Source organism: Elephantulus edwardii, unplaced genomic scaffold (assembly GCF_000299155.1).
Source record: "Elephantulus edwardii isolate Elephantulus edwardi_28Jun2011 unplaced genomic scaffold, EleEdw1.0 scaffold00001, whole genome shotgun sequence".
Lineage (NCBI taxonomy): Eukaryota > Metazoa > Chordata > Mammalia > Macroscelidea > Macroscelididae > Elephantulus > Elephantulus edwardii.
Window position 1 is genome coordinate 8522497 of NW_006399751.1, and position 137860 is coordinate 8660356.

General features: G+C 43.6%; 1 protein-coding gene across 1 annotated transcript; it reads left to right on the forward strand.

The window, feature by feature from the left end:
• The first annotated feature begins 58270 nt into the window (after nt 1-58270).
• Nucleotides 58271-121395, forward strand: CDH11 (cadherin 11, type 2, OB-cadherin (osteoblast)). Its single transcript, XM_006878718.1, has 11 exons — nt 58271-58637; nt 63236-63530; nt 66472-66591; nt 69632-69799; nt 72810-72997; nt 79975-80228; nt 88764-88900; nt 92167-92300; nt 92527-92644; nt 117112-117363; nt 120802-121395. Exons 1-11 carry the CDS (start codon nt 58410-58412, stop codon nt 121296-121298), a joined length of 2391 nt encoding a protein of 796 aa, XP_006878780.1. The 5' UTR covers nt 58271-58409; the 3' UTR covers nt 121299-121395.
• Nucleotides 121396-137860: the final 16465 nt, after the last annotated feature.

The window sequence follows — 137860 nt, forward strand, 5'->3', positions numbered from 1 at the left end:
TTGGTCGGTTTCCTACCAGAATATCTGAGGTTGCCTGTTGGGTGACTGTACTGAGAGAAAGAACTGGTCGGTGGTCACATCCCAGAGGAATGGGCCTGACTTGCCTCTGGAAGTGGGTCAACTTGTGGTATCTTAAAGCTGGAGAGAAAAGAAGTATATACACTTGTTATCTGGCCTAGCTCTGCCACTCTCTTGCTAATGACCTTGAGGGTTTTCCACTTAGCCTCAATCTCTTCACCTGCAGAATGGGAGGGTTGCTTTGTGACTCTGTGGTAAATCATAGTGAGTTTGTGTACAAGAATCACCACTCGATCCTGTGTCCGACTTAGAATTCTTATTAAGCTTGAGTCCATTTTTGTAGCCCCTTTGTAAATCTGTCTCCAGGAGGAGCTTACTTTTGTTCACTGACTAGCCACCCTCTCCCAGGGTGATGTTAGTGTACTCAGGACACAAAAAAATACTTCTGTTTATGGCACTTCTTTCTCTTTCATCTCTGTCATCACTCTGGCATGGTTACACATGGATCCTGAAGAATTAACAAAGTATGGAGGAAATACAACTATTCTTATACACATATCTCCAAAAAGAAATAAATCATGACAACTAAACAAATAATTGAACTTGTCAACGACTTCATTTTACTTGCATTCAAACTTAACACCCGTGATAGTAACAGTCAAGAAATCAAAGGCATGTTGTATTGGAGCAATGTGGTGCCAGGGACCTCTCCAAAGTGCTAAAGGATTAGGATGTTAAGTTGAAAGGCTAAGATGCACCGATCCAAGTCATGGGATTTTTTGTTGCTCCCTGTGCATCTTAAAGTTGGACAGTGAGTAAACAAGCTTAAAGAAGAATGGATGTCTTTGAATTGTGGTGTTGACAAATAGGATTGCATTAATCTCAAAAGAACCGGCAATTCTGTCTCGGAAGAAATGCAATTAGGATGCCCCTGAGACGCAAAAGTGATGACACTTTATCTTACATACTTTGGGCATGTTTTCAGGTGGGACTGGTCCTTGGAAAAACACATCTCACTGGGAAAAGTGGAGGGTTAGCAAAGAAAAGGCAAGCCTTAATGAATTGGACTAGCGTAGTGAGTATGATAATGAACCTGACCATGGCCAAGACCAGAAGGAAGGCACAGGAGAGGGCAGAGTTCACATCTGTTATTCCCAGCGTCTCTGTGAGCCCTAGTTGACTTGATGGCTCCTAAGGACCACAACACTAACAGAGCACACAGAACAACAGTTCAGTCCCCTCCCACGCCCCCACCCCACCACTGTGTGTGGTTGTTTCTGTTGTCCTGCTGTTGACAGTAATCCTGACATAGCCCAGGGCTTGCCAAGCTCACAGTCTAGGAGACTAGCCAGGCATGGGGCTCTTTAAATCACTGCACTTGGAACAAAGGTCTTAGGAAAAGGAAGTAGTCTCATGCCTCCAAGGGAAGGACAGCGCCTCCTGCAGGTGCTCAGCCTTCCAACAATCAGAGCCCCGCTGTCAGGGTCACACCCACGCCCTCCCTGGCTTCACCCGCTGACCTTGCTGTGCCCAACAGGGAGTTCCTCCAGCCCACCTGATGCACTGGACCTGGTGGTCTCCTTTTCCTGAGTTTACCATCTGTGTTAAGTAATAATGTCAGTGGCCCTGGGAGTTTTGGTGCTGTGGGCTGTCAAGCTCAGCCATGAGTAAGGGCTGCTCCCAGATGGTGTCTTTACTGCAAGGGGGCTGCTGCGATGAGTTGCATGGCGGATGGGGCTGGGATTTCTCAGCAGAAGGGAGCAGTGGGTGCAGCAGGGCTGGTCGGAGTGTCCAGACTTAGCAGGGAGCACAGTTTCAGGCCAGCTGCATCTCATTTCTGGCTGCCCCATGTGGGCTGAGTAGAACTATGCTCTCCAAGGTTCCCAAAGCCAAGGCCTTTTGGAAGCAGGTCTCCAGGTCTACCTGCCCCCCCGGCCCCCGCCCCATGTCGCTCTGGTTGAGCTTGAACATCTAGCCATTTAGCTAGTAGTCAAACACTTAATCATTTGAACCACTCAGGGTAGAGGGTGGAAAACAGAGCATTGCAACCCTGAGTGCCAGCTCGGATACAGACACCTTTGACTTGTACCCGCATAGCCCTCTCAGACAGAAAAAAAACCCAACCCCAAACCCAACAAAAACACCACTTTGTCTTCTATCAACTGTGCAAAACAAGTTTAAAGACTTACTTAAACTTCCTGCATTCCATTTTCTTATTTTCTAAGAAACGTGGTGGAGTTTCAGACCAGCTTTCTCCCCAGACCTGCAGTTCCCCCCTTCCTAAGTCGGCACAGTGATCGGAATTCACGGACAATTCACCCATCTACTTTGGCTTCTCCTCCAGCGCTCTTAATTGATTGTGTAGGCTTTTGGTGGAAGGAGTTTTATAGGAAATATTTTGCAGGGGAGGTAAAGAGTGCAAGGCAAAGTAGGGGTTCAATTAGTTTTTATAGATCTGAGCAGTGACCTTTGAAGGGGTATAAGCCACAGATAACAGCAGCATGGTAACAAACAGGCTATGTAGACAGAGGGAGGGATGCCGGCTGGGGGTCTGGATGTGGGACTCTGACTCTTCCTTGGCCGTCATTGGCTGTGTATCTTGGGCGAGGATCTGGTCTCTTTGAATTGTGATGTCAGATGGGTTCCCTGATACCTACCCAGAAAGAATTATAAGTGTTTGAAGACAATACATCACCGAGTTCCCCTGCACTATATGCTTGTTCATTCCTTGTTTATATATTTCTGCTGCCGAGCAACTTAACACCTCAAGACTTAGAGGACTTATCATGGTCAGATGTAATCGGGTTGGTTTCAACTCATTGTGGCCTCATGTATGGCAGAGTGGAACCTTACCTGCTTCTCTGAATGTGTAGAAATGTTAGAATGTTTGAGACCATCATTGTACCCAAGAAGTCACCTTCCAGTACTGTATTAGACAGTGGTCTGTTGTGATCCATAGTGTTTTCACAGTCTTTTTTAATTTGATTGCCAGACCTTCCTTTCTAGTCTGTCTTAGTCAGGAAGCTCCACTTAAACATGGCTACCATTAATAAGTCTGCTGAATAAGTTTGAAATACTGTTGCCACAGCTTTCAGCATCACAGCAAAACAGAGAGGACAGTACAGCAAGCTGACAGCTGTGTCATGATTGTTAGTGTCTTATAGTAAATCCTTATTATTGATCTTGGTTCTGGAGGTTGTTTGTAAGGTTAATACTTGAGGTCTCTTATTCTATATAAGATCTTGAAATCTGATAGTTAGAGTCCCTAGAACATTTGTACTGAGTTGTGTACCATGAGGGTATCTACCCTGACATGTCTGACACCCCCGGTTGATGTCCAGAACAGCTGGAGAAGGTCACTTGTCTCTGTTTATCTGTGTGGCTGTTTCCCATGATTAGCTGGAGTGTTCTGATGACATGGTGGTCCATGACTATTCAGACATGGCTTCTGACTCCTCTGAGTAAGCCTTCTGGGAGCCCAGGCAGAGTGCACAAAGCTTGTAACTTGGGTTCTGGAAGTGTTCAGGGTCACGTTTGCTGTGTAATCCCTAGGATGTTGTGCTGCTGACCCAAAGGCCTTGATGCTGGTGATTCAAACACCAGCATCTCTACAGAAGAAAGATAAACAGTCTCCTTCCGTGTGATTTGTAGACTACAAATATGAGTCAAATATGAGTTGGTTGCAACTCATTAGCAATGAGTTGAGTTATTGGTTACCTAGCACTGCAGTCTGGAGGGCATGCAGTTCAAATCCACCAGCTGCTCCACAGGAGAAGGATGGGAAATCTCCTCCCGTCTGATTAGCTGCCTCTGAAAACCTGCTGGAGGGTCAGCCATGGGTTGGTTCCGAGTCAACACCAGCAGGGTCACCTTAGATTTCTATGAATGGAGACTGTAAAAGACCTTGAACCTTTGGAAGTGGAGTTCATTGTTGTTTGTCTTATGTCACCAAAGTGATTTCAACACAGGGAGATGTCAGGTGCTTATTTGGGAACCTCTTCTGGAATCAGCTATCATGGTTGCAAAGTGGAGTCTTCCCTCACTAATTGTACCTCTTGAAATCTACCCCACACCCCACTCCCCCGTGGCTGGTCCTCCGTGGCTCCCTGCCTGGCTGGATATAACTCCACTGGGCTGTGTCCTTGGCCTTCTGGGAACAGGGCACAGAGGACAGCTTCAGTTATTCTTGCTGCCATCGTCAAAATCAAGTACAATATGTTTAGCCATGAAGCTTCGCTTGATGCTGTTGTTATGTATTGTTAAGGTGGAACCAGCTCATAGGTGGTCATCAAGCAGGTTTTCAGAGCCAGTAAATCTCATGGGAGAAGACTGCCCATACTTCTCTCATGAAGCAGCTGGCGGATCTGAACTGTACGCCCTCAGGTTCACAGCACTATTCAGTACCACCAGGTCTGCAGAGCTTGGAATCTTTAGTAAGAAGGATATTTTCTCCCCCCTGGGAGGGAATATTCTGGAAGGGGAGCAGTTTGATGAAATAAGGAAAAGTGGGTCAGGGAAGAATCAAATCAGTAAACCAAGTCAAAGGCTCCTGCAGTCTCCAGCAGAGGCTGAGCGTGTCCTCGAAGGTAGGCGCTCTGGAGATGAAGGGTATTCGAGAACTCCTTCTGCTGGGTGTTCGGGGATCGATGCCAGCCGGCACCTTCCTTGGTTCAGTGCCTCAGTTTTTAGAGACGACAGCTGTTCAGACATGCCATATTCTCCTCTTCATTCATTCAGCAAATATACATTGAACAGCTGCTCAAGGCGCAGAAATGTGTTAGACACTGGGAGACGTGGGGATGAATCAGAGCGGGATCGGGCAGAATGCAGCCCCCACAGAACATCCAGGGGACGCTCTGCTGGGTGTGTGTGTGTGTGTGTAGCCTTCACCGAAGAGCTCCAGCTGTCACCGAGAGGCTCCGGCCCGCTGGGACGGAGGTGGCATCTCCCGTCCCCTCCACCACCACTGTCCTTGTTTGCCCTGAAGTGAGTTACTGCACCAGAGGCCTGGCAGCACCGGAACATTACTTCTCATCTTAGGAAGGAAAGCACGTGCTTTGTAATCAGATAGACAGTAGGTTCCATTAGAAACCAGACTTGCCGTTGGTGCAGCAGATGCGTGAAAAACACCAGCGAAGCTTGTGCTAAGGAGCTCAGTGCGTGCTCGCCTTCGTCTTCGTTATCCAAGTACCAGTGTGGATGTGAGTGATGATTCCACTCTGGGGGGCCTCTGAGGAGCCCTGGTGAGGTGGCATGTTACACGTTGGCCTGCCAACCTGAAGGTCAGCAGTTGGAATCCACCAGTTTCTCTGTGGGAGAAAGATGAGACAGGGACTTCTCATAGAGATTTAAGCCTCAGGAAATGCAGAAGAGGGTCTCAAGACCCTCAACAGCAGCAGACAGTAGGTTGCTTTTTGTTTGGTTACTTATTCTTTTATTTTGAATTTGTTGAGGTATTTTGTGGCTTTTTTAAATATTATACTGGTTTGATCACAAAATTTATATACACTGTGTTTCACACTATTCTTCATTCATACTGTATTTTATACAATCATTCCCATGCATTGTGTTTTAGGAAATCCATCACCATTGGACCTCGCCCATCATGACCCAATCTTTTCAGGTCCCTGCCAGATCACTCCCATTTCCTTTACCCACTATCTGTAAATCAGTGTGACACTTTCCCCAGTTTGCACATTGTAATGATTTGCTCGTATTGCTCTGTTTACCTGGGTTCTGTGATCTGGTAAAGAGAAGGTCTGTCTTACTCATGTATGTATTCCCAGTGCCTGAAGGGCCCATCACTGGCACATAGATAAACTGCGCATGCCTGATGAAAAGGCGAGTAGCAGGAAAGACCCAACTGTCATCTGTCATCTCTTGTGTAGATGGCTGCCTAGGAGACTCTCTGGGGCTGTTTTCCAGGGAACTGCAGCGTGTCTACGAGTCAGAACCCAGTTTGTAACACACAACAAAAACAGGGCAGTGATCGATGGGTGGTTGAAATAAGTGTCAGAAGTGAGTGTGGGCTCTGAAACAGGTAATGCAGAACGAGGGGAGGCCTCTGGCAAGTGACATCAACGAGGTTGACCTTGAAGAACCAGCAGAAAGAGGAGTGTGTCCCTTCAGCTCTCTCCGGGACCTGCAGTGCATGTCTATGTTAGAGAGGGCCGCCTGTGTTTCCTGTGGTGAGCACAGCCTCCTACACATATGAGGACGTTTTCACAGGAGCCACTCCACAGCATTGCATCACTTCATGGCTCATGTCATCATTACATTACTAATAATACTTTCTCTTTTTTTGTCTCTTGCAGAAATCCTTGTGTTCTTGGCTCAGTGACCCTGTGACTTTCCTTCCTGTTGCCATTCACTGAGGGACCAATCAGATGGGTGGAGTGTGTTATAGAAATTGGCAGCAAGTGTCCAATGGGTGAGGACGGTAAGATGGACCAGAGCTACTGCATTCTTCACATGGGGCTTTGTATGTGGAGATAGACTCTCCACAAAGTTGACCTGATTTGGGCTCTCACTGAAAAGCTAAGTAGAAATAGAATGGGAGGGAAGGGCCTGTCTTCTGAGGTTGTATGATTATTCAGTTTGCTTTCTTGAATTCCTACTATGTGCCCATAAAAGAAGGATAATCTCTTTGGTTACAGATTCCCAGGAGAGAAAGAGAAGGGGCTTAAGGAGAATTATATCATTAGCAAGAACTTAGAGTGCTGTTACGCTTCTCTGTGTTTGAACAAGGTGGCTAATAGCCCAAGGAGAAGCAGAGGAAGGTATTAGGAGGGTGAACTTTGTAGACCTTCACCTTGTCATGGTGAACCAGGGACACGGAACTAGTTCCTGCGTCAGGAGGTTTGATCCCAAGTCCCAGGCCCAGCTCTGCCATCTGGCTGGGTGGACTGAGACACATGAACTCTTTGCTAGCCTCCAACAGCAGTTAAACCTAGAATTGCTGATAGTGCCGAAGGTTCAGGCTTCTAAGAATCCATTTACCTTTTCCATCTATTTGATTGTGGCTGGAGCTGTGTTTTTTGTTTTGTTTTGTTTTTATAGAATGCCCAAACAACCAGAACAAAATTTAAGAATTCATTGCCCTGGCATTAGCTGCCTGCACTTAGGAGTTCTAGCACTTTCTACCCAAGTATCTGGGGATTTGTATCTCCATGCATATGCCTGGCAAGTACCTCAAAGTACCAGATCAGAATTATCATTTTAGCTTCTAACCCTTCTCTCCCACATGCCCTGCATTCAGTGATAGTATTTGAGCACCCCAAGCCAGAAACTTCTGGGAGGAATCCCTTAAGGGTTGCAATCTCTTCTCCAAAAGCAGCTGATTTTCTTTGATTCTTATTGACTCCCTTTTTGAGAACCTCTGAGGTCATTCCACCTTGCTTCAACACTACAGCTGTCACCCCAGTCCAAACCACATTATCTTGCTCCTAGAACATTGCGCTTGCAACTACGCGATCTGTTTTCTCACCGGTGCCACCCTCTTCCTGTAGCTCCTATGTGCTCTCTTTTCGATACACATCCCAAGAAATGTTCTGAAGTAGAAATAATTTTTTACTTCTTCGCTTGGCCCTTTTTTACTGATAACAGTTAGGGACCTCTCCAAAGTACTGAAGAGTGATGGTGTCACTCTGGAGATTAAGGTGCACTTGATACAGGCTATATCTGACCTCCTTCATGAAGGAGCTGCTGTTCCCCCAGTAACATTCGTCTCTTAGATACTTCCTTCTCCCACTGGTCCTCAGTCTCCATGTCAGATCTCGAATGTACGCACATGGCATAGCCATCAGTTCCCCATTCCCCATCATCTCTCGCGCCTCTCAACTTTCCACAAGTTTATTCTTACCCCATTTGGCTTTGTTAGCTTGGCTGTCATAATCTCTGCAGGGAATCCTTTCTGATCCCCTGAAATGAAGATACAGATATTTTCTAGATAATCCTTTCAGTCTGTCTTCGCTGTTGCTTTGGGTCTGACACATAGCTGACCCTCTAGTGGTTTCTCTGGGGGATGGAAGTTCCACAGGAGGAGATTGCCCCTCCCTCTCCCTTGGAGTAACATATGGTTTCAAACTGCCAGAGTGGTGTGACTTCTCAGATACCATAGAAGCTCTCTCCGAACCATGCCACCAGGACTCCCTGAGCACCAGGGATGATAACCATATACCACGATTCCCACATTTAGGTGTAGAATTGTTTAATTATTTTTTATATTCTCTCATATTTATTATCTTAAAACACTTTACTTTTTAGAGTAGTTTTACACTGAAAAGAAAAAAAATGGTGCAGAAAGTACGGAGCATTTTCTCTCCTCTCCCTCCTTCGTCTCCACAGTTTGTGCTGTTCCTTGCATCTTGCATTAGTGTGGGGAATGAGTTCAATTAATGAAACAAGACTGAGAGATGCTATTAACTAAAGTCTGTAGTTGACCTTCGAGTCCCCTCTTTGTGATGCACATTTCTATGACTTTTAATAACCACATTAGGTGTCTAACGTTGCCTTATCGTGTGGAAGAGTTTCATTGCCCTGAAAACCTCCTGCTTATTCATAATCGTGTCTTCAGCTGCCTTTTTTCCAAGCTAGACTTGCAGGCTCTAGATAGCAAAGCTAATTTGGAGACCACCATGCCTCTGATTACAAGCACCCTGTCTAGTCCACAGCAGGCTCTTGATATGCACTTTTTAACTATATAAATAGAGATTGCCTCCAGTCTATTTTGAGGAGAAGACATGGAATTTGGAAGGCAGGTCCTTACACTACCACAGGAAGTAAAGTCAGGGTAAAGTCAATAGTATTGAGGGCTTGCAATGTATGAGGCACCATGCCAACATCTTTAATTATATATGCTCTGTTAATTCTTGCCAGAGTCTTACATAGAGTGAGTACTAGTCATATGGAAGTGTTCTGGCAGCTCTGTCATCAATGCATTTGACTGCTTATCAGTAGGTTGGAGGTTCAAAACCACCAATCTCTCTGCAGGACAGAGATGAAGTAATCTGTTCCCCTGAAGACTTAGAGTTTTGGAAATCCTAAGACAGAAGTTCTACTGGGTCCTAAAGGATTTATGCATTAGAATAGGCTCACAGCTCTGAGTGGGTTAAATTGGGAGTCCGTGAGTCACATACATGGTTAAACTCAGCTACTAACTGAAAGGTTGATGGTTCATAGCCAACTAGAGGTGGCTCAGGGCAAAGGCCTGGCAACCTGCATCCAAAGGATCCTCCTTTAGGAGTGAAACACTTAGGAATGGATACATGGTTCTATACTGAAGCACGTGAGATTTCCATGGGATGGAGGGTTCTCCATTATAATATCCAACATGTGATAAATGAGGGAACCGAGCCCTAGAGGCGGTAAGTAGTTTGTTAATGGCTGTGCACCTCTCAAGTTGTGGGGCCAGAATTCTCAACCTTGGCAAGTGGAGCACGTATGAATCCCTGGCCAGACCTTTCTTCTGCTTTCCCTGTTACACTCTGGACAGCAGGCATTTCTTCTCCATGAGACTGGATGCTTTTCCTGAAGCCCAGTCAGGTGCATCACTGCTACTACCCAGGGAGGCGTCTGAGCACGAGGGCCCGTCAATCCTTGGCAATTGTGGATGTGTTTGGGGGCAACGTTCTGTCTAAAGGAGCCCTTTGTCCTTCCTCCCATGCTCTGGTCAATATCTGTTTCCCTACTTGGAAGAAGCCAAGTAGAGAAGAGCCCGTTTGTGGAAATGGAGCAGCCCTTTCCTCCAGCGCCCCAGTACCAGCAGAATCCCTGTCGACAACAAGGAGATTCCCAATCTCAGCAACCTCACAGCATCAAATGCCCCACCGCGTTCTCAAGAACGCAAAGCTTTACGGGAGCAGACTGCCCCTGCTGCTTTCTGCTGTGGAGCGACTGATGTTCTTCCCTCACTGACCTTTCAGTTAGCTGTTGAGTGGTTAACCACTGCACCACCAAGGCTCCCTGTGCGCTGACAGGATGTGGAAATTCCGCGATGGACCCCTCTCGTATTCACACATTCCGTTGCTGTCAAGCCTGGCTTCGCAGACGGAGTGAGAGAGCACATCCCTCCTGTGGAAATGCGTGTGAATGATGATCATCTCATTTCTGCCAGACCAAATGGGCCTCTTCATCTCCTCGGCCCTTTGACTGCTTCCAGGAGGATGTGCAGCTGACATTTCCTATTTTGCTTGATAATGGAGACAATTAGAAAGTGGTAGCAATGAAATAAGAGTCAAAAAGTTAAATAGAAAGTACTTGAATTTAATTTCTTTTCTAGGAAATCTTCTGGTTTTTTTCTTTTTCTTTTTCTTCTCACATAGACATTAGGAACAGCCTGTGCTGCAGGGTACTTACGGAGAAGCTTTCATTCAGAGAGAGGAAAGGGTAAAAATATTCTAAGGCACATCCTTGCCTTCTTAAAGAACCTCAGCATGGCACCAGAGCCCAGAGCTTTCATCTTTTAGCATAAGCTGCTTGTCTTACAGAAAGGACTGTCCGTGGCCAGAGGAGGCGGAGACAGGAGTGAAAGCCAGAGAGCTGGAGAGAAAGGGTAAGAGGCTTTAAAAAAAAAAAAGGAACCTGGTCGACTTGTTGTTGTTTAAATCAGCTAGGGTTTTGATTGAAATTGAATTGAATCTATAGATCAGTTTGGGGAAAATTGATAGTCTAATAACATTGTAGGGAGCTCTGGGCCTTTATTGGTAGACAGTTGTCCTACCAACCCAAAGACATGTGGTTCGAATCCAGCAGCTGCTCTGGGAGAGAAAAACAGACAGTCTTCCCCTGTATAATCTACTGTCTGTGAAAACCCACTGAAGGTTCAACTCTAGGTCGATTCCAGCTCAATGGTATGTAAAGACAATAACATGGTGTCTTAATGTCCATGAGTATGGGGTGACTCCATCCATCTCTATTCCTCACAGTGATGATTTGTAGCTTTTTGTGTAGAAGGTGCCCGGGTGGCACAATGCATATCAGCTTCTAACCTAAGTTGTTGTTGTTATGTGCTGTCAAGTCCTGTGACTCACAGCGACCCTATGTGCCACAGCTCTGAACCCTACTCTATCCTGAGCCAATCTTATTGTCTCTGACACACATACCCCAATTACCCCAATCACTGAGTCATTCCATCTCATCGAGGGTCTTCCTCTCTTACGCTGTTCCTCCACCCTCCCAAGTATGATGTCCCTCTCCAAGTTCTGGTCCCTCCTTACAGCATGTTCAGAGTATGTCAGATGGAGCTTCAGAATCCTTGCCTCCAAGGAGAACCCTGGTTTCACCTCTCTAAAATGAACCTGTTTGTTTTCTTAGCAGTCCCATGGTATGTTCAATATACTTCTCCAGCACCACAGCTCAAAGGTATCAATTCTCCTTCTATCATCCCTAGTCATTGTCCATCCAGCTTTCTGTGAAGACCATGGCCTGGATCAGGCGCACCTTAGTGTCCAGACTGACACTGTTGCTCTTCAGTACCCTGGAGATGTCCTTGACAGAAGACATTCCCAATGCAATTCGTCTTTTGATTCCCTGGCTGTTGGTACCAATAGTGTAGGGCTCATGAATATTTTATTACTGTTTATTATTTTTTCTATTCTCCTGTAAAGGGTATCTTTTATAATCTCATCATGTAATTGTCCATTTTTAGTTTGCAGAAATATAGTTGATTTTGGATTTTTATCCTGTGACTTCACAAAACTCAGTATAGTTGCAACAGTGTAGGTCAAGTTTGTCTAGAGGCAATGCCATGCCATTTGAAAAGAAAGAATTTTGTTTTGGTTTTTTTGCTTTAGTTTTTGGGTTTGTGTGTGTGGTTTGGTTTTTTGGTTTGTTTGTTTTTTTTCTTTTTCCTTTAAAAGGTGGTGGAGCTGTTTGGGTTTGCCAAATCTGTCCTTTTGTTATTTGGGAAATTTCCAGAGAAATCCTCTTGAAGTCCCTTCTGGCACCTGTCAGAGCAGGGGAGGACTTACCTGAGTATCTGTAGAATAAGGCTTCTTAGCCAAGCTACACACTGCGGTGCTTAGCAGGGGGCTTGGTTACAGAAAGGAATGTCTTGGAGAAGTGAAAGGGATTTGCCCCTTTGCTCATGAAAAGCTTACACTCAGGGACACCCTCCTGAGTGATAATCAGCAGGGCACTGGCCCCAGGTCATCCAGATACCTTTCATTTGCATAGAAGACAGGGCCAAGGTGCTACGGCAGCTCACCTGTGCCGTGAGTTCCTTACTGTCCCTGACAGTCTGAAATGCTGGCAGCCTGCTTCCTGCTCGGTGCCTGCTGAGTCTGTCGGAGGCTGCACATTTCCTATTTTGGGATCAGAGGCATTGAAGAGAAACAGGCCATGTATCCATCTGTGGCTGGTGTCACCGGAATTATAAACAGACACCAAGTTCACCTGTGATTTCTTTGCAGATTTTAGACAGCGCGGCTGCCACTGTTGCAGTTAACTTATGCTTTCACGAAGCATTTGCATGGCGGCCCTTGGTAGCGGCTGGCCTCTGCTCTAAATCAGTACTAGAAGAATTTTAGCCAACCTATGTTACAATTCTATACTGTTTTATTGAATTACTCATGGCCCAAAAGCCCAGAATAGAGTGCACAGAGTAGAACTGCTTCATAGACTTCCAGGACTATACTACTTATGGACTCGGAATGCCTCATCCTATGCTGTGCAGTGTCTGGGGTCAAATCACCAGCCTTTAGGTTATCAGGAAAACACTTAACCGTTGAGCCACCAGGATGCTTTGAAGCCATGTTAGGGGATATGTTTTTGAGAATGTGTGCTGAACACTGTGCTGTGTCACTGTTGACGTTCATGAATGGATTCGCTGTCATCACAGTGTTGAGTGGTACAAGCAGTTATTATGATTCGCTTGCAGAAGAGGACACTGAGGTTAGAGTGGTTCAGAGAACTTGCCAAGGGCTGCGTGATTATCCAGGGTAATAATGCCAGGGCTTGAGAAGGGCACAGCCTGTCATGCCTCCTAATTTGTCATGATGTCTCTTTCACTTCTTTTGTCTCCTGGTTCTCAGTCCTGATCAAGTTGGGGGTAGGAGGGAAGCAGAGGACAGTTATTACTGTGGTACTTTAGTACTGTATTGTGGTATGCCCACACCCCAAACTCTCCTCTTGAAATCAAACAAGATTATTCTTTGGAAAGAAAGACTATTCTTGGAAGGACAGAGGGGTCAGTGAAGGAGAGGAAGACCTCCAGCGAGATGGATTGACCTGGTGACCTCAGCAGTGGGCTCTGGTGTGTCAGAAGTGATGAGGATGGCACCGGATGGGGCTGGGTTCAAGTTGACTATATTTAAAGGCACTATGAGTTGTGCTCGATTCTGCGGCATCTAACAACAGATTCTAGGGTGGCATATTGTTGTTGGTTTTGTATGTGCCGTTGAGTTGTGGGCAACTCATAGAGACCCTATGCACAGTCGCTCTGAACTCTGCCCTAACCTCAGCCAATCTCACTCTCTCCGACACGCCTATCTCCATTAAACCAGCCACCATGTCAACCCAGCCCCTCCAGGGACTTCCTCTCTTGTGCTGTCTTTCTACTTTTCCAAGCATGATGACCTTCTCCAATGACTCGTCCCTCCTGGCCACATGCCCATAGTATGGGAGAACCAGCTTCAAAATCCATGTCTCCAAGAAGCAGCCTGATTTCAGTCTCTCCAAGGCAGACCTGTGCGTTCTCTTGGCAGTCCATGTTCCATGGTCTTCTCCGGCACCAGGACTCAAACTTCTTCGGTCATCCTTGTTCATAGAAAGTTGAGCTGCTAACTCGAGGCTCAGCTCATGCTTCCATGAAGTTTGAGTCCACCGGCATCTCCTTGGAAGAACGATGAGTAGACTCCTCCGGTGGTGACATACAGCTCTGGAAGCCCAGTGGAGGGTTACTGGGAATGAGTTCAGAATCAATAGCAGTGAATTAGCTCTAAGGAGCCCTAGTGGCACAAATAGTAAGGCACTTAGAAAGGTGAAAATTCAGATCTGTCCTGTGAGTTCAAACCCCAATCATCTCCACCTGTAAAGGCTACAACCTAGAGAAATTTATAGGCTGTTTCAGTCTGCAAGGTGGAATTGCTGGGAGTCAGGATTAACTTGACATCATCTAACAACAGCAACAAGCTGAGGCCAGCAGAGCAGTGGTATGCTGTCAATGTCTACCCTGGAAGAAGAACAAGAACCTTGGATATATCTGCTTAGCAACCTTCTCTCGAGAACGTCCTTTACTTTAGGCCCTAGACTAAGTGTTGGGGATACATATAGTGTGCTAAACGCACATATACAAATGCACCAGTGACCCAGATGCCTGTGGACTGGTGCCTGGGTGAAACCAGGGCCGTCTCATTATTCCTGTCTGGAGGCAGGCCTGCAGACAAATGATGACATGGAGAGGTTTACAGATAGCCCTGTGGGTCCCTTAAGATAATGAACTTGAAGGAGAAAGGACTGACATGGCAGAAAGAGGACCTGCCCCAGCCCTCAGCAGCAGGAGGGCCCGAATCCTGGAGGGAGTCATGGGAAAGCTTTAGTGACAAGGTCTTTGAGTTGAGATCAAAACTGTGAGTAGGAGTTTATCAGGAAAAGAAGCTCAAAAGAAACACGGCAGGGATTACCGACACGTTATAGAGCCAATGCCTGTGACTAGTTGAGGAGTCCCAGGAAATGCTTGTTTTTATCTATCATTAAGGAGATAAAGAAATAAAAAGTGTTTAAAATTTTAAAAGCCTTGAAAGGTCTGCTGTTCCTGGTCTCTTCTCCTTCAGTGTCCCTCTTTGGAGGTAACTACCATTTCCAGTTGGTTTGCCCCAGTTCACTTTTCTCTTTGGAAAAAATATTTCATTGTTGTACAATTCCCCCCACCCTAGTCCACTTTACTATGCAGCTCTTATTTTGGACCATTGCCATGCAAATAATTCCTAATTTGTGTGTGATTCCAGAGAGTTCTTCGGGCTGCGTAAACATAGATATCCACATAAGTACTTCTTCCACGTTCGTATCTGAATATAGAGGTGGATGCACACGTTGTTCTGTAGTTTGATTAATATTAAAAAGGTGATGAACTTTTACACGTCTTTCCTTGTTCTTGCTTTTCTTATGGTTGTTTGATATGGAAGCATTTTAAAGAAAATTTGCAAAAGTAGTACAATGAAGTCTTATGAATGTGCCATCCAGGGTCACTGATTTTATTAGGTTTTTGGTTTTTTGTTTGTTTTGTTTTTGATTTGCTGTGCTCTGTGCAGTGATTTTACTGGTTCAGGGCTAAGTTCCAAAAATCCGTGTTGGCTCTGAGTTCTGGGGAGACCTGAGTGAACCTCCTCTCCCAGCACTTACTTAGAAAGAGGAGGAGGAGGGAAGCCAGAAGCACCTTCCTCTTGGTGTCTGTTTCCCTGTGTTGCTGTCATGTGGAGTTCACAGCAGGATGGCGGGGGCAGGATGAGGGGGGCAGGAGTGACCCCACTTGGAGTCATTTGATCTCCACCTCCTGTTCCTCTTTGGGAAGGGGTCTTGCCCTGCCTCAGTAAGTGATCAGACAGGTAAGCACACCCCCCTGGAGCTTCCTCCTGGACCCCAGTGGGCCAGGTGGGAAAAGAGAGAGTTCGGGTGAAATCTAATCTTCAGCCGGCCATTGATCTCAGGCCTCTCCCATTCTGTCTAGCAGACCCTATGGGGCACCTCAAAGGCTGGTGTAGGATTCCCTCCTTTTAATGATCAAAGGCACCTGGCACTCTTCAAGTGGCCTTGCACTTCCTCTCTCTGGGGAGCCCTCCACGGATACTGTGCCCTCTGGGAAGGACTCTGAATGCTGACAGGCAGGAAGTAGCTGATAGTGTGATATGGTTTTACAGCCCAGGGGGTAGGGGCTGGGGCTGGACCCAGGGGGATTATTTTCAGGTATACATCCATCCCCTTGTTAAGTAATTCCTGAAAGCCCTCATGCCACTCTTCTGTGCTCTGTGCCAGGATGTGTCGTCCAGATGGGTAACAGGCTGGACTGCTAGCAGAAAGGCTGGAGGCTCTGATATACTCAGAGGTGCCTTGGAAGAAGGGGCTGGTGATCTCCTCAAAAGCTGCCAAAAGCCTTGAGGACCATAATTCTATCCTCGCACATGTGGCTTAGACGTGACTGTGAAGAGGCTTGAATGCAATTACGTGGTTGGGTGTATTTAATAAAGTGGCTGAAACCGAGCGTGATGGGTTGAAATCTTCAGGAAGGGATTTCCTGGCCGTCCAGTCAAGAATTCGTTCCTGCATTAGTGCAAGTGTGTTGACGGCCCTGTCCTGGGCTCACTTGTGCAGCTGTCCATAAGACACTGGAGGATCCTGTCTTCATACTCACGTGGCAGTGAGGTGACTCTCTGATGCTCGTCTAAGTCTTTGTCCTTAAATTGGCTCTGTCAGGAAGGCGTGACTGTCCGCAGAGCATTTCAGGAGCAAACCAGGCAGTTGGCCCATCAGCTCTTCTGGCTACATGTGCTTCTTAAAGCCAGGGAACCACCATTCTTTCTGAAGGCTCTCAACCTCTGCTAGCTCTTGCTCTGTGGGGATCTCAGAGCCCAAGGTGGTCCAAGAGAGCAGGACAGGGAAGGTTCCAAGCTACACTAAAATCTGCCATCAGGTACTCATGGATGCTGAGGTTGGAGGCAGCTGTAGCAAGAAACCTGGCAGATGCCTCCATTTAGAAGCTTTAGGGAAATTGCAGAGGGACAATAAGTTCATCCTTTCAAGAGACTTTGCAGTTTAGAGTCTCAGCACCCTTCCCAATTGCTGTTAGGTTGTCATAGCAACAGTACAGATACTATTTTCTGTATACGTCCTTAACAATTTTTATGAAACTTTTTTTTTTTATAACTCAGTCACTTGGAAGGGCCAGTGAGAAGCCAGCTCTTGAAATTGCTGATACTTCAGCAGGTTTCCGGAAGTCTCAGCTCTATCGCAGATTTCCGATCTCTCCATACTTCCAAACTCTCCTCAGAATTCCACTTGAAACGTAGGTTCAGGGAGATTGTTATTCCCTGTCTCTAATTCAAAGGCTTGGGCAAGGTATGAAGGCCCCTTTGTTGCTCATGGGGTTTCCCTCCTGTGAATGAACGGAGCTGCGCCCTTACCAGCTTCCACCTGATGGCAGCAAGGTGTCCTCCGCAATGGCCAGGCGGCTGGTACCCAGGGCCTAACTCATTGTCCCCGTCCCCCAGTCAATTCCTACTCAGTTGCCGCTTGATTCCTTCCCTTCCCCTATAAAAGGCAAACCCTTCAAGTCTAACATCCCCTAGAAACTTTACATGCATTGCAGGATGGAGTCCAAGGACCTATCATGGCCTGACTGCACCCCCGATGCCCTCTTTTCCTCACATTCCTCATTGCATTCTCTCACTTGTCCTCCGTCTGCACCATATTGGATGTGGGCCTGTTTCTAAGACCGGCCTGACTCAGCTCTGGTGCCCTCTCACGTCAAGGTATATAAGGGGAATGAACGGTGATGATGCAATGGGAAGTTTCTACAAGTGAGATGACAGGGCAATGGGGGCCTTGCACATGGGTAGGTGTTTTTTGGTTTGATTTTTTTAAAAAAATCATTTTAATGAAAGTTTACAAAGACTTAGCGCTTCCAGTCATTCATTGTTGCACTTTTCTCCCTGTCCACCCCCCCAAAATTAATTCTTCTTGAAAAGTAAAAGAAAAACTCTTTCATTGTTATGCAATCCCTCCCCCCAAGTCCACTCACTATGTAGCCTTCATTCTGAACTCCTGTAATGACAATAACTCCCAATCATATATCCCTTTTAAACAGTTCTCTCCCTCATCTGTTTCAATGCAGCATACATCATTCCTCCCCTCCTTCTCTGTCTGCCTTCAACCCTGATGTCAGTCTCGTTTTACGACAGTGGCCCTATGCAATATTTGTCCTTTTGTGACAGATATTTCACTCAGCATATCACATGGGTAGTTTTAAAGGCCTGTCCTAGCTCTTAAGAACTATGTGGGGTAAAGTGAAGCTGGTATTGAAGATATATATCAGTTCTTCTAATTCCATTCAATGCGTCCATGCATATTGTCTTCAAGGGTATACCGTCATGAACACCAGCCATATCAGACTCCATCTTGGAACCTGCTTCCCTGAGAACCCACTTTACCAAACTCTGTTGAATATTTTGCAACAGACCGCCTTGTGTATGTGTATGAATAGGACAAATGCATTGGCCCCACTTTGGTTTTTGTTGAATGCTCATTCCCCGGATGCTTGGCACCGTGCTGAGTACAGACATACTGTGGTCAACAAGACAGAGGAGGGCCTGTGCTCACGTGGAACTTCCACTGTTCTTGTTCTGATGACAGGCAAACCCTGCACTCAGATTGTAATGCAGCCTAGCTGCCCAGGACTTCTGTGGAGGGACGGGGAGCATTGTCTGCTTAACTAAGCCATGCCCCTGGCTTTTCAGAATAAGTGCTGCATCAGAAAGCGCAGTCCGGGTTGTCTGAACGTCCTCCATGTCACTCACCCTTGACCTCCATGGTTCTCTGTTGACACAGAGTCAGTCTGAGGTGCCCCGGAAGAAAGGTCCGCGCATCTAGTTCTGAAAAGTCATCTGTTAAAAACCTTGTAAAGTACATCCACTCTGACGTGCATACGGTCTTCATGTATTAGCGTCAACTCCAAAGTTTTTGATGTGTTTGGACTGGAGCAAGAAAAACAGTGGCCAGGATGGGTTTAGAGTAGGACAGAAGTGTAGACAACAGGAGGACAGAAGTGTAGACAATGGGAGGACAGAATCAGAATGCTTGGGAAATGGTCCTTGGAAGATAATGTGAGGGTCTGTGTTAAACAAAAGAGATACGGTGGAGCTTGGCAGGTCCAGATTCAGGTTGCAACCGAGTGTTAGTAAAAGGGGGGGCGGGGGATGAAGGGAGGTGTGCCTCATTTCTTGGTGTTGCTCATTGCAGGCGAATTGGCTCTCACTCCTGGTGACCCCATGGGCAACAGAATAAAATCTTGCCTGGTATCATCTTCAGTTATTGGTCAAAGTCTTTGTTGAGACAACTGTGAATTTAGAGTATCTTCCAACCCCATGGCTCCATCTTCCAGCTCTGTCTTTGATAAGTTCTCTTGTCACCCATTGGATTTCTGTGATGCAATCTCCAGAAGCCAATCTGTGGTCCTTCCTCCTAGTCTGTCTTCGTCTGGAATTGCCTCTCCGCCATGCAGGACCCTGCTGGGATCTGGAGCCTCACTGGCATAGCTTTCAGCCTCCTCAGAAACGTGTTGTTGTCCAGTCAGAAGAGTCTCTCAGCTGACGCTCCAGTGGCTTTCCAAAGCTGTAAATCAAACAGGAAAAGATTGCCCACCTATTTCTTACAGGACACACAAACCGATGTAGTCAGACAGACTGACAGATAGGTGTTAGACTTGCCTTTTCAGCCTCATCTATTAGCGGCGCCTCCTGTTAACACACGCTGACAAGGCTTGCTTGACCTGGTCACGCTCCTTCTGATACCCGTTAGCCACAGGGTCATGGGACTGCTGTCCAGCCTTTGCATCTTTTCGTTTCTTTCTCCTCATATGCCTGTTTCCTTCTCACCTTTTAAGTCTCAGCCTAAATGCCTCCACTGAAAAAGCCTTTTCTGCCCTCAAAACTCTTAAAGCCGTACCCCTCCCCACCCCACAGCTATCCAGTTCACGCCACAGCTACTCGTCTCTCCACATCATGATTTTGATTCTTCACAGTCAGCACTGTGGCCTGCGCAGGCCCACACCTGCTTCACCCTTTGGTCTATGTCTTTGTTTTGTTCCTCTGACAAGAATCAACACCCCTGCGGGTCAGAGACCTAGTCTGTGCTGACCCCCCCAGATCCTCAGTGTCTAGAACAATCATCAGACTGCCCTTGAATGAGTGATTAGACCAGTATCTCATTTCCAGAAGCTTCTCTGATAGGTTGGAAAGGAATGTAAGAGTCGGGGTGCTGACTTGGAAAACAGGCCTGAGCAGAGGGCTGGAGGTTGACTTTCTCACACCGCTGGGGTGAGCAGACTCCCACATCTGCCTCTCTCTTCCCCTCTCTCTTTCTGTCATCCTCTATCCCACTCTCACTTTCTCATACTCTGCCCCTTTCCCACGTCCTTTCTCCCCCCACTCACTTCCTTTTATCTCTCATTCTCTTCTTCTTTCTCTTCCTTTCTCTCTCTGTTTTACTCTTTACTCATCTCCTCTCTCTTTCTCTCTCTCTCTCTCTCTCTCTCTCTCTCTCTTCCCCCTTTATCTCTCTCTCTTTCCCTCTCCCCTTTTTCTCTCTTGCTGGTTCTCCATGCAGCTGTCTCTGTATCTCCCTCTCTCTCTTTCTCCTCATTGGGGCACCTCCTCCCTAGGGAAGCAGCGAGCCACGTGGTGACTGGTGTGTGCTCCTCTGTGTACTGACATGGCCTTCCAGGCCCGCCTCGGCGTGCTGGACGCATCGCCTGCCAGGCAAGACTGTGCATCTGCAATACTGTGGAAAATGAGGGCTCACATGCAGCTTGCTGCTCAAAGTGGTTTCACTCAAGCAAACAGAAAATAATAGCCACACACTTAAATGCTCGAACAGGTATCACTGGGAGGGACGTTCCAGTAATCCATGTTCATGAAGCCTGTTAGCATGAATTTCTGAAATAGCACTTACTCCACTGTATCCTTGACAAATGGTGTTTGCAGCTGTTGAGATATTTTATTTCAATTACGTGCCGGTGTTGTGGGGAGAAGGATTCTGACAATAGCCAGTGAAGGCCATTTGCATTGTGCGCCTGTCACTATTCCCGTTGCTAAACTCAGCCGGACAGTTCATTAAGATGAAAAATTAACAGCACGTGCTTGGGGAGGAGACTCAGGAAACAAGACAGCTTGTGGTGGACCCAGCGTTCAGGCCAGCAGGCAGGTGACAGACGGGCTAGTCTTGGGAAGGCACAATGCTTGGCCAGTTGGTCAGAAACCCCGCTTTCACAGAACACCTGCTTGTGTGTCGAGCCCCGAGCTAAGGGACTGGGGTGACAGAGGGGAGTGAAATGTTGGCAGCAGGGCCTTTGACCTCTGAGAACACCCCACCTGTTAGGGGAGGCCACAGAGGTCAGGCCAAGGTGTGCTCCTCACTGCCTGGAGTGTTGGTCTGTTGTCTCTTTCAAGAGTAATTCTGTGTAAGCAGATGGGGTGCGGGTGGAGGAATTAGGAAAGATACAATGGACACCGGAAAAGATGGGGTGATAGTAGACATAGATCAATGATGATTAATTTTATAAAACACAATGTACCTGAGTGAGTTTTCGAAACACAATGTGAATGTAGAAATGTGTAAAACACAATGCACACAAATGATACACAGTATAAATGCATTTTGTATGCAAACCAGTTGTTGTTGTTGTTAAGCATTGTTGAGTCGGAGACAACCCATAGCAACCCTATGAACGAAAGACCTGAACACTTGTATAACTTTCATAATTTCTCCAAGTTCATAGAGTTTCTGGAGGCAAGCTATTTCAGAAGTGGATGCCACTCCTGCTTCCACACTAAAGTTTTAATTGGGAAGCTCTATCAAACACTGTCCATTATCACATTTGACACATCAGTGTCACAGTGTTCAACATCACAGCAACCATGAGTTACCTCTGTACAGCAAATGGACAGACCAGTTCTATCTTAGAAGAATGTTTGACCAAAAACAATTAAAACAGGCCCAAGGAGTGGAGGCCTGAGGGCCCAAATGCCTTTTTAAATAGGAGGCCAAATCCATTTAGTTCACACCCAATGGTGAGTAAACATTCCACACTTAAACCTCACCAGAACCAGAAAACAAACCTCTGTAGAATCCAGCTGCTCCAGACAACTTCCCAAACTGGATTCCAGCCCCAAACTGATGCAAACTAGTATAAAATAAAAACAAGCGAGAAAATAAAAAGAATCGTTAACACTATACAAAAGAACATAAAAAAGAGAGTAATTCAGTGCGAACGTTCTAGAAGATTCCTTCAACCTTCGAGAGCAACAGGAATTTGATTAGTAAAATGTCTTAAAAAATAATAACTGCTAAGTGATGTAGAGGGAGCTCTGATGGCTTAGTGGTAAGGAGCCGTGCTGCCAAACCAAAGGCAAGTGGTTCAAATCCAACAGCGGTTCCACAAGAGAAAGATGGGCCGTCTCCTCCCATGCGATTTACTTTCTCTGAAAACTCAGTGGAGGGTCAGCTATGAGTGGGTTCGAACTCGACAGTACACAACAACAAGAAATGTGGGGTGTCTTGGTTGTGGTGATAATATTCAGGAAATAGACTGCAGGGAGGGCGTCACCCTTCGTTACCAAATTAGAGACCACTGATTGGCACAGGATAGGGCAAGGTTCAGGTCTGTTCATAGGGTCACTGTGAGTCCTTGACTGGACAATGCCTAACAACAACTGTGTTTTATATGCTAAGAGGGTGAATATTCTAAGATAGGAAGTCTGTCTCCATAAAGCTGTTACTGTGTTTTAAGAGCTCTATAAACTCTACAGAATGGAATTGCCAGATAATATAAGTGCTGATAGTTGATGTCGAATTGATCCCAGCTCATGGGGGACACTCTTTGTTCAGGATAGAATTCTTCTCTGGGACCTTTCAGAAGTGGATTGCCAGGCCTTTCTTCTGAACCACCTCTAGGTGGGTTTGAACTGCTAACTTTCTGATTAGTAAGAGAGAGGTTAAGTCATTGAAAGAATCAGACCTAACTGGAATAGAGAAGAGGGGTAAGGGGTAATTAACAGCGATTCAGGAATTGCTCGATGGGAGGACCTTACACAGAGGAGGAACCAAGATACAGGTCACTTTGCGCCTTGTCCAGGAAGCAAAGCCAGTGAAGAGGGAGGGCTTCAGATCCTAGCCTTTCTGTCCACGATGCCGAGATCCTTCTCTCAGCTCTCCTGCCACACAGAAGACCTAGCTTCTCAAAGGCACTGTCATGATCTCCTTTATTGGCCTCTGCAGAGCATTTTAAAATTCAGAAAACCGCCTGGCCTCATTTCTCTCCCCTGTGCTTACAGCGGGAGATCGTGGGTGGTGCATACCGTCATGAGCTGGGCTGCTGACCAAAAGCTGGCCAGTGGTTTGAACCGACCCAGAGACACCTTGGAAGAGAGGCCTGGCAAGGCACCCCATGAGCACAGCCCTGCTCTGGACACATGGGGGTGCAGCATGTTGGAAGTGATTCAATGGCCAAGGTGCCCCCAGACATGTGTCCCATGAGCCCAGTGCAAGTTGGTTCCCACATGAACCCAGGGCAATGTGAGATCCGCAGAGGCTTTGACAGGGTGGCTTGGGGTTCTCTGCCCCGCACGTGAGCCGTGAACATTGGTGCTGTTTCTTTTCCGCTCTGCTGGAGCAGCAGATGCCTGGTACTGTTGTTTTAAAGAGCCTGCTGACGATTAAAACCACTTAAATCATTATCTCCCCATCAGTTAATGAGAGAGCTTTTGATGTCATTCTCCAGTTGGGAGTGTAAATAGAGGGTCAGGTTCTCATCCCATGGACCGGATGGAAATCCTATCCTGGGTCTGTGAGGACTGCCGCATTTCATTTCTTTCACAGGGCCTGTCTCCCCCAGTGGACCAGCGCACTGCAGCAGCCAGGCGCCCAGCCCTGGTAGACCAGGATGCATTAACCTAAACAGCCAGATCAAAACAAAGCTCTGTTTGCAATCTCCTGCCAGAGCCCAGAGCCCGCCAGGCCCCACTGTGGGCTGCGATCAGGAAGCGTAAATAAAATTAGATCTTAGTGGAGTGAAAACGAGCAGGGACGGATGAAATGAAGTCTCTCTTAAGCAGCAGCTACCCACTCTCCCCACAGTCTTTCCAGTTGTGCCAGATTTAAAGGAGTTAAAGAAAAAGAAGAAGTTGACAAAAGGGAAAAGGATTAATGCCTCTTGAAAGAGATTCTTGAATTTCCTCCCTGAGTGCTTGTGTCTCTCTCCCTCCCGAGAGGCTGAGCTTGGAGCCTGGCTCAGAAAGGGGTCTTCAGGTCCCAGTTCTCCAGTTTTTGAAGAGACTGCCCTGTGCTTCTCTTTGCTCATTTGTAAGAGACATGTTTAGACCATGAGGTCTTTGTGATAACCTAAGGATATGGTCTCTCCATAGTCCTTGACAGGTGTCCGTGACCGTAATAGTAATAGGAATAAAAATAGTAATGACACATTTGCTGTGGAACTGCCCTCTTACGGTGCCCTCATGCATATCCAAGTAGAACTGCGACCCATGAAAGGTTTCCTGCAAGCACATTGTCGATCTGCAGGCCTTTCTTCCAGAGTACCTGCTGGTTTGACTCCAGCCATCACCTATTCCATTAGGTGCTGAATTTGTTAACTGTTGGCATGTCTGTGGTCTCTGGCAGAGAGAAAGGGACCCCTGAAGAAGAGTCAGAGGCAGTGAGATTGACTCTGGATAGAGCAGGGTTCAGAGCTGCTGTGCGCAGGGCCACTGTGAGTGATAGGTGACTTGATAGCACCTAACAACAACAACAATAATACCAGGAGAGTCAGGGTGCAGGCGATAACATGGTCAGAACACCAAGACATTTGCAGATGTGGGACTATGTAGATATCTAGTGCCTGGTGATATCACAGCCACACCTGGGCTGTGTGTGTGAGTGTGTGTGTGTGTGTGTGTGTACACATGTGTGCGTGTGCGCACGTGCACACCACTTTAAAGAGCCCCGTGGCTTGTTGGAAACACGTTCCTTGTTAGGTTACTATTTGTAAGGTCCGGAGTTTGCATTTCCCAGTCCCGCTTTAGGGGAAAGATTGGCTGTCTCTTCATGTGAAGATTTACAGCTTTGGAAGTGTGATGGATTCATCCACAGGAAGGCAGAAGGTTTGAGATTTTTGTCTGTCATTCCTTCTTTTGGTTACATGCTGCCTTGTGCAGGAGCCCACTGTCCTGCACACTGGGTATGAGTGTCAGGAGTTGACAACAGTCTCGGTCTCATCCCAGGGCCGCCGGGGCCCCTGCACTGGTTACCAGCGTGAGAGGCTGGGCATGGACACTGTGCATGGATGCTGTACCGGGACGTGAGCCTGTGGTAGCTCTGTGATTATGACCATTCTCTTCCTCAGTCCCTCATAGTTTGGATGATGAAGAGGAAAACATGGCTGTCATAACAATCTCCCAGGATTGAAGGAAAGACTTTTTTTTTTACTTTTTAAAATGTGGAATGCTAAAAAAAAGAAAAAGAAAAAAATGCGGAATGCTATTGGTCTCCTCCTCCTGTGACGCTTTGGGTTCGCTTTTGGGATACCTTTTCAGTTTGGGTGTGCTGACTCCCCTTGGGGAAGTGATTTCATCAGCTCCATAGAGCTTCCGTTTTCTTGTCTGTCAAATGGGTGTATTATTTTTTCTGTTGCTCATGTAACATATCACTACTACTAACATCTGCCATTTGGAAGGTCAGAGGTCTGATTGGACTCTTTGAGGTGTCAAGTGGGCTGAATTTCTAGTACAGAATCTAAAGACTAATCCATGCTCTTGCCTTTTTCAGATTCTGGAAGGCTTCTCATTCCTTAGCTTCTTCCCTGCGGCCCCAGGACACACCACGCTGGACCCACTTCTGTTGTCTCACCTCCTTTCTGCCTCTGACCCCCTACTTCCTTCTTATGGAGACTCTTGTGATTGCCAGCAGATTCTTTCATCACAGAAACCTTCCCTTAACCATATCTTCAAAGAACCCGGGGCCACCAAGATGACATAGTCATAAGTTCAAGCATTAGCACATGGACAGCTTTGCTGTTACTGGGGCCACCAAGTTGATTGCAATTCCTGTAAACCCCATCTAACAGCACAGAACTGCCTCACAGGCTGTAATCTTTACAGATGCCAATGGCCAAGTTGCTTCTCCATCAGAGGTGCTGGTGGATTTGAACCCGTGACCTTTTAGTTAGTGGGTGAGCACTTAACCACTGTGCCAGCAAGGCTTCCCTGAACATATTTAGGGGGCATCATTCTGCCTGCCACAGTGAGAATACTGCCTGCACCTTCTTTGGGCTGTGGTAAGGGTTGAGGGGGACACTGTGTGCAGATCACTAGCACAGATCCTAGTACTGTCTTACTCCTCAGAGTTCCTGGGAGTGACTACTCGCCCCCAGCCCCATCTCGTAATGCCCGCAGCTCTGAAGTCTGTCAGGGACAGAGGAGGGGGGCCTTCAAGTCTGAAAGGATGGTTTGCAGGGATGGTTTATCCCAATAGCACTCCTTCCCGTGCCACTAGCTAGTGGACATCACCTGCTGAGATCTCACCTGTAAACTGAGGAAAGACGAGGGGCTTGACTCTGACATTCTTCCCAGTACTGGAGAGAGGCCATCTATTAATAATTGATCAGATGTGAATCAAAACGTGTGCAAGTCGGTGTTACAGTGTCGTCTTTCTTGGTTTTTAAGCAAGTTTCTTAGTATCAGAAATAGAGCAAGCAGGTTGTTTTAAATGATAGAAATGCATTTACTCACAGTTGAGAAGTCTCACGTTCAGGGCACCAGCTCGGGGGAAGATGGGCTTCCTGAGCATCTCTCCATGTCTTGCTTCCCTCCTGGGTGGTCCCCACATGACGCACATCAGCCTTTCCATACGTGCTTGCTTCTTTGTGTTTAATCTGCTCTTTTTACATATCAAGTCTGTATACATGAGAGACATGCTCTCCGACGATATGGCTTTACCTGACAGAACAGCTTCAAACCCAAACCAATCCCGTTCTTCCCAAATCTGTCCCAGCACATAATGAAGAACAGAGCAGAAGCGCCTATTAGGGCTTTTAAGGCTGAATGGGAATTGTTCCAGAAACACTGCTTCGTCTTTGTCCCAGGAGGAAGCTGATAGGCTTGAACTCCGGACCTTTTGGTTCTCTCTCATTCATATCAAGTCATTTCCAACTCATAGCTGACCCTCTGCTGGCTGTTCAAGGCTGCAGATCATGCAGGAAGGAGACCTGCTATCTTTTTCCCACAGAGTGATTGGTGGATTCGAACTACTGCTTTTGGGTTACCGGTATAACTCCTTACCTTCTGTGCCACCAGAGCTCCTTGACCTTCTGATTAGCAATTAACTAATATAACAAAGACAAGGTGCGTCTGATACAGGCCATAGTCTTCGCAATCACCTGTTATGCATCAGAGAGTTGGACAATGACCAAGGAGGATAGAAGGAGAATCGATGCCTTTGCGCTGTGGTGCTGGAGAAGAGTATTGAGAATACCATGGACTGCTAGGAAAACAAACAGATTTGTCCTGGAAAGGGTTAAACCGGGTGGCTCCTTGGAGGCAAGGATTCTGAGGCTCCGTCTAACATACTTTGAACATGTTGTGAGGAGAGACCGGTCCTTGGAGAGGGACATCATGCTTGGGAGGGTGGAGGGACAGCGCAGGAGAGGAAGGCCCTCTATGAGGTGGACTGATTCAATGACTAGGATAATTGGGATGGGAGTGTCAGAGACAGTGCGATTGGCACAGGACAGAGCGGAGTTTAGGGCTGTTGTACAGAGGGTCGCTATGAGTCGCAGGTGACTCGATGGCACATAACAACAACAACAACAACAAAGACAACCACATCCCAAATGGGATTGCACCGATAGGGACGGGGTTTAGAATTCCAAACACCTGTTTTGCAGGAGTATAACTCCATCTTTGCTTATTTACTGACAAATTCTTTCTCATTTACTGACTTGTCTCATTAAAAATAATAAAGGGAACAGCTGTAGCACTCAGTCTACATCAACACTGAGAGACTGGGGTGCCTTTGGCCTTGGCAATGTGGAAAAGCTGGCTGGCATTGATATGAGGCATTTTCAAAGAGCAGCTCAGCAGACTAGGGAGGCTTTGGGTTCAAGTGGCAACCCTGTGCCCTGGGGCTGACGTCTTCTCTTTAGGAGATAAGAGGTTCACTGATCGAAGACTGAAGGAAACAGTGCAGGGAGTCTGATACGTGTGAGACACGCGCTGGGCGCTCTGTTCCCATCACTCAATTCCCACCGCAGAGCTCTGTGCAATGAGCGCTTTTATTTCCATTTTTTAGAACAGATTGAATAATTTGCCTGATGCTGCACAGCTGGGAAGTAGCAGGAGAAAAGGGAAATTGAGCTAATACTTCAGGCGCAAAACTGAACCCCTTTAGCCTTGGCCAAGGCCGCCTCTGGATGCACTATCACATCTCTCTTCCGCTGACATAGAACCCCTTCCATAGCTCTGCTTTCTCTCTAAATGACTGAAGACCAAATCACTGTGAGAACTGAATCCAGCTCACCAGTCACTCACTCAGTGCCGTCCGCCCATCGTTTCTGACTCATAGCCACTCTTTTTAGGGTTTCCGGGCCTATAAATCTTAGTGATCGGAGACTGTACATCTGTCTCCCAGGAGTCAGTAGTGGATTTGAACCGTCACTGATGAACGGCTTTTTGTTGTTGTTGTTGAGTACCGTAGAGTCAAACTGACCCATAGCTGACCCTCCAGGGGGGTTTCAGAGGCAGTTAACCACTTGGGAGAAGACTGCCCATCCTTCTCCCATAGAGCAGCTGGCGGCCTCAAACCCTGTACCTTCAGGATTGCAGAGCAGCTTCTTGCCAGTAGAAATATAGGAATACATTTTGTCAATGTTTTTTTTTCTTTTCTTACCCAGACTTTTTGCTAAACCCCTCTCCATCCTTCCTGCCGGCTTCTGTTTCAGTCCCATCTTCCCATTCTCGCTCTCATGCTCTCTTCTCTGAATTACTATAGATGAAGAAGAATGTAATTGATACAAGCAAGCCGATCGAGGCTGAGGTGGCCCAGTTAGCCTCCAGAGGGAGCTGCAGAGAACTAGCTAGAGTGTCACCCCGGCTGATGAGATCTCGGGAACTCCTTTAGAAATGACCAGAGCCCTGTCCTGAGGGTCTGTTGAAGCTCCTCACTGTTATAAGGAGGAAAGAAAAGTGTCCTAATAGGGATCCTGCCAGTTACCATGAGTTTGATGAGCAGTGAGGTGTAACTGATGCGGTGGGTCTGCGTTGATGGTGACTCCGTAATGGGCTCCCCCAGAACATGTGGATTCATGCGTTCTGGTGTTGGCACAGTCACTCGCTTTAATTGCAGCCCATGGTCCCTCTGAAAGTGCCAACAAGTAGGGGCCCCAAGAGTGCTCGGCAGACTGTGAATTCACAGTCCAGGCTGTGAACGGAGCCACAGGTGACATGCTCACCTGGGCAGGGCACTGGGAAAGGGGGGAGGCTGCCCCAAACCTGAGTGACACATGGTGCTGCTGAGTCATTCCCAGTGCGACCTCTCAAATCACTCTGTCACAGGTGACACTAATGGGAGACCTGGGTGCATTATGTAGCCTGGTGGGATTTCAAAGTTGTCATTTATCAGGTGAGGATAAAATAGTTAAAATGCAGAGAGCTGTGGGAATAGTGAGAAAATAAAACGTGTTGAGGGCCCAGCAAAGAATTCAGCCTGGAGTGAGTGCCCAGAGCTGATAGGCTGAGGAGCGCTGGTGGTGCAGTGGTTACAATCCCCAGCTGCCAAGCAGAACGCACCAGCAGCTCCTCAGAGAATGAAGGGACAGTGCGCTTCTGTGGGCGGCCTTGTGAAGCCTGAGCAGCAGTCCTGCTCTGACCTGTTGGGCAGCTGTGGGATGAAGTCTGCAACAGGTCTGCTTGGGTTTTTTCTGAGGAATGTGCAGGAAAGAAGTGTAAGCTATGAGTCCCTGGTTGGCACAAACCTTCTGGCCTCTGTAAAGACCGCTTCTGTTGTTGGGTGCTGCAGGGGCCACTCCTACTCAGGGCCCCCTCAGGGAAGAGGAGTGGAACTGCTCTGCGGGAGTCCTTTCCTGGACTCTAATCTTCACAGCAGCAGATTGACTGGATTCTCTTCAGTGGTGTTTCTGGTTGGGTTCCAGACCCAAGCACTTAACCCTTTGTGCTACCAGGATGAAGATAGTTCTGAACACATTAGGTCTCCAAGATTCTGACTCAACAGCGAGTTAGTTAAGTTTCATTCGCAGTAAGCTGCTGTCGTCATCAGCCACTACACAGTCTACTGTGTCGTCTGGGCCACACTGACTGAAGGCTGTCCACCCTCACCTGTCATCTGTGAAGAGCATTTTTTTTCCTTTCTTGGGACAGGATATTCCACCTGCAGTCTACTCTCACCTTTACCAGTACCTTGTTGTTGTTGTTTTGTACTGTTGACTTGGACGTGACCCATAGCAGACCCTCAGGAGTTTTCAGAGGCAGGAAATCACATGGAAGGAAATTGCCCATCCTTCTCTGGTGAAGAAGCTGGTGGATTTGAACCACGTGCCTTCAGATTGGCAGTGTGACTCCTCACCACTAGGCCAGCGGAGCTCAAATTGTGACTTCGTTCTCATTTCCCCATCACTTACAGAGAGTATAATAATACACTTAAATTTGTCTGCTTATGAGTAAAATGTTAGTGGCGCCCTTTGTAAATTGTAAAGCACAATAAAGTATGAATTATTATTGTTATTCTTCCACTCCAGGTATTCCATAAACAATGCAGACATTAAGGACTCCTGGTATTCAGAAAGCAGTGATGCCTTTTTGTTTTGTTTTGATCATTTTGTGTGTGTGTGTGTGTGTGTGTGTGTGTGTGTGTGTATGTGTGTACTGTTAAATTAGGTCTGACTGGTACAGGAGGAGATTGGTCCTCCTTCTCCAGTAGAGCATCTGGTGGATTCCAACCGCACACCTGTAGGATTGCAGTGCAGCTTCTTGCCACTAGGCCACCAGAGCTCACCAGCAGTAATCCCTTTTTTCATCATTGTGTATCATTGAGTCAGAGGCAGTTAATCCCTCGGGAGGAGATTGCTCATCTTTCTCTTGCAAAGCAGCTGGTGGATTCGAACTGTGCGCTTTTGGGATTGCAGCACAACTTCTTGCCACGCGGCTACCAGAGCTTCCCTTTAAAGTATGTAACTATATATCAATAGATAGGATTGACAATACTGTCTGATTCAAATACTGTTCCTGTGTGCTGTCAACATCTTTCTGATTTACAGCAACAGAATTGAAAGAGCTGCCCTCATGAGTTGTTGTGGGTGTAATATTTTGGGGAGCAGATCCCAAAGATTTTTCTCTGCAGAGCCAACTGGATGGGTTCGAACTCTAGAACCTATTGGCTCACCTGTTGGTGAGTAGATGACCACTTAACCATGGCACCAGCAGGTGGCCTAGTGGCAAGAACCTGCACTGCAATCTCAAAGGCATGTGGTTCGAATCCACCAGCTGCTTCACCACCGAAGGATGGACATTCTCCTCCCGTGTAATTAACTGCCTCTGAAAATCTGCCAGCAGCTCAGTGATGGGTTGACTCTGACTTGATGGTACACAGCAAACAATAGACATGTTGTCAGAGGTGGCCTTTCCTTGAAATAAGACATCTTCCTGGGAAAGGTACGGTCAGAGGAAGAGACGGAGATCCTCAGCAAGCGGGATCGCTGGAGCGGCTGAACAAGCGGGCCCAAGCGTATCGGCGATGATGAGGGGGGCACGGGCGAGGGCCAGGTTTCTCTCTGTCGTTCAAAGGGCTGCTGACTTGGACTCACTCAGCATCATCTGAGCAGAGCAGTGATTAATGTCAGGGTAGAACTCACTCCTGATTCTCTATTCCCACGGGTTAACCAAATTCCAGAAAAGAAAGCCTTTTTTATATCACAAGCTGTCCAAGCAAGAAGGGTGTTTTATTACTGGTTTAAAAGACAAATTTTAAGTTCTATCCTGAAATATAATGTTGTGAGTGCAGCAGTAGGCTCAGCTGGGTCAGAAGTTTTTTAAGATGGTGCAGGATAGGCCAGGGTTCTGAGCTGTTGTTCGTAGGATCACTATGAGTAATACTCAACTCAACAGCACCTAACAGCAACAATGTTCATTTTAGTTCTTGTTTCAACACGATGGATGGCATGTAACAACAGTGCTTATTTAGGGACCTCTGGTAGCCCAGCAGTTAGGAGTTGTTCTCCAACCCAAAGGCAAACAATTTGTATCCACCAGCTGCTCAGAAGGGAGAAAGGTTAGAAATCTCTGAAAACATGCTGGAAGGTCAGCTGTGAGTGCATTCTGACTCGAACAGCACTAAATTAATCTTTATCTTCCCTTCACATTTGTTTTTGGGTAAAATATCACAAAGCAAACACCCCTGCAAGCATGCACACATGCAAATATGATGAACCTGGAGAAAGAATGAAAGTCACAAAATTGTTGAAGACTTTTGTTCACAGGGTCACTATGAGTCACCTATGACTCGATGGCACTTAACAACAATAACACCAACATAGATATCCATTGGCCTAGTGGAGAGAAAGTGATGCTACCAAGCCACTTCTAATCCACGCTCAGGCCTTGTTTTTCCATTGTTTTTGTTCAAACATTCTTCTAGGTCGTATAGCCCTGGTGTGTCCACTTGCTGCACAGAGGTAACTCGTGGTTGCTGTGATGCTGAACACTGTGACACTGATGTGTCAAATGCGAGAATGGTTACCCATGGTGGACAGCTTTTGGTGGAGCTCCCTGCTTAAAACAAGCTCGGAAGCAGGAGTGGCATCCACTTCTGAAATGGCTTGTGTCCAGAAACCCTAGGAACCTGGAGAAAGGATGAAAGTCACACAAGTGTTGAGGACTTTCGTTCACAGGGTCGCTATGAGTCACCTATGACTCGACGGCACTTAACAACAAACAACATACATGTATAGGTATAGATGTGTTGAGTTCTCATGTACCGTTTAGCAGATTTGGATGCCTGGCAGCCCTACAGGCCAGAAGAGAGCCTCCTCATCACATTTCCCAGGCTGCTGAATTACTGGAACAAAGCACCAAGTCTTTTTCCCTGTGTATCTGGTGGGCGGACGCTAATTGTTAAACTCACCCAGTTGCACCGTGAGTGCTCCTTGGTTTAAATATTAATGACTTGCTGTTGGAGCGGGACTTCTGGGCAAGGCAGAGCCATGGACGCTGGGGCAGGGAGATGAGCAGGGTAGATGGCTGTGCTAACACTGAGCGTCCACTGGATTTGAAGACCTGCTGTGCTTTGTGACTTAGCACTTAATTACTTACGGCTTCTGAACCTCACTCCCCTCATTTACCAAATGAGGAAAGCTATACCTCTTCCTCTGCTTTACTGTGAAGAGTAAATAAGATTTTGATCACATAGCCCTGGGCACAGTACCTCGCTCTGGGGGGCTGGAAACCTCCGAAAAGCAGCCTTATTGGTGTTCTGATTGACAGATGTTCTTGCCGTCCGGCCCCTCATGGAAATGCTAATCAGGGCTGGAGCCCTGTCCTTCAGCTGGGTTTTACAGTCGCCTCTGCCCAGTGCAGGTGCAGGGGGCCAAGGTCCCTGCCATCCCAGTTCTTCAGTCACCTTGCTGACCTTCAGGTCTCCGGCCTCAGTGCCAGCAGGGCTAGGTCTTTGCAGCTCCCAGTGCCTTCTCGGTGTGTTTGGGAGGTGGTCTTGGAAAGGAAAGAAAGACCACCTGTGAAAAGCAGCGAGGAGAGCCCAAACTGCTGGCCATGCCCCTCAGATGATGAGGGGTCAGCCTGAATCCAGATGAGGTCCACGTTGCCTTCAGGACAAACCAGAGGAAAAGAAAAGTTATTAAATGTGGTTGGCTCCTAAGGACCGGGGGGTTTAGATGCCGCTGATGGTAATGCTAGTTGCTGTCTGGAAGATTCTGAGCCCATGGACGATGGGAAGAAATGCTGGTGGTACTGTCCACGCACAGGAGTGTAGGTTTGCTCGTGGACATGCTGCGGCCACTGTGTTTTTTGACTCTTTTCCAACCCAGGGAACTCTTCATCCAGCACAAACACCATTCTGTTATGACTTACAGAATTCTCATTGACTAATTTTCAGAAGTAAGCCCTGAGGTCTCTCTCTCATCCACTGTAGGTTAGAAATTGCCTTGGAACCTGGCCACCATCGGTGACCCAGGTGGCATTTGAAACATTGATGATGCAGCTTCCATTGCTGCAAAACCCAAGCTGTTATAGTCCCACAAACTGACTGCACAAAGCTGCGCTACAATCCCAAAGGCATGCAGTTCAAATCCCTCAGCCGCTCTGCAGGAGCAGGTTGGGGGTGGGCAGTCCCCTTCTGTGCAATTAATTGCCTCTGAAAACCCATGGAAGCGTCAGCTATGGGTCGGTTCCGACTCGACAATACACAACGAACAACGATGTTCATTAAAGTTCTACAGTCTGAGATCTGACGAAGGGTTACCATGAGTCCGAATCAAGTCGATGGACGTTAGTTTGAGCGCTTGTTGGACACTTACTCTTTATACTTACTCCAGGCTGAGCTAAGCACTCCAGGAGAATGATCCGATTTAATAGCCGCAAAAACCCGAGGAGAAATGTATTATCATATTAATGATCCTGTTCGCCGTAACAGTTTGGGGAAGGTATCTGAGTAAGCCGCCTGGTAAGGAACGGCAGAGACTGGGTTAGAATCCAGTCCTCTTGGCCATGGCTGCACCCATAGCTTTCAGGGGGGCAGTGGCCAGCGAAGAGGCCCCCTGGAGGTAACACACTCACGTAGGGCGTGGTATGGAGTTTGGCCTTCAACACCTCATCATGTCTAGAGTTGCCATATTAACCAGAAATGTGATCAATGTGGCATAGTTGTCATGAGCATCCGGTGAAGGGCCTGGTGGCACAGGAGGCTAAGTGTTGAGCTGCTAACCAAGAAACCGGTGGTTTGAACCCAGCAGCTGCTCTGCAGAAGGATGAGGCAGCCTCCTCTTGTTCAGTTTAGGGCCTCAGAAAGTCAGTGGAGGGTCCCCACAACTTGTTGTCAGCCAGACAACAGTGGGGTGTTTTGTTCTGTGTGCTAAATAGGAATCCCTGGGTGGGGCAAACAGACAACATCCTCTGCACTAACTGAAGGGCTGGGGGATCAAATACACCCAGAGGTGCCTAGGAAGAAAGGCCTGGTGATCGTCTTTCAAAAAAAAAAAAAGAAAAAGAAAAATCCATCACTGGACTGAAAAGCTGAGAAAGAGCACAGTCCTACTCTGACACATGAGGGGTGACCAGGAGTTCAAGTGGTCTTGATGGCAGCTGGCTTGATGATGTGCCCAATCCCATGTGACCCACTGGTGACAAGATGCCAGGCAGAGCACATGTGACCCCATCGTCACTGGACTGGTTTGAGTTTAGAGAACCTCCAATCACGCGCCCTCGGAGGGCTGCCGCTAGACTTCTCAGCAGAAGTTCAAATGACCCGACTAAGGGAACAAGTGAAGGCCGCTTCCTCCTGCAGCATAAATCCAAAGAAAGAATCCCCAGGGGAGACATGTTAATATCTGTTTGACTTCAGTGTTCACGGGCACATCTGGAGCTTGCCCATTGCTTTGCAAAGTGCCCCGTGTTTTCTCCAAGTCTAGCCCTGGTTAGTCCTCATTTTCCAGTGGGGAGCAATCACAGGTACCCCAGACAAGCCCTGGCAATGGGATGCTTTCACAGGTGCCCCAGACAAGCCTTGGCAATGGGGTGCTTTCTGTGAGGGCACACCACTTGTGAGCTGAAAGAGCGCTTAGCCTGTGCTCCCTTTAATTAAGCCTCGCTTAATGGGCAAACGTTGCCTTGAACGGGTTTGCTGTCAACTCATCGGTTATTTAAGGCAGTTCATTTCACAGCAGGAGAGGAGGGAAAAGGAGAGAGAGGAAGAGGGGGGAAACTCTCATTTGATCAGACGCGATTGGTCTGAGCAAAGCGTGGTTGTCTCGAAGACGCCTAATTGCCACCGTGATGGCGCACTTCTTCTCTATTTAGTCCCAGGCTTCTTACTGAAACGCTAATCATGGTTAGGTCTCACCTCTTGATGAATGATTTTGTAAAAACCTGATATTCCGCAGCTTCGCGAGGAATGTCTGCATGCAAGTATAATGCAGCGGGCCTGAATGGGAAGATAACTAATGCCCTTAATTTTGCAAAGAGAGCTGTGATTTGGTACATACTCTACAGATCAGGGGGAATCAGAAAGAAATGAATTTCCTTCTTTGCATCGGCACCGCCTCTGTCATATCACGAGCCACTTTTCTATAGCTGGCTTTTTTTTTTTTTTGCAAGATTTTAGGGAACACGTTAGCATCTGTATTTGAGCTTATATCTTGTAGCTCGGGGCAAACTCAGGTTATGTTATTTTATCAGAAGTTGAAACTTGGGGAACAATGTTTGTGATTCTTGGTTTTACTCATCTAGTAGGTCTGTCTGGCCCTGCTGCACAGTTATGTGAGCCATGGTGTCCAGCAGGCTTCTGACTTGGTCCCTGGCAGTGTCGAAACACAGTATGTATGCCCTCACCTTTTCCTTCCCCTGCTGTCCCCTCTCCCACCCATTGGTCCTTGAAGTTGGGACCAAGGATATTGGTTTCCATAGCAGCAACACATCCAAAATCTGTCTTGAGTGGGCACACCTCTGCCTGTAAATTCCTTGTTAGATTTGAGGTAAGGCAGCCAAAAGGAAATGGAGAAACTAAGGTGAGCAGCTTCTTATTAAACCTTATTTAACCACTGAAAATGTGAACATGGCTGTTTCTACATGATTAGCAGAGTTAGGAATCCAAGCATTGTTTTGGTGTTTTGTTTTGTTTTTGTTTTTTTCTGCATTGGCCAAAGAGAGTAACAAGGGTTATGATGATAAAGTGTGTGTGTGTGTAGGAGGGGGATGGCTGTGTGTGTTTTGTTTTTACACCTGCTATGTTTCTTTCTCTTCCTGGATAAACCTCTCCTTCTAACAGTCTCATCCCAAATGCTTGTCTAACTGCATTCTTAGTTACTCGTTCATCCCATTCCCTCTGCTGGGATTACTATTCCTCATATTTAGATCATTCATACCATTCAAGATCTAGGTAGGTTTACCAGTTCATCTCTCCTCACCAGTTACTTGCATCCACTCAGGCTTACATGTCTCTTCTTGGAGCTTTGGGTCCCTTGATGGGGTCCCAGGAAGATGCAAACAGTTAACAAACTCACCTGATGACTGAAAGATTGTTGTTGTTGTTGACTGCCGTCAAGTCGATGATGACTCACAGCAACTCTATGAGCAAAAGACTTGAAGTATTTCTATACCTATCATGGTTTCTCCAAGTTCATAGAGTTTTCATAGGCATGCGGTTTAGGAAGTGGATGCCACTCCTACTTCCAAATCTGTCTTGAGCTGGTAGCTCTACCAAACACTGTCCATCATTAGCAACCGTTACGGAATTTGACACCCAAATGGCACAAGGCTCAATATCACAGCAAACCCAGATTACCTCAGTACAGCTAACTGACATAAGAGTTTTGTATGATTATAGAAATATATTACTAAAAAAATATAACAAAACTAGGCCCGAGGGCCACAGTCCCGAGGGCCCAACCAAATTTAAAATTCAAGGCAGGGTTTAAATGCCATGAGCTCCTTCATTCCACATTCCTTCATCATCAAATATTCCCATTGGCTCTCACCTGACCAAATGCACCTATCTGAGAGCATTCTGCTGCTTCCCCTTCTCTGTCAGAGGAAGGCCTGGCAGTCTATTCCCACAAAATCAGCCACTAAAAACCCCATGGAGCACAGTTCTCCTAAGACACGCATGGGGTCATGGGTCTTGATGACTCCATGACAATGTGGTGGCAGTTCTTGGTTTTTAATGCTCCCCTCAAAATTCTCACCACTGGATCAATAGACAACATCATGATAGATAGGAAAAAGGTTAAAATTGTCAATGATTTCATTTCCCTTGTATCCACAATCCACACCCATGATAGCAGCAATCAAGAAAGCAAAAGATAAGTGGTGCACTGGGAAAATGCACTGTCAAAGATTGGTTTAATGTGCCAAAGATCAAGAACGACAGTTTAAAGACAGAAGTTCCTCAGATCCAAGGCATGGTGTTTTCAGTTGCTTCCTGTGCATCTGAGGGGTGGACAGTGAATAAGGAGGAAAGATAGAAAAATCCATACCTTTGGACACTGATGTTGGAGAAGCATGTTGACTGTGCCATGGGCTGCCAAGGGAACAAACAGAGTGCTCCTTAGCGGCAAGGATGGTGAAATTTCATCTCATAAACTTTGGGCATGTTGTCAGGAGAGGTCAGTCCTTGGAAAAAGATTGGATCAGTGAAAATGAGGAAGACCTTCACCGAAATGGATTGACACAATGACCGTAACAATGTTGAGTGTGGCAGAGCTAGTGAGGGGGTACAGGATAGGGCAGTCTTCCCATCTGTCTGCACTGGGTCACTATGAATTGTAATCTACACAGTGGCAACTAATAACAGTAACGGGGGAGAAAAGAAAACTTATAGTCCAGCTGTCTCTAAGCTTACCATCCCTCTAATTAATTCTGAGTGATTTGAGAACCATAACAGTATCTTCTTCGAATTGCCTCTGTTAAGTACAGCACTAGGTTCTTGCTGCATGCTCAGGTGTGTGGGGTGTGTTTGAAAGAGAGGGGAAGAAAGAGACTGAGAAGAAAAATCATTCACTTATGCTGTGTACTGAAACACCTTTGAAACTCTCCCTGGAATCCAGGGCCACACATGCTTCTCATATAAAGGAACTGATTCTAGGATGCTGGCATTCATTAGTTGTTCTTGAGAAGAACCAAAGTCATCCCATAGGATGAAAGAGAACCTTGTATCTGATCCCTCAGTCGATTAGCACCAGAAGAAAGCCTTTCATCCTATGCTTGTTACGCTGTAGGTCATCTGTCAGGATTATAGATACCTCTTGTACATTCCTCTAGTAAATCTAAGATCTCTCCTCAAATTCTCTGGCCTCAGCTCAGTTGATGTTCAAAGTCGCTACACTGTCAAGATTTTCCCAAGCGTGACCTCATTGGGCCAGTTACAGTGCTCTGACAGTGGGGCCCAGTCAGGAGAATTGAGTTCACCCCTGAAGACCCCTAATGACAAAATACATCTGGAATATAGAACGAAAAGAACTTGGGGCTTTCAAATTGATTTATGTCATCCAGTTCTTTCTAGATCTAGAAGAGTTAAAAGTGGGATTTCCAGAAAACAAAACTACAGAATCCAAGTTAAATGTGAGTTTCAGAGAACTAAAAAAATTAAAAAAAAAAAAATCAGGTCAAGTCAGAACTGATTCATAACCGGCCCTCCAGCAGGTTTTCAGAAGCTGTGTATCGCACAGGAGGAGATTCTCCATCTTTTTTCCTGTGGAGATACAGCACCACTCCCTATGGACTAAGCCATCAACAACAAACACTTGCTTTAGTAGTGAAAGTGTGTCTCTCAAAGTAGCCCTGAGAGTTCACTGGTTGAACACTGGGTTGCCAGACTGAGTGGTCAGCTGGTGTCAACAATCTCATCTTACCTGGAGCAACAGTTTTATCTTACTTAGTTTCCTTGGTACCAGCAGTCAAGAAATCAAGACACATTGGATAAGGCTGCTTTCAAGGACCTCTCCAGAATACTAAGAAGCTGTGATGTCCATTGAAAGAATAAGTGCGTCTGATTCAGGCCATGGTCTTTTCAGTCACTTGCTATGCATCCGAGAACTGCACAGTGAATAAAGATGACAAAAGAAGAATTGATGCCTTTCTTTCAGTTGTGATGTTGGAGAAGAGTGCTGAGTATTTCATGAACTACAAAAGGGCTGAACAGATATGCTTTGGAGAAACTGCAGCTAGAGTGCTCCTTGGAGGCAAGGATGATGAAACTTTGTCTCATATACTTTGGTTATGCTGTTAGGAGGGGCTGTTTCTTAGAAAGAGCCATGATGCTTGGAAAGGTGGAATGTTAACAAAAGAGAAGACCCTTAATGAGATGGATTGACACGGTGACTGCAGTACTGGGCTCAAGTGTGTCAGAGATGATGGTGCAGGATAGGACAGGGTTCAGATCTGCTGTTCACAGGGTCTGTCCTCAACCTGACCAGACCTAACGCCACCAAGTGGCTCCCCCCAGAGAAAGGTGTGGCAATCTACTTCTGCCAAAAAAATAGCTTTGCAAACCCTATGGGCAGTTCTAGTCTTATCTTGGAGGGTAACTGTGAGTCAAAATTCACTTGACCTCAAAGAGTTTCCCTTTTGTTTATGTCTCTCAAATTGTGTGGAATATGTTGTTGTTGTTATGTGCCGTCGAGTCACTTGCAACTCATAGCAACCCTATATACAATAGCCCCAAACCCTGCTCTATCCTGTGCCAATCTCACTGCCTCCAACACACCGATCCTGATTACCCCAGTCACTGAATCAATCCACCTCATAGAGGGTCTTCCCCTCCTGCACTGTCCCTCCACCCTCCCAAGCATGATGTCCCTCTCCAAGGACCTCTCTCTCCTTACAACATGTCCGAAGTATGTCAGACAAAGCCTCAGAATCCTTGCCTCCAAGGAGCAGCCTGGTTTAAACCCTCTCCAGGATGAATCTGTTTGCTTTCTTGGCAGTCCATGGTACATTCAATACTCTTCTCCAGCACCACAGCTCAAAGGCGTCAATTCTCCTTCTATCCTCCTTGGTCATTGTCCAACTCTCTGATGCATAACAAGTGATTGCAAAGACCATAGCCTGTATCAGACGCACCTTAGTCTCCAGAGTGACACCATTGCTCTTCAGCACCCTGGAGAGGTCCCTAACAGCAGACTTTCCCATCGCAATACATTTTTTTATTTCCTTGCTACTGGTGCCAGAAGTGTTGATTGTGGAGCCAAGCAGACTAAAGTTGTTAACAATCTCAATCTCTTCACCATTCATCCTGATGCTGCCAATTGGTCCAGTGGTGAGAATCTTTGTCTTCTTGACATTGAGCCTCAATCCATATGTACATGTTAAAAATATTCATTGCTTACCTGACACCAAATATAACTGAATGTCTTATACTTGTATTAGCTAAGTCTGACATCCCTGCTTCCTACACGAATTAGTGATTTTCCCATTATGATGCGATCAGGTTAATAACCACAGACACACTAGGCATTGTTTGTGCTTTGTATGCTATGTGTTTTACTGGCTCCCTGAGTCCCAAACCGGGCTTGTCTCTAAAGTCACGGGTTTAGGAGTGGAGGTTTTCCTGTATACTTTGGACATGTTTTCAGGAGGCATCAATCCTTGGAAAAAGAAATCATGTCTAAAAAAGCAGAGGGATATAAAAAAGACCCTCAAGACAATGGATTGATCCACTGTCTCCAAAAATGGGCTTGAGCGTGGTAGAGATCTTAAAGATGAGTCAAGGCTTCAATCTATTCATAGGGTTGTCATGAGTCCCAACAGGCTTGACGGCACTTAGCAACAACAACAATAGTATCAGGTGCTTCTGACAAGTTTGAGACGTTTGTTCCCAGAGCCATGTCCTTCTTAGTGAAGTAAATATTGTCTGAACGTGAAGGACAACTCAAGAGGAAAGAGCCGTATCATCAAGGGTGCTTGTGACGTGGTTGTATTATTGAAGCTCATTAACTGAATGCATATTCCAAGGGAATTCCCAGCAAGGCCGGGTCCCCTCTACAAATGCTGGCACTTTTTGGTGTAGGGCACTGAGAAAGTCCTGAAGGAAACGTCTCTGAGCATAATCAGAGGCACACAACAAAATAAGGACAAGACGTTTATGCTGAAGCTATTCATTTAATCAGCGTACAGTACAGTAGTCGGTACTCGCTGAGGGACTGGGTCAAGATACTGTAGCCAGTTTTAGGGGCGAGAATGATTGCTATTTTGCTAGCATGTGAATTTCCCCCCCTCATCACATTCTTCTTGTTCCAGGATACTTTTGCTGAGCTAAAAGCAAAAGAAATCACATCTTTGAATCAAGGCTTTTATCATCTTTTGCAGAAGAAAAAAAAATGTTCATCTTTTGTCGTCGGCCTTTTCAAAGTCCGGGTGTTAGCACTCAGTTTTCTATTTTCAGTTATCTGAAGGAGACTTTGTTTCTTTCAAATATGCTCCACAAAATATCCACCTTGAATGATTTTTTCTGGCTTCTGGTTTGGGCAGCATGGCTGCTTCACTCTGACTTTTTTAGTGTCTAGAGCCTTGATGTTGTTGTTGTTTTGTGCTGCTGAGCTGCTTGCACCTCACAGTGACCCTGTGTACAACATCTCTGAACCCTGCCCTATCCTGAGCCGACCTCATCGTCTCTGACACACCTACCCCATAACCCCAGTCACTGAATCAATCCATCTCAGCTAGGATTTCCCCCTCTTGCTCTATCCCTTAACCCTTCCAAGCAGGATGTCTCTCTCCAAGGACTGGTCCCTCCTCGCAACATGCCCGAAGTATGTCAAACAGAGCTTCAGAATCCTTGCCTCCAAGGAACAGCCTGGTTTCACCCTCTCCAGGACAAACTTGTTTGTTTTCCCAGCTATCCATAGTACATTCAATACTCTTCTCCAACACCACAACTCGAAGGCATCAATTCTTCTCTGTCATCCTGTTTATTTTGCAATAGCATCATTTTCTAACTAGAATTTCATATGAGAAGCCACCCTTCACTTGTGGAGAGACATAGTTACTCACATGCATCCTGTGTAACTGTTAAACGCTTCACCTTTGGTGGAAGGATCTTGATGGTTTCACAGTCACTAGAGATTGGATGTTTATTGAAAGGACGCTTGCAAGCTAGTGAAACACTGACAGTGGTGTTGATGTAAGAAAAGAGTGTGGACCAGCTAACAGCTTGGTTCACTTGGTGCTCAGTCAAGTGGGATTCAGCATCATCTTATGATCCATTGAGCCTGCTAGGATCCCTTCCTAGCAGAGTGAGGGGAGGGAAGGAAGGTGAAGCATGTCTTTTGTGTCTGTAAGTGCTTCTAGCATCTCTTGAGGAATTAAAAACTATTAAAAACGCATGTCCTTCATCAGGGTTGATACAAAGGGAGTCTGTCTAAGGGGAAGCACAGCCATCCCTCGAGATACACAGATAAAGACAGTAAGCAGCCTCATTTACATTGTTTCCTCTGTCCCAATAGGAATTCTTGGGTAATGCGCATGGTACCAGAAGGTTGATGGTTCAAGTTAACCTTGAGTAACGTAATAAGAAAGCCTTGGCAATCTGTTTACAAAAATAGTAGCCCCTGGAGCTGATTTTATAACAGATTTTCTTTTTCTTTCCTTCCCAGAAATAAGTGGAACCTCAACCAACAAATACACGCTAGCAGTGGGGTGCTATGTCCAGCAAAACCTAGGCATAACCTCCAATTTCGCAGCAGTCACACTGTGCTTCTTACACATTGTCTGTCATGGTGATGATTAGACAGTGGGTTTCCCAGGAAACAAGGCATGAACCTGTGATCCAGAGAGAATTACCACAAAGGACTCGTGAAGGGAGGCCGCAGGACAGCTCCTCCCTTCCATCTCTAACTGTCAAAATTCTACGCATATATTCTGGCTCCTCTCTTTGTGGTTGGCTCTGCCCACCTGCGTGTATCTTTACCTGTTCTATTGCCTACGTCTTATCACTAATATTATTGAGCTAATTTGACCTGGTGCTAACAGAACGATGTCATTTTCAGTGTGTGCCCCCTTGTCCAGATAACCGGACTGCAGGTGCTGCCCTTGTTGAGTCTGTGAGGGTCTTGATTAGACTGCTGGGATTTAGACCGAGGAGGCATTGTTCGATGTCTAGGTATGGGAAAGATGAGAATGGACGCTGAGGGCTAGGGCTACTGAAGGGCCCAGGCTTGGCGTACCCAAGTGCACATGGTACCTATATGGTGGGGCATCCTAAAGGCTGATACTGTCACTTGATGGTTTAGTGGGTTTTGTGTTCAACTGTCAACAGAAAAGTCAGCAGTTTGAACCCACCAGTCCCACTTTGCGACAAAGCAAAGACAGTCAATCTTGAAAACCTGAAGGGGAGTCAGCACACTTTGGCATCGACTTGATGGGAGTGGGTTAGGAATTTTACTGTTCATTTGCTTATGGGTGGGTGAAGGAGGAAAGCGCTGGGCAAAGTTGAGGTGTGAAAATTTTCCTAAGAGTGATCCAGACTTTGGAAGTAGATACTGTTGATGGTTGATGGATAATGATGCTGGTCTAGTTGTTCTGATGTCTGAGATCTCAAATGTGACAGGACAGACTCGTGCCCCTCAGGTGTTCTGTGACTGTGGTCTTATGCAGATAGATCCACAGACTTCTACTGTACCACCTGAGGGTAGATGAGCAGACTGTCATTTTTAATTTTAACTGTTTGCACCATCCTGGTTTTAAGAGTCACATGTTGTTGTTGTTATATGCTGTCAAGTCACCTGTGACCCTATGTATAGCAGCTCTGAACCCTGCCCTGCACCAGTCTCACCAATTCCGACACATCACCCCCATTGCGCCAGTTACTGTATCAATCCATCGAATCTGCGGTCTTCCTTTCCTGTGCTATCCCTTCAACCTTCTGAGCATGATGTCCTTCTCCAAGGACCGGTCTTTCCTGGCCACGTGCCCAAAGTATGAGAGACGGAGCTTCAAAATCCTAGTCTCCAAGGAGAAAGTTGATTTCACCCGAAGACAGACCTGTTTGTTTTCTTGGCCGTCACAAAGTAGGAATCACATAGTAGGTGCTCCATAAGTAATATCTAGGTTATAGGTGGTGCTGTGGTGGTGTGGTGTACTGCTAACCAAACTTGGTCATTCAAGTCCACCAGCCACTTCCTGGAAGAGATGGACTCTCTCCTTCCACCAAGAGAATGAGAAAACCGTGATAGAGGATTACCAGGGTCAGAATTGAATGGACAGCAGTGGGTGACTAACAGGTATCCTGCCCATTAGCTTTATGAAGAGCCTGACTGGAGAACGTGTGGTTTGACAGGACAGCTTCCTGGAGCTCGTCCAGTCAGAAGAGCCCACACCATCTACGTAGGGCTTTGCCCGCCTCCCTTTGATCGATCATGTCTCCTCCTGCATCATGAATAAGCAAGAGCCCCATGGTATCTGCAGAGAGACTTCTGGTCTCTCATCACCATTTAGTCCATGTGCTCTCATATATGACTTCTCTCGTTGGAACCAGCTGTCTGCCACCCCTGCTCCTTCCCTCTAGCCAGGGAGTGAGAGCTAAGGTCAGCGTCCTCAATTACAGTCAGCACCACAAAGTCTCTATGGGCTCTGGAGAAATGACAGGGAAAAGGCTGTGTGTAGTATCTGCACGATGCTATTTTCCCTATTAGAAAACGGAGAGAAATCGCCTCTTCTTTCTAGACAAGTAACAGATTGTTTACATTTGCCTATAATCCATACAACCAAGGGTTAGAAGCCTAAACTTTTTAAATTATCGAAAAGCATGGAAGTCACCACTGTTGTCAGCGGCTCTTGAACCCTCTCTTTCCCTGTGGAGCCCACGTGTTGCTGTTCCCTGGAGCCTCGCAGTACACTAGCCCATTCGCCCCTCAGGTTAACTTGGGAGTGAGGGAAGTCAGGCATTAACTGTGGGTTTGTGTGTTTTGCTTTTTTTTCTTTTCTTTTTTTTGTCTGTAAAGGAAAGCAGAGACTCAGGGAGCGAAGTGAGTTGTCAGTTGTCAACATTTCCACAGTTTCCTGAGCCGGGACCTCCTCCTGAAAAGAGGAGATTATGGGCACTGAAGCAGGAATTTCTAGCCCTCTCGTGGACTGAGACGGGGAGCCTGTATGGTATCAAGATATTAGAAGTAGTTTATTTTTTCTTTTTTTATTTCATGTAGGAGAACCACTTTCCTGAAGCAGTTCACTGTGCCTAGCTTTATGTAACTTTAAAGACAATGGTGTTCTGACCCAAAGCTGTGGCATTTTCACTTTCTTTATATGCATGTGAAAGTTGGACAGTGAAGAAGAAAGAAAGATCAATGAAAAATTGATGCCTTTTATGGTATTATTAAAAAATATTGAATATAGCATGAACTGACAAAAGACAAAAGGATCTGTCTTGAAAGACGTTTTGCTAGAATGTTCCTTAGAGACAAGGAACATTTCATCTCATGTCCTTTAGGTTTGTTATTAGGAAGAAAAGAGCATCATGCTTGGAAAAGTAGACAGAGGGTCAGTCAAAGAGAAGAGAACCTTTCAGGAGACAAATGGGCAGAGCAACTGTAACCATGGACGTGAGCACAGCAGAGGTTGCGAGGATGGGACAGCACTGGGCAGGGTTTTGTTAAGTACAGAGGGTCGCTATGGAGCATGTTTATTGGGCCCTGCCAAGGACAAGCACAGGGACACGGTTCAGGAGCTCCTAAAGGTTAAAAGCTTGAGCTGTTGAGAGAATTGTTGACAGTTCAAAATCACCCATAGGCTCTTCATAAGAAAGGTGTAATGGTCCATTTCTAAAAAACCAGCCATTGAAAAAAAATTCCTGGAGCTGAGTTACGCTGTGACATATATGATTTCTAATCGACCCACACTGGTTAAAAGAACTTGTTGCCAACAGTGGGTGTGACTAGCAATGAAACTAGTAAACCAAGAAACGTTATTTTTTAACTTTAATTAATATAAGTAAAAATAGCCACTCATGACTAGCTGATACCATATTTTAGAATTAGCTGTTACCATACTCCCATTAATAGTTCTCAGCCTTATATGTATACAAGGATTACTGATGTCTGAGTGACTTGTTTTAACTCCTCTAGCATGAGGTCTAGTTGTTCCTGGGTGACATAAATGCCTAAGTGCGGAGCTACAAACCAAAAGATTGGCTGCTCAGATCCACCCAGGGTCATGTAGGAAAGCTGTGGAGATACACTTTGGAAAAACTCCCTACGGAGTGCATGTCTACACTGAAATACAAGGAACCAGCACAAGTTGGAATACATTTGAGAACAACTCGCTTGGTTTTTTTGTTTTGTTGGTTTTTTTGGTGGTTTTTGTTGTGTGTTTGTTTGTTTGTTTGTTTGTTTTTAGAGTAAGGCCTGAGCAGTGTACATTTTCAGACTCTCCAGCTGATTCTAGTGGGTGGCCAAGTTGGGGAACTTCTGGTCCCAATTTTAAATTAGTCTTGATTCTAAACTACATTCTTAATTCCATAAAGTCAGCTACCAGTTCGGTTATGTATCATTGTATCCAGAATGAAGGAGTCAATGAAGAATTCTATATACTTCTCCTAGTATATCCTGAATGAAGAAAAGACATCAAGACAAAGAACTGTGAAAGGGCCCTTATTTAAATGTGCAAAAGAAAATGAGAGTCTGAGCAAGAAAAAAATGGTTACTTCTACCTAGAAGAGGGTGAGATGAGGGTCTCTGTGTAGTCACAGTTCTCACTTATATTATTCCAAAAGACGTATCTTTTTCCCTCAAAAAAATGCATTAGTAGCAATAGAAATTTCTGCCAGGCAAGTCAAAATTCCTGTCTGTAATTCACAATAGGATTAACCTGGATTATGGAAAATCTAATTAAGTGAACCATATTATGTGAGACCCACAAAAGACACTTAGCCATGCTTTCAGAGTCCTGCCTGTCTGCGAATATTGAGCTCATGCTTCTCCTAAAATGCTCTGCACACATATACGCCACTTGACTAGTTTGCTGTATCCTATTACTTTCCTTTTATCCTTGACTTTTATTTGTTCAAATCCCATTTCTTTTGATAAAAGGCATTAATAGTGACACCTGAATAGAAAGATATGGTGGGCTTCAAAGAGGGAACTTGTTTGAAATAACAATGAGATCGTTAGGAGGCTGTTGTCGGTGTCTGCTTTCTGAAATAAGGGGGGGGGGAACACCCTCAAGGGTATATGCAGTTATACAAAAAAGCCATTTAGAAACGAGACAGTTTAGTCTGGTGGTTCTGGAGGTAGATTAGGAAAGAGACCTCCAGCACAGCCCACCCACACTCTGGTAGAAGCCAAGCTTCCTATAATTGGAAGCAGCTTGACACTCCGCGTCCCTGCCCTGGGCTCAGTGGCTTCAGCGCACTCTGGTTAAGCTGGAAGGACGCGTGTGCACCACCGTGCATGGGGACTCACAAGCCAGACTTCGAGGAATTCTAAAGTCCCTTGACGGTGGTGATGGAGGCTCTCTGTTTTGTCCCTTTAGTAATCATTTCAAAAGACCACATCGCACCCTTGTTGGTTGTGAAGGCCTTCTTGGGATATTTTTCCTCCCGTTGATTCTACTTTTGCAAAGTAGACTGTGTGTGGAAAATGGCTCTCTGCATGCCAGGGAGAAGATGTGGTCTTTTTCTCTACCAACAGTCTCTCAAGAGCTTTCCCAGGCCTGGACTCATGCGCATGCCTAATCCCATCCATAGTCTGGGCTTGTCATGGATATAGAAGTGGGTTAAAAGGGATGGCTGTTTTAAACTAGGTTTGAGCAGAAGAGAGAGGGTAGCTGTTATAAAAATTGTTGTCTAGTAGTTGTAGATAGGTGTCCTCTCACATTGTGATCCTCTTAGGGAATTAAAGTTTGGGGTTTTGTTCAGTTGTTGTTGCTGCTGTCTACCTTCACGTCAGACCCAACCCAGAGCTGACCACCCCTCTACCCACCACAGGTCTTCAGAGACTGTAAATTGCATGAGAGGAGATTGCCTATCCTTCTCCCACAGAGCAGCTAGTGGATTCGAACCACTCGCCTTTGGTATTGCAGCTCAGCTTCTTACCGTTAGGCTACCAGAGCTCTCTTTTGTTCAGTTCGTCTTTTCCTTTTGGAGCAACCACTTATTTCTAGATCATCACTTCTCCATTTGCATGTTGAGACAAAAAACTAATAGTTGGAAGTGTCTAAGGTTCCACCTACTTCTGGGCTCCTAGAATATAATCATAAAGCAGAATTCCCCAACTTGAAAGAGTAACATTGATTCTGACCTTGGAAGAACTCTTGAACCTAACTTGAGTCTTACTTTTGTACTTGACCTCCATCCGCTGGCTTCACAGCCTTAAAAACTCATGTCCTTTGGCCTCACACCAGTTCCTTTTCCTCTGGAGACCAGGGGCAGCACCCCCTGTCTTTCCACTCACCTTAAACTATAATTTCACCTGCTCTCTTCTGAGTCCCCAAGACCTTTCATGTGTGTATGGTGTCTCCTGTGGCAGAAATAGAAGAAAAGCCCCAGGAGTCACATAGACTGTTAAGTGCTGGAGTAAGTCACGATGTGGATGATTCACACCCAGCCAGTTGAGAAGACAAGTCTGTGAATCCTTAGGGAGTGTTTCCACGCTACAAAAAAAAATGCCCCAACTTAGCATGGAAGTGGGCTTGCTTTTCTAGTTCAGAACCGTTTCGTCCACCTGAACTATCACAATGATGTAAGCCCTTCACTCCATAACCTGCATTGTCTGTTTCTAGGCTCTCCTATATTTCAGTCATTGGTTCCCAGTGCTGAGTGAGATTTTGAGATATGCGTAGTCTAAATCAAGATGTGCCACAAGTATTAAAAACACACAAGATTTTGGGAGGAAATATATAATGGAATGAAAATATGAAATAGTAATCTTAAAAAAATGAAATCGTATAGTAATCTTTATAAGGAACACATGTTGAAATTATTCAGTCCTGGTTTTATTGGATTAAATAAAATAGATTGTTAAAATTAATTTCACCCATTTTTAAATTCCATTTTAACATAGCTTCTAGAAAATTTTAAATTATGCATGTGGCTTGCATTACATTTTTGTTGGAGAGTGGTAGTCTCCTTTATCTGATTCTCCTCATATATTTCTATCATCGCAATTGAAGAGTATTTTAAAAAACCTCCAGTGTCTTCAGCTGACTCATAACTGACCCTGTCGCACATTCTCAAAGGTCTAAGTCACAAGGAAGGAGATGGCCCATCTTTCCACTGTCAAAAAGCTGCTGGTGGATTCGAACTGCCAGGCAGCTGCAGCCCTTGGGCTAGAACACAGCTCTCTTATTGCCTGTGCCACCCAAGCTCTCATGACTGCACTTAGTAATTCCTATTATAAGTATTTATCCTGAATACATAGTGAGCTCCTCCAACATTGGAGTAGTTGAATGCTTAAGAATCCATCTCATCTGAACGTACAGTGAAGAAATTGCCACTGCCTCCATAAACAAAATGCCAAAGCAACCCCACAACCCTCAATTTGATCCCTACTCATTGGGATTCCGAGGGAGTCCTGGTGGTCTAGAGGCAAGAAGCTGCGCTGAGTCCCAAAGGAACACAGTTCAAGGCCACCGGCTGCTCCACAGGAGCAGAATGAACAATCTCCTCCCGTTCAATTTACTGCCTCTGAAAACTTTCAGGAGGGTCAGCTATAAGTAGGTTCCAACTCGACTCGATGGTAAATGACAACATTGGGATTCTGAGGCTATTGATTGTACTGGTAGTGCACTCATGGCTGCATTGTTCTCCCACAGAGAGAGTTTGAACCACTGACCTTTTGGTTAACAGCCCACACCTAACCTACTAAGTCATCAAACATTCATAGAAGTTTCCTTTTTTCCCCCCCTAAGTTGTTTACATGGGGTAGGTCGTATGCATCAATCTCATTTAATTCTCTCAATGCACCAAACATCTTATTAATCTTAGCATGGTCCCTTGTGAGCCTGGTCACGGCACTTCCCCCCCCCCATATTCTGCATGACAGCCTGGCAAATTTAAACAGTACAAGCTCTGGAGTTTGAGCTTCCCAACTTCTTCCACCTCTGAGCCTGTAGCTCTGACTGTTTTGTTCCAGGTGCCTGGGACCTTCATTCAGCCCTCTCTTTCCACCACGACTGCTTAGAGACCTTCATTCTGACCAGGAGCTCCAGATGAAGTCCACTTGCTGGTCAGACAAATCCCTAGTCTTTCATGCTTCTGCTCAAGACCTGTCTTATTTGTAGGACCCCAGCATTGCCTAGTCCACAAAGGTAAAATTCCCATCATATTCTATGAAAGTGGAGCTTCCTGGAGTCACCACTGGCTTTCCCTGCTAAGTGAGACCCCAGCCTTATGAATGAGATTCAAACCCCATCTGAAGAAGTCTGCGCCTGTTAGCACAGCCAACTCACAGCGTCCACATCAGGCGTGGGTGCTACCTAATCGACTGTTTCCAGTGACCCTTATAAGCCTCTACTGTGTATTTTCTGTCTGAGAGTAAGTGATTCCCCCAAGCGCATGCCTTGCTGCAAGCGTAGAAATCAGGGAGGAAGAATTGTGATTCACTCGCTCTTGTAAAGCTTCCTCCACCCATTTGCAATGATTTCCACAGTCATGGCATAATTCCTGTGATTTGATTTGAAACTAGAGGCCAGCTCAGTGCTGAGTGATGAGATCTGAACAGGGGGAAAAATATGCTTGGATTAATTTGCATAATAGAACCCGATTGGTTACAAAGCTGTATTTGTTGAAGGGGAGACCAGAATCCCCAGGCTCACCAGCAAGGGACTTTGCAGATGGGAAGTGGAGTTTCCAGTTCTGGTGTGGGCCTCCATAATGTTCTTCATGTAATGATAACCTGCCTTTAACTGTAAATTAGCTACCTGGAAATGAAAAGAACAGGTCAGTGGGCCTGGTCCCTTCAACGCTGCGGGGGAGGAGAAAGCTGAAAGACCAAATCTGCTGGCTTTCTTTCCTTTCTTTCTTTCTCTCCCTGATAACAATTTCCAGCAAGCGTCCAAATATACTTAAAGACCCGTATATGTCATTTTCTTTTACGGAGACAAAAACAGGCACAGCAAGAGAGAGGTTTATGCTCAAGGCACAGTCGCTTATGACGGGCTATCTGCTCTTGAGATAGAGGGGCGAGCCTTTTACTTAGAGCTGGTGGGTTTACAAATCTGTTTTCCTGTCATATTATTACTCTTGTGGCTTTCACCAACATTTATTTTTCTTTCCAAGCAGTTTGCTGTGATCATAAAATAAAGTCATCCTATATGTTGTTCTGGAACTCCGAAGCGTGGGCAGACTGGCGTGCTGCTAAAAGTACTTTAATAGGAAGACTGTTTATGAACTATGGAGGGGAGGGGGTCTTTACTAAAACGAATTAGAGCTTTGATTTATTTGCCTCATTATAATTAATGTCAAGGTCGTCTTAGGAGGGCGTTCTTCTATTAATTTTCATGCAGAATCCCTCCAAACTCTCTATCATTGTAAACATCAATTAAGTCTCTAGATTCTAGGAGTATATCTTTTAAAAAGGAAGAGAGAAAAGAAAAGGATTCTCTCAGCGTGCATCCTTTTATAAAACATACATGTTTAGAAATTCTGGATAAAGGATTAACAAAATGAAAAGCAAAGATGAACTCTAAGGTGTGTTGTTACAAATCCTGGTGGGGTTTGCTACATTAAGTCCACAAGTTCACAGTTGATGGACTTAAATAGTTACTTCCTGTGCATCTTCCCTTTGATCATGGCTATGAAATACTTCATCTTTATCTTTCTGATTTAGTTAATATTTTTGTTACAATCAATCTGCCTCTCAGATGGAATCATTATCACTATTAGATTACTGTGTATATTTAGAAAGTGTGTATCTGTATTTTATCTGTAACCTCTGCTTGAAAGTCAGCTTCTTGGATTATATACGATTAGAGTTCAGGTCTAGGAATCAAACAGTTCAAATCCCAGCTCCCCCATTTAGTGGCTATATAACCCTCAGTTATTTAATCTCTCCATATCTTACATTATTTACCCTTATTGGGGCTTCGCATTAGTGGGAATAACTGTAATAGCTAATTGGTAGAGCTATTTTGGTTGGTTACTGATTTAGAGAGTTAGAAGAGTTCTATTTAAACTCCTTGCCATCAGGTGGGGACAGACCAGGCTGAGCCACCACTGGGTTTCTTTGAGGTGTACATTGAAGCTGTACGTCTTAGGAAGGAGATTGCCCATCTTTCTCACTCGGAGCCCTGGGTGGATTAGAACTTCCAGAGAGTTGTAGCTTTTGGGTTAGCAGCACAACCCCTGACAAGAAGAACAGCGCTGTTAGGTGCTCTGAGGAGGTCCACCTCATAGTCAGCTTGCGTACAGAGGGAAATGATACTTGGTCCTGGGCCACCCTCACACTCACTGCCATGTTTGATCCCACTTTTGTAGCCACTGTGCACCTCCATGAGAGTTAGGATCTTCCTCTTTCCAGCGGGTTCAGATCTGCTATTCATACAGTCCCTACGAGTCAAACACAACTCAAAAGCACCTAACAATTACTACTTTACCAAGAATCATATCACTTCATACGATCATGCCGTATCATCGTATCACTTTATATGATGTCCTTCTCCAGGGACAAATCCCTCCTGACAATGTGCCCCACATGAGACAGTGTCAAGCCATCTTTGCCTCTAAAGAATATTCTGGTTGAACTTCTGCCAAGACAGGTTTTATCGTCGTTCTGGCAGCTCATGGAATTTCCAAAACTCTTTAGCAACACTATAATTCAATGGAGAGTATGAACAGCTGACCAATGTTATTGTTAATGTTTGCACCACAGTAATAGAGATTTTACACAAGAAGTTGTGATCTAGATTCACTTCACACTTTGCGGTGGCTCCAGCATGGGTAGTTTCTTGGTTACCATTTTTGTGACAGTGTTCATGTCACTTGCTTATAGATTTCAAGTAAGTGGCAATAGTTGGTTGGTTTTCAGTGGCCAAGAAATCACAAACCTTCCCTTTTTTAATCCGTATAACTATATCCAAGTTGCTTATGTTTATCTGTGTCTGTGTTTATTCTTTTTTGAAATAATGATATTTATAATAGCTATTCCATGAAGGTCTGGTAGCCTGGTGGGTAAAGAGATACACTGCCAACCCTTAGGCATGCAGGTCGAATCCATCAAGTACTTTACTAGAGAAAGATGAGCACTGTCTTCCTGTGAAATTTACTGCCTCTAGAAACATACTGGAAAGTCATTTGTGAATTGGTTCCTATTAAACAGCACATAATAACAAAAACATTTTCCCCAGGTTATTATCCAAATTAATAATTGAGTTACTACTGTTTGTAAAATTTTTAGACCAGTGTCTAGAGAAAGCATTTATTTACTCAGCAAATTTTCTCCCTGAAAGGAAATAAACAAAAAAAACCCCAACTTTTTAAAAATCTATCATATACGTACCTGAAAGGTATCATTAAATAACTTCATATATTACATATAGAAACATAAACACTTAAAGAAACCATAGGCCCATTGGATTAAAAGAGCAAATTGGTTTTGCTATTTTATTTTGTAGATGAAAGTAGATATTTTCCTCTTTTTAATATAAGGGGGAAGCTTATTGTTTATTGGAATATTGTTTAAGTGAAAGTTCTTAAATTCATTAGTATTAAGCTCAAATGTTTTTAAAAAGGGGGAGAAAGTTGTCATCTAGTTTCAACACTCCTAGTGTCAGAAATAATTGTGCTTTACAGCAAAATGGCAGCCAGAAGAAAAAGGTGCAGAAATACCAACTTTAATTAAACTATTTCTTTCAAATCCACTTCACAGTTTATATGCAAGAATAATTTAGCACTGTGTGAATGAACACTTAATACTTGGCATGGTGCAAAATGGGCAGAGATCTTGCTGCACCATATGCCTGTTCCTTTCCGTATCTTCTTGTCTTGAGTTTCTCTGTAGGAAACATGAAGTGTGAAGATGAAGGATGTGGTTCAGATCTTTGATTCATTTACCACTGGACCGTGAATAAGATAGGACTTCCGCTCGGAGGGCATTGTAATTACGTGAATGGTGGTGCAATGATTGAGGAGTGACACAGCTGCTGTCAGGGATCTCTCCAGGGTGCTGAAGAGCAAGAACAGTCGTTGCAAGGTCTGAAACAAAGAATCAGTGTAGTTAATTGTTTATTGTTGCTGTTCCGTGCCATGGAGTTAACACTCCCTCGTGAGGACCCAGCGTGAGTCAGCAGAGAGCCGCTCCTTGGAACTTTCAAAGCTGTGACCATCAGAAACACGTTGTCTGCTGAGATAACTCTAGGTGGATTTGAACTACCGTAATTTTGACTGGTAGTTAAACACTTGTACCACCCATTGTTGTTGTTGCTGTTATGTGCTATTGAGTCAACTGTTACTCATAGTGACCCTATGCACAATATCGTCTAAATTCTGCCATGGCTTGAGCCAATCTCACATTACCTCTGTGCCTCTGACACAGTACCCCACTGCTGTGTCAATCAATACATCTCATCCAGGGTCTTCCTCTCCTGCACTATCCCCGTATCCTTCCAAGGATGATGTCCTTCTCCAAGGACTGGTCTCTCCTGACCACGTGTACAAAGTATTGGAAATGCAGCTTTAAGATCCTTCCTCCAAGGAGAAACCTGAGTTCACCCTCTCCAGGACAGATTTATTTTTTCTCTCTTGGGAATCCATGGTATATTCAGTACTCCTCTCCAGCATCACAATTCAAAGGCATTGATTCTTCTTCTGTCATCCTTAGTCATTGCACAGCTCTCTGATGTATATCCAGTAATTGCAAAGACCATGGCCTGGATCAGGTGCGCCTTAGTCTCTAGACTGACACCATTGTTCTCCAGCACCCTGGAGAGATCTCTGACAGCAGACTTTACTAATGTAATTTGCTTTTTAATTTCCTGACTGCTGGTCAGAGAGAATGTAGGTTGTACCACCTAGAGACTCACTGTTAAATTTTTGTTGTTGTAGTTGATTGTCTTTGAGTCAAGTACAACTCATAGTGACACTATAAACAAAAGGCTTAAAGCCCCTCCACAACTATTGACATTTATCAAAGTTCATAGAGTTTCCGGGGGCATGTTACTCAGGAAGTGGATGCCACTCCTGCTTCCACTTGTATGTTTAGCGATTTTTTTACGTGGTGTCTGTCTTTCCATGCATATCCTCTATGACTCTTTTCCCAAAAGATATTTCTATTAGAGGAGGGAGAGGACAGTGTATGAACCAGGAGAGAAGGTCAGCATCTCTCATCAGACTCCACTATGAACGAACACTGGAGGTCACCTGCAGAGAATGTCACCCACCTGCTTCACCTTAGAGAGAATGAACAGACCCTTTGAGAGGAAATGATGAGGTTCTAAGAGAAGGCAGACAGATTCTCAGCCACACCTCCAGCTGCTTGACACAGGCCCAGAAACCTTCCCATTACTCCATGCCACTCATAATAGGGCCTAACCTCTCCTTGGGGACCTCTCTATGCACTTTCCTCAAAGTCACTTTAGCTTGTAAGACACGGCGTTTGATGTATTATTAAAATGCCCAAGTTCTGAGGGCGAAGCTGTTATATAATGACACAGCCTTTTGAATCTTTGTATCTCTTCCTCACAGCCTTTAATATATCCTAAAGTGTGTGTCTGCTCCCAAAAGGAAAAGTGTAAACTCCCGGTTATCCTTGAAAAGAAACTAACCTGAAGACAATGATATATTAAGTGCAGAAACAGACACCGGGGGAATTGACAACACATCTGCATCTTCCCAGATACTATTTTGCCAGAGTGCAAATGCAACAAAAGAGCTGGAGATGACAAAGCCCAAATCTGTCAGTCAGGAAAACGTTCTTCAGAAACTATTTAGATTTTTATCAACTATCTTATTTTCAAGACTTTGTTGTTTTTAGGTGCTGTTGTGTTAGAACTGACCCATAGCTGACCGTCCAGCTGGTTTTCAGAAGCAGTAAATCACCTGAGAGGAGATGGCCCATCATTCTCCAGTGGGGCGATTGGTGGTTTCAAACTGACTGAATTCAAGTTGATAGCTCCCTACCACTACGTCACCAGAGCTGCTCTGCCTACAGGAGGCTACCGAACTCCCTGATTTCAACTCGCGGTTACCATCCATCTCTACAGAGCGTAGAATTATTCCTTATCATTTGAACAAACCTTTGGAAGGACATCAACAGAAATGCCTTCCAAGGCACCTCTGGTTGAGTTTGAACAGCCAACCTTTGCACTAAGAGTCTAGTGCTTAACCATTTGTGCCACCTGGCTCCCTCTAGACAATGGTAATCATTACTCTAATACTCAGTAAGCTCTTAACTTTCATTAAGACCTGTAAGTACTGAGAGAAAAATATCAGCCACATTCTCAAATCATCCTCAGTAACCAACAGTTTCCTAAGACCTCTCACATTAGTGTGTGGAGGTCTGGATTTGGAAACTTGGGCTCCAGTTGGTTTCTGAGGACCCTCTAGGAATAAAGGATGGTTCTCTAGAAGACAATATGGGGTGCGAAGAGAGTCAGGCAGGGAAGCTCTTAGTGGAGAATCCAATTTTGAGCAACAAGAGAGCCAAAGTCTAGTGAAGAACTCCTAGTATCTACAGCAGAAACCAAGGACAGCAGAGAATAACCAGAGTTCTGGAGGGAGGACGGAAGTGACTACTGGGTATAGGCTAGAAACCTGGAAAGGATCTGGAAAGGTCTAGATGGCTCGTTCTTCTGTCGATGTATAGGCTGACTCATGGTGGATACTAAGAACAAGACCCACGATGGAACAGTGGGCAGAGCACCGTGTTCTGTTTTGTTTGTTTCCGGGTGGGGAGACCTTAAAGAGTCACTTTTCTGAGCCCTCCAGCCTAAGATAAATCTTTGACTTCATGGGTGGAGCACTAACCCTGCAAAGAGCAATTTTGTTCACTGAATAATTGATTAGCACTGAAAACTTGACCTATTAATTTCCCAACAAAGGTTTTAGCGATGAACGCTGGTCCCTGAGGATCTTCTTTGATCCTTCCTTGTTAGTCACACCCATTGCCTCCTTCGCTCTGTAATTACACCTGCCGGGTATGCTGAACTTGTCTGGACGTGCCGATGGCAAGCGCAGGACTGTGGGATACATACTATTTCTTCTGCATGGTTGTCCCATATTCTCTTCCCGTCACCGTGAAGCTTACTTCTGGGTCAAGTGCTCTACTCACCTTCTCAACCTGAAGTCCTCTTACTAATCTCAGTATGGACCATAGGTTCCTACACTAGTGTCCTGTATGTCCCCATTATAAAACATGCGATGTGCAATAGTATTAGTAACAGATGACTCCAGAGCATTTAGCACTAGTTAGAGAGACTTGCTTACACACCATAGCCATCTAACCTCCATGCACGTTCAGGGTGATGATGAGTCTCATTCCAGCAATGAGCAAGCCACTGGGAGAAGTCAGTTAACTTCCCAGAACCCACAGCTCTCAGAGGTGGTGAGCTTGATGCCTAGACCCAGGTTACCACTGCAGGGACCTGCTGTCCTCCTGGCAATCCATGAGGGTTCTGTTTGTATATATATTTTTCTCTTACCTACCACATAAGAAGTGAGTGAGCAAAGACCGTTTCCTACTCATGTCTGCCTCTCACAGCAAGGAGATGTGTAAATGTTTGCCCGATGCAACTGGAATGAAGTGAGATGGAGCTAATGTGATATCTCTCTCTCTCTCTCTCTCTCTCTCTCTCTCTGTCTCTCTCTCTCCTTCCAGAAGCCCTGACCAGGGAAGTGGGTGGCCCTGACGTGATGTGTTCAGAGAGCGGAGACACTGCATTCCGACAGAGGTCTGCGTGACGCGTCTGTGAAGGCCACCACCGTACGTTTGGCAGAAGGGGTGACAGCTGCATTCTCCTGTGCCTACCACGTAACCAAAAATGAGGGACAACTACTGTTTACAAGCCGCCTTGGTGTGCCTGGGCATGCTGTGGCAGAGCCAGGCCTTCACCACGGAGCGGAGAAGCCACCTGCGGCCCTCGTTCCACGGGCACCACGAGAAGGGCAAAGAGGGCCAGGTCCTGCAGCGCTCCAAGAGGGGCTGGGTCTGGAATCAGTTCTTCGTCATAGAGGAGTACACCGGGCCTGACCCAGTGCTCGTGGGCAGGGTAAGTTCCTCTGTATTCACATCCATTTGTCTAGGCGTTCGTCAGTCCACCCATCCATTCTATCTATCTATCTATCTATCTATCTATCTATCTATCTATCTATCATCATCATCATCTATCATTAACCCCACTGTCATGGCCTCAACTTTGCCTCGTAGCGGCCCCGTAGAATCTAGCAGACTTCTTCACAGGGTTTGTTACGCCATAATCTTTACAGAAGCAGAGTGTCTTATCATCCTTCTATAGAGCAATTGGTGGATTTGAACCTCTGACCTTTTCTTTAGCAGGAGAATATATAGCTGTTGTGCTGCACCACCACGGCTCCTTATTAGAATGGGGGGGAAATTTATCATTATATTAACCCCCCCAGGGAAAAACATAAAACTGTAGTTTCTAAATTCTTTAGGTCTTTCCCCACCACCACCAATTCATAGTATTATCCATATTGTAAATGTTTCTGTTTTCTATTTACTGTTTCACCATGAACGATTTAATGCATTTAACCAAATGGTTTACCAAATAGTTCCACCCCTAACTTTCTAGAAGTATATCTCCCTTGTCTTCTCTTTTCTCTTGAATTCTTCTGCATGGCCTCTTTATGCCTCTGTTGAATTACCTTAATAAATCTTTTTCACTTGTTTTGCTAAATTAAAAATAACAGTTTACTAAAGGGAAAAGTCTTCATTAATTTCTGTCTTCTCCAAATCCTCTCCACTCCTAGTTTGGCTGTTCCTGCCCATGTGTTCTCATTTTCCCACAGTTTCCTTTTTCGGGGGGAGGGGGGAAGTTTCCAGAAAAATGGACTCCATTTCCTACATTACCAGTTTCCTTATCTGGTAACGTATGTCATGTCTGGTGGCCTAATTATAGAGAGCTTCCAGTTCAAAGGTGCGTAGTTCAAGTCAACCAGATGTGCCTTGGGAGAGTAGACAGTTTCTTCCCAGGTGGTGTTCAGCCTATGAAAACCCACTGGAGAGTCAGCTCTGAGTCATTTCCAACTCAGCGGCAATTAATTGTTGTTTTGTTGTTTAAGCAGGTTTCTCATTAGCCACCAGGCTCTATGCATCTGGGACAGTGCGCTCCATCAGTGCATCCTGGGCCCTGATACTTAATGCTGCTTTCAGGAGGGCTCCACAGATACTGATGCGAGGGCTGAATGCTAGTCATGGTGGGGGTGTGTCTACCTGCTCTACATAGGGATGATAACGAAATGGCCCAGGGGTGCGACTTGAGGTCCTGAATACTTGGGAGTACCCGTGCTGAAAATATTCGCTTAAAAAGATAGTCCAAAACATGCTTTAAACTGACTGTCAAAAAACAAAACAAAAAACAACTGACTGTCATGAACATGCAGCTGGGTTTTAGATGCCAGTAATCTGAGCTATAAGGAGATAGGTGTTGGTATGCCTTAGAAAAGAGAGCCGGTTCTCTGCAGATAATAACAGGCAAATAATCATACTCAAAACTCAATGCTGAGGGAGCTCTGGTGGCCTAGTGCCCTGCAATCCCAAAGGTGTGTAGTTCGAATCCACCATATACTCATCCACTGGAGAAGAATGGACAGTTGGTTCAGACAACAAGACAACAACAACAACAACAACAACAAAAAACCACAAAATAACCAAACAACACAAAAATACAACAACTCATTGCTGTAGAGTTCCCTGAGAGAATCTGAAAGAAGAGTCCTAGCATCATTCATCGTGAGCTACTTCAAATCATAGGCTCACACGTAGGTGGAAGGAAAGAGAAGAGAGATGGTCAGATCCCTTGGGTTTCCTGTCGAGATAGACCCAGTTAGTAGAGGAGCCATTGTGATGATCTACCCCTCCCCTGCTTTGATCTGGTGGTACTTTGAGATGCCCTGAAAAAAAAGGTGAAATTTGACAATTGATAGATTTTCCACCTTCTGTAGGAAACATGGTGACACAATGTGATGTTAGGGGACAGTCCGACAGTCTCTGGAGTTTAGCGACTGACTCTATACCAGATGCCCTTTTTATGTAACCTTATGGTAAATATGTGTTGTGAGTTATGTAAATTTTCCCCTCCCTTTTGCTAGAGAGGAAAATGTAAAAAAAAAAAAAAAAAAAAAAAAAACCAACAAAACCACCAAACAACCGTTCAACTTTTAAATCTGAAAGCAAAATAGAGGAAAATCATGACCAACAAATATCTGTTATTATTTCCAGTCATTTGGCTATTTTAGGGGGGGAAAGTGCTTCATTCCCATACAACTTGCCAAATTTATACATATAATAGATGAAAGGCCTGCAAACCATGGGTGTCTGGACACTCATATCTTGGCAAGTATGTCATGTATTTCCTCCACTTTTATCCATAAAGCTGATGAGCCCTTAGCTTTTGCCGAATCAAAGGCAGAGGAAAGGAGCCCGGGGGCACTGTGGTTAAGCAGTTGGGCCTCAAACCAGAGGATCAGCATTGGCAGCCACGAGCCACTCCCTGGGAGGCAGATTCTCTAGTCTGAGTTGGTAAAGCTTTACAGCCAGGAAACCCTGTGTGTGGTTCCACGCTGCCCTGTGCCTGCGTAGGGAACCACTCAGTGGCCATGGCTTGTTTTTAAAGAAGAGAAACAAACACACTCAGGTCACCAGGAGCAGAGGTTCTGTCCTCTGCTAAAAAGCGTCTGAAGACTGAGGGCCATTGTCTTCATCTACTGGAGGCCCCCAACTGGCCTCATGTTTTACTCACCACCTACACTCCTCATAGACAATGTGTCTGCCATCATTTTGTGGAAACTCATAGCTTGTTATGAATAATCCGTTTTGAAGGCTTTCTTTTTCTTTCCTTGCAAAACACTGTGGACCGAAAACAAAGTAGGCTTGTAATTTGTGCCTACAGACAAGCCCAGGTATCCCCCTGAGTTGAAATAGTCATTGTTTCATGGATGCTCTACAAATCAATTAGACATCTTTTGGGAAACAGAGGCAATGTGAAAAAAAAATTACATTTTCTTTAAAAAAACATTGCTCAGTCTTGCTTTTGACTGTATACAAGCCGCTTTAGCTCTCTAGGTCTTGGTTTTAAGAGTACTAATAATAGTGTCATTATATGTAATTATTATATCATATAATTACTCTTTGTAAGAGTATAATAATATTATTATAGGGATATGATATTTGAGTAAGGATTTTTAGCTGGCAGTGAGTTTTCTTGTCTCGTGGATAGATCTAGTAGCTTTGTCTCCCCTTGAAGCTCAAGTGCATGGTGAAGGTGATGCTTAATTTTTCCCACAGGGGACATAATGAGGGCAAAGAAGGTCCGATGATGAGATGGTTGCAGAAATTGAGGTTGGACAGCGTGGGTGGGAGAGGAGTTCCCGGCTACAAAACACCGAGAGGGAACAGGACAGAAGAGTTGAGGCATCTGGGTGATTTTCTCACCTCTGCAGAATATAGATGGAAGCAAGTGCCACCTTGTTCCTGGTTTTTGCCAGTGGAAGCGAAGAATTCTAGGGCATTTAAGGTTCTTTCTGTGGTCTAAAGAGTTACATACTTGTCAATGAAGCCCATCTTTTATGGTTAGAGTCCAAATCCCTTCCAGTCAGGCCTTATCTTCAGCTCCCCCTACCCTATCTCCTGCCCAAAAGGTCTTCTGAAACAACTTATACTATTAAATTATAGTAAAAGAAACTAAGAAGGAACATGCGTGTAATTTCGAAGGGGGCTTCTAACATAAGTGGTACCAACAACCATATGGTGGGTGAAGTAGCCCTTTATGAGCTGATTTGGAGGACACGCCTGTGTTTAATGTTTAGAAAGAAACAAAGATGATGAGTGATGTGTACACTGTGCCCTGAATTGTGACAGAGTGGTGAGTGCATGCATTTGTACTTTGAGCGTATTATCAGGAGGCATCTGTCCCCAGAAAAAGAGAATCATTCTGGGGATAGCAGAGGGGCAGTGAAAGAGAGGATACCCCTCAATGAGATGGACTGTCACAGTGTCCAGCACAGTGGATTTGCATGGTGGAGACGGTGAGGGTAGCATAGGATACTGGAAGGTCTCTATCTACCCTTCTTAGGGTCACTGTGAATGCTAACAAAGTTCTCACACACACACATAGAAAGAGTGAGTTTGTTCGTGGCATAAGCATAAGAGCATAAGCTCAAGAATTATCCACAATGTTAGAATCCTAACTCTACTTTCTCCAGCTGTTTAAACGTGGTCAACACAGTTACCTCCTATGAGGGTTCTTGTCTTCAGTTCTCGAACAGAGTGAGAAGTTTCCCTCTCAGAGAGAGAGAGTGAGTGTGTGTGTGTGTGTGTGTGCGCAGCATATTGTTATTGTTGTATGCCATCAAGTCCGAACCAGCTCCTGGCCAACCCTCCAGTGGGTTTTCAGAGGCAGGAAATCACATGGGAGGAGACTGCCCATCTTTCTCCTATGGAGCAGTTAGTGAATTTGAACCACTTGTCTTTGGGATTGAAGTGCAGCTTCTTATCACTTGGCCATCGGAGCTCCCTACAGCATATTGTAGTGAACATTATGGATGAACCTCTATCTCCTCAGTGTGTATATATATATATATATATATATTCACCATGAATTACAATTCTCCATTTCTCTTTCCCTAGCTTCATTCCGACATCGACTCTGGTGATGGAAACATTAAATACATTCTCTCAGGTGAAGGAGCCGGAACCATTTTCGTGATTGATGACAAATCAGGGAACATTCATGCCACCAAGACATTGGACAGAGAGGAGCGAGCCCAGTACACACTGATGGCTCAGGCGGTGGACAGGGACACCAACCGACCACTAGAGCCACCATCGGAATTCATCGTCAAGGTCCAGGACATTAATGACAACCCTCCCGAGTTCCTGCATGAGACCTACCACGCCAACGTACCAGAGAGGTCCAATGTGGGTACGTACACAGGCGGCATCTGGCCACCCACCAGGCCCGGTGTCTCTGAGGGCAATTGAGCTGTTAACTGTTTATGGGAAATAGAATTTACATACCATCACACTTTAGAAATAAACTCAGGGTTTTAAAATATAAGTTTATAAATATGAGCAAATGTGACAGTAGGAAGAGTGTCATTCAATCCGGGTAACCTGGCTCTTTTGCGTATTATTATCAGCTTTGTGACTTACAATCTGTAATATCCATTCTCTTAGCCTTCAAGTCTTCATTTGCAAAGTGAAATGCTAATGTCTAGTCTCATAGGGTTAGAGATAATACGTGTCTAGTTGTTAGTGCATCTGGATATTCAAGAAGTAGTATTAGTCACTGTATTCGGTGCTTGCGGGTACTATCCTGATTAATGATGTATATGCGTTATTTCACTTAAGCTTTACAAATCTTTGAGGTGAGATGGGTCTTCATGCCTTGCTTTACAGATGACAAATCCAAGTCAGAAACAGGCTAACCTGTCTATCCATCGCCATCAGAGCTGCCAAGTAGATTCGGAACGTGATCGTAACACATTCTTAGGATTGTGTGACACCACACCACTGTCTGTTGTGCATGTAGATCAGAGGGAGACCTGCTTTTTCACAGCACATGGAGACACAAGGCAGGGCTAAAGGACAGCTCTCCATAAGATTTCTTCAGCTGTCTTCTCCAGGCACCACCATCTGTTAGGCTTTGTGCAATGCATGCATTTGTGGTCTTCTGAGAATCATGTAGTGTCTATTAAGAATGGTATGTCCAAAGGACAGTGAATAGGGCTCACATGACTAAGGAGTTTGTCTAGATGTATGAGTCTGAGATTTAAAGTTCAAATGAATTTGGGGATCATCAGAATGAATCCCTCTGCTTCACAGAGGAGAAAGCCAGGCACCGAGGGTATCTAACCAGCTGGAGAGTGAAAGGCACAAGCGACGCTGGTAGTGTTTGTTTCCACTTTGTAAATGGAGCCTGAGTCCAGAAAACCATCTCCTCTGTCTCTTCCTTCTCCTTCAGAAAAGGCCAAGTTCATCTCATACCGTGTGAAAGCCAGGCTGAATTACTTCATCATTTTTCACCTTCTTCTCTTCTTTATTTCCTGCCCTGTCTTGTAGCTCCTTTAAATTCACGTGCAGGTTCTAATGAGCAGCAGACATCAGGCCATCCATTAAGTGGAGGACAGTGATGTCAAGAAAGGCCTGAGCCAGGAGGGCAAAGGCCAGTCATCAAAAAAGCTAATCAGAGGGATCTGCCGTGGTCCTCATGGGTTATCATTGCTTAGGGCTGGCTAAAGGCCAGGCTTTTTCTCGTGGCTTTGAAAGCATCATCTTTGTTATCAGAGAGCATGACTTTGAGTCATGGTTGTGTCTCTGACCAACCACCTGAACCTAGATAGCTTCTTGACCTTTCTCACCTTTTTTGTTTTTTTGCTATCCATGAAGGTGGAGAATGCAAGTGATGGTGAGGGTTAAGTAAAACAGATGTAAAAACAACGAGTTGAAATGGACTTAGCAGAGTTGGATTAATAAATTAAGTGTGGAAAGCGAAGAATTTTTCTGCTTGTACCATGATGGTATCACATAGAGCTTATTCAGCTCTATAAAGTGCCAGTGATCAGTTAACACCTGATACGTGAGAAGAGCTCAGGACTGGTGCTTACAAGAAATAGGTGATTATCGAACACTAAGGAGAATAAGTAAAGTATATTTTGTGGGGCACATGAAAATAATGGGTAAGTCTCGATATTAAAAGCTGGCTAGAGGGCCCGCTGCTGATAATGCTGTGGAAAGAGCTTGAGTTTTCTTGCTTGCTAAATGGGAGTTATTCTCTTCAATCCAGCAACTACCAAATTTATGAAATAGATTGCAAAAAAGGCATCCCTCTGTATCCAGTTACTCACAAGTCCAATGAATGTGAAAACATGCCCTGCAGGTGGATGGTGAAAGAATACAACTATACAATGAGTAATGTGCTTAACACAAAAACAACAAAAAAAACCCCAACACAACACAATTGAACAGACAGAAAGCTGGTTGCCTGAAGGTTGATTCAGGCTCTTGTGATTCTGCTTGGGTTAGAGTGGGCCTGTGCTCACAGGGTTTCCATTGGCTGTGGGCTTTTGAAATCCAACACTTGGGATTATTTTTTTTTTTTTTTAAGTGCCTCTGGGTGAATTCAAACCTCCAACCCTTTAGTTAAGGAGATGAGAACTTGAATTCTGATTTGCTCCTTCCTGCCTCCCCAACTCTGAATCTAAATACATTATGCCCCCGAGAGAGGTTTTCAAGAAGATAAGGTATTTGGTACATCCTTCAGTTTCTGATTCCCCTTCCTCTTTTACCAACCTGGGAGCACTCATCTTCGACTTCACCAGATGTTGGCTGGTGCTTTTGGTTCGAGGTGGGAGGATGTAGATTCCATGACTTTAGTGAACACTGTTCTTCACAATATTTATAACCAATAACTAATTAAGGTCTAGTATTAGCGACAATTCATTACATGCAAAGCAACAATAGAATGATGTCTTTATTGTTCTGCTACAGATGGAAGGCCGCACTCTGTCCTTTCCTGCAAAGCAGTTCATTCTTAATGATCATTTATTAGACTCTTGGGGAAGATTTTTATCTAATGATTTGATATACTGAATATTTCAGTCGCATGGTTCTTAGAATGTTATTGCTGTAGTGTTGATGGTACGATTGTAGCCGCCAAGCATAGCAGGGCGGACTATAAATATAGAAAGTCCATTTTTAAACTATGCAAGTTAAAAAAGGAAAGAAAGGAGATTGCTTCGCACCTTCATCCTGAAAAATGAGAACACATTGGATAGTTATGGGGATCTTTTCCAATTTTCGTTTGAGAGTGTCAATTCGAGAAGCTGAAAAGCTTTTGCTAATTAATTTCTTTCTCTTTTAAGGAACGTCGGTAATCCAGGTGACAGCTTCGGATGCCGATGATCCCACGTATGGAAACAGCGCCAAGCTGGTGTACAGCATCCTGGAAGGACAGCCCTACTTCTCAGTGGAAGCTCAGACAGGTACCCTGAAATGCCACTGTGATTTAAGCCACATTGTAATCAGGAGTGTGAACTGTTCCCACAACCTATTTGAGTTTCAATTTTCTCCACTCTAAAAGAGGACATGATAAGATACAATTTACAGGATTGTTCTGAGGATTTGGTGCTGTGCATGTGCGTGGCATAGAGATGGCATTCGATAAACCATATTCATCCAGAAGCTCGTCCTGTCACAATAAGACATAGAATCCTAAAATTCAGTTGTTATGTCAGGAGAGATTTATCTGTGGATTAAAATTAAGAGACTATAGAATTTGGGGTCTTCTGGAAAGCAGGTGGCTCTGAAAGCATGCTTTTGAGACCAGTGTGCTGAGCTGGGGTGTTGACTGTTTATGAAGCAGCATATTCCTTCTTCACATGCCTTCTTCATATTCCCCAGTGGACATTAGTCTCCAGAAAGATTTCTTTCAAAACTCAAATGCAGACACAAAAGCCCAGGCAAATGCAACACCAAACCCCGAAATGATTGAACTTAATTTGTTCCAAATCTCACCGTAGAATTCTTTTACAGAAACCCTGCGTCCCAAGAGCCTATGAAACTTGCTAGTCGAGCGTGCCATCCTAACACTGTGTTCTTGTTTTGGTTTTGGACACAGTATTTGGGGAAGATGTTTAGAAGTAATTTACATTTCTTTTTACAGTGCAACATTATCAAACACATACACACATGCAGACTGCCATTAGGGTATTTCGCTCATTTACTTTAGTTGATGCAGTATTCATTTACATATATATTAATTTATTTGTAGCCACATTTCAAAGCATAATTTATGAGCAGAGCATCAGAGAAGAGGAGAGAGGACTTCACTGAGTGGAGGAAACAGAATCTGTAGCTACTCGCCTCTGAGCAACTGCCCTCCTTTGCCAATGAGACCAGAACAGGATGTTGCCTGACCACCATGACTGAACATTTTGATCAAAGATTCTGTAGAAGAATCATGATCAAAAAGGGGGGAATTGCAGAACAGAATTTCAAAATCTCAAGAGACTCGAGAGTATTTGGAGTTATTGAGGCAAGATGAGCATCATAAACTATCTCCTTTAATTTCATCCTTCTTTAAGCCAAACAGTATTTTAGCTTGTTGTTGTTGTTGTTAGGTGCTGTCAAGTCGTAGACGACTCATAGCAACCCTGTGAACAAAAGGCCTGAGCACTGTTCATACATAGAGTTTCCGGAGGCAAGCCATTTTGGAAGTGGGTGCCGCTCCTGCTTCTAGGCTTGTTTTAGTTGGAAAGCTCCAGCCAACACTGTCCACCATGGGTGACCATTACCACATTTGGCACATCAGTGTCCCAGTGTTCAGCATCACAGCAACCACGAGTTACCTCTGTACAGCAACACACAGACCAGCACAATACCACCTAGAAGAATGTCTGACAGGAAAACAATTTGAACCCGGCCTGAGGGCCGCAGATTAAAATCACCCACCTTCGGCTTGGTAGCGTATTTTAGCTTACGTGGTAAATACATCTGCCTTGAGATCTATGTATTTTATATATATGGCATCAAGATAACAACAGCAGCTTAGACAGGAGGCTAATGGGACAGAGAGTTTATATTAAATGTGCAAAGAGAGATTTGAATAAAGAGGATAAGAATGGTTACAACATTTAAAGAATGTCTTCATATAATCAATGTTATCGAACTGAAGTGAGATAGCGCAGATAAAGACTCTTCTGTGTATGTTCTCAAAAACAACAAACTAGTAAAAAATAAGAAACTATTTATGGGACTACTTGGTACGATTTCATCAAAGTCATTTGCTCTTTACTTTTTTCAAGTTTCCCAGGGTACATGTTTAATTACTTCTCAACTTTTAAGATGTTACAAATTGCTTGAGGATTCCATTTGCCAGCCTCTTTGTCTCAGAGATTTATGTGTCTCAGAGTTCTGAATCACTGGTGTGAGCCGAGCAAACTCTTTTTTAACAGATAAGGAAAATAAGGCCCAGTGTGAGTTCAAGGGCATTGCTTAGAATCATACAAACATCGAGCAGCGAGAAGGGGGTAAGGACTTAAAAGCTTCTGCAAGAGTCTTTTTCTATTTCTAGTATAAATGCTACTGTATTTACAAAGAAAAAAAAGCTTATCTGTTCCAGGAATCCAACCAGGATTCCATAATCATGTAGAAATCAGGCATTCATTTATTCTTAATGTCAGTAAAAACAGATGACGGCAGCCAATGCTTTTTCGAAGCATCATGCATATTTTTAACCTATTTGGCTTATTATTTTAAAAATTAATACTAAAATTGCAATGTATTACATTAAATACACACCTCCAGACTGTAATTTAATTGGAGTCCTAGAAATGTTTCTAAGAAGAGCATGGAGAGAGACAATGCAAAGACTCTGCTGGCAGTCTTAAAGTGTGCATGGAGTTACGCAAAAAAATGTGCAGTGTAGTTGTGCAAAAAAGTAGGAAGTGGAATGTGCAAAAAGCATGCAGTGTGGAGTTATGCATACCCACTCATGCTTTTCTTACACTTTAGGGTCATTCATTGTTATATTTGAGCCTAATGAAGTAATTACCTGTACATGCAACGAACCATATAAAAACAAATGAAACTTGGGGGGTTATATTAATCGTTATTATTAAGATTTACGTCCCAAGATGATTAGCATCCTGCAGTTGGTCATAGCTAGAAGTAACTCTTCTGTAAGAGCGTAACTGAAAAGAGAGCAGTCACCATCAAGTCAGTTCTGACTCTACAGCACCGCTGCCTAGGGTTTTCATTGCTCGTGTCTTTGTAAGCAGGTTTCCAGAACTTTCTCTGACTCACTTCCAAGTGGATATGAACGTCCACCTTTTCCCTCAGCAGCTGTCACGTTCCGTCCTGGTGCCGCCCTGTCAGAAGAGGGGCTATTCATTCACCCGTGCCTTGCCAGTGCTGAGAGCTCTCTGTTTCTTCATTATTGATTCTTGTTTGATGTTGTGACTGAGTATCGGTGGATCTCAGGAAGGCTCCGTGATGTCCTCACGTTCCTTGCCCCCTGTGCAGGTATCATCAGAACAGCCCTTCCCAACATGGACAGGGAAGCCAAAGAGGAGTACCACGTGGTGATTCAGGCCAAGGACATGGGCGGGCACATGGGCGGACTCTCAGGGACAACCAAAGTGACGATCACACTGACCGATGTCAACGACAACCCACCAAAGTTTCCGCAGAGTAAGTAGGTGGCCTTGCCTTTCACTTTGTAATGGGGACACACCTCCGCCCGCCCCCTTGCCCTGCCATTGTGCTGTCTGTCTTCTCTGCCCCCAGTGGAGGTGCCCTGTATCATTTTATGAAAACCAGTCAACAATGACAAAACTCAGATGGAGTAGAAGTAGTTGGAAGAGGAAGCGAAGTATTAATAATTGCAATGTTGAAAATGGAAGCTCTGTCTTGTTGTTACTTTAAGGGGTATTAGAATTACCATTCAAAACCACCTACTTGATTGACTTATAACTCACAGTGACCCTGCAAAATGAAGTAAAACTGTCCCAGAGGGTTCTTAAGACTGCAAATATTTATAGACACAGACTGCCACACCTTTCTCTCGCATCGCAGCTGGTAGGTCTGAACCATGACTTTTCAGGTAGCAACAGAGAGCTTTAGTTACTTTGCACCCTAGATGCCCTGGGGATGCCATTAAGTAGCCTTTTTGTGTCTCAGTTTTAACATCAAGAAAATGACAGTGTCTGAATCAATTATCATTGCTGTGTCATAAACTGCCCCAAACTCTACGTGGCTAGAGACTAGAATAGTAATTTTTTTTCCCTCTTGAATCTGTAATTTGATTATGTCTTGGTGAGACCAGTTGATTTCTGACCTCAAAGCATCAACAGTGAGCAGCTCTGCGAGAGCAGAATGGCCACCTTCAGTATCACTCACCGACACGGTTAGCAGGTTGGTGGTGGACCTTAGCTCCTATCCAAGTGAGCTTCTCCGTGAGCAAGTGGACGTTCTTATGCCATGATGCCTAAGCTTTGAAAGTGAGATTGCCTAAGACACCAGACAGAAACTTTACTGCCTTCTGTGCCCCTCTCCCCAACTTTGGAAGATACAGGGTATCATTTGTGCCGGCATCATGGCATGCTTTAATTCAAGTGGTGGAATTGGATGAGCTTTGGATCTGAAGGGCATCAATCACTGGGGTGGGGAGGGGAGCCTAATGGATGGGGAATATTTCTGTGGGCAGTTTGAAAAGTGCAACCTGCCACAGTTCCTAATTAACAGTGGTTTTCTAGGAACCAAATGATACCGGGTCTCATCTCACAATGACACTTGATCTAAATTGTTAATAAATATGCTCCATTATTACGATCTAAGACATTAATGATACTTCTACGAAATGTATACTATTATATATATACATATATATACACACACTATTAGAATGTGTACTACAGGAATTAAAAGCAGTCATGGTTTGGAAAGGTTGGTAGGGTGATTACACATTGTTAAAGTGTTACAGTGACTGTGTTTTTGTTGTTTTGAGCTCTCGAGTTGGATCCAACTCATAGCTGAACCTCACCGTGGGTTTTCAGAGGCTGTAAACTGAGTGGGAAGAGCTTTATTGGATTCAAAATACCAGAAAGACACCACCTTTGGGTTGCCCATCTTTCTACCAAGAAGCAGTTGGGGTTTTGACCCATGTGCCTTTGTGTTAGCAGCATAACCCACTAGAGCACCAGAGCTCAGCACACACACACACACACGCACACGCAAAGACAAGGGAGCTCTAGTGGCCTAGTGCTAAGAGGCTGTGCTGCAATCCCAAGGACTCACAATTGGAATCCATCAGCAGCTTTGCAGAAGACGGGCGATCTCCTCCCATGCAGTTTACTGCCTCTGAACACCTGCTGGAGGGTCTGCTATGAGTCTGCTCCAACTCGACAGCACACAGCAATAACATATATGCAGGGGAGGTCTAAATGGGTAAAGAATTGCACTTCAACACAAAGGTAGGTTTGAATTCACTAACTCCTCCCAGAGAGGAATATGCTCGGTCTCCTCTCTCGCAAGTTACAGGCCCTGGAAACGCATTTGAGGGTCAGCTGTGAGTTCGTTCCCACCAGAAGATACCTCAGCACAACAGCATCGATTTACATAGGGAGCTCTGATCTCTGTTGGTTGGGAATTGTGCTTCTAACCCAGACGCCAGGCCTCTGGCAATTCATTCCATAAGCTACTCTGAGGGAAGTAGCTGGGCCGTCTCATCTCCTCCTCTGTGATAAACGGTCTCAGGAAACCCTCTGGAGGATAAACCATGAGTTGATTCGGACTCAACGGTAGTGACTTTGACTTTCTGACTTTGAGCTAGATCTTTGTGTGCATAAGGTTTCAAAGGCTGTAATATTTTCAAACAGCGGACCCTGAGGTTAGCAGCTAGATGTTTTAATCACTACACCACCAGTGCGATTAGATGGGTAGATGAAAAGGACACTCTGGGAAACCTTTGCACAGAAAGTGGGCCTTGGTAAATTGGTCAAAGGTGTAAAGTTAGAGAGGTCCAATATGTCTAAGTTCAATGGAATATGATTGGCATTTCACCCTAAAATTAATGCACAACTGTTAGCGACTTTGAGGCAGAGAAGCTTATTTCCTGAGTGTGTCATGGGAACCATGATGGCACACTTTCAGCAGGGTTGATGCTTTGAAGCCACCAGCTACCCTATGAGAGAAAGATGTGACGGTGGAATAGAGATTCTAGCCTTGGAAATCATATGGACACATCCACTTTGTACTGTACGGTCATTGGTGACTCAGTGGCCATCGATTTGGTTTTGCCAATGGCCATGCCGTTGTGAGCCTTGACTCGAGCCTGGGGTCATGTTGGAGACATGTCAGGAGGTCTTGGCTCTTTGAATATGAGAAAATACACATGAGTCTCCATTGTTTCCTGTTGGGAGTGTGTCTGAGCATCGGTTTCCTTCCTCACACATGGCAGGTGACCCCATCATCTCACCCTGGACCCCTTAATGTTTCATCATTTTCTTGTCCAATACATTCCTTTGACAAGCTGGCTGTATGGGATCTCCCTCCCATCCATTCATTTCTTTTCATGTTTTCAATCAATATAAAGTTCAATTTCAAGCCCTTTGAGAAATTTATTGGGATTCAATGAAATCTGAAGCCTTGCAGCTGCCAAATAAAAAGGAAACTAAAAATAGATGTCTTCTTCTTCTCCTAGGCGTGTACCAGATGTCTGTGTCAGAAGCAGCTGTCCCCGGGGAAGAAGTAGGAAGAGTGAAGGCGAAAGACCCAGACATTGGAGAAAATGGCTTAGTCACATACAATATTGTTGATGGAGACGGGATGGAATTGTTTGAAATCACGACAGACTATGAGACACAAGAGGGCGTGGTGAAACTGAAAAAGGTGAGTTCTGGTAAGGAAGTCGACCTGTCAGCAGCATGGTCTGCTCTACCGAGGGGGGTCCTGCAGGAGACAAGGACTGAAGGCTGAGAAATGGAGCCATGAAGACTTAAGGGCTTAACATCGCTCTGCAATGCAACTCTGAGGGGGATAACAGACTTGTCCTCTTCTGTTATAGCAGAGGAGGCTGGCCAGAGGTGTTGACCATGCCTTCGCTGCTTAATCCCTGTGCGTTGCAGCACAGATTGCCAACAAGATGAGCCTGGTTTTATGGGGCAGCAACACTGAGTATGTGTGAGGTTCTCCCTTTAGCTCTGCTGAGCTGAGTCTGTTCATAGAGATTCTCCAGAATGTTCTCTGTCTCGGGCTACAAGGTCCTTCACAATGCTGGAAACTCCTTTAAACATAAGTCAAACTTTTGCTTGTTTTTTCTTCTCTAGCTAAAAATTGAAACTGGGGAAATAGTAATAAGGCAGATTTCCCCACAGTCAGCTAGCTAAACTGGCACTAATACACTAATAGTGTGTTCTTAGATTTAATTTGTAACAAAAGAAAGAGCACTTCTTGTTTTAACATTTTACAGAGGCCAGTTTTCCTTACTGCTTATCAGAGGTTTGAGAGAGAGAGGAGAGTTTAGAGAACACTGTACTTCTGTTGTGGTGACAGAAATGAAACCAAATATCTTGGGGATGTTTGTTCTCCATGATTAATGCAATTGATGTTAAATTAGCAAATACTGTGTTTTCTATACCTTTACTACCATTAAGTATTAGCATCCGTTCCCTACTAAATATTGATAGGACATAGCCTGCGTTTCTAAAAGACATCCTCTAATTTGCTTTTTATATAAATCATATAAAGTATATTTTATTATCTTAATATGAAAAACTACTTCAATTGGGTTATGGAAAAAAGCTTGAGACTTAGGGTTAAATAGTTTGCTCTACCACAGTTCTAGAAATGGCAGCCTGGAGGCATGCCATTCATACCCTGGGTATGTTGCTTCTCTACCAAGGCATTTTGGAAACAGTTGGGGCAGTGATGTTACAAAGGAGAGGCAGCTAGAATTGGCTGTCAAGTGAAGGAACTGTTACAGTATGTTCATATATGGTTTTCCCCTCTGATTCCCCACTTGAGAAATCAACACCTCTCCATCATCAGAGTGTGTGGAGCATTAAGTCTGAATTGGATGATGGAATAGGATTACCTTGATTTTAATCAAGCATTCATTTCCATCTTGGGTCTGTAGCATGAATATTAAACTTCTTGGTGTGATGGGAAAGATTGGACTCTAACACTCGTAAAAGATTAATTTGAAGACTCAAGGATGAGACCAGGGATGGGAGAGAGGGTTGAGGATGGGGTTAGGCAAGGTAGATCCTGGTTACTGAGCATGCATGGGGTTCTCCCTTTAACTCTGCAGAGCTGAGTCTGTTCATAGACATTCTCCAGAATGTTCTCTGTCTCTGGCCACAAGATCCTGCACGATGCTGGAAACTCTAGTAAACCTAAGCCAAACCTTTGCTTGTTATTGTTGCTGGTTTTTCTCTAACTAAAAAAGTGAACCTAGGGAAATAGTAATAAGGCAGCTTTCCCCACAGTCAGCTAGCTATACTGGAAGGAATACCTTAGTGGAGAGAGATATGTTCTCGGAAGCTGAGCCTGTCATAACCATTTCAAATCTATGATGTGTTTTGGGAGAAACATGATAGTATCTGGAACAAAGAGCCGGCAAGGGTTACATTGTTAGAAGGAAGAAAATGACGGCTATGGAAATTGGGGTTAACTTTGGAGGCTTAAGAAAGTCAATGTTAACGGCAGTAAATTGGTGTGACCAATTTGGTGTAGCCAACCAAAGTAATATCAGCCTCAAGGAACGAGGTAGTGGCTCTTCCTATGTCTTCTCTGGAGTAGGAGCTGTGAGTGGTGCGGAGCATGGAGCTGTCAGTGCACCTCTTTAATGAATATTACCAACCCTCCCGCCTGACGCTGACACATGAGCATTGACATCAGCAATTCCTGCCTCCCCTCCTTCGCTCCTGGCGTAATTGGGTAGTTGGCTATGCTAAGGTTGTCACCTGTTTTCAATGTATTCAGGGCATAAACACACACAGTGTCTCTAAAATCCTGAAACATTTAAATCACCCCGTAGAACTCACACATTGCAAATGAGCTCTCTGCATATGATTAATTTGCACATTTCCCCCTCCTAATTCCGTGTGTTTTTTTCCAAGCGAAGGAATAATCTGCTGTAAAGCACCGACATTTAGGTTTAAAGTGGGGCTGGGATGGTATTTCATTTCAAAAGAACATTTGCTTAAAATTGTCTCACAGAATTCAGAATGTGCCCCCTAAAATATTGAGAGCTAAATTGAAAAGAGGAAACGGGTAGATCCTTGTGAAAGTCATTACATGGCATTTCATAATGTAAAAGTGTATCACAGAAGTATTTATCTTTTAAAAATATTCTTTCATATATTTCCAATGATTTCCTAAATCACTTATTTTTCACGCAAGGGTCCTTGAGGACTTGTTAGGCAGGTCCTTTTTGAAACACTGGAAATCTGAAGTTGAAAAGTCAGGCCTGGCCATAGGATGATCTTTAATAGGACAATTAAGTGGAAAGAGTTAAAACAGAGCTGCCTTTCTCAGAATTGGTTCTCCTGCTTAATAACACATTTGACCTCTATGTGTTAGAAGCCAGGAAGTAGCATGGACCCCTATCATAGTGGATACCGCTATTAAGCTCACTTTTGCTCATGAGTAGAGATTTGCCAGGGAAATACGGAGAGAAAGGACAAAGTAGCCAGAATCATAAAAGAGCGCAGGAAAGACTGGTGTTGTTAAAAACAGACTTATTTAGGAAACCACAGTATGTTCAGTCTCAGCGAGATCAGATGGGTGCAGGAGAACCGGTTGGGTGGTTCAGATTCAAATGGGAATCACGAAGGACTGAAGAAGGCAGGTGAGAAGAAGGCAGGATGGCTTTGTTGTTGTTGTTAGCTGCCTTTGTGCTGCTCGGGACTCATAGTGACTCCACGTATGGAGGAAATGAAACGCTGTCCCACCCTGTACCAGTCTCACCATCGTTGCTTTGTTTAAACCCATTGTCACAATTCCTGTGTCAGTCCATCTCACTGAGGGCCATGGTAGTGAAGAATTGTGATTTAAGAGAACATTAGGAAGTATATTCAACATTTTAGGGAGATGCCCATATTTTTTTACTTGCTGACTTGCTTGGTCAGTGTTCAAAGTGCCGGAACTATGATGCTGGACAAGGCCGACAACCTACCCTCTGTGTATTTAGACAATCTTTATGTGTTTGGTTGAATAGGAGCCATTGTAAAAGAAAATAAACAAATACATATGACGTTCAGGGATGTGGTAGACCTGGAGAGGAAAATCCGATCCACTCCCTCTAACGCTTGTCACTACATAGGATACCCGTCTATTCCAGAGAAATCACTCTAGTGGCCAACCCTCTAAACATTTCCTTTTTAACCAAATAAACTGGAAAGCAGTGTGATAGCTCATTGGAGGACATAGTAAAATAAATCTCCCCAAGTCCTTTGCTCTAATAAAACCATTTCTGTGTCTGCTCCTTTTCTTATGGTCTCTGTCCGCATGTGTACAGATGTGGCCATGGAACATCTCCAAGCAGATCTGATTACCATCTGATTTGTTAACTGAGTGTTCCAGCATCAACACTCTACATGCTGTTACATAACATGGAGATAATAATTTTTAATGACTCCATAACGTCCTGTCCTCTTGATGAACCATTATTTCCTTTAATAAAGTCTCACAGTTGGATTTCGCATCTTGTGTATACATTTCCTCCAATTAAAAATAACCCTCTATTGTATCTCACACACATCATGCATTTTTTTTTATTATTGTTTGTTTTGGCTTTCTGTGGAAATAACCCCTCAGGGAGAATTTTCAGAGGTGGGATTAGTGAAGGAGGGGGTATTAAGATCCTTACGGTTTAGGCAATGTGTTGCCTCATTTAGCTTTATTTCAACTACTCATAATATGGATATAAGCACTCACATGGGAAACTACAACAAATCCTTTTTGGAAGGACGCAGGGAATAAAGTGGAGGGAAACCCTTAACTGTTATCTATCTGTCAGCCGAGCTTTCCACTCAGTCAGGATCCTCAGTGCCGCCCCTGTTACTCACTCACCTCCACGTTGATCCAATTAATGACAGTCTACATGTGTCCAGAGAAGAACTGGTCCATCGACTTTTCTAGGCTGTGAACTTCCAGAAGCAGATCTTCAGTCCTGTCACTGGGGATGCCTCAGGATGGGTTTGAACTGGAAACTTCTTTTGGAGAGTATTCAAAAACTTAAAATTTTGCTTTACTCAGGGATTCCTGGCCCCGACACTAGGGAGGCAACATTCAATGAGATTCAGCAGTGTTCCTTGGGGTGTCCCCAGCCTAGCAGAGGAACGAGATGAGGGGCTGGAGAAGGGCCCTTAATTAAGCCATCACAGACTAGTGTCTGGCCAAGTTCAGAAGGGCTTCAGAAGGTAGTATGGCTTGAGCTGACCTCCAGATGGTTTTGTAGCATCTTCCCAAGCTGGGAAAGGTCATTTCAGAGAGATAACCATTTGTAGGTCTTTACCAAGTGAGATGTGGAACCTGGATTCTTACCAATCAGAAGAATCATGACTATACTCATGTCAGGACCAATGAGAACTTGACTTTGGGCCCTTAAGCCTAAACCTAATTTGGAAGATGTTCAGGCTTCCACAGTGTGTGAGATTAGCCTGTTTCTCCTGTTCCTGTTCCGAGGTACCTGCTATCAGAGCTGTTATGCTATAGGGGTTTTGTTTTCATAATTACAGAGAGTTCTGCAAAGTTGCAGCAATCTTGTGCGTTAGCCTATTCCTTTCTTCTGCTCAATACCCTAGCCAAGGATAAAAAGCTTCCGTGTCAAAAAAAAAACCAAAAACTTCCGTGTCCCAGAATGACAAAGCAGCTGGGGAGAGAGTTGATTTGGGGAAAGGGGAGCATTTTCTGGCTCTGGCGAGTTGGATGGGAAAAGTGTCAAGAGTTTTTAATATATTGAAGCATTTGTAGTGAATCATCCTTAGTCTTGGGTTCTGTAGGTCAGGACTCAAAGAGCCGTGGTGTCACAGTGAGTAAGCGCTTGGTTGCCAACTGAAAGGTTTCCTGTTTGAACTCCCCAGCCATTCCAAGGCACAATGAGGTGGCAAGCCTTAGGACATCGGAACCCTTCTGAGGGCAGCTCTACTGAGGGCTATTAGGAGTCAGAACCGACCGATGGCAGTGGCTTGGTCGGTTGGTTTTATTGATATGTTTGCATCATTTGTTGTTGGTTAGGTCAGGACTAAGCCTCCTGATTCTATGCCCGTTCAAAACAAGTATTTGCCCGGGAAGTTAAAACGGCAACAGCATGATGGGCAGATGCTCGACTTAAAAGATCCCTCGTTCCAAATATTTGGTAGTTCGGCTGCATCCAGAGTGCTAATTAGAAAATTCTGTTTCCTGGGCGTGAGGGCTGGTTTCTCTGCCACAGTTTTGCTTTCCACCCTCGGGGGCCCCTTCATGTTCTGAAGTCAAGAACATTTACCATCCTTTTCCCAGTAACTTAACTGGAGTCATTTACCTGCACGTCTGTGCTAAACTTGAAGGATTATACTGGTTTCTGTCTGTAAACGAGCTTTGTTTTGTATATATGTATAAACACACACATTTTTCAAAGGAACATTATTCTTCGTTGTCCTAACCCTTGCTGTAAAGGAAGAGTAAACCAAAATGGATGCAATCGATACCAAATAATATCGTTGTATCCTAACCAGCACAACGAAATTATTTGGTATTGATTGCAGTGCTAAGAAAACAAACAGATTAATCCTGGAGAGGTTTAAGCCAGGCTGCTCCTTGGAGGCAAGGATTCTGAGGCTTCGTCTGACATACTTTGGACATGTTGTAAGAAGGGACCAGTCTTTGGAGAGGGACATCATGCTTGGGAGGGTGGAGGGACAGCACAGGAGGGGAAGGCCCTCTATGAGGCGGATTGATTCAGTGACTGGGGTAATCGGGATGGGAGTGTCGGAGACATTGTGATTGGCACAGGACAGAGCAGAGTTTGTACATAGGGTCGCTATGAGTCGTAAGCAACTCGATGGCACATAATGACAACAACGTCCTAACCAGAGTTCTGTCATTGTTTTTCAAAAAGAATAGTAAGTATAAAAGATAGGATAAAAGATTAACACTATTAAAAAAAGAAAAGAAAAATCAGAACTATAATAAGATGCTCTCTTAGAGGTGTTCAGGATTGACTTGAAAAGGCACTTGGAGAAGGAATAATTCTGCTTTATTAGTAGGTGAGTGTTATTTAACAAGGAATTCCCCAGGAACCACTTTGACACCTGTTATGACCCACAGTTCACAGGTGTCTTGTTGTTTGGGGACATACGACAATATCGGAAACTTAGTAGATGAAGTGGTCAGTGTGATGAAACCAGATTACAAAACTCAAACACACCGCAGAGTTGATTCTCGCGCACTGTGACCCTCGGGCAGGTTTCTGAGGCTGAAATGGCAGCAGGAGACTGCCCGTCTTTACTCCCTCAGAGCAGCTGTGAACTTGAACTGCTGTAGATACACATCCCTTTGGTTAACAGTGCACCCTACACACTTCACCAGAGCAGCTGGTGGGTTAGAATCCTGTGCCTTTGAGATTGCAGTGCAGCTTCTTGCCACTAGGCCACCCGAGTCTATGTCTGTCATGTTTCTAGAATTACCCACTTCATTTCCAACTTCAGCACTTGATTTGTTTGGTTTTATGTCCAAATGGTTCAGGGGACTGGAAATTGAAGGGACACCAGTTGTCCCTCTTTGAAGAACTCTTCACTGTGCTCTATAAAACAATCAGATAAAGATCTTTTTCAGTATGTTTTCAAAGACTCAATTTTCAATCTTTCTTTCACTCTCACCAGCCTGTAGATTTTGAAACCAAAAGAGCTTACAGCTTGAAGGTAGAGGCCGCCAATGTGCACATCGACCCCAAGTTCATCAGCAATGGGCCCTTCAAGGACACTGTCACGGTTAAGATCGCAGTAGAAGATGCTGACGAGCCTCCCATGTTCTTGGCCCCAAGTTACATCCACGAAGTTCAAGAGAATGCAGCTGCTGGCACCGTGGTTGGAAGAGTTCATGCCAAAGACCCGGATGCTGCCAACAGCCCAATAAGGTACAGTCAGATTCTGTGAAACTTGAAGGGGAATTTTAAGGGTAAGAGTTCTTGGGGGGAAAACCCCACAGAAACCATAGCTTTCTATAACAGAAAGGGTTCAAGTTTATCCATGTTTAACCGGAAACAGATGGAATTGAGATTTAGAATGAGTTCTGATTCACTTCTGCTGGAAACACGTCAGATAGGTTTTCAAGCTCCATAATTGCTGTTTGGAGCCAATTCCCAAAAGGATACTAAGGAATCTAATAAGCTTTGGCTGGACCTTCTGACTCAAGGCAACCGTGGAGAAGAATAAATAATGATTGTGGAAAAATATAGTAATTGTAGGGTCTTGAATGCTTTCCTGTGCTTCAACTGCTCTACTAGGTATTTCAGCCATTTCATTTAATCTGTGTTGTCAGCCTTATTGATATCAGAATTATTATTCCTTCCATTTGGAGGGGGTCTGTAAGTTAGTGACTCCCGTAGTGACAGAGCTGATGCGCTCATCAGCTAGGAAAGCCGGTCTGTCCATCTTACTGCTCCTGAAGCTCTAGAAGAGATAATGAAATGCTAGGTACCCAGAAGGCAAATCAAATGAGGAGGGTCTAGCTTTACTATTGAGGATAATATACCATAAATCTGTGAGGGTAGCAGCTTGACAAAACTGCCTTGTGTTTCCAGGTCTTGCAAGTTTTCCGACATCATCAGGCTGCAGTCTTAGGACTATTCTACTGCTCCTGTAAAGGGAGAAATCCTTGAGTTTGCCTTCTCTGTCTGACACAGGTGCTGGCTTTCAGCAGGTTGTCTTTGTGACTTAATAAGGCCAACTTGGCAAGTGGTGAGAACCTTAACCCCACCCCTCAATTTGGGTTAATTAGCTGTATAGCTGAGGGGGGAGATGAAGGGGAAATGAGAAGGAAGTCTATGCTGCCATTGTCTGAGACGGTCCTGAACTGAATCCTACTAGTTTCTGTCATATCAGTCTCAAATTCTGGTGGGCTCCTGTGTTGTTTCCCGGAAAGAAATGTGATCTTTCAGAAGTCGATTGCCAGTCCTTTTTGTCTGGGATGCTTCTAACTGGCCGCAAACTTCTGGTGTCAGCTGAACAAGTGGAGTATTTGCGGGAGATTCTAGCATGCATTTATTTGTCCACGATCCCCTCCTTAATTCCTTTCTTGCCTGGATTCCCTCAGCTGCTTCCTCAAGGTCTTCCTGCCTCCAGTCTTGCGCTAGCTGTTTCATTTTCATTCCAGCAGCCACAGTGATTAGGCTCAAAATGCAGCTATTTCATCATATTTAAACAGCAACCAAAATAGTACTGTCGTTTTTATTTGCATCCCCATAGTTTCTAATGACATTGACTGTCATTGTATGTGTTGATTTCTTTATTGACCATTTGTACATCTCTGGTGACTAATTTTTGATGTTGGTTTTTACAGCTAGGTCTCTCTTTGATTAGTTTTGAGTTCATTTTTTTGTAGATGGTGTGAGGGAGAGATCCAAGTAGAAGCTTTTGCATGCTGACATGAATCATTTGTTGGAAAGGCTGTTCTTTCCCCAGGGGCTTGGCACACTTGTTTAAAATCAACTGACCATAGATGCAGAAGTTTCATCACGTGCTCTTCTCCATGGATCTAGTTGTCTGTCCATATGCCATTCCCATACAATAATGATCACTGCAGCATTGTACTAAATTTTCAAGAACTAGGAGTTCTTAATTTTTTTCTCTCGCCACTTGCTTTTGTAAATAAAGATTTATTTGGAACACAGCAACATCCATTTGTTACATACTGTGTATGGCTGTGTTGTTGCTACAAGAACAGAAAGGGTGGACTTGTAGCAGAGATCCTGTGGACTAACTAGCCTGAAATATTTACTATTTTCTGTCTAGCTCTTTCTAGAAAATTATTGTTGTCCTCTCCTGTAGCTCACCACTCTATCCTGTTATAATAGAGTACTCAAATGTTTATTGCTGTGGTTGCTCCTTTTGCGTTAATTTCAATGCACAGCCACCCCATGGGATAGAAGAGAGTTATACGCTGGGGTTGTATAGGCTGACGTCTTTGCGAGAGCAGATTTCCAGCCCTTTACTCCAGCGTAACCAGCGGGGGAGTTTCGATCAACAAACTTTTAGTTAACAGCGGAATACTAGATGCCTCATCAAAGTTCCATGAATACACTAACTCCAGATTCTGCTTAGAAGTTCAAGTTGACCCTGTTGGAGTGTAAAAACTTGGAAGCATGCTTAAGGTGATGATTTGTTATTTCTGCATTTATTAAATAAAGCTTCTCTGAGCACGCATCGGTATTTCCTGGTCTAATCCTCTATACTTATAAGCAAGTAAAGATATCTGAGAATCCAAAGAAATTACCACCTACTATGGCATATTTCCTTTATGCCAAACAAGTGGTGACTTTGGAAAGCTGGCCCATGTGTTGGAGTTATTCTGATGGCATTTCATCCTTGGACATTGTCTTTTCTGGGAGAGAATTTCCATCCACTGTCTCAGTCCCGGACTATTTTTTTGTAATAAGTTATTACGTTTGTCTTCGCAGTCATCCTTGTAAGCTATGCGTGTTCTAGAATTGTATCTAGATGGATATACTGGGGCTTAGGGGGAGAAGTGACTTCCTCACAGCCGCACCACCTGTCAGTGTGGTAGCCTGGATTATACCCCAGATGTCTTGAGTCCACTTTGAGCTTTTTTACTCTAACCAAGCAGCAGCTGTTGACAAGATTTGCTGGTAGGATATTGAGTATTTATGTTCTCTTTGTACAGAAAAAAAAATGGGTTATATAATGACTAAGTACCATTTTAGCACTTTTCAACGACTCCAGAAATGTTCCCAATGTGAATTTTAAATGAGGCAGCCTTGGCCCAAAGCATTAAGATACACTAGCAACTTTTTGGAAGAGTGATGATGTCAACATATATATAGAACCACCACTCACATCCTCTGTACTGCTTTGCTCCAAGGATCTACATCTGCAACTGGTTAAGTGGGTCAGCATTTCAGTGGGAGCTTTTCTGTGCAGCTAAGCAATTTCCCAGTCTATAATTATCCAAGAAGCCTCAATACTGTCCTTGGACCAAACCCTTTACCCACTCAGTTGTCTGTTCTTAGATTTGTCAAACAAAATACAGAAGAACATTGAGCGCTTTTCATTCAGAATTTCATTCTGAAACTCGCTGCTTCCTTTCCTGGTTGCTACTCTCCACCTAGAAGGGTCTGTGGGTCCTTTGACACAGACAAGATCTTCAGGTTTTGCCGGCTGCTGGGATGGGTGTGGAGCTCTTTCTTTAGCCTGAGGGATCTAACACTTGTTTATCATTGCCTTCTTGAATTCTCCTGCTGTGCTAAGTAACCTTTTCATGCTTCAAATGGAAAATACCAAGCCTGTTCCTATCAAGCCATGGCAACCAAGAACTAATCCATTGAGTTTACTTGGCTGCGGTCTTTGTGGAGGTGGATTGCCAGGCCTTTTTTCTGCCATGCCACTTGGATGAGTTCAAACTGGATAATGCTAGGTTAGCATTTAAGTGCAGACAGTACCACGCCAGGTGTTTTCATTGGTCTTTGGTCTGCCTAGGCAGTGGGGCTCCCTGTGTCTCGGCCTTCTCTCTTTATAGAGATATTCCCTCAGAGCTTTCACATGAGTAAATTGAGTTGGGGCGTTAGGCTCTCTGCCTCCAGCCTGATCTCTTTCCCTGATTCCATGTCTTTATTTCTTTTACTCCCTGCTACACATTTCCAGTTGTTTCTCTTCTTTGATTCATTCATTTTTTATGCAAAATATTCTGTTGAGTTTATAGTTGTTATAATTAGACAAATGTTGAAACAAAATAACTCGCTACCATCCAATTGGCACCAACTCACAGTGACTCTTCTTCGGTTTTCTGAATCTGTAAATTACGATGAGAGGAGATTGCCCATCATTTTTCCCCCCTATAGCACTGCTGGTGGACTGGTACCTCTGGAAGTACAACCATTTATATGTACCACTTACTGCACCCTATTAGAAAGTTCCTTCCTAGGGGAGCTCTGGTGGTCTAGTGGTAAGGAGCTGCAACTACAATCCCAGAGGCGCAATGATCGAATCCACCAGATGCTGTGCCGGGGAAAGGAGGGGCAGTCTCCTCCTGTACCAGTCAGATCTGATTTGATGGTACACTCACACAAAAATAATAAAATAAAATAAAAAAATTAAAAAGAAAAAAGTTCCTTCCTTACTGTGGCATTCTAAAAAAGAATAAGAAGGGGCTTTCACACTTGGCCTAATGAAGCCTATAATCCAATTGAATCTTTGTTCTATTAGCACTAAGCATATCCCTGGTTGAATTCCCAATCTTTCCTCCCTGCTATATTGACCTTCTTGATGCATCTGTCAATACCTCCCTCTCTAAAAGACTCAGTCTCAAAGCTAGCTAAGATGCTCCCAGCCCTCACAGATCTCTCAGCATCCTTCAAGCTCTTCTTGTGCTTCTTTTTGTTACGTATTTGTCCATTCTCTCTGCCCTGCCCGCCCCCAACTGGTGTATCAATTATGATGTGATTGCGTCCGTTCCATACACTTTCTCAGCACCTTCCTTTACTCCCTCAAGTCTGGCTCATGCTGTTAGGACCACCTTCTTATTAATCACCCTGGTAGCCCGGATCCATTTATTTGTTCTTCTCCAAGCCTTTCATGATTTCTTCCTGAAGTCACACTCTGTAGATTGACATTTCAAACTTTCAGGATCGGTTCTCAGTATGGAGCAGTGGCAGCAGTAACTACCATCAAAGCAAAAGAATCGCGGCGATTGCCGTGTTGTCTGCCGTCTGTGTACAGGGCTCTATATTATATCTCCTAAACATCTGTGCTTATTTTGATTCCCAAAGATGACGGAAAAGTTAGATACTATTCATATCCAAATGCAAAAGGGAAATAAACTGAGGTTCAAAGACATTGAGGGGCTTTTACTCAGTGCCACTCAACGTAAACATAAAGAAGGAGGAGTGTGTACCTAGGTTTTTCCCAAAGCAGCACTTCAACTTCTACACAATAATATCTTGAGTTATCATTTAACTTCTCATCGTTGCTTGTGATGTCAGCCAAGTAGTTAACTCTCCAATAGCAGGAACTCCCTTTTTCTTTCTCTCACTGTCACTGAAGAGCCATAGTTGACCTTCCACTGGATTTCCAAGGTAGGAAATCACACAGGAGGAGACCAGCTGTCTTTGTGGATTTGAACCCCCAGAGAGGCAGCTCTTTGGATTAGCAGCACAGCTCATTGATAACCAGGTCACCAGGACACGGTCTTCTGTTACTTTTTGCATCCTTTACCCCTCAGACTATCTGCTTAGGGCTCAGTTAGGGAAGTGCTACCTCAGTTATTGAGGTGCTACTGTTATGGAAGGGCTGTGCGTGGTCAGAGTCCTCAGTGGGGAGGAGTCATAATTCCATCTCTGGGAGGAACTGTGGAATCAAAAGATATCAAAGATGAGCTCATGATTTGTGTCCTGTAAGAAGGTGCTGTTCCCTGTATGGCACTTAGCTCAGAGGAACGAGACCTAACACTGGAAGATCTGGGTTCGAGCACTGGTTCTCCCAGAAGCCAGATGTGAAGCACTTGCTGATCTCACCATCTGTGAACAAAAAAATGTTGGCTACTATGGCGTCCGTGGCCTTTCCTGCCATTTCTCTTTTCTGAGTCTGTGACTTTCAATGACAATTCTCAGACATACGTTGTTAATCATCTTAGGTACCATCCAGATTATACAAGCGTTCAGGTCTTTCATTCATAGGGTCTCTATGAGTCATCTATGACTCAACTATACTTAACAACTACAACGAGAGAGCTCTGTTGGTCAAATGGACAGAAAGTTAAACTACCAAGCTTAAGGTGGGTGATTTTAATCTGTGGCCTCAGGCCTGGTTTAAATTGTTTTTTGTCAGACATTTTTTCTAAGTGGTATAGCACTGGTCTGTCCGTGTGCTGTACAGAGATAACTCCTGGTTGCTGTGATGTTGAACACTGTGACGCTGATGTATGTATCAAATGTGATAATGGTTACCCAAGGTGGACAGGGTTTGGTGGAGCTCCCCGATTAAAACAATCTTGGAAGCAGGAGTGACATCCACTTCTGAAATAGCGTGTCTCTGGAAACTCTATGAACATGGAGAAATGATGAAAGTTATACAAGTGTTCAGGTCTTTCGTTCATGGGATCGCTATGAGTCACCTACTTAACAACCACAACCATCCAGAACAACAAGGTAAAACTTTGCCCTATTCTGTGCTATCCTCATGATCACCGCCATACTTAAGCATATTGATTTTATAAACTCTGTGAAAATAGGAGTAACTTTTCCAAGAACAGGAAGCCATCCAATTATAAAAGTTTTGAACTTCAATTTAAACCTCAGTTTATTTATCTTTGTTCTTCCTTTAGCAATTGTGTTATTGTTGTTATGTGCCATCGAGTCACCCACGACTCGTAGTGACCCTATCTGTGTATAGGCTCTGAAGCCTGCCCTTTCCTGAGTCAGTCTCACTGTCTCTGACACACTTACACCTGTTACCCTAGTTGCTGTATCAATCTATCTCATTCAGGCTCTTCCTCTCCCGCTCTGTCCCTTTTCAAGCATGATGTCCTTCTCCAAAGATAGGTCTCTCCTGGCCATATGCCCAAAATATGTGAGACAGAGCTTCAAAATCCTTGTCTCAAAGGAGAAATTTGATTTCACCCTCTCCAAGACAGACCTGTTTGTTCTCTTGGCAGTCCAACGTATATTTGATACTCTTCTCCAGCACCACAACTCAAAGACATCAATTCTTCTTCTATCATCCTTAGTCATTGTGCGACTATCTGATGCATAGCAAGTAACTTAAAAGACCATGGCCTGAATCAGGCACATCTTTGTTTCCAGACTGGCATCATTGCTACTTAGCATTTTGGAGTGGACTCTGACAGCAGATTTCTCCAGTGCCTTTTGTCTTTTGATTTTCTGACTACTGGTGCCAAGAGTGTTGTTTGTGGAGCTGAGCAAACTGTAACTGTTAACAACCTCAGTCTCTTCTCCGTCTGTCATGGTGCTGCCAGCTGGCCAAGTGGTGAGAATCTTTGTTTTCTTGATGTTGAGTTTCAATTCATATTGAAGACAACAGTCCTTGACCTTCTGCAGCAAATGTTTCAGGTCCTCCTCAGTTTCAGCAAGCAGGGTTGTGTCATCTGCATAACACAGGTTGTTGATAAATCTTCCTTTAATCTTGATGCCACATTTTTCCTCATAAAGTCCAGCCTCCCAAATGATCTGTTCCACATATAGATTGACAAGGTATGGAGACAGGAAGCATCCCTGATGTACTCCTTTCCTGACTTTGAGCGATGCAGTGTTTCCTTGTTCAGTTCCAAGAACTGTTTCCTTGTCCAAGTACAGGTTTCGTATGAACACAGTCAGTGTTCTGGGAGTCCCATTCTTCTCAAAGTTAGCCACAATTTGTTGTGATCCACGCAGTTAAATATTAAATTAAGTTAAATATTGACACATAGTCAATTTAAAATAAGTAAACAAGATCCCAAACCATTTGCTGATGAATAGATTCTAGTTTGTGGAATTGGAATCCTCATACACACAAAGCAGAACAGACAGTGCTCTGTGAAGTTTTCAAAGGCCTTTCAGATGTAGATGACCAGACTTTTCTCCCAAGATCCTTCTGGGTGGGTTTGAACTGCCAACCTTCCAGCTAGCTGCCCAGAGCATAACCATTTCTACCATCCAGTACGGTAGCATGAAGAGGGAAAAGACTCCGAAAAGCCAGGAATCTAATACGTAAAAACTTTCTAGGGCTCATGAGCAAGTTATGTTTTTGCACCTCAGTGTTATCATTCCTTCTTCCTAATGGACGAGGGCAGCTGAAGCCTTGCAGCGCTCCTGTGGGGCACAGCCCCCATCTCTGAGGTGTGGAGAGAGCGACCTGTCACCTACTTGTTGTGTTTACTGCACCCCAGAATTCAGAGCCACGTTACCTCAAGACCCACAGTTACTTACCTAGTACTCACTCACAATTTAGCTCACATGTCTCTCTCAATAAGAAGAAAACTGATTTCTTAGGGCCATAAATGATCCTTGATGATAAATTTAGATAAACTTGAAGCTATTTATCATTTTATATGCAAAAATTTGGCAAAGATTTGATAACATTTGTGACTTTCGGAGTAGTTGTGAGCAAGGTAAACCTACTTCTCAAATGCAACTTCATAAATATTCAGATGGTTGGATGATTGTAGTAGATACGGAGAAATTTGCAACTGTTATTACACTTCTCAATCAAATATGCAAAACAGCACTTTCATTCATTGTGCTGAATAAAGAACTCCAATGTGGCAAAATGCCTTCTATGAAAGACGCAGTTAGAAGTTTGAAAAGTAAATTTGATTTAAGGGGAAAAAAAGTAGCTCAAGTGATTCATTGAAAAGTTGCTTTAAATACAGCGTGGAGAAAATATTCAAGTATTAAGCTGCTTCGAACGTCTCAGTCTAATTGCCTCATTTGCATTCTGCTTAGGTATTCAATCGATCGTCATACTGACCTCGACAGGTTTTTCACTATTAATCCAGAGGATGGTTTTATTAAAACTACTAAACCTCTCGATAGAGAAGAGACTGCCTGGCTCAACATCTCCGTGTTTGCAGCAGAAATCCGTAAGTATTCCTTTAAGGATTTGGATTCTGCTTCACCAAACTAAATACAGATGTCCACATGCCTTCAGTAGGTAGATAGGTAGGTAGGTAAATGGATGGATGGATGGATGGATGGATGGATGGATGGATGGGTGGATGGATGATGGATGGATAGATAGATAGATAGATAGATAGACCTTCTGCAGCAAATGCTTCAGATCCTCCTCAGTTTCAGCGAGCAGAGTTGTGTCATCTACAATGCGACATTTTTTCTCATAAAGTCCAGCCTCCCAAATGATCTGTTCCACATATAGCTTGAAAAGGTATGGAAACAAGAAGCATCCCTGATGTACTCCTTTCCTGATTTTGAGCCATGCAGTGTTTCCTTACTCAGGTTTGAGGACTGCTTACTGGTCCAAGTATAAGTATAGGGTTTTGTTTGGTTTGGGTTGGTTTTTTTGTTTGTTTGTTTGTTTCTCTCTCTCTCTCCCCCTCCAGCCCCCTCCCATATGGGCACTCTGCTGACCCAGCAGTAGGGAATTGAGAAGCCAACCCAAAAGCAAATGGTTTGACTCCACCAGCTGCTTTGTGATAGCAAAATAGACAATCTCCTTCTGTGTAATTTATACTCCCGCATGGCCACTCGAGGGTCAGCTGTGAAGCAGTTCTGACTCGATGGCTCATAACAACAACGTAACTATGTACATGTAACTATATGTTTTGCCAGGGAACTCTGGTGCTTAGTGGTAAGCAATTGTGTTGCCAACACAGAGTAACATAGTTCGAATCCAGCAGCTGCTTGTGGCAGAAAGATAGTATCCTCCATTGTAATTTGCTGCCTCTGAAAACCTGCTACAAAATCAACTCTAAGTCAGTTCCAACTTAGTGGTACACAACAACAATATATGTTGTTGTTGTTGTTGTTGTTATGTGCCATCGAGTCGCTTGCGACTCATAGCGACCCTATGTACAACAGCCCTAAACCCTGCTCTATCCTGTACCAATCGCATTGCCTCTGACACACCCATCCCCATTACCCCAGTCACCGAATCAATCCACCTCATAGAGGGTCTTCCCCTCCTGCGCCGTCCCTCCACTCTGCCCAGCATATGAGCAGATAAATTATAGATAAAATATATGTGTAACTGTGTGTTTATATATATATATACATAACATATATATGCACATATAGAGTGTGTGTGTTGTGGATTGACACATTGACTGTGGCAATAGGCTCGCATGTGTCACACTGTGAAGATGTTATATATATGTATGTTGCCTGTATGTGTTGTACACCATCCAGTCGACACTGACCCATAGCTGACCCTCCAGCAGGTTTTCAGAGGGAGTCAATCGCACAGGAGGAGATTGATCATCCTTCTCCCAGGGAGCAGCTGGTGGTGGCCTCAAACCACGTGCTTTAGGAATTGCAGTGTAGCTTCTTGCCACTAGGCCACCAGAGCTGAGCTCCTCCCTCCTCTCTCCCCTTTTGTATAATAAAGAGCTCTGGGGACCAGAGGTGGGAGGGACCAGGTAGCATGAGAGAAGTCTGCCTGGTGCTGTGGCCTGGGGGTTATGCTGCCAACTCGAAGGTGGTGCTTCAGTGACAGTTTGAATCCCCCAGCACCTCCGGGAGTGGAAAAAGGGATAGGTTGTCTCCCTTTATTAGTTAGAGCCTTGGAAACCCAGCAGAGGATTGATATGAATCAAAATTGACTTGATCTATTAGAGAGAGAGAAAACAGATATAGTAAAACCTGTGGAAGCTGGAAACCATGGAAGACAGAAACACACTGTTAAAAGGACAATGCAAATACTTTCCACTAAACGTAAGGATGGGAAAGTACTGGAAACTTGCAAGTCCTGGACAAGCAAGGTGGTCCAGTCACGTTCCCATTCTTACAGGTTGTACTGCAAAATGACAGAAAGCTGAAGAGAGGAGGTTTTGTTTTATTTTTCCCCCCCTTCTAGTTAGTAAACATTTCTCAGGTAAAAGAAGTTATTTTTGGCCTTCCAATTAGGAAGACATGCAGACAAATAGCGATGTTTTCATATCCTTTGACAGAAGAGAATACAGGCTTGAGAAGAAAGCTAATAACCCCTGGGACTTTGACACCCTCACCTGTCACGCTGCCCTCTCCTGTCACCATCACTTGTTGCTCACTTCTCCCAGAGCAGCCGAGTCCTTAGAACCAAGGCTTGAAGCTTTCGCCTGCCTCAGAGACCAGGGATGCTCGAGGCTGACTGCACATTGTGTCTCATGGAGGGCTTGCAGAACGCAGATTTACAGCCGCATGCCCACACCCTCTGTTTTAGTAAGTCTTGGACAGAGACAGAGAATGTGTACCCCTGTTCCCAGAGGATTCTGATACAGCCTTGAATACTGCTGCTGTGAACTCTGAGCTAAAGCAGGTTCCTCTCTGAGTCTTTACAACTAAACCTCAGCCTGAGTCAAGAGACAAGGAAACGTGGTTTCGATCTTGGTAGCTGCTGGTGAGTCATCCTTTGATTCGTTGCGACCTGCCGGCACAGTGTGAACCATTGAGTCTTCGGGAAGTCTCCCTGGCAAACAGCTTTTGATCACTCGTGGTGAATTGGCCAGGAATTACACTTGACTCTTACATGGAAAGTGAGAATTTGACCACTGCCCTTGTCCTTGGTTGAGTTCTGACCTGATCAACTATTTGCATACATCACTAGAGACATGTCACCACACTTAACATAGCTCATCTCAAATGTTAGACAGCTCTTGTACCAACAAGGTACCCTGGTGGTGTCGTGGGTAACACATTTTGCTGCTAATCTAAAGACGTGCAGTTCAGACTACAGGCTGGGGTAGAGAAGGATGAGGCCGCCAGCTTCTGTGAAGATTACAGCCACAGAAACTCCCCTGGGACAGTTCTGCTTTGTCCTGTTAGGATCACTGTGGGTCGGGATCAACTCTTGCTATTGTTAATTCCCGTGAGTCAGCTCATAGCTACACTCAGACATGTAAACCTTATGTCGTCCTCAGTCTTCCTCATAATCTCTTCAGTCCATGGGTGGAGTCATCATGTCCATCCATCTCTTTGAGGTTCTTCCTCTTTTGCTGACGCTCTGCTCTTCCAAACACAATGGTAGTGAGTGGAGTTTTGTTGTTTGGGGTTTTTTGTTTTGTTTTATTTTGTTTTGTTTTTTTATCAGTCATGCCCTTCCCTGTCCTCTTCACATTGATAGCTGGAACTTTGTCCTTCCCAAGGACGAAGCTAGTTCTCCTTGGCATTGACTGTCTGAATCCTTTCCTTCTAGACAACCGACATCAGGAAGCCAAAGTCCCTGTGGCCATTAGAGTCCTTGATGTCAACGATAATGCTCCCAAGTTTGCAGCCCCGTATGAAGGCTTCATTTGCGAGAGTGATCAGACCAAGCCTCTTTCCAACCAGGTAATGCCCTTGTCCTTGGCTTTGAGCGATGCAGTTACAAACAGTTTCCATCTGAGCGCATCACGTGCAGCTATCTTCCCATATTTCAGGAAGCCCTCATTTTGTTCTAGAGCTCTGTTCACTAATGAAAACTTGCTTTTTAGACAGCCAGATTTTTTTTTTAATAAATGAAGTGTCAATGTCAGCGTGATTTATGATTTATTTATAGTCCACCTTTGTCTTTCAGCCAATTGTTACAATTAGTGCAGATGACAAGGATGACACAGCCAATGGACCAAGATTCATCTTCAGCCTCCCCCCGGAAATCATTCACAATCCCAATTTCACGGTCAGAGACAACAGAGGTTTGTACCCAGATTCCTATGCGTTCAGAAAAGTAGATACGGAAAACAAATGGCTATTCTATCATAGCACATACATATTTTTTTTCTAATCTTATTAATGCCTTCCTGTTGAAGAACAAACAAGAAATAATGGTGCTACCTCTATTTTGAGACATGGGCTCATTTGGTGCATATGAATAAGTGTGTCTAATTCTATTCTCCTTTTTTATTGGCTTTGATATTCATGAAGCAGTGGGGAAACCAAGAGGGGAAGCTTACAGGGTCAATATGCAAACAACTTCATTTATCTTTTTTTTTATTTTTAAGAGGTTGATAAACCCTTGGGGGAAAGCATGACTTTATGAATATTGATACCAAGTCGAGCATTAAAACAGATTAGTTCAACCTTGCAAGGAATGCAGTCTTTCAGCTGGCTCTCCTTCTGAGCACAGTTTTAATGCAGTGTGGTTGAGGAGAGAGCTGGGTACCCCAAGGTGCCTGCAGAAAGATTGCCTGAAGGACGCAAATCCAAACACTGTTTGTGAATTGTCAGCACTGTCACGTTCATGATAGGTCTACTTCTCACGTAATTGGGCATAGAGGTTCTAGACTTGCAGTGGATTAGAGGCAACTGTTGTTGTGCTATGGGGCTAGACTGAATGATGAAGTCCCGAGATAAATTTAGGGACAGATCTGAGGACAAGCATGAATTTTGTGGTTCTGAGCCAGAGCATTTTTGCTCTGCAGCTCACCTCTTGGTAAACTGTGTCTGTGAAGCAAAGACAGGGCAGATCTGTGAAATCAGAAGACAGTCATTTCACATGGCATTAAAACTTAGTTCTCCACAGTTTTCATTAGCACTGTGCTGTCCCATACTGGGTTACTCACAGGTTGAGAGTCTTAACACTTAATACTTAAGAAGTATCCTTGTTGCTTCCATTGCTGTTATAACTCCCATCAAGTTCATTATTATAAACAACAACAACAAAAACCCGATACCTCAAACTCAGTGCCATTAAGTCAGGACCAGCCCACCCTCCTGTGGATTTTCAAGAGACTGTAAGTTGTATAGGCGGAATTGTCCACTGGTAGATTCAAACCAGCAGAGGCCCTGCCTTTGAGTTAGCGCTATACCAACACCCTGCAGAATATGCTGTCAGACTGTTGATTTTGTCATGTGCCATCAATTCAGACAAAACTCATATGTTGATCGTGTGAACAACAGAACTGAACCCTGTTCTATCCTGTAGCACCCGCACCATCTCCGACACACGTGAGCTCACTGCTGCCGTCTCTGTTTCAACCCGTCCCACAGAAGATCTTCCTCTTTTGCTGAGCCTCAAGCATAATGCCCCTTTCCAAGCAATGGCCGCTCTGAAGGAAGAATATGCCAGTTGCCCCCTCCCCAAGCGTAATCACTTCCTAACCCCTAAACTGGTCATATCAAAGACCAGACCAGACAATGGATCCTGACAAGAGTCTGAGCTTGATTAAAAATAACTAAAACCTGGCGAGCTCTGGTGGCCTACTGGCAAGAAGTTGCACTGCAATCCCAGAGATGTGAGGTTCAAATCCACCAGATGCTCCGCTGAAGAAGGAGGGACAATCTCCTTCTGTATCAGTCAGATCTGATTTGACGGTACACACATTAAAAAAATAAAAAGTACTAAAAAATTTAAAAAAATAACTAAAACCTAACTTAATTAACACACCAAAGAAGTGCCATCTCAGTCCTCCTCAGGACCCCTATAAAAAGGAAACCCCCCCCTCAAGCTGCCCACACGCCATTTTGATCCTGTCCATATGCTCTGCGGCCAGGTCACTTGGTGTCCCTCTCAGACCTCACAAAAAAGGCCTGTTCATTTTGGGGGGACCAATTTCTTTATTTCTCTCCGTCACTCTCTTTTTTATATCTAACACCCTCCTTTAGAATATGTATACACATCATAGTCAATTATCCCCATTTCCGCAATAGTTACCTTATGCGATTTTTGTTGTTATGTGACTATGGTATTTCACTCAGCGAAATGCTTTCTAGTCTCTCCCAATTTTTTATATAGTATTCTATAAAATTTAAAATTATAGCTAGAGTTTTCCTGTCCCAGGGGATTTGCATTACTATGTACAGGGGAACACCTCAAATGCCTTAAGGAAAAACATTTACATCAAGGAAGATGCCTGGTTTCCCCTAGACTTACATATAGTCAGACTAATATATGGTACAGGAATTTCCTTTTGTCAATGCACATCTCCCAAAATCAGGGGGGAATAAAGAAAGAAAAAAAACCAAACTAAAAAGCAACCTGACATATCCTAGAAATTCAATAAATGTTGACTGAGGTGAATTGGGCAAAGTTGCATATATGTTCTTCTCATTACGCTGTGTTTGATTCTTGGGTATATTCCTAGATATGTCCTGTTTGTCGTGTTACACTCCCTGCAAACATTGGCCACTCCTCTCCTGCCTCCATCACCTGCCTTGTCTCGTGGCTTCCCTTAAGTGTGACAATACTTAATTGCTCTTAAATGCTGAAAATATCAGATGAAGAGATACCGTTCTTTTGGGAGTTGGGTAATATTGTACTTTGCCACACTCCTTTGGGAGTGCCTCGAATGTCTTCCAGGAGATTAAAGTCCAGTGGGGAAACCAACATAGTGCACAACCCATCTCCCTTGCCCTCCCCTGTAAAAGACAGATCCCACCGCCGAGCTCCCACTTTCGCAGGGAACGGCTACTTTTTAAGAAAAATGACTTTATTAACTATGGCAAACAGTTCATGAAAACCCCCATGTTTAGAGCTATTACAGAACCTGAAAGCAAATACAGTCCTATAATTATCATTTAATAGAGTTTCTTTCTACTTGCTCCTAAAAGTAATTACATATTTGAAGTAAGCCAAAAGAAGTAATCACATTCCACATCCTATTAATAGCCTACTGAGTTACCAAATTTCTCGGCTGAGACTGTTTTCCATAGAAAACATGAGATAATGGCTTCTATCATGCTGAGTAAAAGCATCCAGTGCCTTGCTCTGTGAGTGTTTGCTTCCATTGTGCCATGTAAATAATCAGTATTGTATTTGCCTAAACTGCATAAGCATTCAGCAGCTTTAGAAATATAAGAGGGAAAGCCATCTTGATACTCACAAGCCTTTTATGTCATTTCATCTTGCTCCGTTCTACCTCCCCAGCTTCTCAGCAGGCAAGTAGAACTTGGATGACTCTTGAGCATTTAACTGGATCTTGCACTATTAATATCAGGACTAGTGCTGTTTGGGCAGACGAAGCGCTGGCCTGCCTGCATTGTGAGATGCATTTGCGCTGAAAGTCTCAGACTTTGTGACATTCCTGAAAACACGAGAACTGTGTAGTGAATGACTAAGAGAAGTGTATTAGAACAAAAGAGCAATCTCCCCCTCTATGATGCTCCAGTGGTAGAGAAACTTCTCCAGGATCATTGTTTCACCTTTTCCTCAGAGTCTCATAAGGTAGACATGTTGGATAGTTTTCAGCTTATCGTGATTATTATTTCCATTTTCTGTGAGAGCTATGAGCCATCAGGAGCTTCCACGACTTTTCCAAGGTCACACTACTAATAAGTGAGAAAGCTAGACAGGAATTTTGAGTCTTGGAGGGTCCAGCCCAATGCAAACAGCACACCGTATTAGAAAACAGCTCAGGGGCTATGACTTCATGTATTTTTTTTTTCCTGAAAGTGAATAGGTGGTCAAATAACAATGCTTAGGAAAGAATTTGTTTGAAATACAGTAAATCAATAAAGCCTTCCAGAGAAATGAGGATAAAGGACAACATATATGAATTTAAGTTCTTCTAATAACCATAGTAATTAAAGCCAGTAGATTTTCAAGGTATTGTATCATTTTCTCCTATTATATAGTAAATAGGAATTTCTTTCCTTTTGAATTTTTATTTTATTTTATTTTTTTTATTAAATTTTATTAGTTTTAATGAACATTTACAGAGATTTTGGGCTTTCATTCATTCACTGTTGCACTGTTTTCTCCACCCTCGTCCCCAATTCATTCTTCTTTCCCGCCCCCCCCCATGTCTGTTTTAATTGTCCAATTGCCACAGTGCTTGTCAAAGCCAGTTCTGATTAATTTCCTTTGTCAGTGTGTCCCTTGCCATTCCCTATCACTCCTCCCTTAGAGAGACTTCACCCTGATTCATTTTTATTTTATATTTATATTTATATTAATATTATTTATATTTCTATTTTATATTGATTTGCTTACAAAGTTTGTATACACTGTGTTTCATAGTGTTCTTCATTCACATTGGGTTTCATGCAATTATTCCCATTCATTGTTACTGTTGTTGTTGATTGCAGTCGAGTTGAGCATGACTCTTAGCAACCAAAAAAGCTCTGAAGCGCCTCTACAATGATCAACATTTATCAAAGTTCATAGAGTTTCCAGAGGCATGTTGTTATTTAGGAAGTAGATGCCACTCCTGAATTCCCATACGTTATGTTATACAAAATTAATCAACATTGAACTATGCCCACCATTGTCCTGTTTCTCCAGATTGAGTATGTATTTTTTAAGAAAATACAAATAAGCATTAATAAGATGTAAAAGAATAACTTGACAACGTACTACACAGCATCAGTTGACTATTGATATGAGGGAGCATTGATTGCTTTTATTTCCATTCTGTTTTGTGTATCTAAGAGTGCTTGCCTTTGCTGACTGAAGCCTTTCTATACTTCTCTGTATCTTTGAATTCTTTGTCCGTTTATTGTATATTGTTTTTCCCCTTCACCCATCCTCATATAGATTTATCACCTATTTAATGGTTTGTCTTCCACTTTTCTTCCCCACCCACCCCTGGTAATTAAACAAACAGACAAAAGTTTCTTTTTGTGCTTCTGTATGTAAGCTTTTCCTCAGCATTTTATGGTAGTGGACTTGGACCATATTTGTCCTTTAGTAACTGAATGCATTTGCTTAGCGCTGTATCTTCCATGTTCAGCAGTGTGTTTTGCAAGTTCTTTACTATGATTTGGTGTTTTGGATTTTTTTAAAATTTTTTCAGTTAATTTGTTAAAAAACTTACAAAGCTCATATACATTGTTTTTCACACTGGCTTTTCCCATTTCCTCTACCCATCTCTCCCTCTACCCATCAAATTATGTGACCCCATGATTAATCATAGGGAGCCCTGGTTGCCTAGTGGCAAGAAGCTATGCTGCAATCCCGAAGGCACACTGTTCAAGACTACCAGCTGCTCCATGGGAGAAAAATGGATAATCTCCTCTTGTGCAATTAACTGCTGCCGAAAACCTACTGGAGGGTCAGCTATGAGTTGGTTCCAACTCGTCAGTACCTAACAACAACAACAACATGATTAATCATAGGGTTGCATACTTTTCCATCATGTGAACGCTCCACAGTGTCTTTATCCAGTCATGCACTGATGGGTGCTTGAGTTTTTGCATCTCTTTGTGAAAAGTAATGTAAATGAATTATTTTATACAAACCACTAAAAGTGTTAGAAGGGGGGGAAATGCTGCAATAAACATGAGCTTGCTTATACCAAATAATTTCACAGATCTTATTTCCTTGGGTTATATACCTAGTAGTCAAATTGCTGGATCATATAATATTTCTTATTCCCAAATTTTCAAAGGAGACAAAAGGGCACTGTTTTCCTTGCCAAGTGTATAATTATTCTTCTAGCATACATTCCTAATGTAGAATTGCTGTGGATACTTTATTGGCAAACTGCCCATCAGAAATATTATATCAATTTATAATCCCATCATTAAAATAAGAGAGGTTTCATTTTCTCACATCTATGCCAATTCTAGGTAATTATTATTCTTTTCAGTCATTGACAAATTAAGAAGTGGAATATAATTATATTTTAAAATTTTAATTTCTTTTAGTACTACTGAAGCTGAGGGTTTTTCATAATTATTTCTTTTGCTCTCATAAATTGACAATTAATGTCTTTTGTGCATTTAAATATATATATTTCCATCTTTTGCAATAGATTCAAAAAGCCCTTTTAGCTTTTTCCCCTTTTTAAAAAAGCCCCTTTATCTATTTTTATTTTATTAATTTTAATGAACATTGACATAGATTTTGGATTTCCATTCACTCATTGTTGCACTTTTCTCCCTGCCCACCCCTCCCCCCCCCAGTTCGCTCCTCTCTTTGAAAAGCAAAAGAAAAACTCCTTCATTGGTATACAACCCCCCCCCCCCGTACCCCTTTCCCCCTACACTCCACTATGCAACCTTAATTCTGTACTCTTGTGATAACCATAATACCCTATCATGTATAGCTTTTAAATTGTTCTCTCCCTCATCGGTTTCAATGCAGTATACATAATTTATCCAGTTTTTCTCAGTCTTACCCCAATCCTGATGTCAGTCCCATTCTACAGGCCCCTTTATCTTTTAAAGCTATTAACTTTTGACCTGCTGTGTTATTGTGGTGTGCTTAAGAGTTCAGTTTTGATTTGTAGCAATTGTTGTGGCTGTACACTTGCCCAATTTTGTATTCTAGGCTCAGGGGAGCTCTGGTGGTGGAGTCCATGGGGAGTTGCCTTGGCTAGCCCCAAAGGGACACTTTTCTGGCAGAGTGAACCCATTGGGTTCCCGAGGGGAAGAGAAGGGCAGCCTCCTCCCATATGATTTACAGCCTTGGAAACTTGCTCTAGGGTTGGCTGTCGCTTCCAAATTGACAGAAGTGAGGGTTTTTTTAACCTTTGTGGAAGTATGTTACCACATCTTTCTTCCGCAGAGCTACTGAGTGAGTACAACCTACTAGGTTTTTGTTAGCACTTGAGTGCTTAAACATAGTTCAACCAAGGCTCGTTGGACTTCTCATACCTCTTTATCTCTCTCATTGCTGTGGAGTCAAGTCAGTCACAACTGATGTATAAGTGACCCTCTACTGAGTTTCTGAGACTGTAAATTGCAAAAGAGGAGATTGTCCGTCTTCTTCCCTCAGGATCACTGGTGGATTTGCACCACCAGACAAGTGTGACATTTTGGTTAGTAGTGCAAAAACTATACCACCATATAGTCCCGATGTTTCATTATCCTGTTTCATTTTGGTCTTACCATGTGCTTAGGTATAGATGCTTCATTTTTTTCTCTTTGCTTCTTTCATATTTAGTATTTTATGAGAAAGCCTTTCACCTCAAATTGATGCCACTATTTACCTGCATTCTCCTTTCCCCCATTTCAGTCTTTTGTTAAAGTGAAATAAGTAATATCACTTCCTTTGGACTGGGCGTTTTCTAGATATCATTTCTGATAAGTCATGGTTTTCAATTCTGTTGTGTCATGTTCTTCTGTATTTTATATGATTCTGTTTTCTTCCTTAACTTTCTCTTCTCATTCACTTGTCGGTTTATTTTAGTACTAGTGTCATATTTTCTTTTAACGGCAGCATGCAGACAGATGTAGCATCAAGATAAATATGTGCTGTGTCTTATCTGAGTCATTATTTCTTAAATTTTATACCTATTTTGGTTTCTTTATTTCTCTAGATAGAATCCCAAATTATTTTTCAGATGCCTGATAAGTACCTTTTTAAATTTTGTTGAATTAGCCTTAAATTTATAGATTAATTTAAGAGGAATTGGATTTCTTAAACAGCCTTCCTGTCAAGGAGCATGACTGATCTAACTTTCCATTGAATTTATTCTCTTTTTTGCTATCATCAGAGCTAGTTTGTGATTTTCTTTCTTTTTGTCCTAGATATTTCTTGTCAGGTTTATGGCCTACTATGTTAGATTTTGGATGCTGTTGTGAAGTGAATGTTTAAAGGATGTTTTCTAAGTGAGCATTGTTGGAATAAAGTATTTTTTAAAAGCTCTGTTGCTGTCGAGTCAATTCTGATTCATAGTGACTCTCGAGGACAGAGTAGAAATACCTCCTAGGATTTTGAAGGCTGTAACTCTTCCCCAGAAGCAGATGGCCATATCTTTCTCTCCAGGGGCACATGATGGCCTGGTTAGCAGTACTTTAGCCATTGTGTTACCAGGGATCTCCTAGTATGATGTATTGCTATTTAAATGGTTTGATTTATTGTGGGATGTTGTTTTTAACTGCTGCAAATTCCCTGCTGAGTTTCTTCTGTGTTTTAGAGAGTCTGTCACATCAAAATTATGTCATGATAATTTGCCTTAACCTTTCACTGATTTCTTATCTAACCACATAGATTGACATTTTTTACAATTATGTGCTAAGTAATAGCAAAGATAAGGAAACTATTCTTGTTTTACCTGTGACTTCAATAGGAATGTTAGTTCTAGAGTTTCACTACTAAAACTAATGTTGGTTGTTAGATTAATATTAAATTTATTAGTTTTGGTAGGAGGGCTGTGTGTGTGTGTGTGTGTGTGTGTGTGTGTGTGTGTGTGTTAATTTCACTTCCATTTTTATCTTACTAAAAATATTTCGCTCACTAATTGACATTAAGTTGGAATTGACTCATAGCTGACACTCCAGTGAATTTCTAGATACTATAAATTGTGTGGGAGGAGATGGTTATCCCTACTTCTTGGTGAATCTGGTGGATTCAAACTGCCAGAGAAGCACCTACTTTTTGGGTTAACAACCCAACTCATTATAGACTATGCTACCAGAGCTCCCTTTCAAAACAGATATTTCATTTTTATCACAAACAACATTTAATTTCTATCAAGAAGATATGGTTTTGCCCTCATGACCGGATGAAGTTGATCGTCATAAGTCCGAACTGATTCAATTTAATATTAAAATATGAGGTTTCTAAGAACTGAACCTTATATTTTCAACTCCAAACCTCTTTTGCCAAATGAAGATCATTATGCAAAGTGGGGAGGAATGAACAAAGGCTAGAGAGTCACTGCTTGCTTTTGCACCTCATCTGTGAAGTGGAGAATGATCTAGATACTTTAACCATTAGATGATATATATATATACACACACACACACACATATACGACTATTATAAAATGATCAGTTATTGCATCGCACCTAGTTCACAGGTTGAGGTTCTCTTTTGAGAAGTAAGGAAACTAAAGTACAGAAAGGTGACGGCAGGATTGGGATGGATACTTCCCAGTAGGTCATCCCAAGAAACCCGGAGGCATGTTAGATCACAGTGTTGTATATCTATGAGAACACAGGTTTTTCATTTTAGCACCAGAGGATAATTTTTGGTGCTCATAACAAATCCCTATTACAGCAAAGATAAAAATGTTCTTGGTACTTTCAGGTCATAAAATTGAAAGAGTGGCCCTTTAGACGCCACAGAACACCTTCTATTTGACCTCCATCTTTGATGTTCTCTCATACTTCAGGTCAAGGAGATAATGAAAAACTAGAAATGTCCTAGTCCCCACACCGCAGTGTGTTCACTCACCTACAGAAATGGAAAGATGAGCTGTCCTCGTGGACCGTGTGCCAGGAATGTCCCAGGAGTAGGGATTCTTCAGCAAACTGATCACAGTCCCTGGTGTCAAGGAGCTCTGCAAAGCATAGTCAGAAACGTTAAATGGAGGAAGATGGCTCATTTTTATAGTAATCACTAATGGCTTTGCAAAGGAGAACGGTGATTTCCATGGTGACCACGTATGGGTCCACTTCATTCTAGCTTCCCCCTTATCTTATTCAGTTCTTAACAAACTAACACACTGTATGACAGCTTTCTCTTTTTAAAGGAGAAACATCTCTTTATTTCCTATGGACTTGATTAAAACTTCACAGCTAACGAAAATGAAGTTACGTGATATGTTGTGGCTGTTGTTAGGTGCCATTGAGTCGTCCGTGACTCATAGTGCACAGAAGATTTAAAACTTGCCCTATCTTGAGCCACCTTTACGATGTGTGTTATGCTCAAGCCCGTTATTATAGTCACAGCGTCAGTCCTTCTCAGTGAGGATCTTCCTCTTTCTCTGACCCACCTCCCAATAACATGGCCAAAGAAAGTGAGACAAAGTTTTGCCATCCTTCCATAATAGCACCTGTAAATGTCACCTCTATCAGCTTTTGTCTTTTGTTACCTTAAACTGTAACCTCCAGAAATTTCAAATTCCCTGTGATTCTCCAAACACATCACGTTTGACTGTCATAGCTCCAAGTTGTTATTTTGCTTGGAATGCCCTGGGCGGTTCAAGGTGAACAAACTTGGAGATGAACCACAGGTAGAAGGATTTAGTCCACTCAAACATGCCTCAGGGAATGCTTTGAAAACCTCCAAAAACCTTGTGGGGTACAGTCTGACACACAGGAAGTTGCCGTGAGTCAGAATATACTGTCGGCAGCTTGTTCAGCCTATTCCTACTCCTGTAAGCCTCTTCTCAAAGAAAGTTGTCATTTGGTTGAAGCCTAGGTCATCTTGGATGCTACTTCTAACATTTGCTATTTCTTTATCATGATGCTTTGTAAGCATTTATTTCCTTTGTCTCCTACTTGAATACGGACTCTGTAAAGGCAGCAGTCCAACACTTCAGAAAGGTAGATTGAACAGATCAACCACAATGAACAAATTTTGGGGGGAAAACCACTTTGTCATATAAATTAAGTTCAAGAAATTTTAAAAAATTAGTTCTTTTTCATAGAAAAAGTGCTAATGTTTCATGAGCACTTTAGACTTTTTCAAGTCAACACCTCTTCCTCAATGGAATGTTCTTAGGGAGAAATGCCTTCTCACACATCCTTTCTATCAATACCTCTACAGAATTATACTGGATACCTAGACTTTGGATCCAGGAAGAGATGACTGACAGGTATCTTGCAGTATACACTCTTCTCTCACGTACTGACGTCATTAAGTTTTAAATACCAGGTCTTAACACAAAATCAGAGAATGACTACATCAAATCAGAAAATGAAGGAGGGCTGCATTATTACATAATTGTCAAAATACAGCACTGTTGAATTTCATCATTATGTAACTGCTGTGTCTCATGATTATATATCTGCCAACCCATTGAGAATCATGACCCACTCAAGTTTGCACATAAACTTAACCACCACAGGCAGCATTACTCTAGTTTTGTTGTTTGGCGTTTGTTAGCATCAGACACAGTACTGTTAATGCACAAAATAGTAGCTTTGGGAGTTATATTTTACTATTGTCATATATGCAAATAATAGATAAAATGGTATTGGATAAATGAGGCATTGATGTTGTTGTTGTTAGGTGCCATCGAATGGAGTATGACTCACAGAGAGACCCTATGAACAGCACATCTGAACCCTGTCCTGTCTTGTGCCAACTTCACAGTTTCTGACATATGCAAGCCCATTGCTGCAGTCACTGTGTCAGTCCATCTGGTTGAGGCTTTTTCTCTCTTTCTCCAACCTTCCACCTTTCCAAGTAGGATGTCACTCTCCAAAGAATAACTTCTAGCAACATGCCCTAAGTATGAGAGACGAAGCTCTGTATTTTTGCCTCCAGGGTGCATTTCCGCTGCACCTTCTTTAAAACATATTTATTTGTTCTTTAGACAGTCCATGGGATATCAGCACTCTGCTCAAAGGCACACATTTTTCTTCTGTCCTCTTTATTCATTGTTCAGTTTACAGATGTGTATGAAGTGATTGAAAAGACTGTGATCTGAATGAGACACACCTTAGTCCTCAAATTGACATCATCGCTCCTCAGTAATTTGGAGAGGTCCCTGACTGCAGTGCTACATCTCCAGATCTCCTGCCTGCCACAACCAAGGCTGTGGTGAAGTTCCTAAGGAGGAATAGGTGTAGAATTATATCCAAGATGAGTCATTTTGGATATCTACTTAAAGTACTCTCTGAGACATTTGGTGTTAATTCTCAATTCCAAAGAAACCTTTGTACTGAAAATTAGGATAGTCGATAGAAACTCAGAGTAAACCAGTTGGCAAGAATTTTTCTTTCTTTCTTTATTTTTTTAAGTTTTGTTCCTTAAACTAAGAACATTTCTTCTTCTGTGTGCAGTATCAAAGAACATCCAAATATGCTTCTGATTTTTCACTGTTGTAATCTGAAAATTTTTGAGGAAGGTTTTTGCTATTTTTCCCCCTCCCTTAATTGCTTCAGTATGGAAGATTCTTTGTTGGCAGATCAAAATGGCAGATGTCTTTTAATGCCCTGCCATTTTCGCTTGTGTAAATAATTATGTTCCTTTTCTGCCTGAAATTCTTTGCTGTAGTGTGTCCCACACAGATTATCTGGAACGCTCCCTCTTCCAATACCACTAAACCCATGGAATAAACCCCAAAAACCTAATTAGAACTTGTTGGTGGATCAGAGTAATATTCTTTTTTCTCTGGTCACCGACTTAAGGAATTCTTTGTTCTTCTTACCTTAAAGATCTTAAATGTCTGTGTCTCATGTTTAGAAAATGATTTGCCAATAAAACAATTGCCAAGAAGTCAACTTCACCTTACACTGACCCAATGTGACAGGGTAGGCGTGCGCTATGGTATTTTCTAGGCTGTGATCTTTATGGGAGGGAAGCCTGGTCATCTAGTAGACCTGGTAATGTGTCAGACTGTTAAACATGAGTTTGGAGGCTCAAACCCACCAGCTGATCTGTGGAATTAAGACGAATGATATATTTCTATAAGGATGTACAGCCTGGTAAACCCAATGGAAGATCTCAGTGTCTGACTATACTCGAAGGCAGTGGCTGTGGTTTGGTTTTGAATCTCTGTGTGAGAAGATAGCCAAGTCTTTCCCTTTAGGAGCCTGTGGGTGGCTTTGAGTCACCAACTTTTTCCTTAGCATCTTCGTGCTTAACTACATCATTTGCTTAAAATATTTTTATTTCTTAAAAGCAATATCCTCTTTCTCTTTCTACCCTACTATCCTGGAAAAAAATTATCTTCCAAACAAAACTGGAGGGAGAGTTGATACTAAATGATGTAGTAAAATATAAAGAGAAAGGCTTTATTCATGCCAGTGAATAGCTCGCACACTTTGATGTCCCGTGTAGCCATGCTCGTATTTCACACCCACACACAGGCGATTCCCCTATTGGTTTCTCTTTATTCTATTCCCATGTTTGCAGACCTCTGGCTACACTCACTACTAGTTGTTTATGAAAAGATCATGATCTCCGCCTCCTGCTGTTTGTGCAGATCTTAGGTGCACTTGGGTGATGTTACCTATGTAACAATTAGGGGTCAAAACATTTTTATTATTATTATTTTGATGCTAGGATTTTATTGAATGTACTCAGCTCTTTTTTTGCCTCATTAGTTCGCTTTGAGGGAGCTGTATGTATTTCGTTGATGGTCAGCTCTGTGACGAGTTGTACTCCTAACCCAAAGGCAGTTTATGTGTTGCCTCTGGCAGTTTAAATTCACCAACACTCTCTGTGCGAAAGAAGTACAGTCTCCTTCCATTTTCGTTCGCAGCCTTGGAAACCTAACTAATATTCTTCGTGAGCTGTAACTGATCTGATGTTAGTGAGCTTGAGAATATGTGTGAGTGTGTGTTATTGTTTAAAAATACCGTGGGCATGGAGGTGTTAATTTGTGCCCTTGAATACATCTTTCTTTCTTGGTGGCATCTTCAACAGGCACCTGGGATGTTTGAATCCACCACAGTGACTGAGCAGGGAGAAATATGAGCAGTCACTTCTCATGTGCGTTACAGCCTTGGAATCCCAATGGCGAGTCAGCTATGCGTTGATTCCAACTCTACAGGAGTGAATGAGAGTGTTATGATAGGTCCTTCCGTGCAGTGAGTTGGGACAAATGAAGTAGAATTGGTGCCTTTGACTCATGATGTTGGTGATGATTACTGTGTATGCCACAAACTTTCAAGTTGTTCTGCAATCCTGGCTTTGAAGAAGTGCACCCAAGCACTCCTTGGAGGCAAGGACAGCGAGATTTCATCTCACATATTGGGCATGTTGTCAGGAAGGACCAGCCCATGGAAAAGGCTTTAGAAGATGGAGGGTCAGAGATGGAAGATGAAATCTCCCAATGAGATGGATTGATACAACAACTACCTCAATGACCTTAAGCAAGGCTGAGATTATAAAGATGGCTCTGGATTAAACTAAACAGGGTCTCCATCTCTTATACATTGCATTGCTATGAGTTGGAGTCAGCTCCAGCGCACCTCACAACACAAGTTTTGCAGTTTTCCTAAGAAGCATTCTTTCTGTGGGACCTATATCTGTCTGGCTTTAAGGCTATGATGGGAAGGAATATTTGTCTAAACTAGTCAACCCAACTGGAGTTTGCAAAGAAAAACTAAAATAATTACTAGACAGTAGTACTCAGATTCCAGTGTCAATTGTGTACTGATAAAAACGTTCTGACAATGAGAGGAATCTGAAACCTAGCTGTGTTTATGTTTTCAAAATGATTTGCAGCAATTTCTCTTTGTTTCCCAATCCCCTTCCTAGAAGACTAATCACACTCTTAGCTCCTAGTTTGAAAAATGGTTCAGTATAGGGCATGTGAAAGAAACAGGAAGAAGGCTGCCATATATTAGCTACTCTATAAATGTTGCTTAGTTGAATCTGACTTAACCGAAATAAAAAGCAAATAATGTCATAAGAAGGATGAAGCCAGAGGAAATGAGAATGTAAGGACAGCGACTGATAGGGTAAGATTCCAGAGTGAGGCTGAGGACAAGACAGAGGTGAAGGGATGGACTACAAAGTGATGAACCAGTAAAACGTGACTGCGGTGATCTAGCCAGGTGACCACAGAGGAGTGAGGAGAAGATCGTTCAATCGTCCAGTCAGTGCATGAAACACTATTAAATATACAAAACTGCCTCAAGGAGCTTATGGCCTAGTGGAGAGAAGAGGTGTTTAGATTGCCAGGGACAAGTGGGAGATCTTGAGTGGCACACACGATCACATGCTCAGTCACTAACTCAAAGGCTCACAGTTCGAACCTACCCAGAGGTACCTCAGAAGGAAGGCCTGACAGCCTGCGTCCTCATGACAGCATCCTTGAAACCCCTTTTGACAGCAGCTTAACTCCACCCACATGGGGTCAACATGAGTTGAAGTCAACTCGCCAGCAACTAACAACTGGACTTCCGAGACCCTTAAAACTTAAATGTCCACTAAGACAACTTTTGAGGTAGACCGAGCCAGTAGAGCTGTTGTCTTCGTTCTAGGAAAAGTGGAGTAAACCCAGAAGAAAAAAAAAAAAAGAATAATACTTGTTCTGCTGATTACTGGTAAGTCTGCATGTTTATGGGAAAGTGTTATAAAATAGAGCAATGTACTTTGTCTCTGAGGTTTGAGTAGAAAGGGTGAAGGAGGTAGATTTGGGTCAGACGTGAAGATAATTTCTTTCTGGAATCAGGGAACTAAGACTTTTGTTGTTGTGCCATATGCCCTCTTGTATTGTTTAATTGACTGATTAAGGAAAATCTTACTTGCAAGGACTATGGCCTCTGACTCTGAGGACAGTCACAGAGTGTCCGGCTTGACTTAATTCTGTAGGTCATTGGCAGTCTCAACAGTTGGGAGCCCCCCAAACTGATGTACCCAGGCTTTTCCTGTGAGGCTGCAGTGTTTCTGATCAGGTCAAGCAATGCAGGCTCTTTAGTGTAAGAGGAGAGAGGAAAAGACAGAGAGAAGCGAAGAGCAAGGGCATCTTAAGGGCTTTTGGGAAGTTGTTCTGTTGTCAGTAACCACAAAATTGATTACAAATTTTGGAGGCCGCAAAAATTTAAAGTAGACGCATACCCTGAAGGGTTTTCAAAGTTGTGGCCTCCTGGGAGCTTATCAGCAGGTCTGACTTCCAAGGTGCCCTCTGGGTGGGTGAACCAAAACCTTTTGGGGTATAAGTCCAGTCATTTGCACTACTCAGGGATTTGTAGGAGCTTCCCCCTCCCCAGGCCAACCCTCAGTCATGGCTCCAAGCAGAATTCTGAATGCTTGACTGCCGTGTTTGTTATTTTAACGTTTTGGACTGTCAAACCCGGGCATCAGTGACTGGAAGGAACTCTGGACGTGAAGAAGGTATGCTGCTCAAGGTGGTGGCGAAGGAACTTATTAGAAGCCTTAGAAAGGAGGCAGGCCCATCTGTGTACGCCCTGTGAGAGGATGGTTTTTATGAGTGTGGTGAACAAAGGCGCCAGGACTTTGGGCCTCCATCAGAAGTGACAGAAGAGTGATTTAGACGGAGCCATTAGAAATCAAAACGTACACCTGTTTGGCCGTTGACAAGCCTGATTCTCCTTCATTACCTTACAGAGGTGATGGCCCCTGCCACCATGTTGCTGTTCACCCAGCTTTCTATTTTTTTAAGGGCAGCTGTCAGGTTTGGTGAAGTGGGTGCTATGCAAAATTGACACGCAGTGCCATTTACTGAGGGATATTTTATTTCCTCATTAAAACAGTCTCTTTTGATGTCATGTATACTTCCACTGGGCTCTACCATCATCAGCAGCAGCCATTGTTTTTTGCCTTCCAAAATGGGTGACATGGAAAAGACAATTGCTAGAAGGAAGCTTTACCTTTAGTGTGATAACAAAAGCAGCCCATCATTAGAGAAGCATGGGGTAGACATCAGAATCCCAAGGCTGATTTTAACTTCCCACTGTTACAAAAGGGAGCTCTGATTGCCTAGCAGATGAAGAGTTGCATTGTCAACCCAAAGGCAAATGGATCAAATCCACCAATTGCTACAAGGACAAAAAATGGGCAGTTAATTCCCACCCGATAGCCTCTGATAACACACTGGAAGGTCAGCTATGAGTTGGTCCCAACTCCATGGAAAGCACTTACTTGACTTTGACTAATAGAAACAATAAAGGAGCTCTGGAGGTCTAGTGGTGAACAGCTGCATTGCAATTCCAAAGGCACATGGTTCGAATCCACCAACCTCTCTAATGGGCAATTTCCAGTGTGATTCACTTTCTCTGAAAACTCACTGGAGGGTCAGCTATGGGTTGGTTCCAACTCAATGGTACAAAATAATAATAGAAACAAAATCATTTCTGCATGATGTATTATCATTAATACAGCCATTGGCCAGTTTTGGCCTCGGGGGGGGGGGGAATAATGGAATCAAATATGTGTCTAAGAGCAGCCACACCTCAAGTGTCTGGATGAAAACCCAGGGAGCTTGGAAAGCAGTCTTTTATATATGTTACTCAAGACTTGTACTTCTAGATGCTAAATTCTCAGCATGAAGAATTTTATTCAAAGAACAATGACATTTACAAGAATTTGCTTTTCTCTCTACGCCAATAAGTTTCTCTCTCTTCAAAGAAGAGAGTTTGCAGGAAAAAAAGAAAAATCCCTGAGTATCTCCAGCCAACCAGTTCTCTGATAATTCTTTCTGAATGAAAACAAATTTAACCCTGGATGTTATGAATTTCATAGTTGAGACATAGAAGTTCAAGGCATTCACCAAATAAACCCACAATCAGTCAGTTAATATCTAAAAGAGTCAAGATTTAAACTCAGGTCAGATTGATAACTGGACTTTTAGCTCTCTTGGGAAGAATCTTGAGAAATCTCTTGAAGGTAATTTAAAACCCGTAGAATATTTGTCATTTTCCACCCCATCTGACACTCCTCTGGCAATGAGTCAGTGCTGGGTCTCTCACTTTTCATGACTCATCCAGAAACTTCAGTAGCGTGTACCCAGAGTGAGGCATCCCAGTCAAAGAGAGACATGGAAGGGACGGTCTGGCTCAAATCATTTAGATCAAAAAGTTTGTAAAGCTCATTTTTGATTCAAATTTGATTCCTACCAGAGAAGATAGGAGAAGCATGGGCAGTCTTCTCCCATGTGACTTACTACTTCTGAAAACCAGCCGGAGGGTCAGCTGTGGGTTGGTTCCAAGTCAACAGCACACAGTAGCCACAAAGAAGGCCAAGGGACCCTGGTGGTACCATGGTTAAGCAATAAGCTACTAACATAAAGATTGGCTGTTTGAACCCACCCCCACCCCTACCCCAGGAGATCCTTGGGGGAAAGACACGGCAATTTGCTTTTGAAGAGATTCTAGGCCAGTGGAGGCCGTTCTGCTTTGCCATCCATGACGCCATGACACACAACAAAAGAGGGAGAAGTTACCAGAGCTTTTGTTAGTTTCCTCTCCCGTTTGCTTGCTGAGTTTTGTTTTTCCCTGAGTTTTTTGCCTACTGTGACTTTATTCATTAACTAAAGATGGAGCACCAGACAGACCATTGCAGACCTAGATCTCAAATCCTCCAAAATGTCCTTTCTAGAATATTCCCGCTCCCTGCTGTTGAGCTGACTGGGAGCCTTCTAGAAGCTAAATTCTTTCTCGTATTCGTTTATTTACTCAAGTAGCATAAGCCACTTACGTGCCGAGCCAGGCCCCTCCACACCCACCTCTCTCAAGGAAGCCAGAGGTCACCAATCCTGGAGGACCTCAATTCCACCAGCTCCTTGCAAGCCCGGTACACGGCATTCCTACTTTCTTCAATAATGTTGACTCATTCCCGTAGTAACTCCAAGAAATGGGCTTGAGAGCAACCAGCTGCCTCATTTTACAGATGGACAGTTGAGATTCCTAACAATCATTCCAAAGCACAAGATTTGTATATTTCTAACAGAGGCTCTAAGTTCACTGTTTCTGACCTCTCAAACCGATCTTAAGACCCGTATGCAAAATACATGTTACTAGAAGGGGGAGGGGGTCCCTCTCTCTCTCTCTCTCTCTCCTGCCAGATTGTAAATGGTTCCTTCAGCTGGGTGCTTTGACGAGTTGTTGTGTAATAGTTTGTGTGTCTGAGAGGACTCAGCTGTTCTGCATCTGAAACATCTTGAGTTCACACGCTGGTGTTCAGAGCTGCGTTTTCCATGACTATTTCACTCTCCATTACCTTCACATGGAAGTCAGTTGGATTGATCTGGAGGTGCCATCTTTCATGGATGGCACAGTGAAGAGTAGGTTTTAAATTATGGTGCCCACAACTGAAAGACTGTGCAACACTCAATAATTGATCTCCCCTCCCCCTATACCACCAGTCTCGCTGACAGATTAGGGTCTAGGAGACAGATGAAGCAAATAATCTAAGGTGGGAGCCACCCAAGGGCAAATGATTCAATAATCACACTTATATGAGAAACAGGTGGAAATGTACAGGTTCGTTAGTAAGGAAACACACAGTAGTCTGTGTTTACCTTGATTATAAGATCACTCAAGACCTCTGCCATCTCTGTCATAGAGACATATATTGTATCAAGGCATATGATGAATTTGTAAATTTTTGGTGCCATCAGTGAGCTTCCAAATTTAAAAATGCTGCCAGGTACAGTGACATCATTAAAATGTCCAAGAAATGCGTGCTGTACGCCCTGACGCTGTCAGAAGGGGTGGCGCAATATGACCTCACGGTTTTCAGCGGCAGCGTTTGTGGCATGTGGGCAGGTGCTGTCAAGGTAGGGTGTCACCCCGGTTGCTGTCCATCAGCTCCCAGTAATAACTGGTCCTCAGGGTGGAGGGCACCATGGGGCTCTGTCCTTGCCACAAACAACCTGCTGATACCACTGGGTGGATGTTGATTTCATTTTGAAAATTGTTTTTGCACTCACACCAATTTAAAGGGAGAAAAGGATAGCTTGTTTTGAAATAAAGTCTTATATGTTTGTGCATTGTTTTGTTAACCGCTAAATGTGAGACAGTATTACAGTGCAGAAAAGAGAGAACAGTTAAGAAAGATAATTTCCTATTAACATGTCATTTGATTGGTCTGGTTTTTCATTTATTTTTTTTACTGTTTTTCAGATGTATAAGTTTTCTCTTTGCTAAAGATCACTAGATATCAAGCCTACAGTAGGCAGAAAGCATAAAAAGAATGAAGAATAGCTATCGTTCCTTATTTTCATTAAATTGTAGCAAAGTGAACAATGGTTCTGGGGTCAGACAACCTAATACAGTTCGCCTTCTCCAATACCTAGATGAGATTGTTGTTGTTGTTATGTGCCATCGAGTTTCCTGTGACTCATAGCGACCCCATGTACAACAGCCCTAAACCCTGCTCTATCCTGTGCCAAACGCGCTCTCTCTACTCCCATTACCCCAGTCGCTGGATCAATCCACCTCACAGAGGGTCTTCCCCTCCTGCACTGTCCCTCTACCCTCGCAAGCATGATGACTTTATCTTTTCTGTATTTGCTTTGTGTTTCACAGTAACAATAAATCCCCGATCTAACATGCAAAAAGAAAAATTTTACTTGAAAATTCTAAGATTTTTTCCCCCTATCGTAAGTGTTAATAAATAATGGATGTTGTTGTGTAACTTTGAGTCTGAACAAACTTATCGCTGACCCTCCAGCAGGTTTTCAGAGGCAGTAACTTGCAAGGGAGGAGATTGCCATCCTTCTCCCCTATAGCATCTGGTGGAATCAAACTACTTACCTGTGAATTGGCGGCACCGTTGAATGAATCCGTTCTCTTTTGTAACCCTGGGCTGAGAAGAAAGACTGCCCCCCCTCTCTCAATTCTGTGCCATCCTCACAATCTCCCTGGGTTTATAAAATCATGTCAGTCTATCATGTTGAGTCTTTCTCTTTGATTTTAGTGGTAGAGCCTAGTTCCTCAAAACCTACTAGCTATCATGTTGGTCACAATACAGAAGCTCACACTCAATGGCTCCAGTTGACTCTGCCTCCTGGTGACCTTATTAAACAGAGTAGAACTGACCCACAGAGTTTGCGGCCTGTAATCTTCATGGGATCAGACAGCCTCATCTTTCTCCACTGACTTTTTGATTAGTAGCCCATCTTCTATAATAATACACCATCAGAGTTCTTTCTAATAGAGAATCTACTGTAAGCCACATACTGATTTCTACCCTATAACTGGACTCGGGCATATGAGGGGATATGATTTTGTGTGTGCATGTGTGCATGTGTGCGTGTGTGTGTGTGTGTGTGTGTGTGTGTGTGTGTGTGTGCAGACATACAGTGGATCATATTCAACGTGGTGTTGTTGTTAGGTGTTGTCGAGTCGTAGACGACTCATAATGACCCTATGAACGAAAGACCTGAGCACTGTTCATAGAGTTTCCAGAGGCAAGCCATTTTTGGAAGTGGATGCTGCTCCTGCTTCCAGGCTTGTTTTAATTAGGGAACACAAGCAAACACTGTCCACCATGGGTAACCATTATTGCATCTGACACATCAGTGTCACAGTGTTAAACATCAGAGCAACATATCCACTGATTTTTCCTAACAGGAAAAAAAAAAATAAATAAATAAATGGATCCAGGAAAAGTACTTTTGGTGGATGAAGTTATGCAGAAAACATGATGAAGAAGTATTTTGGGGTTCAGGTTACGAAAGTCTGAAGAATGTAGTTATACATAAACACCAACATCTAGCATTTTGGTTAAACCTTTCCCAGATAGTCATGCCTTTTGTTCAACAAATATTTATTGTCTGCTCTATGTAGGAAGGAAATGAATCAGCTAAAATTCCCTCTTCTCAAGAATCTCAGTCTGTTAGACGCCAGATCAGGTTGTTATATCAGCACAAAATGACAGACGAGTGGGTTGGTTTAACAGGTAGTTATGGGGATGGACCATGGGTGTTGTCAGTGACAATGAAGGTAGTGGGGGAGGTCCAGCAAGGCCACCCTGAGAAGATGGCCTTGAGCTCAGTTGTGAGATTTGAGAAGTCCATCTGTTATAGGTTGTTGTTGTTGGTAGGTGCCATCAGGTTGACTCCTTATACTCTATGAACAGATCTGAAATGAGCCCTCACCTGTACCATCTCTGATATGATCAAGCCCATTGTTACAATCACTATGTAAAACCATCTTGTCGAGGGTCTTCCTCTTTCTCTCTGACCTTCCATTTTTCCCTGCATGATGGGTTTCCTTCCCTCACCCCTCAAGGAATAAATTCCTGACAATATGCCCCAAGTATGTGAGCAAATTTTCACCATCCTTGCCAATTTGGATCACCCTAGTTGCACTTAATCCAAAACAGTCTTGTTTGTTCTTTTTGTAGCCCATGGAATATCCAGTGCCCTTTTCCAACAACACATATCAAAGCCATCCATTCTTCTGGCATCTTTATTCATTGTACAACTTCTAAATATGTAGGAAATAATAAAGAAGTCCGTGGCGTGGATCAGGTGCAATTTAGACTTTAAACTGACATCGTTGCTGTGAAACACTTTGGAAAAGTCTTTGACAGCAGATTTTCCGAGGCAACATGTCTTTTTTTCTTACAATTTATTTTTATTTTCTATTGGTTTGCATACAAAATTCATATACATTGTGCCATTGTCTTTTGACAGCAGATTTTCCAATGCAGCCTGGTGACTGTTATTACCTTGCATGTTGATTGTGAATCCAAGTAAGATGAAACCATTGATAACATCAGTCTTTTCTCCTTCTACCACTGTATTGCCTATTGGCCCAGGAGTGAGGATTTTTCTTGTCTTGCTTCTGAGATGTAATACATAGGGAAGACTGTAGATTTTGATCTTCTGCAGCTAGTGTTTCAAGCCCTCTTTAGTTTCATCAAGCTAGGTGGTGTCATGATAAGGCTGTTTGGGGCAGGAGGGCAGAGGATACAAGGTGTATGGAAGAGGGTGAAATACTTAGGGAGCAGAAGTGAGCTCTTCCTTTCAGGCTGGATGGGTACAAGTGGGAAGGGACAGGAAATGATCCTGGGGACAAAGTCAGTTCTTGTGAGCTGTTCTCATGTCAGCTTCTGACTCCTGATAACCTCACACACTGGGAGGAAAACAAGTGTCTGGCCTAGCACTTCCCCTGTGATCAGTGTGGATAAGGACCTCTTGGATTCAGGCCTTTCCTCCGATTCTTAGTCTGGAAGCTTTTGCTAAATCCTGTTCAGCTTCATAGCACCACAGTGGCCTTCCCAGACAGACGGCTGCCGTCTGACCACAAGGTATGGGAATCCATCCCAGGCTTCCTGCGTGGAAGGTGAGAATTCCACCCTGAACCACCACCACACCCGAGGCTACGTCTTCCTGAGGGAGGTGACTGCCGGGACGCACTGTGCAGCTCATTTTGGCAGAAGGAAAGAACTTGGAAATGATTTAAACAGAAGGTGCAATATGAGTAACTCGTGGGCAACAGCTTTTGAGTTTCAAAGAATGCATAGAACTGCTTGTGTAAAAATACTCTTCCTTTAAATAAGAAATTTTGCTTTGTGACTCATACATGGATTCAGAGAGTTTGAGCAAAGTTTGAGAGTGGACTTGGGAATCTCTTACACAACGGCGAAAAAAAGAATAACTGGCCACAGATAGGCTATGCTTTGTGGAGAGGGCTCACGGGAGAAACAGCCTTGTTTTGGATTGTTGTGAATACATGCACATTTACATGCAACATATATATCTGTGTTTACATTGTTTTATACACAACACACAGCATTGGCTCCTGCAGTGCTCCTCTTGGTACAGTCTCGTGCTATGAATTACAGTAACCCTGCGGTGCAATCTCTCACCAATAACTTTTGCCAACATTTTTAACCATTATAAATATATAAGCTGCTTCCTAAACAGCCGAAGACTCATTATTTCAGTTTCTCTATCCATTCATTTGTTGATGGGCACTTGTATTCCCAGTCGTGGATTTGCTGGGTCAAATGGTATTTGTATTTGCAACTTTTTGAGACTACTGCCGTCCATAGTGGAAGTGTAAAAATGGCACAGCATTTTTACACTCCCACCAACAGTGAATAAGCGTTCCAGTTTCTCCACAACCTCACCAGCATTTGAGGTTTGCTGCTTTGTTGAATTTGCTAGTCTTACTGGGGTGAGATGATATCTCATAGTTGTTTTGATTTGCATCCCTCTTAGCGCTAGGGACTCTGAGCACTTCTTCATGTGTTTGTTGGCCATCTGAATGTCTTCTTTGATGAAGTGTCTGTTCACATCCTATGCCCATTTTGCAACTGGGTTATTTACCTTTATCTTGTCGTGGTGCTCAAGTATACTATAAATTTTAGATATAAGTCCCTTATCAGACATGTCATTACCAAATATTTTTTCCCAGTCTGTGGCTTCTCTTTTTACCCTGTTGGAGAAGTTTTTGGATGTGCACAGGGACTTGATTCTTAGAAGGTCCCATTCATCTATTTTATCCTTTCCTGGTTGTAGGTGAACACTCATTATTTCAAAAGAAACTTTTTGGTTTATTTTTTTTAATCCCTTTCTTTCGCATTTATCTTGACTTATGTCCCAGGGTGTCATAGATGGTGTGTGTCCATGCTGGTGGCATTTATGGGGCTAACATCCTGGCAGAACACTGCATACCCAGCTCATCAGTGAAGGCACTTGCCAAGTAGAAAGGAACGGAGTTTTGGATTCTGTTCCACAATCATGAGGAGAGATGATTCTGTGCTCTCCTCCTGCCAAGTGGCTGTGACTCCCACCGATGCATAGAGGGAGGGGTGCCTGGGGAAAGGTGTGGGTTGTTAGCCTTCACGGTGCAGAGCGTGCCCTCAGATAAGCCACACCTATTGCAGAAATGCCAACGCTGTGGTTCCCAATGGTCCTGATACAAGTGCACCCCGCCTTGTCTCTCCCGACAGATAACACCGCAGGGGTGTATGCGCGACGCGGAGGGTTCAGCCGGCAGAAGCAGGATCTCTACCTCCTGCCCATCGTCATCAGCGATGGGGGCATCCCGCCCATGAGCAGCACCAACACCCTCACCATCAAGGTCTGTGGCTGTGACGTGCACGGGGGGCTGCTCTCCTGCAATGCCGAGGCCTACATCCTCAACGCTGGGCTCAGCACGGGCGCACTTATCGCCATCCTGGCCTGCATCGTCATCCTCCTCGGTAAGGCTCAGCTCACCTGCGGATGAGACCAAACCAGGCAGCCGGACCCTCCCTCCAGGGGCCGCACTCATTTCTCTAGTATGGGACCTGCTTGCTTACGGGGAGTCACGCTGCATGCTGTGATGACAGCTTGTCCTAGAAACAGACACTTTCTGCTTGCATCTGCTCTATGGCACTGTGGGACCAGAAGAGACCCTGGTGGCCCAGTTGTAAGCGCTCAGGTGTCAACTGAAAGATAGTAGATCGATCCACCCCAAGAAAGGAAGATGAGACAGTCTGTTTCCACCAGGCCTTGGAAACCCTATTGGGCAGTTCTGCTCTGCCTATAAGGTCTCTGTGAGTGCAAATCAACTAGAAAATAGTGGGGTTTGGGTCAGGAAGGCCACTTAAGTAGTTCATAACAGAGTTTATAATGCGAAAGTTGTTAGACATCAACGGGCTGCCTGAGAAAAAGCCTCCCCAGCGCACTGCGTGCACATGAGAGGTGGTTCTGCAGCAGTGGGTGTTAGTGGTACAGCCTTGGTGGATGAGAAACCATTTGTTCCAAAAGAAGAATGTGAAGGGTGAGGGGCAGAGGGAAGAGCTACAAGGCAGAAAATGTATCTGAGAGGTTCAAGCAGCTGGAAGGTAAAACCCATCTAAACAGCGCCCTGAGCCCACCTCTGCTCACGTTGTGTGATATCTGCCTGCGTGCAGGGCCCATGGGACTCAACAGCCTCTCCTACACTTTCTGGCGGGATGAGATCCCCGGCGTCTTTTTATTCCATCTGTGCATTGAGTTAGAAAACGCTAACGCTTAAAGCATCAGCCATTGCTGGACCTGAGCCACTGTTCCAGTGTCACAGAGCCAAGTCAGTGGCAAAAGCTCAATTCAACACCCTACATGGGTTTGAGCACAAACCTGTGCATTTGCTACCAAGTTTCATGTTTCACTGAATGAAGTCGTTTCATCTAATCAGGGAAAGCAGATGTGTTCATTTTGACAAATATTTGTTGAGTGCTATCTGGACATTAGACCTCAGAGTGACGGGTGACAAAAAAAGTGCTATGTAAACTCATAATAAGCTCCCAGCCAATCATGGTAAGGATCCAGGGCAGACAGATTGGTGAGGATCAAGGTGAGGGCTGTGATGAGGACTGCGACCATGTAGTGGGTAGAACGAGCCTGATGCTATGACCTGGGAAGGTCAGAGGTGCCGTCCTGGAGGAGGTGATTAAGTGTCAGATGCTGCAAGAGAAGGGTGATGGGTACAGCCCTCTTGAATATTCAAAATATGAGGGATCAGAATATGAGAGGGCCTAGAGAAATTAATAATACGTTACTGTAGTTACTTGCTGTCAAGTCGGCTCACCTCGCGGTGACTTTCAACAGAACAAAGTGTCGCCTGGTCCTATGCCATCGTCACGATCTTATGGTCGTGGATGTGTTTTGAATCCCCAGTTGTAACACTTGTGTCCATCAATCTGGTTGAGAGTTTCCTCCTTTTCTCTGACTCCATCAAACAGGATCTATTTTCCTGAGAATTGGTCTTTCGTGATGGTGTGTAGAGAGGCACTGACTCCACGCCTCCCCACACTCACTGCTAAGGAGAGCCGGCGTGTATTTCTTCTGAGATCGATTTGCTCGTTTTTCTGCCAGTCAAAGCAGGAGTGACAACCACTTCCGCAATGGCTTGCTTCGGGAAGCTCTATGAACAGTGCCCAGGTCCTTCATTCACAGGGTCGCTATGAGTTGTCTATGAATCAATGGCAACGAACAACAATGGCATGTTCCGTATTTTTTACAAACATCACATTTCGAAAGCCTCGGTTCCTCTCTGCTTTCCTTTTTTATTGTTCAGCTCTAATACTTACATTGTTGTTGTTGCTTTGTGTCCTCAAGTGGGAACTGACCCTTCAGTGGCTTTTCAGAGGCAGTAAATCACCCAGGAAGAGACTGCCCATCCTTCTCCCGCAGAGTTACTGGTGGATTTGAACTGTCTGCCTTTGGCTTTACATTGGAGTTTCTTACCACTAGGACACCAGAGCTTCCACATACATTGTTGCTGTTGATTGCCGTCAAGTTGTGCACGACTCGTAACGACTCTGCCCAAAAGACCTGAAGCCTTTCTCTAACTATTGTTTCTCCAAGTTCATAGAGTTTCCAGAGGCATGTGGTTTAGGAAGTGGATGCCACTCTTGCTTCTAAACCCGCCTTAAACTGGGATCTTCACCAAATACTGTCCACCACAGGCAGCCATTATGGCATTTGAGACCCCAATGGCACAAGGTTCAATGTCACAGCAAACCCAGATTCCCTCAGCACAGAAAAATTGACAGAAGAGTACTCTATGACTTAGAGGAACGTTCCTCCAAAATAGACATTAGCCAGTTGTAAAGACCATGGTGCACCTTAGTTATTCAAGTGATATCTTTGCTGTTTAAGATTGAAGTTGCAAGTTACGTGATAAATACTGTGAGCATGGTCACATGGACAAATGCATATATACCCCTGTCTGGAAGCGGGATAAGACACCAGGGGAAAGGCTACCGTGATTAAAGATGAGATGAGAAGGTGCCAGCCGAGCAAAGAAAGGGGTCTGAAATGGCCCAGGAAGAGGTGCTGGCCAGGACAAACCGAGGGAGACCCTGCCTGACCCCCACTGAGCGGTGGTCAACCCAGTGCGCCTCCCACTCTGCTTACTCCAGTCCATCTTCAATCTAACTGGGCATGTGGGAGAGACTCCTGGTGGACATATAGAACCTTCTGGTGTGAGGAGGGGCCAATCAATAAAGAAATAAGCAGAACCGGGGCTTTCCTTGCTAATGACTCTGCTCATTCATCCCCGATTGCCCATGCTTAATGGTGCACACACCCCACCTACTCCCAGAGAGAGATGGGATTGCTTCGTCTGGCGTTTCAGCTGATGCAGTTTTTCTAAGTTCGCATAAATGGGAAAAGGTCTGTCTCCTCGGGGGTCTTTACCTCCTTCCTCTCGTCGATAATGTGGTCTGAAAAGAGGTCAACGAAGTCATTTGTAACATTTCTTGTTAGTGTGGAGTGGGCTCATTCGGTCCCTGGAGAAGAGCGTCCTGCATGGTAAATTCGAGGGGGCCTCGGTGGATAGAGACGCTGGACTCCAGCACAGCGCTGACTGAATGGGAAGCAGGCCTGGGCAGTGTTTCATTCTGTTGTGCTTACAATTGTCCTGAGTCAGACCAAATAGAGGGCGTCTAGCAACCACAGCGGTCATTGCTGGTCACCCAGGCTTCCAGAATAGTGCTGGGCATCACCTCTTCTTTTATAACGTGGTGGGGGGGGGGCATGAGGTTAACGTCTCTAAATAGTCTTATCTTTAATCTAGGGAGGCAGCTGCCTGCCTGTGTGGGTTTGGGGGAACAGGTGGACAGAAACACGGGATGCATCCCAACTCACTTTTTCTCCTTCTTTCTCCGTAGTCATCGTTGTGTTGTTTGTGACCCTGAGAAGGCAGAAGAAAGAGCCACTCATTGTCTTCGAGGAGGAAGATGTCCGTGAGAACATCATTACTTACGATGATGAAGGAGGTGGGGAGGAAGACACTGAAGCCTTTGATATTGCCACGCTCCAGAACCCTGATGGGATCAATGGATTTATCCCTCGCAAAGACATAAAACCCGAGTATCAGTACATGCCCAGGCCCGGGCTCCGGCCAGCCCCCAACAGCGTGGACGTGGACGACTTCATCAACACGAGGATACAGGAGGCAGACAATGACCCCACGGCCCCTCCTTATGACTCCATCCAAATCTATGGCTACGAGGGACGGGGCTCGGTGGCCGGGTCCCTGAGCTCCTTGGAGTCGGCCACCACAGATTCAGACTTGAACTATGACTATCTACAGAACTGGGGACCTCGTTTTAAGAAACTAGCAGACTTGTATGGTTCCAAAGACACTTTTGATGACGATTCTTAACAATAACGATACAAATTTGGCCTTAAGAACTGTGTCTGGCGTTCTGAAGAATCTAGAAGATATGTAAACAGGTATTTTTTTAAAAATCAAGGAAAGGCTCATTTAAAACAAGCAATGTTTTACAGAGAGGATGCGTTTAATAAAAACTCCAAGGACATCAAAGTGGTGAATACTGTGAAGTACCTTTTCTCACACACACACACACACACACACACACACACACACACACACAAGGCAAATGCTGAAGCTGATTATCAGCTTTGCTAGAGGGAAAAAAACACAAAACAAAAAACGCTTGGCGTACAAAATATTTAAGGGAAGGAGAAGTCGGACAGTGAACTTTACAATGAAGGGAAATCGTTTCTGTGTTACGAACATCTTTCTTTTCTTCTTTTATTTTTTAATTTGTCAAAGAAGCTTCCACAAAATTAGAAAGGACAACAGTTCTGAGCTGTAATTTCGCCTTAAACTCTGGACACTCTCTATGTAGTGCATTTTTAAACTTGAAATATATAATATTCAGCCAGCTTAAACCCATACGATGTATGTACAATACGATGTACAATTATGTCTCTTAAGCATCAATCTTGTTACTGCTGATTCTTGTAAATCTTTTCGCTTCTCCTTTCATCTTAAACTAATACGTGCCAGATATAACTGTCTTGTTTCAGTGAGAGAAGCCCTATTTCTATGTCATTTTTAATGTATCTATTTGTACAATTTTAAAGTTCTTATTTTAGTATACATACAAATATCAGTATTCTGACATGTAAGAAATGTTACAGCATCACCCTTATATTTTATGAACATTGTACTGTTGCTTTAATATGAGCTTCAATATAAGAAGCACCCTTTGAAATAAAAAAAAAAGATTCTTTTTTAATTCTGGGTTTGATTCTTAACATTGAAAAAAAGGATTTCGTATTTCTAATGTTTCATTTATATTTCTAATTTAAGATAATTGTGACCTTGGAATAATTTTATTTATGATCTATCTGTAGCCTTTCCATTGCTTTTATTGTTTATTTAAAATCAAATATGTTTTATCAACATTTTCTCCCCCACAGATAAGAGTCTGTAACTTGATGTAAAACTTTTTTTCTTCTTTTGAGGGGGGTACATTCTCAATGTTAGACTCCTAACTTCTTTTTTCCACATATCTTCTTACAAGGAAGGTTGTTAAAGACCTAAGTAGTCAGTCGGTACTTCCACAATATATATTATGTAATATACATTTCTCTTGTATATCAGAAATACCATGGTTATGAGAGATGAATCCAGGATGGAATGAAGCTGTCACGCTCTTATGATCACGTTTTTAATATCACTCCCCACATTGACCCTTTGCAGGTGGGAGGAGTTCCACTCAGGAACTGGAACTTGTCCCAGGTGACTCTGCACCCTCCTTATCTGTTCTGTGTGTCCTTAGGTTGATTCTGCCCGAATGTCATTATGATTCGAAGCCTTGAAACTGCTTACTGACATTCCTTCTTATAATTTTACCTCCTCTTGAATTGATATGACTGCAGGTTTTAGTATGAAAAGAGAGAAAGCAAAAAAGCTTTACTTTAAAGCCTTTGCTTTAACATATGCTTTGGGTCTTTAGCTCAGACTGAGGACAGAGGGGACATGTTAGGGGCCAAAGGTAATTGTCACTTGTCTCCCTCCAGTCTCATGCACTCCCAACTGACTTCCTGGGCACTGGGGGTTCTGAAATGGACATGCCACCTCCTCCCTCCTTCGGGCCAAAGGCCAAAACCTAGCAATACAGGGTGGGGGAAAGTGCCACCAGCTCGTTCCCTCGCTCACTTCCACACAGGGCACACATTTCTGCTTGCCATGCAGACGACTTTTACGTAATTCTTTTTTTTTCCTTAACTTAGTAGGAAAGTTGGTTTCAAACATTTCTTGATTTCATGCTACCTGCTATTTTTATGACTCAGTTAAACTGCATACAAAGAGACAAGGTTCTATGAAGTGCTCACTTCCATCTGACTTCGCATTGAAATCAAATTGGGTTGAACACTTCAATGGAATAGAGTCTATGGACAATGTCACTTTAGAATCTTTCTTTGCAGTGAAGGATTGCACATTCTCAATGCTTCCATAATTGCAGGTTTTGTTCATTTTTCTATATTTTTTTGTAATCCAAAGAATATTTTGCTAGATTTGCACAGATCTCCAATTGCATTTGAAAGGCAGAAAAAACTCAAAAGGAATGTGCACAGCACTTAAACAAGTACTCAGCTGTACGTAACCCTGCCACGTAGATGATCCTTTTTTTCCCCTTGGAATGTATTTGGACTAGATTTGACAAGTACATTTTCACATTTTTATGTTTAAGTTTTTTCTTTTAAAAAAAGGCTGTCAACTTTTCAATAGTTAAAAAATACTTGTTTTCCTTTTGCTTTTCTTTTGATCTTTTCTACTTGAAGACTCTATTGTTTGTAGAAGCCTGGAAATAAAATGTCTTTCCCTACTAGTGGAGTCCTTCTTCATTTGGAACACATTGCCTGAAAAGCAGTCTTAGTTACAGAGGTCTTTCCTCATGCTGGTGGAAAGCATTCATTGCCTCGTGACACCAGTTCAGAAAAAGAAGGAGCCTGGCTCCATTTTGCCTGCCCTTCAGTAAGGGTCCTTGTCTGTGTGCATGAATTCTTTCAGTCATTCATCAAAATCTGACGTTGTCGACCTGGTACTAGTCAGATGAGGATCCAGGATCAGTCTTAACACTTTCCTTGATACCTCCCAGTCCTCCCACCTGGGCACCAAAACAGAAAAACAGTGATGCTATGTGACCACCCATTTAGCGCCATGTCCACCCACCTCCCCAGACAAAGTGATAAGATAGTCTTTCCTGTAGGCCTGAGAGAGAAGAAAATAAAGGAACTGAAGGCTTTCACTGCAAACCGTGGGTGAAATGAGGCCATTTGTGAACAGATCTTTTGTGGAGTCCTATCCTATCTCACAGGCCTTTGTTCTGAGAATGACAGACAAGACAAGGGTGTTATCCAGCTCATGTGGAGCCTCTATTGGAAATGCATATTCATGATGCCCAGATAGTACGGCTCTTTATGCCTGAGGAAGTGAGGTCAAGAGCAGTTGAAGTGGATTCTGGGTAAATGACTACACCCTAAACCATTCTGAGAAACTTCGTAGAGCAATGAAGGGAAGAGGACAGAGGAGGTATGCAGAGCAGAGCCTGGGGTGTGCTCGACGGGGGTGTGTGCACGTCAAAATAGGATAACCAGAGCCTGGACTAACTCAGTAGGTGAGCGGTGGAAGAAAGCAAAGTGCTTCTTCACCCTGGCATTAGCGTTGTCCACTCTGCCGCCAGCCTGTCCGCCCTGCCGTCAGCCTGTCTACACTTCCATCAGCCTGTCCACACTGCCGCCACCCTGTCCACCCTGCCGCCACCCTGTGCACCCTGCCGTCAGCCTTCTTCATATTGTCACCTCTGACCCTAGAGATGGAAGAGCCTAGTGTCCTCGCACCACCTCTTTTCACAAAGCGTACAAGAACGCATCTTCATACATCGCTGAGATCACACAGCTTCCCACTTTAAACCTCTTCCCTGCCTTCCCAAATCCTTGCAGTCCAGGCCTGTCCCACCTCCCGTGGATGGCCAGGTGCCTGCAAACCTCTCCAGCTTCATCTCGCTGAATTCACCTTGCAGGGCACTGGGCTCCAGACACAAAGGCAACTTCCTGGCTCCTCTCCAACTAAAGCAGACTACCCTTTGCCATTTCCATGCTAACTGTCACCAACTGCGGGGTGACTTGACTTGTTGGTGTGCGGGTGTGTCTGTGTGCCCACTCCCCTAAAAGGACAGGCATCTACCTTGTTTTCTGGTTCCCGACTGCATGCCTAGATTCTTCTATTGTGTCTGGAGCGTCAAGCTTCTCTTCTAGAGCGCCACAGTGGGACAATGAAGTAAATATCACAGTACAGCAGTGCACACAAATTCCCGCTTTCCTAGCATCAATGAGAGTCCGATGTACACGGTATTATAGTCTAGTAGGAGTGCAGTAGCATTATGGGGAAATTTTGAAACACTGGGAGATTTGCTGAGACGTGACACAGAGACACGAAGTGAGCGCCTGCTGTCGTGAAAATGGCAGGGAAGGGTTGCCACAAACCTTCAATTTGTAAAGAATGCACTATCTGTGAGGCACAACAAAGGAAAGCACTTAATACTAGGCAACCAATGCCTGCTGCCTGCGTGTGTTGAACGAGCGAGTAAATGAATTAGGATTCGAGAGCTGTTTAGGTGTTTAGAGAAAGTCAACATGATTTCAAGGTCCCTGATGGGAAAATTTGAGAAAGAAATCCTGGTGGCACAGCGGTGAAGTGTTTCCTTGCTAATGGAGAAGTTGGCCTCTAGAATCCACCAGCCGCTCAGAGGGAGAAAGCGGCTTCTGCACAGGCTTCAGCCTGGGAAGCCCCAGGCCACAGTTCCACCCCGCCCTCTAGGGTTACCAAGTGTTGGAATCTACTCACTGACAATCGACTTGGCCTGAAAAGAATGATTTGTGATTTAGATGCTTATGATTGTGCATCTGAAAGAAGTGGAGGTAGGGAAAGAAACTGATTTATGTGGAGGTTAAGTAGGCAAACGGAAGGAGCTTATCCGACAGCTGTGGTGGCATAGTCCATAGAGTGTTGTGCTGTTATCCTAAAGTCTAAGTGTCTGTCAGTTCAAATCCACCAGAGACTCTGCAGGAGAAAGACAACAAGCTCCTCTCATATGATTTACAGCCTTAGAGACCAGATAGAGGGTCACCTGTGAGTTGGTTCCCACCGATGCCAATGAGGGACTGACAGAATTCTTGTGTTGTGCTCACCCAGCTGTACCTTGGAAGAAAGGACTGACAATCTACCTTTGAAAAATCGACCACCAGCGTTTCCATGGACAGAAGTCGTGCGTGAAGTCACCATGAGATGGAGTCAACTGAGTTGACAGCAACTGGCTTTGTGAGAACTAGACAGCATGGCCAAGTGGGTGGTTAATGAGTGCTGTAAAATTCACTTACTGCCAGTCACTTGACAAACGGAGGTGGGGCACAGATAGCGGGGATCGCCACATGATGGTTAAGTCTCTGGAGGACTTTCGAATTTGGCTTCCAGTATGTTCTCTAAGTGTATTCTCAGGGTGAAGTCTCTCTGGTGTGGAAGAAGAATGCTGATTTTAGTCTTATTAATTAGGATAATTAGTAAGTGCAAACCTTATACTTGTATGTCAAATGCTTTGGAAAAAGAAGAGAATAATAAGTGATTCATTAATTATAGTTTCAAGTAATGGGACTTTTCGAATGCTTACTCTATGAGATATGAGAAATGATGTACTAGACACATGGAGGCATCTCAGTCCTTTACAAAGTGCATGTCACCAACACGAGAAAACACTGCTGATTGGAGAGACTCAGTGTTTCTCTGAAGCACATGCAGGAAGCAGCGATCAAAGAAGGGAGGGAAAGAAGGCAAAGAACTTCTTTTTCTGTGACTTTGGGGAGAGATTGTTTTCTTTAAGTGAAGGTTAAGGAGACCAACATTAATGCTTGTTTCGCACAAGACAAGGCTTTGCTATAGTGGTTGTTGGCTGTTGAGGACCAGGAAGTAGTTAGAAGAGTCCCAGTTCATGACCTTAAGAAGTCCTTGATCATTAGCGTGATGGGAGGGTCAGATCAGACCTCTGATGACCCAGGTTCACCATGGAAGTCCAAAGTCATCCACAAAACAGCATGGCTAATTATGGGGACTCTTTTCTTCCTAGAACACAAGTTTTGTAAACAAAGTATAAAATAAACTTAGGAAGCATTTATAGCACAGTGTACTACATTTCTTGAAGAGTTTTTATACTTCATTTTCTTCAGGGAATTAAATAGATGTAGGAAAATAAAACAACATCTAGAGCCTCTATCAGCTCTCAATGACCCAAGAGGAAGAAGAATTGAATTTCCATCTTGGAAACTGACTTGGATCTTGTCTCCATGATCCAGAAGGCAATGTCTTCTTAGAGTATCTTCACTTCATTGCAAGTGACGTCTATTCATCTTGTCTTTCCTTGCCTCTTTAGTAACAAAGAGCTAGTACTTGGCCATTCCTCAGAGACCCATTAAAAAAAACTGGTCTAAGACTTAGTGTGTTCAAGGCTCAGATCGTCAGTTCTATAAAGAAATCTGCACCCTTCATCGCTGTGGGATTCACTCTGCATTTAAAGTTGCACTCCAACACTTAGTAACTGTGTGAGTTGGGCAAGCATCTTGAGCTCTTGGACCTTCATTGTCCATTCGTCAAGAACCTCTAACAGATTCTAACACAGACACTGCCATTACTAATGTCTGTACCCCAATCCCAGGTTCTAGAACAATATGAAGGAACAAATTACCATGTCATGCCTCCTTTTTGTTTATTTTTTTTAAATATGGTAACTTTTATTTTATTATTTTATTTTATTTTATAGGAGACAGGAAGTACTGGCTTCCCAAATTCATGCCTCCTTTTTAACACTGACCAGTTTAGGAATAAATTCACTTTTCTGCTCCCTTTATCTTCTCTCTCTCTCTCTCTAAAACAAAGGAGATAGATGACTTACCACCCTAAAGGCTAAATATGGCCAGAAATGTGAAAGTTTTCCTTACACAAGAATTTAAAATTAAAAATAAATCCAAACAAAATTAATAATAAAATAATCTCAATATTCTGGTCAATGAATTCACTTGTGTTCAACTTTAACATCTATTTTAATATTGACAAAGGCATTGTTAAAATAGCTTTTATGTGTATGTTTTTTAAGATCACAGTCAGCCCATTTAAATGATTATGAATTATATATTTAATTGGATAGAAACTATGCTATATGTCAGATGACATTTGAAATCTGAATGACTTTATCAGAAAACCTGGTAGTGCATCAGAATAAAAATTGAAGAGTCAGTGGTTCAAACCCACCAACCACTCCCTAGAAGAAAGATGTGACAGTATTCTTTCATAACAATTTTGAAACTTTACGGGATACTTCTATGCTATTTTCTAAGGTTGTTATGGGTCAGAATTGACTAGATCGCAGTGGAATTTCCTAAGACCTTCAGAAACAGACATTTCCAATATCAGGGATGACATACTTGATGTATTTTTCACTCATTAGTTGAAACACAGCATTGCCTTTTTGAATAAACATACTTGTTCTCGGAGAATATTGAAACACGAAATCATACAACTTCACCAGGATGGGTTTTTGTCAATATTAATTCTGATAAGTTTAATTTAACCAAAAATTATATTATCTTAAGCACTCAGGAAATTGGAAATGATTTTATGCTATGATCGTCTTCCTCTTCTTTCCCAATACTCACTTGCTAGGATGTGAAAGAATTGCACTTGAAAGTATATTTTATCTCAAATTATCATCTCTTAGGAATTAGTTGTCGGCTTGATGATTTGACAAACTAGCCTGGGGTCTCTAGGTTATAAAGCTCCTGGCTTTACTGTTTTACACAAATAGGTGTTTAGTCAGTGCTAAGGCCAGAAATATGCGGGTGGAGGGAGGGATGAAAAGAAGGAGGAAAGAATGAATGGATAGATGGAGGGAGGGATGGATGGATGGATAGATGGATAATGGGTGGATGGACAGATGGATGGATGGACAGATGGATGGACAAAGCAAAGGGACTTTGTTGTCTCATGTTCTAGATACACGACTTCACTAGTAGAAATAGAGATTCAGGAATTCTTCTGTGTCTTCCCCCCCTTTGTGTTTTGACTGTACCATGGCATTGGTTTTTTCTTCAAAAACATCACTAGTCTTCAGAAGTGGATTGAGATGTGACATGGCTTTGACGATATAGTCCATAGGGAGTGGCATACGTCTATGGCAGTTGAATCCACCAGCTGTTGCACAGGAGAAAGCTGGACAGTCTCTCCCTATGGCGATTACAGCCTTGGGAAGACAATGGAGGTGGAGCTATGAGTTGGTTTTGACTCCACAGCAGTAATTGGAGTTGAGTTGAAAAAGTCGTAAAGGAGTCAACGGGTGATGTAAGCAATTAAGTGCTTGATCACTAACTGAAATAAAATGGTTTGAACCGATTCAGACGTGCCTCTGATGACATGTCTAACAAACCGATTGTGAAAATTGACCACACTGAAAACCTTATGGAACCACAGCTCTATCCTGCCACTTACAGGATTGGAATGATGGTGATTCACAGCAACAGCAAGATTTCTAACAATCTCTACCCCAAAGCCCTTGTGCTGGACTGCCCTGATCTAACAGTAGCTTAAGTGTTGGCCTCAGGTAGTGTAAGATAACCATTCCTAGGGAAAAAGACAAGGCGTTCTTCTCCAGTTGAGATTTACAGCCTCTGAAAATGGATAGAAGGTTGTCATGAGTTGGAATGGAGGTGGTGGCAGCTGGTTTGCTTTCATTTGACTGATCTAAAGATTAACAAGTCCACCTCATCCTGCCATATGTAAAAGACAAAGCGTGGTGGTCTGCTTCCCATATGATTACAGCCAAAAAAATAACCCCTAAAAAGTAGTTCTACTCTGTAACATGGGGTCTCCAAACCCTGGAATCCAACTTGATGGCAACTAACAGCAGCAGTAGAAATTTCCAGCTGGTGCCATACGACGCGTACTCTCAAGTTGGACCCTCTTGCACTCTGCAAATAGCTGAGGTGGTGTTGATCCACGTAACTGAGTAAAGACCACTTACTTAATAATTGTGTGGTCGACTTTGCTTGGGTATAGTGTGGTCATGTGTAACCTCTATTCCCCAACAGTTCTGAAAAAGACTGATCTACAAGATGAAAATAAAATAGTAAATGTCTAACTGTTGTGTTTTTTTAATAACTGTTTTTACTATACTTTTTGTTGTGTCATTTGGGCTTTATTGTATATAAACATTTTCTAGTATCTACAGATGATTCAGAAGACAACTTCAAACTGGAGAGTGAAGATGAATAGACTTTTGTTGTTGTTGTTCTCTTTTAAAGACCCTGGTCCAGTAGCTCCAGGGTAGACTTTGAACTGCTTCCAAAAGATGGGACATGCGTCTTTGTTGTTTATGGATCGCTTCCGAGCCCAGGCTCCCAACGTCACTGCAGCCTGAAGACTACTGTCTCAGAAATACTGAGGACTAGAAGGGCGGAGATCTGAGGGAACTTGGACCTCATACCACTGCTTTCAAGTTTGAAATTTGTGTCTCTGGAAGTTGGAGTTGTTGATTATGAGAACTTTTCACTGAATAACAATAAATCTCAGCTGGTGGTGAAGAAGCGTCACATGAGGGGCTGCTCATCAGGGGCCGCTCAGAAAGCCATCAACTGTGTGTGTCCTCCGGGAGCGGGTGCCACTCGTGTTGTTCTGCTGTGATCCGTCACGTCCTCCCAAGGGTGCATCCTGACTCATCTCCACACTTGCACACTGAAGAATGCAACATGCTGATTAACTTGCTGGAGGAATGCCTCCCAAATCACAGTGTCCTGATTTTTTTTTTTTTGTCACTGCACTCGTCTTGATCTGCAGATGAGGAAACACCTAAGAAATGGGTATGCGGAATAGATGACCAAGGGCAGGGGGGATGGTGACCCGAGGTGAAGGAGACTTTTTTTTTAACAATGAAAGAATTTTTCTTTTACTTTTCAAAGAGAAGAGTGAACTGGGGGAGAAGGGTGGGCAGGGAGAAAAGTGCAACGATGAATGAATGGAAATCCAAAGTCTCTGTAAACTTTCATTAAGATTAATAATAATAATAATAATAATAATAATAATAATAAGAGACTCGTGAGTCCTCCAGAAGAGTTGGGGGAAAATGAATTCTGTGTTTGTTGGATGGCCCTGGCTGAGAGAAGACTCACAGACTCTTCTTGATGGGTAGTCCAAAGAATCCTTCTTCCTTGGTCTTCATGATCCTCTCTCTGACTGTCGAAGTCTCATCCAAGAAGAAATGGGGTGCTTCAGAATTCTGAGCATTTGCTAGCGGGGCCTTTAGCAGCCCTGACCAAGATAGGCTCTGTTCCTTTTATCTAGAAACAACTGGCATCAAATAACTTGCTTCCCTCAATAAAATAATAAAATAACTCATTTAATTGTAAAAACAAAAACAAAAACAAAAACCCAACTCCCTCCCCCACAAAACAAAAAACAAATAGTAATTCTCAAAGGGGAAATGCATTCTAATCCTAAACAGTTAACTTTGCACACAGGTATCCCACTATTTGATATCCACGTTCAGCTGAGTCTTTCTCTGGTTATTCAAACCAAAGCAAATTCCCAACCACTGTCCGTCATATTATCCTTCTATTGTTCTATGCAGAGCACTTGACACGTGCTTACTGGTATCATTTTCTCAACACCTTTCTGACTCTTGTCATGCTATGTCCTCCCTAAATGCAATCCCCATAGGAGATTGTCCCTTTCACCCTGTAACCCTGAACACAGAGCAGAGCCTGGCCCAGCGTAGATGCTCAATGAAGATTCACTGACCTGCTTGGGAAGTTGGGGAGACCCTTCCTCAATCATTGTGATGGGTGACTTTCCGTTCAGACCTGCAGAACTAATCACTGTACGATCCTATTTTGAAAGGCAGTTACGGCCTCTGGTTTAAAGCTTGCCTCAGCAACTGTGCCTGGCTAGAATTTAATGAAATGGTTTGCTTTTAATGTATATATTTATGTGGTACTTTCTCAGTGCCAAGGGAGGGGAGCTTTCTATTCTTGTCAATGACACAATGGTTTCTTCTAAAACGCTTTTTGTCAGTTAAAACCTGAGCTTTGAAAGGCAGATGTACAGCAAGCAAAGCACGCAGGCCATACTGAAATATATTAGGAAGCAAAGGTTCAATCAATGGTGTCCTGTGGGTGTCCAACCAGCCTAGTTATAGATGAAGGAACTGGGGTTCTAGAAGGCTAGTTAATGTGTTTTGAGGGCAGAGATCAAGAAGCTATGGAAAGAAAATATCTGCTCATTACTCAAATGTCAGGCCCAGGTAAACTTGAACTCTGGAGAGGGTTAGAAGCCATTAAGCCTTCCTTACTGTAACAGCTCTTTTTGTTTTGCCCACATATTGGCATCCTTCGCTCTCATTTCTGGCCTTGCTCTTCTTAAATGACCCTTCTTCACAGAGGCCTCCGCCGATCGCCTAACATAAAACAAACTGCCTGCTCTCCATCTACTTCCCCTTTCACTTTACGTACCATCACTTGCTCTTATAATGAATATGTCTTTTATACTCTGTCACTCTTAATGTAAGGAAGATGCCATGAGGACAGTGACTGTGGGTTGTTTCCGCTCTGTGCACCCGGAGACCGGAGCCAAGCCTGTGCTGTACAGGAGTTTCAGGTATTTACTGAATGAACAGATGGAGTGAGCATTACGAACACAGGGCTTCTCATTCCTGGTTCCCTTTGAGTGGGATTGTTTCATTCAGCTTTTTCTTTCAAGTCTAATTTATCAATCGCCATAATATTTCCAAACCAAAAGAGGACCATAAATAATGTATTCTTACTGCATTCTTACACTGAAATACAGGTATTTCGCATATCCAAAGGTCAGAAATTTTTTTCACTCTAACAGAAGATTTCACTCCGCCTTTTGCAAGAATCTAAAAAGCTGCACACACACACACACACACACACACACGTATGTAAATGTGAGCAAGGATGTCAGTTTAAAGACTAAGGTGTACCTCATCTAAACCATGGTCTTTTCAATTCTTTTCAATGTATGTGAAAATCAGACAGGGGTAAAGAATGACAGGAAAAGAATCAATGCCTTTGAACTGTGGTGTTGGCGAAGCGTGCTGTAGATGCCATGGACTGCCAAAAGAACAAGCAAGTCTGTCTTTGAGCACGTGCAATCAGGGTTCTCCTTAGAAGCAAGGTTGGTGAAACTTTGTCTCATATACTTTGGGAACATTGTCAGGAGGGGCCAGTCCTTGGAAAAAGATACCGTGTTGAGAAAGGCAGAAGGTCAGAGAAAGAGAGGAAGGAAGACCTTCAACAAGATGGATGGAAATGGATATGGCGAGGATAGCGAGGCTCAGATCTGATGTTTGTAGGGTAGCTGTGAGTCATAGTCTACTTGGTGTCACCTAACAATAGCATATGTGTATGTGTGTGTGTGTGTGTGTATTTCTATTTCTATTTCTATTTCTATTTCTATTTCTATTTCTATTTCTATTTCTATTTCTATTTCTATTTCTATTTCTATTTATATTTATATTTATGTTGTTGTTATGTGCCATTGAGTCACTAGCAACTCATAGCAACCCTGTGTACAACAGCTCTGAACTCTGCTCTATCCTGAGCCAATCTTATCGTCTCTGACACACCTACCTCCATTACCCCAGTCACTGAATCAATCCATCTCATCTTCTTCTCTTGCACTGTCCCTCCACCCTCCCAAACATAAGAGAGAGACAGATAGGGGTGTGCGTGTATGGGTGTGTGTACATACAAGGGGAAAAACCTGTTGTCCAGTTGGTTTCAATTTATATTGACTCTACAGAGGACTAAGTACAACTGCACTACAGAGTTTCCCCAACAGCAGTCTTTAGGGGCATCTTTCTCTGGTCAGTTCAAACTACTACTGTCTTCCACTTAGCAACCATATGTTTAACCATTGAACCCAAAAGGTCCTTTCCAAACAAAGTCTCTCAGAAAGCTCCAAGTCATTGCTGTGGAGTCAGAATCTACTGACAGCTGGCCTTCCACTAGGTGTCTGCGACTGTGGATCACGGGGGAAGAGACCGTCAATCTTTCTCCATCAGAGCTGCTGGCGGGCCTGCTAGGCCATAGCTGTGCATGCAGCCTTTGCGTTAGCGGCACAAATCCCTAAAGCATCAACAGTGTAAGCCTCTCGGAGTCAATGAAGGGACTATCGATGAAGGACAACAACTTTAAGTGAAATGCAGTGAGCTCTTCCAGCCGATTTCCTGAAGCCCAAACATTTAAATGAAAAGACACTTCAGACTCCCATTCAATTGACCCCTAGGCTGTGAAAAGCTTTGCCATCAAGCTGTTATTATTGCTAGCTCTCATCCAACCCATGAAGACCCAATATACTTCAGAACTGACCTGCTCCTTGGGGAGGTTGTGAAGATGGGTGTCCACCTAACAAGCACGACAACCCAAATGGAAGCTGATCACCAGGTCTTTGAAGTACTTAAGGGAGTTCTTAACCTCAACTATTAGGTGAGAAGCAGATTGCAAACTGTCTGCGTCACAGAGGAATCTTTATCATGAAGTTAGTTTCTGGTTAAGGTCATAGATTTTGGACTAGTTGTTGGAAAGAGAACGGAAAGAAGGCTAGACACTCTGCTAAACGCTAACCATCCATTCTTACCTACAGTGGTGTGCCAAAACACTTACTCCCTTCACTAAAGCTCACGTGGGAGACTTCTTGATTGTCCACTCAGCTCTGGAAATTGAACCCACTTAGTATACCTGGTGGTTTTCTATTTAAATGGTTCCATGTTATAGATAATACACCAGATGAAGAATATGTTCTGGAAACCACTGACCACGTGAGAGTTATTTCTTCTGTGATTATTTTTCCCCCCCACTCCCGACACCAAGATTGAAGCCCTGAAAACTCAAACAAAACATATCACAGCTCTGCCGGTTTGTGTTTCCTTGTTATTGGGAATGAACAAGGGCACGACTTTTCTTACGAGTATCACTAATAACCATGGTGACCATATGTCCCAGTTTTCCCCAAGACAGGCCGAGCTTCTGTTGGTTATTCTAGAATGATTTTTAATAGTGCCCCCTTCATTCTCCAAAGTGACCCACTGTGGAAAATAATTTACACGGTCATCTCACCAATAAGTTTATCCCACCGTGTGTTGACAGGGCAATTGGTTTTCAGTGGCCCAGAGAGACTTTTCTCACAACTGCACAATGATTAGCTTATTCTCAGGGAAAGAAAAGAAAGGGGACATAAACTTAATCTCATTCATCTTAGAGAAATGCTCCATCATATGCCTTTTCCTATCTTTGCCGGCTTATATTCTAAGAGAGGATTTTAAAAAGAAATTTCCCTTTTTCACCAGAATATAGAAATATTGAGAGTGTAAAAAGAGATTATTGGGTTTATACAACTTTTATAGGTCTATTTTTATATCATTCTCATAAAAAAGAAACACTACAAAAATTTTTTAAAATTTTTTTCCTCTTTTGTTTGAATTATTATATACCATAATATGATATAGGGAGCTCTGGTGGCCTAGTGGTAGGAACCTGCACTGCAATCCCAAAGGTGCCTGGTTTGAATCCACCAGCTGCTCTGCAGGAGAAGGATGGGCCATCACCTTCTGTGTGATTCACTGCCTCTGAAAACCTGCTGGAGGGTCAGCTATGATTCAGTTCTGACTTGACGGTACACAAAAACATAATATGGTATGGACCAATCACTATTTGTTTGACCACTGAATTAGCAAATATTGATTAAACATACACTACTGAGCCCAGAAAAAACAACAGTACCCATCAACAAGCAAATGGGTAGAAAAACTATGGTAAATTCACACACCAGAATACTACTCAACACTGGAAAAACAATTGACTTGTAAAACATTACACAATATGTGTGACCCTGGAGGGCATTATGCTGAGTGAAATATCTCATTCACAATCAACTATAGCATATTCACACAACAGAATACTATGCAGCACTGAAAAATAATGGATCCATAAAACATTACACAACATGGGTGACCCTGGAGGATGTTATGCTGAGTGAAATATCTCATTCACAAAGGACAAATATGGCATAACACCACTGCTATAAAGCAGGACTGGTATGGGGGTAGGGGAAACTGGGGAAAGAATGGAGAGATAATGAACACTGCATTGGAACAGATGAAGGAAATAACTATTTAAAAAGAATATAAAAAGAATATATAATTAGGTATTATATGTATGTCAACAGTTCAGAATAAGAGGTGCATTGCAAAATGGACTGGGGGAGAGGGAGGGGAGGGAAGGAAGGAGGGAATTGTGCAACAGTGCATGAATATTTTTAAAAAAGGAAAATGAGCTGAGGGAGAGGACAGAGAGGGGGATGGAGGTAAACGTGCAACACTGAATGAGTGGAAATCCGATTTTTCTGTAAATGTTTGTTAAAAATACTAATTTAAAAAAATACAAAAGAAAGAAAAACAACAGGAGCAAAACAGATCTAGCCCTTGACTTTATGTCGACTGCGTTCTAACTGAGATGTTCAAGTAATCAAATACAGATGTATTTAAGCAAAACCTGTAGTGACGAAGGACTTCCATGTTCTTTGTAATTATATATTTTACCTGTAATTTATAGGGAAATTTATAATTCTAAAATTTTAATTACAAAGAAAGATAGCTTCTTACTGGCATTGTATAGAAAATGAATGAATACTATCATGTCATTGCTGTTGAGTTCGAACTAACTCAAGATTGATCTTCTGCTAGATTTTTCAGACACTGTCAATCACAAGGGAAAGAGATTGTCCATTCTTTCTCCCGTGGTTTCTACCCACCAGTGAGGTGTGGCCTTTTGGCCAGGAGCACAAGACTCTATGAAGTGATACCACCTGAGATTACTTCTGTACATAAAAGTAGTTTTCAGTGTAATTTAAGAGGGAGGGGGAATTCCCAAACAAAATAAAAAACTAAACAACCACAAAGCAACAAAGAACCCCAACTCATCGCCTTCAAGGAAGTTCTGAGTCAGAGCTGATGACTCCAGTGGGTTTTCTGAGGCAGGAAATCTCCCACGTAGGCTCTACTAAATTCCAACTGCCAGAGATGCACCGTGGTTAGGTCAGCAGCACAGCTCTCTAGGGACTAACCCACCGCGGTCCCTTCTGTGCATTATTTCCTTCAGGTTTCCTATGGATTCCAAGAAGAGAGATTTTGAGTGGTAGGACTGAGAATCAAAGCACAGGAATTATTTTTTTCCCATGGATTTTGAATATGTCTCCCCAGTTGCTTTGTGGAAATAAAACATCACTAGCCATGCATGTGACTACATATCTCCAGTCCCCATCATGCTTCTCTGTTCCCTGATTTTTTTTATAAGCTTATGTATTTTTTTCATGTCTTAGATTCCTGCTGAAATGTATTATTTCATGTTGATTGGCACTCTGCAATGATACCTATGAAATGTTAGTTGTAATGTCCTCCGACCCTTTTTGAAGCATGCAAGGTTGTTTTAATTTTAGATTTGTACAAGTTCTCTCTCTATACAGATGGTGAGCAGAATGTCTGACATTTGCTAAGAATATTTTTGTATTTTGTTGTTGCATTTTAATATTTTTAAAATTTTAGACCTTTGGATTTTTGTGCAATTGTATGCTAAAATAATTCTATTTAATTATTGTGTATGTTGTTGTTGTTGTTATGTGCCGTCGAGTCGTTTTCGACTCACAGCGACCCTATGCACAACAGCCCTAAACCCTGCTCTATCCTGCGCCAACTGCACTGCCTCCGACACACCCATTCCGATTACCCAAGTCACCGAATCAATCCATCTCATAGAGGGTCTTCCCTTCCTGCGCTGTCCCTCCACCCTCCCAAGCAT

Coding starts and splice junctions, on each gene's coding strand:
- CDH11 (XM_006878718.1), top strand. CDS start 58,410: ATGAGGGACAACTACTGTTTACAAGCCGCCTTGGTGTGCCTGGGCATG. Junction 69,800..72,809: donor CCCACCAAAGTTTCCGCAGA/GTAAGTAGGTGG, acceptor TTCTTCTCCTAG/GCGTGTACCAGATGTCTGTG. Junction 80,229..88,763: donor GCTGCCAACAGCCCAATAAG/GTACAGTCAGAT, acceptor CATTCTGCTTAG/GTATTCAATCGATCGTCATA.